The 144,179-nt window shown below is 34.5% G+C and overlaps 6 protein-coding genes, 2 long non-coding RNA genes and 1 other non-coding gene across 15 annotated transcripts in view; 2 read left to right on the top strand and 7 right to left on the bottom strand.

Annotated features, from left to right (window-relative positions):
- The window catches only part of LOC127835509 (uncharacterized), an 8,532-nt gene extending 5,522 nt beyond the window's left edge, over positions 1-3,010 (bottom strand). Inside the window, exons 1-3 of the mRNA XM_052361950.1 lie at positions 2,425-3,010; positions 1,983-2,141; positions 545-1,006 (exon numbers count right to left, since the gene is read on the bottom strand). Coding sequence (XP_052217910.1) covers positions 545-1,006; positions 1,983-2,141; positions 2,425-2,988 — 1,185 coding nt within the window. The 5' untranslated portion in view covers positions 2,989-3,010. The remainder of the gene's footprint in view (positions 1-544; positions 1,007-1,982; positions 2,142-2,424) is intronic.
- Positions 3,011-20,674: 17,664 nt separating this feature from the next.
- Positions 20,675-30,597, bottom strand: LOC127834689 (uncharacterized). Of its 2 annotated transcripts, none has more exons than XR_008028058.1 (3): positions 30,443-30,597; positions 29,403-29,539; positions 20,675-21,223 (listed from the first exon to the last, which is right to left on the bottom strand). It is a non-coding gene; the product is annotated as an uncharacterized LOC127834689 (long non-coding RNA). The 2 variants fall into 2 exon arrangements; XR_008028057.1 differs by having other exon boundaries at positions 29,409-29,539.
- A 26,329-nt stretch (positions 30,598-56,926) lies between these two features.
- Positions 56,927-79,974, bottom strand: LOC127834690 (uncharacterized). Its single transcript, XR_008028060.1, has 4 exons — positions 79,897-79,974; positions 59,399-60,008; positions 58,969-59,090; positions 56,927-57,967 (listed from the first exon to the last, which is right to left on the bottom strand). It is a non-coding gene; the product is annotated as an uncharacterized LOC127834690 (long non-coding RNA).
- LOC127834688 (uncharacterized) lies at positions 70,257-73,386 on the bottom strand. Its single transcript, XM_052360712.1, has 3 exons — positions 72,864-73,386; positions 72,461-72,619; positions 70,257-71,401 (listed from the first exon to the last, which is right to left on the bottom strand). The coding sequence occupies exons 1-3, from the start codon at positions 73,377-73,379 to the stop codon at positions 70,706-70,708; spliced, it is 1,371 nt and encodes a 456-aa protein (XP_052216672.1). The 5' UTR covers positions 73,380-73,386; the 3' UTR covers positions 70,257-70,705.
- Positions 79,975-84,963: 4,989 nt separating the features above from the next.
- On the bottom strand, positions 84,964-97,727 carry LOC127834052 (uncharacterized). The gene is made up of 6 exons (XM_052359621.1): positions 97,570-97,727; positions 96,670-96,976; positions 95,420-95,543; positions 92,584-92,723; positions 88,460-88,610; positions 84,964-87,312 (listed from the first exon to the last, which is right to left on the bottom strand). Exons 1-6 carry the CDS (start codon positions 97,644-97,646, stop codon positions 87,116-87,118), a joined length of 996 nt encoding a protein of 331 aa, XP_052215581.1. The 5' UTR covers positions 97,647-97,727; the 3' UTR covers positions 84,964-87,115.
- On the bottom strand, positions 90,937-91,018 carry Trnas-aga (transfer RNA serine (anticodon AGA)). Its single transcript has one exon. It is a non-coding gene; the product is annotated as a tRNA-Ser (tRNA).
- A 169-nt stretch (positions 97,728-97,896) lies between the features above and the next one.
- Positions 97,897-119,327, top strand: LOC127834051 (3'-5' exoribonuclease 1-like). The gene is made up of 7 exons (XM_052359619.1): positions 97,897-98,082; positions 99,665-99,831; positions 103,081-103,291; positions 105,314-105,397; positions 106,193-106,302; positions 110,147-110,301; positions 111,976-119,327. The coding sequence occupies exons 1-7, from the start codon at positions 98,041-98,043 to the stop codon at positions 112,341-112,343; spliced, it is 1,137 nt and encodes a 378-aa protein (XP_052215579.1). The 5' UTR covers positions 97,897-98,040; the 3' UTR covers positions 112,344-119,327.
- A 1,292-nt stretch (positions 119,328-120,619) lies between these two features.
- On the bottom strand, positions 120,620-128,469 carry LOC127836547 (fibrinogen C domain-containing protein 1-like). Its single transcript, XM_052363201.1, has 2 exons — positions 128,358-128,469; positions 120,620-121,536 (listed from the first exon to the last, which is right to left on the bottom strand). The coding sequence occupies exons 1-2, from the start codon at positions 128,368-128,370 to the stop codon at positions 120,851-120,853; spliced, it is 699 nt and encodes a 232-aa protein (XP_052219161.1). The 5' UTR covers positions 128,371-128,469; the 3' UTR covers positions 120,620-120,850.
- Positions 128,470-135,321: 6,852 nt separating this feature from the next.
- On the top strand, positions 135,322-142,714 carry LOC127836234 (uncharacterized). Of its 6 annotated transcripts, none has more exons than XR_008028679.1 (5): positions 135,322-135,428; positions 139,490-139,615; positions 140,055-140,109; positions 140,330-140,810; positions 142,287-142,714. XR_008028679.1 is itself a non-coding variant. In XM_052362712.1 (5 exons), exon 1 carries the CDS (start codon positions 136,760-136,762, stop codon positions 137,801-137,803), a length of 1,044 nt encoding a protein of 347 aa, XP_052218672.1. In that variant the 5' UTR covers positions 136,511-136,759; the 3' UTR covers positions 137,804-139,124; positions 139,369-139,615; positions 140,055-140,109; positions 140,330-140,810; positions 142,287-142,714. The 6 variants fall into 6 exon arrangements, 4 of the variants coding, with proteins under 4 accessions (XP_052218672.1, XP_052218669.1, XP_052218670.1 ...); XR_008028678.1 differs by lacking the exon at positions 135,322-135,428 and adding an exon at positions 135,673-136,428; XM_052362712.1 differs by lacking the exon at positions 135,322-135,428 and adding an exon at positions 136,511-139,124 and having other exon boundaries at positions 139,369-139,615.
- Positions 142,715-144,179: the final 1,465 nt, after the last annotated feature.

The following is a 144,179-nucleotide window of genomic DNA, read 5'->3' as shown; positions in this document are numbered from 1 at the left end:
ACTACACATCTGTTACAAATGACAATGAAGACTCCACCAATATGATCAGACTAAACTTTGAAATTATTTGCGATATGCTATTTCTTGGTTTACAAAAGTAAACAGCTGTGTCTAGCAGCGTGCGTTGTCTGAGGCATACGTGCTCATCAAACATGTTGTTTATGTACACATAATAGCGTGCAATGCCTCTGGATGTAATTCAAATTACACTTCGTGTTGTACCAATAGTACGATAAAATATACAATCTTTTCTTTCCAAAGCTTCGATCATAAACATATATTCAACTGATGTTTTACAGACGAGTTAATTTTTCATGTAATGCACTTTATTTTCCTTCATATGCACTTGTACCGTATCAGCTTCTATTGAATTATTTTCGGACGGCCTAATATGACTCTGGTTAAACAGTTGTTTCACTTTTTCCCGTATTGTCATTGTCGCTAATTGCAAGTCTTTAATTTGACGTAGATCATTTAATTCTGGAATTGTAGGCTCTGCTGTAATCCCTTCGTTCTGAACTGGTACACGAATACGGCGCCAAACATATAGTGATGCTAGCGTGATAGGCACAACAGGCGCAGCAACAGCGCCTAATAATGCTAAACCAAAGGCAAGTGTGGATCCAGCAGTCGAGGCAAACGTAGCTGCTGCTATACCGGCTCCCATTGACGCAGGTCCAGCTCCGCCGACACTAAATGATGCCGCTGTTATGCCTGCAACCCCTGCTATACCAGCGACACTAGCCGCAACAGCGCCAATCGTTTTGTTCGACGACGCCGTTTCATTCTTTTCACCAGAAAGAGCATGCTCTATGCGGGTTCGAACATCACCAGTGAGATGGTGCAGCGAGTCAGCCACATTGAGCATATGTTGTAATTTTAAAGAGTCGCGGTCCTCAAGCTTTATATCGCTGCAACTCTTGACCATAGTGGTTAGGTTTAATAGCGCATCTTCTAACGTTCGGTTCATGTCAGTTGCAGAAACCCCTAATGCATCTGTTTTCAACTGAAATATAAACATATTAATAAATTGTTGAATAAATCGTATTTCCCCGTTGAAATAAGATGAAGCTTTATAACATTTACTAAAACTAAATACATAATCCCAAACAAAAAACAATGTGTAAAATCATTAAAGAAAAAGTGTTGTTTTTATGCATATGTATGGTAAATTATCAGATGAATTTTATTAAAGCCGCCTCGTGATAAAACATAGCTTCAGTGCTCCCTTGTGGTCTAGACTAAAATATATGTTTTAGTTGCGCAAAAGCAGTTGTCCAAATGACACTTGTGTTTTGCAAAGACAAAACACAACTAAGTGGTTTGCAAAGACAAAATACAACTAAGTGGTTTGCAAAGACAAATTACAACTGACAATATATATATATAATTGACCATTTGTCAAACGAAGTTGTCTATCCAGGTTTCTGGTAAATAACTTTCGTGTGTTTTGACAACTTGAGTATTTTGGAGACGTGAAGACTGTGTGGAGTGGTAAGCTTGAATAAAATTAACGCCTGTCAGATCAAGGTACTTAATAATACAATATTTAAATGGTTTCCCGCGAATAACTTTTTTTCTCGGTTTAATGCTGACTTGAATGTAGTGTTTTTAACTCACACGCAGTCCGATAGCGACGATACAAACAATGCATCGTTATTCTATTGTACTTTATGGAAAAATTCAAAAGAATAACGTTGTATTTCTTGTATCGTCGCTGATTAAACTGATTAAACATTAGATTGAAGATTGAGTTATGCTTTGTCCATTTGAGCTTCTAGTTTCTGCGTGGATAATATACACCCTGCTCATACAGATCTGCGTGTTTTCAACGATTAACACCTTAATTTTCAAATTTCGTAACACAACCGTATTACTCGCTGCTAAATCATTATTTCAAAAATGTGTGTACACAATTGGAATCTTTAAATTATTTGTAAATGCCAAATGTCTACACGATTCAGTGATGTTTGCGTCTTTACCTTACGTAGTTTCTGGATTGTCTCAGTAAATTTAGAATGATTGTTCACGTATACTGAATCATTTAGAATGCCCACAAGGGTGTCTATAAAATGGCCCATATCGTCATCAGCCATCGTCATAGTAGGGGAATGTCTTAGCGTTTTGCACTTGTCTCTAACCTAAAAAGACCAATTGATTATTTTTCTATAAATTCAGTTTGAGCAAATATTATGTTGTAAACAAAAGTATATCAGTATGAACCATTGTTGTTTATCAAATGATAAACATCATTCTTAATGTTAAATAGATCAGACAGAGACACGTATTAAACAACAGTTAATATGTCACGCAAGCACTTGAAGAGAACAATAAACATCGCCATCCATTATAATTAAAAATTAATTATTATTAAAAAGTTAAAATATTATCAATTCTTATTAAAATATCTTATTATCTTATTACCTTTGTGCAGATATTGGCAGATTTGCTTAGGTCGTCTTTAAAGTACTTCTGAAATTTGATACAGTTTATGATGATATTCACAATGCCGTTAAAATCGGTGTCATGAGCCGTGTTAACATTCTCGTACCCATCTGGGGGCATGTAACATTTAGCAATCGACCACGCGATTGTGCACCATTGGGTTGCGTCCGTATTTTTCCAGGAAGGTCCTTTAAAACGATGATTGTCAATAATCGCTTTGCACAAACTATCACACATGCCGTTCGTTGGACATCTTCTGTTACTGAGAGCGACACTGTTGTGAAATTTACAGCCTCTGTGTTTTGTTGTGCACACTGTCTTTGTAGGGCATTTGATAACATTAGGAGTCATGCATTTGTTACATACTGTGCCATGTGGCTGAAGCGTAGTGACTTGAGCATGGTGTAATATCTGAATACGAAACGATTCAATCTCTGCCTCAACGACATCAGTTAGAACATCCTTAGCAAGGCTTTGTGCAAAATGGCATTTCATCCAGTTTCGATATTCAGTGCTAGTAAAAACGTCTTGAAAATTGGCCATATCCAAATTGTCAAGCCTTCAAGTTTGGTTTGCTTGCGTCTGCAATTACAAAAAAAAATACAATTGTTATAAAAAGTATGGATTTTAAACAAATAAATACGAATCATCGTTTCAACACGTTTCAATACATATATAAATAATGTAATTATTAATAAAATATTGTAATATTGGAATTCTTTTTAGCGTAGATGCGTTGGATGTACGAAATATGTGTTTCGTTTCGTTGTAAAGACGTTATTATTATTGAATTACGAAATTACATTTGAAATTAATTGTTGTGTCTCCAAATCGAATTCAATCGACTATGAGTGTTAACGAATAAACACACACACGAATGCACGCACCCACACATAAACGTACGCACACATACATAGAGCGAATAAACTAGGATATTGTTTGGAATATGGCTATTGACCATAAGTATGATCAGTTAGATGCAAAAAATACTCTTAACAAAAACGAAACAGTTTAAGAGAGATATTAAATGGAGACTTTAACACGGTATATTTTTAGCAACGAGCTGCCTAATAGATTGGCCTCTTTGTATCAGCACTGAGTGAAATTTATATGAAGAGACCTCATGGGGACTAGTATTGCATTTTAACATAGTTAAAAAGGCGATGTATCTCTGAACGCAATTTTGATAACGCAACTGAAGTGTGGTAATAAATTAGTGTAGTCGTTATTTTAAAATCCATCTCAAGACGTGTTTGGTTTATAATTGTTTTACCTGATTCATCAATAAAACAATACTAGTTGATAAATATAATTCATAAAAAGAATAATATGCATCGTTTTGATGCGTGTCTATATTTAGGAATAAACCCTTTCAACAACTGTACAACCTTTTTACGTTTACTCTACGCATCCTTCATGGATGGAATGCGCATGCCGGAGCTGTCTTTAAGTGAGGTTAGTTGGAAATGCCTTACGAAATGACGTCGTGTTCGTGGTTTTCGGCAAGAAGTCGCGTGTATTTTCAACCCGTTTAGCCACTTTACATTTCTGTTTAATGAATACACCCTTTAGGCTAAACGGTGTATGTGCTTTTCGTTTTTTTATCTTTAGCGTATCGATATATTTGTCAGTTTTGTGTATGTAGAAATATATACATATCACCGGCTTAAACGTTTTGAAAACAACAACAACAACAACAACAACAACAACAACAGAAACGGTAAAACTGCTTCACAATTAAGTGACACAGCCCTGCAATGTTAAGCTTATCACACATTTCTGACCCAGACCGTTCAATATAAACTCTGACGCACGATAAGACAGATAGTAAGACTTTCTATTTGTCCTTACTTTGAACATGTTTGACATTGAGTGGCTTTAGATCTGTACCAGCAAAACTTTATAAATATAATATCTTTCGTTAAATGTATTCACGTAAATCCAACTAACATACCTTGTTAGCGTGTTAGCGCATGTGACTCATTTAGATAAGCGATAAAATCCGAGCCTAAAATAGCGGGGTCAAAATATCGTGACATATCACTACTGATTTTGCTGTACCTTAAACGGTATGCGTGAATGTGTTTACATCGCAAATTATTACTACATATAGTAATATTTTAATAAATTAAGATTTACCTGATAAGTTGTTTGTAGGTTTATTTTTCCTTATAAGGAGTTTTAATTGTATAAAAACAAAAATCCCTGACATAATGTAATAATGTATAATGTAAACATAGCGTGCTATATGTATTAAGTCACATAACCTTGGCATTAGCTGCTATCCCCTCTCCTTGCTGCTAACTCCTCAACGAACCCTCACAATTTTCCGTTTGTTGTACTTAATAACAAAACATAAAGAAGTTACTTATATATATGACAAGGTATACGACCCAGACTTGCGATGCTGATCTCGGCACACCAGACAATTTCCGAAGCTCACTGCTCCTTTAATGTCAACCGATTTGCAAACCCTTGTAATAAACAACGCGGAAGACTGTGTTCTAAAGGAATACATAGATGCCTGTTCGCTTTTAAAAGCGATCATCAAACAGCAAACTTGCAAAAGCATGTACTACAATCGATCAGGCTACCACAAAATTACATTGCAAATATGCATAAATCGTTTTGACAGTCGGTCACATTGTAATTGCACATCTCACACAATCAAAATTAAACATAAGTTTTCACTTACTAGCATAAACATCCATGGAAATCCATTATATTTCGAGAACCAGCTTTCCAACTATTCAACATAGTGTTTTTACTTTCGGTTCACAATATTAAACGCGGAAATTATGTTTAAACGAAGCTGTGTTCCCATTGGCTAATAACGGAGGTGGGTCTTTCCGGTGTATCCACTTAGAGTTTCTATTCCTTGCTCTCACATACAATCTCTCATTCTCCTAGCAGAGTTGTCGTTCATGCCTCAACATACATCTCTGCAACGGGCTCAACGCCAGAAATCTTGGCAAAACACATCAAAGTAATTGTACGCTCTTTCATGGAATATCTATGACACCAGGCATAATTACCTTTAAAAACTGCATATATTGTTAATTTATCGAGATATTGAATAACAGTTATGAGAACTATTTTCATGCCTATTTACGCAGATAGCATCACTCCGCTAAAATGTAAACAAAGGCCGAACTGATGATGAAAAGCTTGTCTACAAACACAATTACAGTTTCATATCGTGTGTGTTTATGTTAAATGTGCAATCCAATGAAATAGCTGTCTATTGGAATATATCGTAAGTCTGCATCTTGGAAAAGCATAATCTTTTACAAAAAAGTAATTAGATAATAATTATGTTTGATATGCTTACTGTATCATTGTATGTAGATAATTATCACATTTACAAATTTGCATGTGTATTGCTGAAATATTGCTGGTCAACTTTATTTAATGTGGTTTAATACTTACCAAGCACTATTAATTATTTTAGAAATGCTACTTCTGTGCTTGTTCAATATATTGCTTTTAATGTTTTACTGTTAAAATTATACACAATTAATAGTGTGCATTGTAAATATATTAAAGTATTTTATGTTTAGCTGACACAAGATGAGAAAATTGTGCAGCCAGTCCGGGATTTAAACCTGGGACCTCTTGCTTTTCTGATTGAGCTAATCAGGAAGCCACAAAACATCTCCCCTTGAGTGACAATCACTGACAAATCTTCTCCAAGGGCAAACCCTACCGAAAATCCATGTTCACCAACTGTAAGTCGCACACAGAATGAGTAACAGGTAAGCTTGGCGCATTCATAGAAGAACACTAGTTACAACTTTCGCCGGACAAATGAAATAAACGTGCACTCATTCGAGGAATACAGATTAGGCAGAGTAGGGAACTGTCCATGGGCTCACGAGTTTTAGGGCCCCATAAGACCATATCGAAAGAATCTTTACATGAAATCAGATGTTCAAATAGTACAGGGAACACATTTTATTGGCGCTATGCCCGTTCTATGGAATCACGCGTGCTTGTAGGACGCCATATACTGGGAATTAATTTTAGCTCACCTCACAGGTTGTTAGCGTGTGGCTATGATGTTTTTTCATTACGTGTCATTCATCGAGCCATGTTGATGGCATGAGTATAAAGTGTTGTCGGATTTTTATTACATTGCTCAAGCAAATGAATTGAAACGTAATATATGTACTCACCATAGCGTGAAGCTGTTTTACACACATATAGCATACACCTTGATCTACATATTGGAGAATTATCTGCTATTGAACTAGCTATTTTAATGGCAGAATGAATACACATTTATAAATTTGCAGAACAATTTGCTATTGATACATTTCTGAAGCTATTGAAAGACACTGAAATATGACATTGTCGTGAATTGCAAATGTGTAAGACTTCCTGCTCATGCCCAGTAATGAGAGTTGCTGAGTTATATGCCGTTAATCTTAGTGATATTTTGTATAGCATAAGCATATATGTTTAATTGTGTGCAACCAGCATCGTCTACATTTCTCGGGTAAAATAGTTCAGCTACGTGTAGGATATGGAAACAGGAAACTCTTACAAAGCATTTTTTTCTCATAATTAAATGCTGAATACGGTATTAATTTGTGGCGCAAAACGATTGATATGTAATACAACAACAACAACATTTATTCAGCAATAAAGCTTACAATAAAGCTTCTAGCCTACATTAGTGAATACAAATATACTTCTGGTTCAGATGATTGCATTTAGTATCTGATAAAGGAGGAAGAACACTTTTAATCGATTGCTTTGGTGTTTCATTCATTAAAGTATAAAGGTGAAAAGATCGTTAAGGGAGGAAAATCAGTAAGTCCCGATGTGTTCATATATCGCGATTGCTTCCCCTAGACTGTTAGTTCGTATTTAATAAATGACATTTGTATAAATCAGCGCAGGAAGCGTTAAAAATGTTTATAAAATTTTCTTTTCTTTCATTTTAATATAGTATGAAATCTGAAAAATGTCAGTGTTTATGTATTAATTGATTGGATATAAAACCTGTAATGTGGATATGATTCTGACATATTGAAAAAAGCTTAGAGATTTAATCAACAATTTTAACAAAGTAAGAGATAGTGTGATAAAGTTCTCATTGAATAATACATGCGTGAAACAAATAATGTACATGTTCTTTTTCATATATATATATATATATATATATATATATATATATATATATTATATCAGATACCTGTATGACAGACAACACGTAAATATGAATCATAACATGTATACTTTAGACAGACATAAGTATGCATATACAAAGGATTTTATTTAATAATAAACAAGATATATATTATAATAGTAGGTATATGAACAAAACCGGTAGTGTGTGATGAGTGAAGTCATTGACCGATTAATCACTTACAAGTTCTTCTCTTAACTTGTTTGCGTGATATATGTATTTTGCTATGTTTATCAGTTCACTTTTATTGTTTGTGGACAACAGGATTTTAAATTTTGTTATCGTTGGCCATCTGCAATAGTATGGTTTTAAGTATTTTCGTCTTATGTGAGAGTATAAGGGACACGTTAGGATAAAATGATATTCGTTTTTAACTTAATGTGAATTACAGATTTTGCATTTTTTGTCTTCTCTATTTATATTATAATAACGCCATTGTTCAATTTCCAGTTTGTGTGAAGAGAGTCTGAATCTACTTAATGTTATTCTATATTTATTTTGCTTTATGATTTTTAGGTACGGTTCGAATTCGAAATTACTTTTGAATGTACAATACGCGCTTAGCTTTCCAGATTGATTACTATTACTTTTCCAGTTCTGTCTGAATTGATCTAGTATCCTGAGTTTGATGGTATCTAGTGATGGTTTAACAATGCTTTGGTTTATCCATAACTCCGCAAGGCCCATATGTTCCAACATTTCTTTTATTTGTGATGCCCAGTTATTTTTATTGTAATTGACTCCATTTTTTGCGTCCATTTTTAGCATGAGATAAACCTTTTTTATTATGTTATTTTCCTGTAAGTTTAGAATTTTTATCCAGTATCGAAACATAATAATTTTTCAGTGTTCATTCATAGGGATTCTTCCAAGTTCGCCATACAGACCCATTAGATTAGTTGATGTTTTTACGCATAGTAATTTTCTTAAAAATTTCGAATGGATTTGTTCAATGTCCTTAGCTTTATGTTGACCCCATACTTCAGCTGAGATATTTCAAATTGGACTTATTAAGACGTCAAATAATTTTCTTTTTTCTTGTGTTTGAAATTCATACTGATTGAAAACGGAAAATAGTTTATGCATTGCCCTTGACGCCTGCTCTGATATGCACTTTTGAGTTTTTTTCTAGTTTCCGTTTTTGGAAAAATAAACTCCTACATATTTAAAAGATGAGACTACTTCAAGTTTTTCGCCATATAGGAATATGTCAATATTTGCGTGTCTTGTACTTTTTTCAAATATCATTGTTTTTGTTTTTGTTGTATTTATCTTTAGTTTCCATGTGTTACAGTATACCTCGATATCGTTTAGCATGGATTGTAAAGGGTGGGTGATGTTGCGAATAGAACCTGATCATCCGCGTAAAGTATTAAAAATAATTTAAGTTCATTGATTGAAAATATATCGTTAATATTCGAGTTAATATTATCTAAAATATCGTTTACGAATACCATAAACAATAAGGATGATCCACAATCGCCCTGTTTTACTCCTTGGTAAGAGTATATGATGTCCGATATCGTGTTAATATTTTTTATTGCTGATTTGACAATGGAATACATCGCTTTAATAGCGTTAATCATTTTGGTGCATATGTTATGTGAGACAAGTTTTTGCCATAAGAATGAAGTTTTATTTTATCATAGCATTTTTTATAATCTATGAATGCGCTGTACATTTTTTGTCCGCTGTGAATTAATTTTGATATGATTGCCTGTAATAAGAAAATGCAATCAGTAGTGCTTTTGCCTTTTTGATACCCAAACTGATTTTGTATTATTGTTTCATTCTGTTCTGTCCATATTGAGAATCGATTGATAAGAATTTGTGAATATATCTTAGCTAGTATATTATTTAGTGTTATTCCTCGGTAATTTTGTACTAGGTTAGAATCACCTCCTTAAAATATTGGTTAAATGTAGCCCAATCCCCAGCATTCAGGGTATTATGAGTTGTAAAATAGGTTTTTATATAGTGTGTGTAGGTAAGGTGATATGATATCAAACGCACTTTTTATGAATTCTGTTGAAATTTCATCATGGCCACATGCTTTATTATTCTTTTGTTTAAAAACTGCTTTCTGTATTTTGTTTACTGTTATTTCGCAATCTAAATGTTGATCGTTTATTGCATAGTTTTCAGTATTTTCATCTTCAGTGTGCTCATTTGAAGTTTAAGTTTCTCCTAGAAGGGAACTGAAGTGTTCAAATAGCTGATTCGTTTGTAAATTGTTTATTTGTTTGATTTTATTATTATAGTGTTTTTTGACAGATTTCAAAAATTGTCTACGTTGTGATTTTGCGATATTTTTAAATTTGGTACCTTGGATTATTTTGTATTTATTTTTGCAGACTTTCTTATTTTGTTATAAACGGTTCTCCGTTTTGAAACATATATTCTGTTTTCATTTGATTTATTGCGGTTGAAGGCGTTACGTGCATTTTTAAATTCGTGTTTTGCTTCGTGACAGTCTTTGTTAAACCACGGGGGTTTTGATTGCGGATAAGCGTTGTGACTGCGAAAGAAAGTTTTACTGAAAACCCCTGTTGCTTGTTCATGCATGAAGGTTGTGAGCAGTTTTACCTGATCTGTTGCATTTCTGCTATAAAAATCCGTTAGTTTATTTATATTATTGATTAATGATTCACGAAATATATGCGCTAATTCTTGGTTAAATATCAATTGAGTTTCTGTGTGATTTTCTGTATTGCAATTTTTATTATTGATTGTGTATTCATTTAATTTGAATGAAAAAATGTATGGCGGCGTGATCTGAAAAGTTAATCCAATTCAGTATACTGAAATCATGTACAAGTTGAACACAGTTTATAGTTACTAGCAAATAGTCTGTGACGCTGAGACCGCGTAGTGATGTAAAAGTATATTGACCGATTTTATCATTTTTTTTTAAATCGTCCGTTTGCTACAACGTGATTTGTTGATCTACATAGTGAAATTAATTTGTGCCCGTGGTTATCTATTACTTTATCGAGATTATTGCGTGAAGGCAAATTGTCAATATGTTCGTTATCATCATTTATACAGTCTCCCGTCACATTTAGGTACATATCATAGCTTATAACATCTGAGAGAGTTCCAGTTCTAGCACTAAAGTCGCCAACAATACAAGTAATGCCAAGAGGTTCATAGCGTTCTATTCCTTTCTCGATTTCTTTAAAAAAAGTCAAAATCTTTGCCTATATCAACCTTAGAGTTAGTTGGTGGTATGTAACACAAACAAATGAATAGATCTTGGTTATTAGATAATATTTCATTCTTTATTTTGATCCACAATATGCAATTGCTATTTCATATTATTTCATCTTATTTCATTTGCAGGTCATACGTGTCTTAGAATAAACTGTATGATTATGCACTTTATATTATACAAGGGCATACTGACATATACTTGTATGGTTTCCTTACCTGGGTAACTGGTATCCGTCTAACAAATATTTTATTTTTATTTTTTGAAGGTGACACATTAGCCATATAACTGCCATTAAGCATACCGGATACTTCGTTTCCTTATGGTCTATATTCATAAGAATATATAAGCATGCTATCGTTTGACGTAAAATATAGAAAGTATTTTTTATATGTTATTATAAGGCCATTGTATTTTTCAGTTGCAAATGCCCTCGATGTTCCATATCGTTTTATATTCCTGGGAGTTGGCTTTATTAACCTGTAACTATGCCTTCTTCTTGAGGTAGGATTCTTCTAACAAGAATATTGTATATATTAAAATTTCGGTTTAAATTTTAAATATTATGGTTTAAAAAAGTTCTCGAACATTTTGAGTTAAACCGTTTTGTGTTATACTCTTTTTGTGTTTAATCAACTCGAGTTACAGATTTGAGCGTTTTCACCCAATTGCGTCATTTTGTTAAAGGTTGAACAAGTAATTGTATGTTTAAGCCGCTAGTTTGTATTTCTGTATTTGTTGCAGACGTTTGTCCTGGACAGCCATTTTATGACTCTTACGGTACAAAATAAGCTGGAAAGAATTCTACCCGGGGCACGCCCAAGGTGGGTAAATACTTCATTTTAATTCACCATATCGCAACCGGTTGCTATGGTTACAGTTATAAAAATAAATTCAATAAAAAAAGCTAGAACGCTGAAACTTGGTTTGTGGATAGCGGCAATGTCTGGAATATCCCTGTTATGTTAGCTATTTCTTCCGCTCAAACAGCAAGATTGCGATAAATACTTCAGTACGTGAAAACTAAAGTAAAGTTCTTGCTATAACTCAACAAGTAGTAAAGGTTGGTTTATGAAACTCGGTAAGTAGATACAAACAGAGTAAAATACATTGCATGAGGGGTTTATGCACGTTTATACAGAATGTTTCCGCGGAATATTTCAAGAATTGTACGAAAACCAAAATTTATTATGCGCCAGCTGAAAAAGTACATAAGGTAGGTTTATGAAACTCCGTTTTTGGATAGAAGGCCCTATAGAGAAGTATGCTCTCTATTTCAGTTTATATGTTATACAAAAATTGTATTTGTTATGGTAACATAAATGGTGGTTTAAACTAAAATATTGACCCGGCGATAATTCTCAAAGTACTTGAGCTAGTTGGATGAAACTAGGTAAGATCTCGGTAGTCCGGGACAACCACAATCTTTGTTTGGACTAGTTACCCATTTATGCTGAGTGGACTCTCCCATCCTTCTAACTTGGATCTATTCATTTCCAACATTAGGGAAGTCTACTATATTTATTTCGATATTTAGAATATTTCATACAGAAATTCCTTTAAGCAAACAGCGGCGTCTCATCTGGGTCTACGCTGTTTGCCATGTCCTTTCTTCTAGACGATAGGCAAACATGTTTAAAAAAGACTCTTCTAGTCCGTTTGATTAGAAAAGTGAAACAAGCTTTCATTTTCTCTATTAAAAACAAGGTAAATTGGTTAATTTCCAGTAAATCGGCTGGAATTTCGTTCCAAAATATAATGTTGAAATTTAAACAATGAGGATGTTCGTTATACTATGAAGGCAATATTTAATAAAGATGTTCGTATACTACTCTGTCCTTATCACATGGATAAATATCATATAAAGTTAATTTCATTACTCGCTGGCTTTTAAAATTACGGAAGTTAAAAAAATCTTTGATAACAGTTTAACAACTCTCCGTTGTTCTAGTAAGTTTTGATTGTTGAAATAAACATCTTCGTTATGCACAATAAATTGCCTTTAAACTATTACTTGCACCAATTGCAACATTGGCTTGTGTCAATATAATTGAAATGTTTATGTAAAATTACTGGAAACTTAAATAGTATCAAACATATACAAATTAAGATTAAGATAAGTAACTTTTTGGACACGACCAACAATTTAAGGGCACTAGACCGAATGCTCAAAAACAATGATAACAATAGTTTCTGATACTTTTGGCTCACCTAAGCATATAGTGCTCAAGGTTAGCTTTAAGGATAACGTGTTGTCTTTCGTCCATCCCCGTGCGATTTTTCCTGAAGAAACGCTTTACATATTTTATTGAATCTTCACACGAATGATGATTGGGTTACTCTCGAAGTTTTCTATATGTAGGTCACTGGAGCTAAAAATGTGTTTTAATCTTCACTGAATCAGCAAAGTTCACTGCTTTGATGTTTGAGCCGCGTTCTGAGAAAACTGGGCTTAATGCATGTGCGCAAAGTGTTGTCACAGATTAGCCTGTGCAGTCCGCTAAACAAGATTTTCGGTATGAAGGAACTTCCTTTGAATGTAAAAAATACCATAAAAGCGGATAGGGTCGTCCCTGATTAGCCGGTGCGGACTGCACAGGCTAATCTGGGACGACACTTTACGCACATGCATTATGCCCAGTTTTCACAGAACGCGACTCAATTGATTTCCTCTACTAAATTCAACAACTATCATATACTGACCCTGGTGATAAAAATAACCCGTGATCACATGATTTTTAAAGTAAATAACTTTTAAAATATTGAAGAATTCGTAAGCATTAGGTGTTTAAAATCGGGTGTGCGACATTGCATGGTGTTCTCATACTAAGTTACTGAAATCATGCCACTTTGGGTCAAATTTGGCTCCATCATAGGGGTTACTTTCTTTTGTTTGACATGTATATATATATTTATATATATTGAAAACTTTAATGTTCCCAATACCATATGAATTTGTGTCATTCAGACTAAACAACTCATATAAAAACCACAGTTATTACACGATCTTAAAACACCTGACATCAGGTTTTCCTACATGTCAAACTAGAGCATTAAGGCCCTTTTGTTTGATAGGTTTGCAATATCAATTTATGATTAAACAGATACGAAGAGGTTGAAAGCTTGCTCCAAGCCAATAGCACGTGGCCGCCTGTGACGTCCGAGGACCTCGCCAGCACATTCCAGCGTCTGGACAGCGCGTATCAGTCTAGAAGCACCCTCAACGAACTGGACAATATTTCGTTGTCGGGAAGCGAGTCTGGCAGTATTTGCCTTACAGGTAGCAATACAATGAAGCGTTTACACATACAAGCAAAGTCACGAATTATCATGTCTTTGAAACCAAACAAATGCATACACGGATATGCATGCAATGACTGAATACGTTAATGTGAAGACGTAAAACGCATTACAGTGTTCGTTGCTAAAATGGTTAATGAGTCAACCAGTAGCTATAAATATAACCGCCTGCATGTCGTTTGTTCGCCCAACGGTGCAATGTTTAATCGAGTGATTTATGCAACCACGTGGTGTTTTACCAATACATGGTATGGTAGTTTAGTACCTCATGCTTTTTTTCTTGATTTGGGGAAAGCGCATTGCCTTCTATTTCTTGGGAAAACAAACGATATAACTGAAGAATGTTGCAACGAAACTTGAAATTTGGGGAATCGTATTTATTTTGACATTGATATGCGTTGTTCTAGTGTGCCTTCTGTAGAATACTCGCGGTTTTATATGAAGCATTTGAAAGGCACCGCATAAACGTGGTCGTTCACAATAATGCAACTATGTGCATATACGGCATAACTTGTATAGCAATCACTTGGGAAACGGCTCGGAAATAATATTTATGGAAATGTTTATAAACATGTCAAACATATCGATTTTTATAGACCTACGTGTTTTGAAGCATCTTACCACCTGAATAAGGCAGTTACTGCTAACTATACTAACAAGTCGCCGTGGTGTAGTGGAAATGCTGTCCGCCTAGCGGCCGGGAGGTCACGGGTTCGTTCCCCACTGGTTCTTAGTCACAGGAAACTGACTGGAGAGCTTTTAAATAAGCCACAGGTTTTCGATGCAATCGAGCTTAAATAAATAGGTTTAAACTAACTATGCTGCAAAATATGTTTCGTCATGTATGATCCAAATTATAATCGATTGATTGTTCACCCTTAAGTATTGAATCGTTTGTTTAAATTATCTTTTTATGTTCAGCGTCGACCGGAAAACAAAAGACTAGATTGGACAACGGGATTGTATCTGGAGTGGACAATCCGACATTCCACCGGGACGAACACACCAACGAATCGACCAGGCTGTAATCCCTGACGTGTAGGTGACGAACACAGCAACAACTCAAAGTATTTGTTATCACGGACGATAGCTAGTCAACAAATTCAAGAGTGTTTTCAAACTTTTGAACAGTCGGTATCTTGTTAATCAAAGTCTGCCATGATACAGCTTCCATTTCATTTTGACAACGTACAGTTTTGTTTACCCGTCGGTTGATAACCACGTGCAAATCGTATAGAGATTGGTATTGATGTGTTTTGTATTCATACACATTCCACCACCGTGAAATTATTGCCATATTTAGTTTTAACTGTTTCTAGTCAACAAATGTCTCACAACGTTTATTAGTGTATTATAATTTTACTATATTTGATTTGTGATTGTTTTTAAACTCGAACAACGATATATGTTTTTAATGAACTAAGTGTTATATTGTGCGACGATGTAAAGTAAAATAACCTTTAATAAGCCATTGTGCTTGTCAAAGGACATTTATTTTAATTGTATCGATTCACAGAAATCTATTCCATATTGATTTCTATACATCGGTATTACATTGTTGAATTTCCAACCGACAAACTATTTTATTTACATAAATCCAAATCGAACATTGATTTTGTTACAATGAATGTAATATATTGCATAATGAATAACAACTGTTCAAAACTCTAATTAATTTTATTTTATCGTTTGAATACATTCTTAATAAATGGTCTTACTATAAACACGCGCACGATATATCTATAATGAATTTTATTTAACAACCCAATCCCTGATTCCGCCAATTTCATTTAGCCCTAATTTTCCCATCGACAATTCAACATTAACCTTATACTGCACATTAAAAAACTGCAGCTGAATATTTAAGCTAAAATGTCGCTTCGCCTTTTTTAAAACAGATAAAATTGATTTAACTGAAAGCATAAGGATTTCGTATGTATACTAGTTTACATATTGGCACTTTTCATTTTCACTTGATTGTACAAAATTATTGTTGTTCTGTCCGTACTTATATTTCATTTTCTAACAATGTCCAGAACTACGTTGTAGCATAATTACTACAACAACAATGAGAGTCGCGTGTTCATCTCTGCAAAAGATAGCATTATTTTATTATAAATGTATATAAACTTCCTTATGCGGTTTAGTCATAATACAACTGCAAAGCGTTTGTGTGTCATTTTCCTTTCAAAATGCTGACATAAAGAAATATTTCTTGAAATCCAAATTGGTTCAAATGTTAGTACCAATGAATTGCGTGATACGCAGACTAGATTGACGAAACCTGCTCTGTAAACCATGTCCTTTTCTTACCTTAAGTACATCTCAACTATGAAGGATCCCATATCACGTCCTTTTGCAGATTCGTTTACGACAATAGCTGCGATTCAGATATTCTTGTACCGGCTAGGACAGAAAGGTTTGACGTATAACGCAGCGAGGACTTCGAGAGATGTCTTTTCAAGACAAACAAACGCGTAATGAGAGGATACATGTCCACTATAATATTCTTGTGCACATCAATTGTCAACATAAAAATCACTTGCAGTACATTGAAAACTCAACCTTTATAGTGTCGACAATGAACGCATTAAAATGTCTTGCCTGAAAAAATGTCTCATCCCCACTCGACTTACATCTATGTTTTAAGGCAATGATTGTTTGGTTTCATATACTTTTTAAAAATGCCTCTTATAATTATATAAGTTAAGCCAAAGGACGAAAAACAATGTCTTAACTATGAAATGCAATATTTATGGCCGCGTTCACTTAAGAAGATCTGATTGCATTTAAAGTTTTTAATTGTTTAAGAAATAACACCGGTGAAGATGGGATAAAATATCGTCTATATATTGTATATATGCATAAAAATGTTTAGCTTTGTTAGTTTACAGTCAGCGACACGCATTCTGTTCGCCCGATTGGTTAACAAGAACAACATCTTTAGCTTATTATCTTATACGAAACCGCAAAACATTGAGTCTAAGATAAATTACCATAAAAAGCAGGAAACACGAGTGTCTACCAGGATAACAGTGTTCAGTTTGTGTCGAAGGAGAAACAGCAAACCTTGATTTTTAGCTTGTTTGTCGTAAAACAAGAAATGCAAAAACACATGTATAACGAACACATCATTTAAAATAAAACTTTCTTGTGCCTGATAAAGCGTGTATGAAAAGTTCAAAAGCTATCGTGTTTATGTATTCAATGAAAACTATGCATTTTCTTTTTGTAACCATAGAACGTTTTCAAGAACGTTCGAAAAAAAATAACGAAAGTTAATAAAAGCAATCTAATGTATTCGCTTTTCGACATAACCTTCAAGCATTGCGTTTGCCCGATTGGCCACCGAGATCAACATGTTGACGTTGTTTTCTAATATAAAACAGAACAACTTTGATATTAGCTTTTGCAGAAAAAAATATCAAACATTTGAAAACCTAACATTTTATAATAATTAAAAATCTATAACGCTTATTAAAATAGAGGACGTTAAAATCCAGTTTAATAAGAAATAAGTAAATAAGTTTTAAACCTTTAAATCAATCTTGACATCCGAAATCACATTCACGGAGTAGATCGTACGCAAGTAACTGGTTCAGTGTGAGTGAGAACAATGTTAAGTGGTGTTCAAAATGGCGGCCACCGGTTGATTGTTCGTCCGATGTTTTCTTCCGAACGTTTGAAAGGTTTTTACATTATCCTTACTTATTCGAAAGTATTCTTAAGCGCTTGATGATCTACTGACATCCATTTAACCTCGGTATAAATTGTGTAGATGCATTTTCAAAATTTCTCAGTAGTTTTCACGGAAAGGTGGACTCAATAATCAACATAGTTTACCTTGCATGAGCAACAGGATGCTTCCAGCAGGCAATTGCAATATATGCATGAACATTCTGTAATTAACCCTCATGTTCATAACTGGTGAGCATATGAAACCCACTTTCCGTAACTAGTGTTTTCTATTCCAAGAGGACACTAGCTCACCACTCATGTCAACAAGGGTGTTGCGTTGTCGATATACAGTGTGACAGTTCCTCAAAGTGTATGTTTGGATCCGAAACGCTCCATACATTTGTAAGGCTGTTTAACATATCAAGAGGTTCTTTTCTGAAGACAAGCATATCAAGAGATCACACTTCGCAAAAACATTTGCACACCATGTTCAGCATTTAGAATAAAAACAAATGGACAACTACGTCAAATAAGCATTTAATGTTATTAATTCTGTATTATAAATGTAACCAATATATAGAAATAATATAAACATTTTTTAGCTTTTATTTTCATATACATCGGGAGAGAAATGCTTATGAGTAAACATATAAAATATGTGTCAAGGTCTCTAAAGTACAAGAATGGTCCCACATATCAAATGTGTGTCAAACTCCATGCAGTACAAGTATGGTCCTACATATCGAATGTGTGTCAATCTCCCTGCAGTTCAAGTATGATCTCATATATCAAATGTGTGTCAAACTCCATGCAGTACAAGTATGGTTTCTTATATCAAATGTGTGTCAAGCTCCCTGCAGTTCAAGTATGGTCTCACATATAATATGTGTATTAAGCTCCCCGCAATACAAGTATGGTCCAGCAGATACCAAATGCGTGTCAAGTTCCCTGCTTTTATTTTCATAAACATCAGGAGAGAAATGTTTACGAGTAAACATATCAAATGTGTATCAATCTCCCTACAGTACAAGTATAATCTCATATACATAATGTGTGTCAATCTCCTTACAGTAAAAGTATGATCCCACTTATCAAATGTGTCTCAATCTCTCTACAGTACAAGTGTAGTCCCACTTATCAAATGGGTGTCAATCTCCCTACAGAACAAGTATGATCTCATATATCAAATGTGTATCAAGCTACTTGAAATACATGTATGGTCCCACTTATCAAATGTGCGTCGATCTCCCTACAGTACAAGTATGATATATATCAAATGTGTATAATCTCATATACATAATGTGTGTCAATCTCCTTACAGTAAAAGTATGATCCCACTTATCAAATGTGTCTCAATCTCTCTACAGTACAAGTGTAGTCCCACTTATCAGAATTCTCCTAGCGAACAGGTCTAATATATATGATTGAGTTTTAAACTATTTTTAAACATTGCTTTCAGACGGTTTTTATACGCCTCAATTTTGAATAGTTTTATTTTACACTTAAATTGTTTAAAATATGTCCATGAAATAGTGATTATTAAGTACTAAGCTATTTACCCATCACAATTACCGACGACTATTGTGGGGGACATATTGTTTTTGCCCTGTCTGTTGGTTTGTTTGTTTGTTTGCCCCAACTTTAACATTTGCAATAACTTTTGCAATATTGAAGATAGCAACTTGATATTTGGCATGCATGTGAATCTCATGGAGCTGCACATTTTGAGTGGTGAAAGGTCAAGTCATCCTTCAAGGTCAAAGGTCAAATATATAGCTTCAAAGCGGCACAAAATGGGACATAGTGTTTCTGACAAACACATATCTTGTTGCAAACGTATTTCAATACTTGAGGTATTTGCAAAAATAAAGTTCTTGACGATGTGTTTACATTCTTTCCAGCCCGTGTGTAAAACCCGGGTAACCCCGTTTATTCTGCACCCTGTTAAAGATCGAGTAACGTGAAATCGATATATAATATATATAAATTACTCAGTTCAAGGGATTATAACTTTCACCTTAAAAAAGAAAAACTAGAATGATCCAGGTGTGTAGGTTGACTATAACTAAATGAAACAAGTATTTGAACAAAATCTTACTCATGCTGGGAAAAAATGATATTTATTTTATTGGGCATCATAACACGTGTACGACTAAATGACAATATGACGGGTATGCAAAATCTGTATTTCATAGAGATTCCACAGGTAAAAGGCTCTTTAATTGATTGCACTTCGTTGAGGTTTTTTGTAAACATTTGGAATGCGACTATACTTCCAACGCTTTGCCTGGTATGAATTCATCTAATTTTCCCATGCTATTTAGTCAAAATATCAAGTATAGCGTATTATAAATAATGCACATTGTTATATTATTTTCTTTATTTGATTTTACAATAGAGCATCTGAATAACTTGCCGTCCTAACATTATTTTGTACTTAAAAAAACAACAACAAAATAATATTGTTTAAGGTCTAGTTAGCAAATGGGTATGGATTAAGCATATTACGCTGACAATATAAATAGATTATCATTCATTTATGGCTATCGAACAATAATGCAAACCTTGGTTTATCAATGTGTCTTTCTAATCGCATGTGTCTTAAACCAGGTGAACTGGACGAGATAAACGTTCTGATTGACTATTTCTAGGTATCGGAACAATGAAATCAGTTCATAGGTTAAACCGTAGTTGCGCTAGTTTGGTAAAATTTGTTTCCACCGATAGCAATTCTTTGTGGAAAAATATTTATTCAATGTGTAGTAGTTACCTCGGACGTTTCCGCGTGATATTTGATGAAACTGTAGTTTTCACAGGTAACCCATAGAAACTCGAGAAGTATGCTGTATTTTTTGTTTGAATATACTTTATTCGCCAATATGAAATGTACATTTTTATCCAAACATTGCTGGATCACAAAGTAAATACACAAAAAGCACTCATAATGCAATTATGAATGAACAAGCTACAGAAATATAATGCAAACACACTTATAGTTATAAAGGTCAATTAGTATCAAAGAGAGATTCCACCAATGTCCAGTAAGTTTTTTTTAAATGTTTGCTAAATGTGTTCACTGGATAAGCTTGTGAGCAGCTAGTCTGCAGTATTTTAATACTTTATTGTTTCGACGGCAGATGGGTAAGTCCCATGCGACTTTAGTGCCCACTATTGTTTCGTGGTTTAATGAAAATTGTTTTGTTGTTTTTGACGCGCTTTTTATAGTCCGCTATTACGATGTTTAATGACCTTTTTTCACGAGGAAGATATGTGGAAGTTTCGTGCGTTTTAGAATCCGATTTGTATCCGCAATTGTTACCAATTATTCCACCGGAAGATTTGTAATGTTCCGCGAGATCATTTGTTGAATGTTAATGATTGCATCGCCTTGTTCGCTGAAAGACAAAACAAATCCGGAAAATTAATCGATAATTTAATGGAACATAGCATGTGTTCAAAATAGCTTTAAATAAATATCATATAGAGAATCTTCTATTTTTTATGTTATTAAACTATGAAGTCAACACACAAGTATCAACTATAAGGTAACAATGACTTTGATGTTTCATAATGTACGCATTTTTTTTCATTAAAAACCGACTTTTAAACAAAATCAACCAAAAATAATGTATATTAAACAGATATTTTATGAAAACTTAACCACGAATTATGACACGAATTAGAACGAAACTTTTTACAAGTAACTGCATATTGAAATGTAAGAAATTGGTGGCATATCAAAGCATATGGTTGAGAAAAGCTGTTATTGGCAATGTAACAATATCACTTGTCCGCTTGAAGAGCTCAATACAACAAACATTGAGTTTTCATTTAAGTTTGTGATTTTTGTGTCGTTATGATTTCTAATAATACTTACAATTGGCCAGAAAGAGGCTTATAGCACTGATTCTGTCAATAAGAATTTGTGTTCATAATTATAAGAATCGAATGTTTTTGCAACCGTAAATTGTGTTGTGTTTTTCAACATTCTTTAGAGCGAAAAAAAGTACAAGTGGTTGTTGTTGACATTTCACATTCTTTTGAATAGCACATGTTCATTTTATTTTGAAGCGGATTCAAGACAAAACGAACTAAAAGTTAAAAACACATCGCTTGCACTTTCTTTTAAACCCGTTCTACATTACACACACATGTTTTCACGTTAAAGATTCTTATATCGTTATAGAATATACCATTAACGTTCGGATAAAAAATGTTGCTTATTGCTTCAATAAAGAAATAAAAGGGAACCTTTTGTAAAGTAAGATATACGTTAACTTCAATTTCAGACAAATAACATAAAACTTTAAATATATCAAGAATTCAAACAGAGGAGTAACATTAATTTCCCAAATGAAAATAATATATATTCAATTCAATAGTGATTGTTTATAAAATATACTACACATGTTCTTAAATGTTTCATATCTGAGGTGAAGGTGTGACATACAGGTATTTGAATGCTCGTTATTTAACAGCCCCTTACCAAATTCATGATTGTTAAATTTTAAAGTTATACTATTTAATTTGATCCTCTCTGACTTTTAATCCATGAAACCAATTTGTGCATGCATGTGATATGCCATCTGGTGATGATGATCTTTTTAGATTAATTCAGTTCATGCACAACACCGTTTAATGCATGTGATATGCCATCTGGTGATGATGATATTTTTAGATTAGTTATTTTCATGCACAACACCGTTTTGAGCTCAATATGAAAATGCCCACAAAACACATTGTTAACGATTGGCATAATATGAACAAGTTTAGGAATTTATAATTCTGGATATAAACCAGCCATCAGTTTAATACCAATTACCAACATAGCTCTCTCCCCAAATACCACATGTCCCATCGATAGTGTGTTTTAAAATATATTACGTGTGGGTCATTTTTATGACGATATTGATGGAGATCCTAATTTAAAAATCATGAACAATGTGATTCAATATTCTCAAGGCCTATTCATATACCTGTATGCCTATTAAGGCTATTGTTCTAAGATTGATGAACGCAAAGGCCACCGTGTATTTATCAAATACACACAACCATGCATGTCTCCAATTTAATGTTATGTATCACACAAAAGAAGATGCAATGTACCAGGCTCGACACATTACCTGATTTCGATAATTTTGCAAAAAATAATAGTTTCAACTTTGTTCACATTATAACAATTAAACAAGAGCACCTCATAACGGATGCCACGCTCGGCTGCGAAAGCTTGTCATATTTTTTTTATAGGTCACAGTGACCTTGACCTTTGACCTAGTGACCCAACAATGGGTGTGGCGTGTAGAAATCATCATTGTGCATGTACATATGAAGTTTCAAAGTTGTACGTGGAAGCACTATGATGTTAGAAGCAAAGTTAAAGTTTTATATTAGAGGTTACAGTGAACTTGGCCTTTGACCTAGTGACCCAAAAACGGGTGTGGCGTGTAGAAGTCATCAATGTGCATGTACATATGAAGTTTCAAAGTTGCAGGTGGAAGCACTATGATGTTATAGGCAAAGTTAAAGTTTTATATTAGAGGTCACAGTGACCTTGACCTTTGATCTAGTGACCCAAAAATGGTTGTGGCGTGTAGAAGTCATTAAGGTGCATGTACATATGAAGTTTCAAAGTTGTATGTGGAAGCACTATGATGTTAGAGGCAAAGTTAAAGTTTTATATAAGAGGTCACAGTGACCTTGACCTTTGATCTAGTGACCCAAAAATGGGTGTGGCGCGTAGAAAACATCTGATTAGCACATTGTTAGGATTTTTTTTAATGCACGAAATCGTCTTTTACAAACACATAGTTTAAAAGGAAAATGTGTGTTTATTTTAGAATTCCAAAAATTGAAAAAACAAACAAACAAATAAAAACAAAAAAAAGAGAACACAGTGGGAAAAAACTATACAGACATAGACTGGAAATGTACGAAGTTTTATTAATACTCATTGTCTACATTGGATACAATCACTAAGCGTTATAGATAAACGCAATTACATACTCTGGAGTATAAATTTGTTTATTTTTCGTCAACATTTGGATTGCTTCCATAAAGTACAATACCCATGATAATAACGGCTCTGTATGAAAGTGTAAACTTGCAACAGTTGTTATAAGGCCTTGCTTTTGGATTGGCGATTGTGCCTTTTTCTGTTCCTGCATTTGACACAATTTGCATTTGTGAAGAGTAATAACGGGTCAGATTATATAACTTTTGATCAAACCTAATTATGACGTTTCTCATCTTAGTAACATATATAGAACATATTGAGTTGTATACAATAATATAATTGATTTAAACTCTTAGGATGAAACAATTATTTTATCCCACTTTTACAGCGAAATCGTTTGATTAAAGCCCCGTTTATTAAATTTCATCTATAATCAACGGCAAGGCTATAATCAATGGCACGAAATGACGTCATCAACTGCCGAACCGGGACTACTTTTTCCCACGCACCTCGTCACCTGTGTTTGCCAAGTGCATCAATAATAAAAACAATCTCAAATGTTTGTCAATCTTAATGACCTTAAAACAAAGGAAAGTAGCAAAAAAACGTGTTTTTTGTCATTTATTTTTATTAAAACCTCCAGTATTAGGTAAATTTAACACTATGCAAATAGGTTCTGTTGTTGTTGCTCCCCTTTGAAGAAGTCAGTGCGAGTTGCTCCCCTTTGACCGTAGAAAACAATCGTCTGGACCAAGAAATCATGTGTTAATTTACACGCTGTACTCGGATATGCATCCATCTGATTTTTCTTCAAAGCATCTTTTCTACCTGGCAATACGCACAAATGACACTGCATCCCGGTGATTCTTGCGTCAACAATTGGGTGTCAACAAGTTAGGTCAGATGCTGAAGGCCATGGCAAAAGACTCCGGCTTTCTCAAGCACAAGAGAATAACGAACCACTCAGTTCGCAAATTCCTGGTCCAAAAATTTCGAAATACAAATATCCACCCACTGAAACCATGGCAATAACAGGGCACAAAAATGTCCAGTCCTTAACCAATTATTCCAACATATCTGTTGAACAGCTGCAAAAGTGTTCATTCTTGCTCAGTCCAGTAAATGTAACAATCCAACAGATTCCTCTTGTTCACCTTCACGCACCGAAACTATGGCCGAAATGCAGCCTAGACAACCACTGTCTACCGTCGAACAAGTTGATCTTGATGTTCGCCCCACCCAGTCACTTCACGGTTCACCAGCGTTCGAACAACTTTGCCTCACAATTCTTTGGTGCCACTTTCAACATTCAAAATGTTAATGTATATAATTAGCTTAAATCCAAGTAATCTTTGTTATTTCGTCACGAAATAACCACATATTATAACAAAGAAGCAAATATTGTGCACCTCGTGATCGACTCGATAGTTTGATATCGAAAGTGAATTGTGGGTGGTGTTAGGCTACGTTGTAAACAAATGTAGTTCCTTGTATATAACAACTTAATGTCATATTGATATCATAAAACTTAAAGATTTGCAATTCAATATGATTAACATTGTAATTAATAACGCTCGACACTTTGTTACAGAACGATATTCTGATTTAAAAAAATGATTATTTGATCAGCGGTTATTTTTGGAAGGCGGAGTAATACACTGACCTTGGTTACACTACAGTCATTATCAAAGTACGACAAACACTCGTGAAAACTTATTTTGTTTAAATAAAAAAAGTTAACTGAATAAAAAGTGGGATAAATAGAATTATAGGTCAGTGTTGATTATAGATCAGGTTTATCATGCTCGGCACGAAAACGAAAAAGCACTCGCCAAGGCTCGTGCTTTTTGTTTTCTAAGCCTCGCATGATAAACCTGATTTATAATCAACACTAACCTATTATTCTCTATGTTACTTACAAATTAAGATCATGACTACAATTATTTACGGTATTTATTTACCCAGATCGAAAAACGTCTGAACACGAAATTATGCATTTAAACTTCACACGTTTTAGAACTTACATGTTAAATTCGTAACATGGCTTTACCTAAGGTGAGTTTCCAAGTTCATTGCGTCTTTCTGGTTGATGATGTTTGCATCATGTAACTGAGATATAAGAATCGTATACACAAGATCCATTAAAATGTTAAGTGTTAATAACCCCGCATACGATTTTCTGTTAATATGGTCGCCAACATATTGTACTTTGTAAATGCAGCACATTCCTAGGTCTCGTTTTATTAATTTATTGTAATTCCTTATACTTCTAAATCTATATAAGCCTTGATTGTGTTCACATTCGAGGTCATTGTTGATGATCGCTTGATTCATAGTTGGCAAAAATGTCGAATGATCAGCCACATATAAATGTCTTCTAATAAAGCGCAATTGCACCGAGAAAGACAATTGGCTAGTACTTAGTCAAATGTATAGACCACTATTTCTTTCAATTTTCTATTGGAACAATTTTTTTTACAAAAATTGCGAACCTCCTACCATGTGACGCGTAACTATATGATTTGTTCACTATCATCTGGAAAGCAAGCAACGAACGATTTGAACAGCAGTTTACCGGATATACACTTAGATGTATCAGTACAGTTAAAGAGCTGCATTCGATGTCTTTTTTTTCATTACAAAAGGACAATTGAATATTTTGGAGGGATTTCAATTAAAATTGTAGCTTTCGTTTTTGTTGGTTAACTGGAGGAAGTTGAAGATTTAAACTGTACGAAGCAGCAAGTAAGTTTTACCACCGTAAATATTGGTTGAAACTTAGATGTCGGTCATGAATCATAGAGTCATTTTGAGTTCTGCACACGGTGATTGCTGAAAACAAGTAAGTACTAAAGCTTGTGTTTAATTTCGTGTCGAAATAATATTAACTTACATGTATACGACTTTAATATTTATCATATATACATATCATATGTATTTCGTTTCCTAATTTGTGTGTCTCGTTTGGAAAAAAGACAACACATAAACGAACATATAAAACAATAGCTGCAAACCACGCCAACATTCAAATGACTACATAAAAATAAACACAAGAAGTTTCTTAACTGCGCGCGAAAGTTTTAAGCAATTATGAAATAAAACTAAGTGTATACAGTTTGTATGTTTGTTTATTTCACAATGCACACCTGATGTTTGAACATAGTGGATTCGTTTATTTTTCGCCGACACATATTTGACCGATTGATTACGAATAACAGTATGTGTTCAACATTCATATCATTACATAATGTTATATTTATACGTTATTAAAAATACATGTTGTATTGTTGTCAATTTGATAGCGAATTAATATGTAATTTTCTGTTTGACCTGTTTTCAAAAGAATACTGGAACTCCGTTCCAGGACAGAAATTGTCTTTGAAACTACTTGAAATGTGTTTTAAAAAGATTTGTGCATGTTTATATTAGATACTTCAAATAGGTATACGAATGACACAAAACAAAACATAAACAAATATTCAAAACTATTTTCACCACATGTGGCTCACGACATATTTATTTATTTGTCAATCAAATTCCATTGAAACGACGCATGCTTTTATGTGGTGTCTTGTTCAAGAATTAGATGCATTGACACTTATATAATTTTAACTCCTCGGAACAAGCCTTATCCACCGCACAGTTTCCTCCATAGTGGCCAAACCTTTTGCAAAGGTTATGACACGATTTCCCCAGAATGCCGGTAAGACCATCATCGCTCCAGCTTGTACAGCTTGACAAGTCTTCGTAGCATGTTGTTACTGCAATCATTATGAGACTGTTCATTGTATCAATTACATGCATAATGTTTTGTTTTATTTCCAGCTAATGTGAGTCGTGGTATTTGATTAGCTTATTTGATTATCTTATCTTGTCTACCAAGACCTTCTTTTTCGGTTGAACATGTACCGATGAACACCTTCAACAATTAATGCGATGTTCGGATCATATTGATGTGATCCTGATATTGTATCAATTAGTCTTTGACTATTTCAAGTTAGTGCAGACACTTTATCATATGAATTAGGATGCATGGTTACCCACATTGGCGGATATTTGTCCGTTTTTATTTTCGGGACAACATATTGAGTGTTTAAATGCTTCACATATTTCTTAACAACATATTGACCGTATGATAACACTTAAATTATTGGACTTTGTTTCCTTCCTATTATAAACAGTCATTGTAATTGCATATTAAAATTACACAATGTCAGTGTTATTTCATACGTAATCAACAAGTTTGTAATTTAACTCGAGTACTTACGCAAAAAGCATCCGTTGTTTCATTCAACGTTAAGGCGAAAGCTATCAGAAGTACCAGCTAAACTTTTGCTTTGCACATTTTAGGTTCTGGAAGATATTCAGCGTATATGGTAAGTTTCGAAAATAATGGTTGCCATGAGTGGTTCTTGTGACATTGTAGTTTTACATACAACGCTAGATTCATGCAACATATAGTACTAAACCATTCTTCACCTTCACACATAACATAATATATTTTTCAAATTCACGTTGAAGCATTTTATCATACAAATTAGTGCATCTGATGTAATGATTTATAAATACATAAGAAAGTTATTGACATAAAAAAGCGCATATAACATCGAATACGGTAATCGATTTATGTTTTGCATTCTTAAGTCTATTTCTCCGAAGCGTTCAGTCATATGAAGTAATGTGTGTAAGCGCTTTCAATGCATGGTATATATTATTATTGTGCAGTTTGAGGAATCTGCATCCAAACTCTTTGTTAATGAACAAGAGCCACATGTGGCTGAATGATAAATTAATCAACTAACAAATTGGGGGGTTGTAAGATTTCAATATATATTACATCCCATCATGTTCAACTTTTTTTGATTATTTTTCTTAAACAATACGTAAGTTTAAAAAAGTGGTTTAAACACATACTTTCTGTTGTTAAAGAATAGAAATGTAAAGTACATTTAGAAGAATAAATAAATGCAGCATACATTAATAATAGAATATAAATAATATATACTTAAATGCACGCTACATTTCTAAACAAAACTGACAAATTTGGAAATCCAATACCATTCACCAAGTAATGTATTGAGATTTCATTAACTGATAAAAGAAACCACACTTTCTACAGTTTATATAATGGTATACGGTTTTGCTAGTATAAAGATATATATAAATTTCTTTCGCATTTTTCCATTATCTTCGTTTCGTTTCGGGTCTGTTCGTCACGAATTATTGATAAGCATATTAATTATTTCTTTGAAATATTATTCAAGACTACGTGATGCATTTACCCTACAACAAGAGCCATGCGTTTGGTCGTTTAAATAATACTTAATAAACCAGCCTTTTCAAAATCGAGTTAGAAAGCATAATAATTAATAAATCATAAATAGAGTGACTGGATTTGTTCCATATCACCCTTATATTAAAGTCTAACGAAATTCGGTCGTCAGTATACGCAATTCAAGAGTAAATAACGAGGATATATTTGTAATGTTGTTTCGACGGCGTTTGTGAATCAAAATGTCTATAAATTGTAAAAACAATCACCAAGCATTCAGCTTGTTTTACTCCGAATAATTGTACAAATTGCTAACGGTGTGTAAATAATTTTAAGAAATACATCTTACTTGTACCTTTTTTTCTGTCTCAGCAAGGCCGAGAAACTTTTTAAGACGTCCGAAAGATCTCATCCGTTTATATAACGTTGATTAGGAAGTCAGCACGACTAGTATAGCACTGCATTTTTTGTCTTGGGAATCGTTATCTGTAATCAAAACAAGAGCGAGTAGCTTAGGTGCTTTCGTGTTAATATGATCAACGGCCATGACGACCATTACTTTAAGTACATTTAGTAAAATTATACTTTTATCAAGCAGAGTAACTCTCGTCGCAATTCGAATGCATTTTTGAAAATATTTGATCAATAATTTATATTCAATAAGCGTAAGACCGGTTTTAAGGCACGCCAAATTTCCAAATGTATCTTGGTCTGACGCACCAATGACGTAAACAATTACAACCTTTTGAGGCACGATCTAAAAATTCATAGTAAAAAAAAACAATAATACAATTAAAGAAAGCAAAAACTTAAACCTCAGCTGGGCTCGAACCACTAAACACTGGAGTAAAATTATATCGCTAAGACCACTCGGACAATCATGTTCATACTACAGGGTGCATAATCAATGGGCTTTTCAGGTGTTTACACAAGGGCGGGACAGAATGCACACACACCGTTTAGAACTTTATTTTTTCAAATATCTCAAGTTATTGAAATTCATTTGCAAATAAATTTAGTGCAAAAAAGACAGTTTTTCTTGCGGTTTTTGCGGATATCTTAAGGATAAAATATGTATTTTATGCACTAATTGAAATTCTTAAGAAAAATTGTTTTAAAAAGTTATTCGACAAAAATCACCACTTACCGGTTCCAACAAAGTCACGTGATCCTGCACCCTGACTATGACGTGTGTATTTAATACTATATATAAGCAATCCTCGTATTATTACCAAATTTAACGAAAACAAAACAAAATTATTGAATCATTTCCCGTTGCCACGCTTTATAATTTTCAGATTTTTGAAATCGTCAAAAGATGCATGTAATGGGTATTTTAGAACATGGTAAGTGTTCAGTATTACTGTTTCTCACGTATATCATACTTACAACGAAAATTCGCGAATCTGAAACATTTGTTTTATTTTGTCAATTGACCAAAGCGTGAAAAGATCCCTTTAATAGCTGCATGTTGATAAGATTTAAGAATCCAACAACATATAGTACTATTAGTTACACCGTTAGTAGCTGACGGTGTATGGGATATACATCTTTAGTTATTTCATACCATACGAGAGCGAAACTCGAGTATGGCATTAAATTACTGAGGGTGTATATCCCATACACACTCAGTTACTAACGGTGTAACGATTATATAATGGTGTACACACCGGTCTTACTGACCTGTGTACTAATGCGAAAGTAATTCTGGGTAGCACATCTTTTACGAGTGAAAAGTGAAAGCGAAAGAAGGTCAGGTAATCGTGCTTCTGATAATCGCTAACAGTCTTAATAGAGATTCAAAATCACATTTAAACATAATTTAATAACATTTCTTTATACAACATTCCGTTTTTAACACACAATAAAAAACGATTTTTCTTTCATTATTAACCTTTTCATACCTACGCAGAACTACTTTGGCGGAAGCATTATTCCCCAAACCAGGGGAATGTGATACGTCTTAGTATAGAGCTGACAATAACGTAGTGACGTCACTATCTATGTATAGAATGACGATTATATCTCAACCGACTACTTGATTACTCGGTGGGTATGGAAATTACTCGGGGTGTATGGAAATTACTCCATGAGCATGTGGCCGCTCTAAGCCAATCGGATTAGGTCATGTAAGTAAGAGGTGAGATATGTATCTATATACATATATAGATACATATCTTCGCTCTCGTATGGTATGAAATAAGTTGGTTGAAACGTATGTGTCATGTCTGGGGTATTTCAAACTTTATTTCACATGATTTTTGGCGTATACCTTTTCATTTTAAAAGAAGTTTTGATTAAGAAGTCGATAAGAGAGCATTGTAGTGAAATTCGTTGACCTGACTGTTTGCATGTTTTCACAAGTTAACATCCTTATCACGGTCGACATCAATTCGTCTCAATATTGTCTGCACTTAACCTTATCTTGAGAAATAAACATGTGGTAGCAAAACAATTGGTGTTTTGCGAAAGAGTTTGATAGATATGCGATGCCGTGCAATCTGGTTTAAATTATGTAGGGTTGGTATGTGTTAATATGTTTAAGAGTCCTGCAGGGTAATAGTTCTAGCATTTACATTTACCCTTCCGACGATTTCTCCAAATCTATTAATCCGGAAACTGCATCACCTTTACGACTCTGCGAGCATTAAAAACCATCAATGTGTAACTCGAGATCGAGTGTAATTGTCCTCTCATGTTGCCAGACTGGATTTCATATCGTGTAAGTCTACGAATTATAATACATGTATGTCATATACATCAAGTGTTCTTGCTATGTATTCCTTCTATAATTTCGGAGCTTACTATAGACTATAGTAAGCTCCAAAATTATAGAAGGAGCAAATAGCAAATACATGTTTGTTTTCACATGACACTGTTCATTTAATATAGTATAGTAAATGAACAGTGCCAAGTAAAAACAAATATGATGCCATGGAAATATACGTTGCTATAACGATATCAAACTAAAGCTGCATTTTATTCGATTGAACATGGGCTACTTTTAGGGGCTTAATCGTGCACGTTGAAATATATGATTTGTTTTGTATGACGTGTCTTATTATTTAAATTAAAGATCTATGAGTAGAGTAGTATCCGTGCATAGTAATACATTCATTCATGTATGTTACTATTTTGTTTACCTCCAGGCTTTTTGTCGTCTAAGTCGTTGTGTCTTATTAAGGAGACGTGCATATAATAATGCATTCTCAAATTGGAAGACATTACAATGGACTTTTCCAGTTTAAGTAAGAATTTGATAGCACAAAACAGATGTGCTTTGAATATTTTCTTTCAATATTTTAAATAAATTTATTATTTCTGCGTGGGCAAGCTTCAAAAAAGTGAGCAAAGAAAGCACATGTCGATTTACTTTTATTTCCATATCGATGGAAAACATGAGTTCTTTTTTCCATTTTTAAGTCAGTCTAAGGATCGTAATTACCTTTTACCCTCCTAGCTTAAATGTATTAAATGAAAAAAGAAGAAAAGATTGTTGCATCCAGAATAAATGCATGATTTTGCCATGTATAGTGCGACATATAGCGGCAGTACAACTCTCTGCAAAATTTAGCGTTTAAAACGCAACCTATAGGTTTAATAGATTGTGCGACATTAGCTCTGGTTGCGTTTTTCAGAGTCAGCCTAGCGACACATAAAGTCATGCACAACATTAAGCGTTGGAGCGACATTTATACAAACAACTATGCGAGCATGTTAAGGTCCCTTTAAAATATAATTAATGTAGTAAACCACGTCATGATGAAAATGTTACGGAACGTTCATGCTTTTGTAAGAAGTTATATGCATGACAAGTATGGCCGCGGGAGGCCGTAGTGGCACAAACACTTTTCCTGACAATCACAATAACTTCACAAAGCCTATATTCCTTTGAAATCTTTTGATATTGACAATATCAGAGAAAGAGCTAATGCGCCAAAGTTCCCAATTAGCGATGAATGTTGACTTTGTTGACAGTCAGGTCTTGGCTGAATAATAGCAATTAATACATATTGCTATAGAAGAACAATAATAACTGTATTTTCTTATCTTTTCACTCAACTATAGTGCTCATGGTGAGCTTTTAAGATACGGTATTGTCTCTCGCCCTCCCGTCCGTGCAGTCACAATGGTTTTGTATTCAGCATGTTACAACGTAATTTAGTCCTTTGTCAAGTTAGTGGGTCACACTATTTATAAAGACTTCTAAATTAAATAATTAAAAAAAACTATTCTTCTCTGAAATCTCAATGGTAAGGTATTTAATGTTTGCTGTGTACCAACTTATGGTGCGCTTTACCAATTTTGTTACAATAATACCCATATGTTAAAATTTGTCCGCCAAAGTGATTATTTGGTTTACTTATCTTTATATAGTGAACACTTCATCTTTTCCGAAACCGAAAGCCCCAGGGGCTGGTTATTTGGCATGTCACATCTTATAAAAGTTGCCTGCGAACTGTTGTTGAATTCATGTCCCTTTGACCAAAACTTGTCACGCCTCAGTTGTCAATTGGATAATATAGAGTAATAAAGTAAATGACTTCAGCATCTCTGAAACCGCGAATGCTAGAGATTAAATATTGTGCGTGTTACATGCATAGTTTTCCTCTAGTAAGTTTTACAACTCTTTAATCATGACACGGGTGTCAAAATAACCACGCCATGTATAAGTTGTAATGAACTCTAAACAATCGTCAAGGATACGAAAGGATAATGTGTTGGTCCTCTACTAAATTTGTTAAAGTATTAACCCGAGGGTTAAAGTTGGCACCATCATTGAGGTTAATTGATTTTGTTTTGTACATGCCTATAGTGAAAACGTTAATTTGTCTAAAAAAATATCAAATTTGTATCATACAGAGTGAAGAGCTCAAACAAACACAGTTATTACACAATGTATGTTTTCTACATGCCTCATTTAATCGAACTGGGCCTTTAGGGCCTATTTGTTTGACATGTTTGCACTATTAACGTTTAATTAAACAAATACGAAGAGTTTGGGAGCTGGCCCTAAGTTAATGACACGTGTCCGCCAGTGACGTCAGAATACATTGCCCACACATTCCAGCTGTTTAAACGCGATATTACTCACCAAGTTGCCATAAATTCAACGGCTTTCATGTCGTTTGTTCGCCCAACGGTTCAATGTTGTATCGATTGGATTATGCAACCACGTGGTTTTTTACCAATTCACGGTTTGGTACATGTCAGGCCTTCAGTGCCGTAGCCAGACCGAACTTTAAGCCCAGGCAGTATCTAAGGTCCTTCTAGGGGGGTCCGGGGGCATGCCTTCCCGGAATTTTTTTATCCCTAGAACGTCTCTGGTGCGTTTTAAAGGCCATTTAAACAACATTTTATACCTAAATTATCGGAATCGTGGACGCTATATATTACCGTTTGGTATCAATAAAGTTAACAAAAAAAAATCTGCTACAAGTTCATTGTCAATTTTATATCCTGGTACCATAAACGGTGTTTGAAGTGACAATGATGTAACAAACTTAACTTCAGAAAAATAGTCATATACTTCATTTAAAGTCAGATAGACACAAAAAATTGAGAAACAGCTCTCTCATACAAGCCATAGTATGTATATGGATAATAGAATGTGCGTTACATATTTATTATTGAAATACTAAAATAAAATAGATCTACCTTATAATATGAAGAAACAGATCCATCAAACATTTTAGCGAATAATGTTTCATAAACATGTTTTATTATTCTTCAACTTTTAAATATCAATCTTATTGAACGCTAATTCAACTCTCCTGTATCCAGTCGAATCCCACATTTTTAGAATTTGTTTTCGATCAACTGGAATGTGTTTCAGCACAAACATTAAAGCGATGCCATTAAGCCGTTCCTCGTTCATAGTAGAACGTGTCCATGTTTTAAGCCTTAGCAATGCGCTAAAACTCCGCTCACATGTACAAGAACCAATAAAAAATATGAATTCTTAAGATAACATCAAATCAGCTTCCGCAAACTTGCTGTTGTAGTTCAGACATGTTCACCGTGAAAAAATTCGTGGACGATTTGTTTTTCCATTTAGAGCTTGAAATCACAATAGGGCTGTTTAATGAAATATTTAAATGCATTAAATCAAAAGCGTTTTCAATCATAAACACATATAAAAAGGATCATTGATGGAATTTACTTAAACACGGACCTACTGGGATTCGAACCAACGCAGTGACAATATAATAGTGAGCAACGAATCCAAAGTCTGACGTCTTACCGATCGCGTCACAGGGGCATATTGCTTATTATGAGGAAAACAAATATTTAACTAAAATCAGTAAAGTGTTTGGCCATTTTTTCAATTTTCTTGTGTAACATTTTGTTTAAGCACTGCGTCATCATTTTCTGTCAGTTAACAGTTTTATCATCAACTTAATTGACTATTAAAAAGAAAAGACTTGAACTTCTTTATATCAAAAAAGTTTAATACGCGGGATATCATAATTTGAAAATTCTAATGTAAACAAAGATTCTTACCACCTGAAACGGTCCCGGATTAAACTCGACGCCGGCCATAAAGAGGAGAATTCCAATAAAGGCGAAAACGCCAGCCACCCGAAGTGTGTCTAGGTCCAAAATAGACCCAGATCTGGCCGTAAAACACCCGATCCTCGCTCGGTACGTTCCGATGTCCACAATGATTGTTACATCGAAGCGTACAGTGCGACGCTTTTTTTAATAAACGGATTTTCCTAATCATTTAATTTCATTTTGCTGAGACATTTGGCATCAATAGAAGTGATTAAAATGAAATAATTATCTGCCTCAAAATAAACCAATTGTACTCAATGATAATATTTGTTTGTGATCATAGTGCCTTAAATTCATTAAATTGCCTCAATTTCTTATATAGAGTTTATTCTTTGACATACATTTTCCTTTTTTCCATGTAATCTCAACATTGCTATGCAAATTTTAGCCGAAGCAACTGCCTCGGTGTGCTTCAGCGTGGCTACGGCGCTAGCCTTTTTTACTAAATATTGGGTCAATTTTGTGAGAAAAGTATCGAGTAAACTGGGAAAAGTTCTAAGAAAACTTGCAAATTCTTGAGTCGTTAATCATCCTAAAGTACTTACGGTGCTTTATAAATAACCAATCTTATTAATTTTGACGCTTTTATACGTTGCTTTAGTGTGCCTTTTCTAACATACTCGCGGTGCAATATGAAAATTGAAAAAGCATTTCATAAACGTCGTCGTTCACATTAATTCAACTATGTGCATATGCGACATGACTTGTATAGCAATCACTGGAGAAGCGGCTCGGAAATAGTATTTACGGAAATGTCCTAAACATGTATGTAAACAGATTACATATTGGCACTTTTTCATTTTCAATTGATTGTGCAAAATTACTGATGTTCTTCCTTATATTACATTTTTTTACAAAGTATATAACTACGTTAAGGTATAATTACTACCACTTCTGTGTAAACTAAATGTAGAAACAACAAGACTGCATTTTCATCTCTGAAATCGATGGCATTAATTTATTATACATGTACAAAAACATCATTATGCGGTTTCGTCATAATACAACTGCAAAGCATTTGTGTGCCCTTTTCCTTTCAAGTTACCAACATAAAGCACTCGAAATATTTCTTGAAATCCAAATTTGTTCTAATCATCGCTCCGATGAATCGTGTGATACGCAAGCAAGGTTGACGATGCCCGCTCTGTAACCCATGTCTTTGTCTAACCTTAAGTACATCTCGAATATGCAGGATCCAATGTCACGTCTTTTTGCAGATTCATTTACAACAAAAACTGCGTTGCAGATATTCTCGCACCGACCAGGCGGCCGTTTCATAAACAATCGTATGGCAATTTTAACTTCCGAAAGAATTTTGTAATCTTAATAAGTAGACGAACTAACTCGCAATGCTCGTCGAATATATACGGCGCTTGAGATGCCAATGTAATTGATTAAGTACTGAAAAATATAATCATATGATACGGACTTTAGCAATTATGCATCTTCAAGAAATGTATCATATCGAAAATGTGTACTACGATGTTTATTAAAACGGTCCCCTGGATAATAAGGCTTGATGTACAACGCAGCGAGAATCTTGAGAGATGTCTTGTTAAGACAAACAAACGCGTATTGAGAGGATAAGTGTCCACGATAATATTCTGTCAACATTTGCACATCTGTTGTCAACATAAAAATACACCTGCAGTACATTGAAAACTCACCCTTTGTTGTGTTGACGGTGAACGCATTAAAATGTCTTGCCTGAAAAAACCTCAAGCAGCTTACACCTGTGTTACAAAGCAATATTAGTTTGGTTTCATATCCTTCTAACCCATTTATGCCTAGTGGACTCTCCCATCCTTCTAAATTGGATCAATTTATTTCCAAAATTAGGGATGTCTAGTATATTAATTTCTATATTTAGATAGTTTCTTACAGAAATTCCTTTATGAAAACAGCGCAAACCCTGATGAGACGCCGCATCATGCGGCGTCTCATCTGGGTCTACGCTGTTTGCCAAGGCCTTTTTTCTAGACGCTTGGCATAAATGGGTTAAATATGCCTCTTATAGTTATATACAGTAAGATTAATAACGAACAATAAGTCTTAACTATGAAAGGCAATATTAATGACCGCGTTCACTTAAGATCTGATAGACTTTGACATTTTAAGTTGATAATTGTTTAAGTATGCCCCGAAAAACAGGACTCCACATTCCAGTTTTATACCACATTAAAACTATGTTGTGTGGATAAACATTAGGCCACAACAAATTGATTAAATGCTCGATGGATTCGCCGCACCTAAAAATCTTAAAACTAAATACAAACATTTTTATTTTTATTTTGCGCCCGCAGCAAAAAATTTGCTGCGCACCTATTTATTAAATGATTAAGTTTAATTTAGCCTACGTATTTTACGACATATAGTGTTATAACGCTTTGCGTTATTAAATTGGTTTATTGTAAAAACAAATGGCAGCGTTCGTCTGTCTTGTTATGTCGGCAAAAGACACAAATGGATATGTTAATTTTCCTCCGTGGCAATCAGTAATTGCTCAAGATGATTTGAGTTATTTTATCATTTCAACCGCATCTACATTGTGGCAATTCTGCCCTTATGTTATCTATTGGTTCTCAAAGTTCGTTTTAAGTCGCGTTGTGTAATTTTTTGTTCTGACTTAAATGTCCCAGGTTCGTTTAACTACCCATCAAGTTTGCAAAGTAATAAGGCAACAAGTCTTTTTGAAGAATATATCAACTTTTATTCTTGGTTAAATGATCGTATAGATTATATTGTTCTGTATATTATCCATATTAAATAATTGATACTAGATAGAGACAAAAATAAACAAGATACTCCAATCACAAATATAGTTCGTCCCAAAAAACGTTAATGTCCAAATGTCCGTCTCTCTTGCACTATCCCGTGAAGCCGCTAAATTGGGATGTTCACTGTGCGGGCTAGATTGAACTTTACCGGTACGCAGTTGTTTACCACTATCGACAAAGCGGGGGTTTGGGGGCGGTAGCCCCCGATACTAAGGAAATATATAGTATAAAAATGAGTATAAGGTGTTGCGTTAGTTGTTATGTGTTAGGTGTTAAGGGTTAAGATTAGGGTACGCTGTTTGATGTTAAGTGTTGCGTACCGGTAAAGTTCAATCGTCCCACTGTGCGAGTTGCTATCAACATGGCTCGGCTCGATGTTCATTAAAAAATACCCCGCTTGTATACTAATTCTCATATAAATACTTATATAAACGGTCACGTTGTAGAAAAACGTGATGGTCTCCGCCAGTAAACAAAACACTCCATCAACCTGTCAAAATTGTATCTTAACCCCAGTCAACAGCAGTTCATGTCCGCTTCCGACGGAACACAGTTCAAATTGAGTTCAGTAAACATGGGTCTGTCTCTTTGATGTCCAGTTTATGTCCTGGTCAACACCAGTGTGACCGCCTAGAGCACCCCCTCCTATGATCGTCAGTGTCCTACATGTATAGATCATCCCATCGTATGACAGTACATGTACTCTTAAATGCATGATAGTTTACTAGGACAGAAAAAGTGTTACAACATCAGTATGTGAAATGTCGCCGGTATGCATTCGATTGGTAAAAATCTACAAAAAACTTGTTGGTATTGATTAAGTTAAAATATTAAAAATTAACATGCAAAGGAGTGTCGCCGTTGAACTGGACAAAAAATGTCGAGTATAATATAAATTGTACGAGCCACCTATCTACTAGTTCAAACTGTTGATGGCTAAGTGCAAGGTGTACATTATGCCATTAAAACATAATTTAACATAAGTAAGAAAGTGAAGACACTTTCTGGACCTGAACAATTTTACTGGCATTTGATTGACTTTTTTATATTAAAATACAAAACTTGTACTACCCATTTCTTATTTTTCTTTCATTAGGAAGTTGTTTTTTTTTTAATTTACAAAACTTAAACTTCTCATTTCTCATTTAACAGTGTTAAAATAACAAAAGTAACACATCGAGTATTGTATAATACCATAACCTGTGATATTTAGAACTAATACAAATTCGAGATATTTCGTATCAGTGATTTGCCCCAAATTAAAGACTCTTATAGGCTGTAATTGTAGAAAAGCTGTTCCCCAAAAAGAAACTTTATTCTTTTAAAAGTCTCGCCAAAATTTCCAAAACTTAAATCACATTTTTTTAAATAAACTTAATGGGTTTATTGAGTTTATCATACAGCAGTTTAATGCCCTAGCACTTTATAATATACATTTTAGAAAGCAGTTAAACATGCACTTATTAACAATTGGAATACTGTTATCTAAAATCATAATAATAATATATATATTATTCAATATTCCCAATTTCATGGTTTATCGCACGTTATCCCCAATCAAAAAGGCACAGGCTGTAAAACATGACGCGAAGAAAAATCACTGCTTATGCTTGATATTTAATTTATTATTTATTGTGTCATGTTATTAAACCATCATTGACAGAAAACTGAGCTTCTTATATAACTTTGATAATGAAAACTACATGTACCATGTACACTTTAAGTAATCACTACCTCGTGTGAGTGAGCAGAACAGCTATTAGAGTCTTTTTTATTTATTTTTACAAACATTTGATAAGGGCTTAAACTCAATTATTACTTCTCAATGATCTTGTAATGGTATTTTTGCAGACATCATGCATTTATTTGGCAAAATATATCAATTTACATTGACAATATATGTATTTTTATTTTTCGCTTTTCGCTCGCCTGTAATTTAACAAAATATAGAATAAAAATAAATTTATTTTTATTTCGCTCGCTCGCTCCATTTTCGGGTAGCAAAAATCCGTAGAACAAATCATCAATTTGTTGTGGCCTTATTAAGTATGCAAGACCGTTTATTTGAGAACCATATTTCAGATCGCTAAAACATAATGACAATAATAGCAAAGCAAGAATGCAGATAAGCACAAACATAAAAAGCAAACAGTGAATATCAATCAAGTCAACACATTACGGTATCGATATTCTTCGTTTAATTCACGGGGTCACATTTGTGTCAAGACCAGCTGAAGGACTTGATTTTTTTGCGAGTCGTTTAAGGATACTGTTGTTAGCATCAAAATTGGTTAATTAATCGTATTATTTACCAACATAAACGTCTAAAAAGTTAGAAAATTAGATTTGTATGTATGCATACAAATTGTTAAGCTTTCATACTTTACAGTCATCGAAAAGCATTTAGTTAGACCGATTGGTTGAAAAGAGAAACATCTTTAGCTTGTTATCTAAAATGAAACCGCATAACATCGAGTCTAAGATTTTTACCATGAAACGCGAGAAACACAATTGTCTACCGAGATGAACATGTTTATTTTTTTGAAGGAGAAACATCTAAACCTTGATTTTTTAGTTTGTTTACGGTAAAACAAGAAAGAAAAAAACACGCGTTTTACTATAACATCGTTTAAAACAACACTTACTAAGGCCTGATACAAATTAAAAAAAAAACTGTCGTTTTTATGTATTTATTGACAAAAATGCATTATGTCCGATTTTCTAGTAACTAAAGATCGTTTGAAGTTCGATTAAAAATAATCCATAGTAATGTAAAAGCAAGCTATTTTGTTTGCTTTTCGACATAACCTACAATAATTCTGTTTGCCCGACTGGCAACCGAGATCAACATATTGAGGATGTTTTTTTTTTTAACATAAAAAAAGCAAAAACTGATTTTAGCTTTTTTGCAGACAATAACAAAAAAAGGTGAACTTCTAACATACTGTTAACAAGAGAGCCTGAAAGGTCCAAAGTTGCTCAACTGAGATATTAAGGAACTGACTTGTTCTCTGTGCAGCCCAAGATATCATTAGAGCAAATGTTCTGACCAAGATTCTTGAACTATATGTGACTTTTTGAGGGTTAACAAGGTTTGACATTAAAGGAAAAATAATACGTCCCCTGGCGGCCATGTTTTTCAACAAGCCGGAACCATTATCAAACGCAAACATATCATTGGAACAAATCTTCTGAGTAAGTTTCATGAAGATCGGACAATAAATGTGGCCTCTAGTGTGTTAACAAGGTTTTACTTAAAGGGGCCTTTTCACGCTTTGGGAAATCGACAACATTTAAAAAAGTTGTTTCAGATTCGCAAGTTTTCGTTTAAGTAATGATATTTGTGAGGAAACGGTAATACTAAACATTTACCAAGCTCTAAAATAGCCAATATATGCATTTTTTGACGATTTAAAAACCTGAAAATAATAAAGCGTTGCAACGCGAAACGATTGAATAATTTGGCGAGTTCTGTTGTTGTCGTTAAATTTTGTAAAACTACGCGGATTGCTTATATATGGTATAAAATACTTCCTACAGTGCGTGAGCATGGATGGTCGACTGGTCTGTTTGGTTTATACTTTTACTCCAGGACTCCATGGGTCAGTGCTTCGAACCCAGTTGTGGGTACTTTTTTTTCTTTTTAAATTTTATTCTCGATTTTTCACTGTATCTTTTTATTTCCAATGTTTACAATTATCAATATAAAGCATTTAATGACAAACTTCAAAACATGCAAAAATCTGTGAAAATGCCCCATTAAGCCATACAAGGAAAATGTCCCGCCCCCTGTCGGCCATGTTTTTCAACCAACCGGAACCAGTTTCGAACTCGTCCAAGACATTATTGGGACACATTTTGTGACCAAGTTTCATGAAGATTAGACTAGAAATTTTGCCTCTATTGTGTTACCAATGCAAACGTTGACGTCGCACGACAAACGACGCACTACGGACAAAAGGCAATCAAAAAGGACACCATGCGCACATTTTGCTTAGGAGAACTAAAATACAAATATTATAACGCTTGTATAATCTTATTTAAAAAGAAGAATATATAATCCAGTTTAATAACAATTTAGTAAATTGTTTTTAAACCAATAAATCAAACTTGACTTCGGAAATTACATTGGAACAACTTGTAAACCGACTTATCCTTGTAAAGTTTTCCGTATGAAATCGCCATTCGTACCAAGCTCTTACCCTTGGTTATAATAATGGAGCGTTTTCAAAATGCAGTCCAAGAATGTTAACCGATATGTGCTCAGCTAATTTTGAAATTGGATTGGGCAAATGTCATGGAGACTGAGCTTATGTTTAATTGTTATTGGTAGAGTCTTATATTTGCCGCGATTTTTGCATAGTTTCCGAGTTTGTACCGTCTTGCCTAGTTTTCAGACTTTTGGCGTGTTCGCGCCGTATCGGACTGGCAAATGAAAGACAAGAAGTCAAATGATAATACTATTACTCATTATTTTCCAACAACGGCATTTTTTATTCTAATTAAAATGAGTTTATATCATAAAGCTCACCTTTAGGAGGCTTTTCTCGTAGACATTTTATAAACTTTTCAGACGCATGAAAGAATAATGGTATAAGTTTACACTTTTTAAATAGAATTATTTTTTTTTTAATTATGTCAATGAAATATAAGTGATACCATAGTGCAAATTCATTCAAAAGATGGATTTAACCTGTAAAGATGTTATGACTTATATTTGTGATATTTCTTAAACAGTAATTTAAGCCTTATCACCACACAGCCTCTATGAGAACATAAATGCTCTCTGAGAAATCGTATTTGGTACAAAATAATATATAAATTCGTAAGTATGTTACTCTTGTTAACATTAAATGCTTGAGTAATTAGTTCATTCTTTTTTATATATACTCTCTGTTATTTTCTTTGATTGGCTCTTCCGATGAGTGACACTCTTATGAGGTTAATATTATTTGTGATAAATGATTGACACAGTTTGCCATATCTGTTTAACCCTTTCAGTGCGGGAACCGAATTTAGAAGGCCTATGCAAACAGTTTGGATCCAGATGAGACGCCACAGAACAAGGCGTCTCATCAGGATCCAAACTGTTTGCTATTCTGATATTATTTGAAAAAAAATCGAAGAAAATGCTAATTTTAGAAATTCAGCAGACGACATATTAGCAGACGACAAATTTCCCAGCATGCAAAGGGTTAACGTTTTAAGCAGCATCAGTATGGCATCATTTATCGTTCAAATGAGAAAACAACTACAGTGTATCCAACTGGAAAAGACGTTTAATCTAGTTTGCAATGATTTACATTTAACAAAACAGGATTCGGGTATTTAAATACAGCCGCAGACATTCTATATTTCATCATATGCAATTGGAAACATGGAAAAATAATATATAAAACGACTTTCAACGTCAGCACCTGTTTAAAGTCACATATTATATACACAGAAATACGTCACTCTTTTAATATAATAATGCAATATAATTTTTGTGATTATATGTCTACAAAACAAAGTGTTAGAAATACAAAATGATTTTCTAGTAGTTTCAAACATTTACAGTATGATACTATGCGACAAAATACTATTAATAGCAAACATAGTAGTACAATTTAAATCGTTAGTGTCTTTTTATTCGAGTGTTCGTAATCTTGAGACGATAACGAATGTGAAATATATGATAGCAATAAAATTAAGATTTGAGAACATTATAGATAATAATCAAACAATAGAACAAATGGAAGTTAAATGCTAAAGCCCTCGCCGAAGTGTCATGATAATGATAAGAAACAATATGTTGGTAATTAAACATGACTTATTAAAGTAAAAGTACTTTCATATTTCATACGCCATTATTTAAACGACGAGTTTTAGCCAAACAGATTTAGCCTAAAAGAAAATAACAGTCGCCGTGGTGACCTGGCTATAGTGTCCGCCTATCGACCGAGAGGTCACTGGTTCGAACCCCACTGGTTCTAGGCCCAGGTAACCGACGCAAGAGCGTTTCAGTAAGCATGAGGCTTTCGATGCAATCGAGCTAATTTATTAGGTTTTTTATTAGGTTTAAACTAATCTAAACTTATAATTATCATCACATAATAATTGAAACTTTAAATCACTTCTTAATATGCCGAAAATATTCATACCAACTTAGCAAGTATATAAAAAGATTGTATAACAGGAAGCTAACATTGCAGCATTTTAAGTTAAGTATCCAATTACTCAACAACAATAATAATTAACATATAAACGTTAATATTCAATGACAATTACACTTCAAAATATTTATAACTGTGATCAACCCTGCATGTATATACTATACAGATGATTATGTGCTTTTCATATCAGACATTATGCATACGCTCAAATTGTGAAATTGTGTAACTTGCTATGTTTTAAGCACGCAAACATTAAAACTGAACATTTAAGTTTTAACCTTAATAAGCGATCAGACGATTGATCATTTGAATCGATTGACACTCACACTTAAAGGGGCTTTTTCACAGATATTGGCATGTTTTGAAGTTTGTCATTAAATGCTTTATATTGATAAATGTAAACATTGGATTCATAAAGCTCCAGTAAAAATTCAAGAATAAAATTAAAAAAAAGAAAAAAAAGGGTAACCTCAGCAGGACCCGAACCACTGACCCCTGGAGTCCTGAAGTAAAAACGACTTAGACCACTCGGCCATCCTTCTTGATACAACATTAGATGTATTTTATACTTTATATAAGCAATCCTCGTAGTTTCACAAAATATAACGACAACAACAGAACTCTCCAAATTATTAATTCGTTTCGCGTTGCAACGCTTTTTAATTTTCAGGTTTTGAAATCGTCAAAAGATGCATATAATGGCTATTTTAGAGCTTGGTAAATGTTCAGTATTACTTTTTTCTCACAAATATCATAACTAAAACGAAAATTTGCGAATCTGAAACAACTTTTTTCAATTTTGTCAATTTTCCCAAACGTGAAAAGGCCCCTTTAAATAATAGGTCAAATAAACATATGTCGGCTGAATATTGTTGTACTTTTCTCAAATGTGTTTATGCATGCTAATTAAAACAACTACTAGTTTTGGTCTTGTGAAGTGCAAGAAAGTATTTTCTATGGTAAATATACGTAATATTTAAAAATAATAACACATTATTCACTTGGATCCTTTTACATTTGGTAGGATTGCCATTATGTTCTCAAAACATCTGGCAGAAATCCGTTTAACAATCTGTTTGAATTCTCTGTCTAGTACGAAATAAACAAACGGGTTGATGACATGGTTTATGAACACTAATCGGAGCCCGAAGAAAAAGGCCGATCTGGCGTCGTCGGACATATCACGAAGAAACCGTTGATTTTGACCTAGCACGGCTAATAGCGCCAAATACAGTACCAATGTGACTGTGAAAATAATACTCAGTACAATAGGACCTTTTGTTGCTTGCAGACGTTTAGTTTGTTTCATCTCTTGAGTATTCCGTTTTTGTTTTGTTTCTTTTGTTTCCCGACTCTCGGCAGTGGTTTTTCCATCTGTATCAATTGTGTCTTCGGACGATTCTCGAGTGCTTCCGCTGCTCTGAGATAACACATTCTCACAGATATCGGTGTCCGTTGCATGACATACGGAGCTGTCGTCTGGGAGAGGACATATTTCAGCCATGGTTACTGAGCTCGTGATTCTGTGGTCAATTTTATGAAGGTTTTCGTTCGATATATATGCAGAAGAATGTTTTGCTTCAGATGACTTTGTGTTGTTTTTCGAGAGCCTTCGATCCTTGGGTGGTCTTTGTTGCATAAGTACACTAGTTATCGGTACATATAACCCGACAGTAGCGATGAGGACAACAACCATCATAGCTCCAATTGTTAAAACATACCGTTTGTGAACGCCGCTGTCAACATAATCTTCGTCCTTTTCACAGACGGTAATCGATGCGTTTAATTCATTATCTTGAAAGGTGTGTATACCCCAAATAATTGGCACTGGGATAGCTATGAGTCCAGATATCAGAATAGTACCTAAGCATGAAATCAGTGCATTGCGTGCATGTATTTGCCAGCCATGCGGCTTGCACACTTTTCTAAACCTGTCGACGGCAATAATCAGAAGAATGAATGCTTCTCCACCCACTGTGAAAATGTTACAGAATGACTTAAACTTGCAAAACGTTTCAATCGGCGGATAGACGTACCAATATATCTGAGTGATCATTTCTCCCGGCAGCGTTGTTAACACACTCAAAAGGTCATAAAACGCTAAACACATCACAAAATATCTGAAGCTGCATTTGTGATAGCGAAAGGCAAACACTAAAATTACGAGTACATTTCCAATCAAGCCCACAATTATCTCGATTCCTGTAAACACCAACACCCACATAATTTTAGGAAGCATGTCCTCATTAAGTTTTTCTGCTGTTCGGTTTTCCATTTTTAAATTTCTTGAATTATACACGTGTCCACAAATAGAAATGTGCTCAGTCGGTAAATATCAATGTCTATGAAGATTTATAATCAACGAATACAATTTATAATTTGTTACAATAAGTATGGACGGAGCTCATACATTTCCAGCAAGCACTGAAACCAAACAGTTGAGGCGATACTTGCATCCGCAATGTAAGTTCTTCAGGTTTTACCACTTAATGTCACGCGCCGATATATGTAAACAAACCTAGCATTGTCTGAGACCAGATCAATTCGAACATAAACATAACATAATAATTACAAAAAATGGGCACATACTTTAAACATTTAACTCGTGTCACTCTGTAGAACTTTAATAGATCCGTCAAGTAAAAACTTGAAATTATGCGAGTTCGTTTTGTTCGTTGTTGGTATCAACATATGAACACACAATATAAACTGTTTATCTTGTCAATTTGTCAAACCTCAATATGTCTATAAAGTAAATCTTGAAATTCTGCGAGTTCGTGTTCTTCGTTGTTGGTACCGGTGCATTTACAAAAATCATTCACATTTCAATTCAAAATGTTAACAATGGATGTGGTTTTTGTTGTTTTGTTTCCTATAGCTCCCATCAAATATTATGCAACTTATTATAAGGTATCACATGCTCTTTAAGTTCATGGTCAGTTCAGTCCGTTTTCATGATACGTTATATATGTTTTACGATCTCCGACAGCAATAATGTGTGATGCTAAGGCAAACGTCACTTCCTATAGCAAGCCTTGATCCAACATTAAATCCCTCTCTTCGTCCACATCAACGACGAATTCGCATCTAAGTACATTCTACTTTAATTACATAAACACTTTAATTATCAATAATTGCACTAACCGTGGTTATTATATTTATTGACTTTATATCCTGGACCTCGCAGATAATATCGAAAGGCTTTTTGAGAGCGACTGATTGGTACATGGAAAGCAGATGCAATCGTCTTTATCATCAGACAATTTCATACAACATACATATCTGCTCGTCACGTGATTAGCGGATAGTGCATCTGAATAGGATGGTACCACTTTGCACATTACTATAAAACGAATGTAGACACGATACTTGTTACAGTCCCAATTACGCAGAAAAATGTCAAATTGGAAAACAAATGTATCCACACAACCATAAAATCTCGTTTCACTTGGGATAATTACAGATTATTAAAGATAATTAAATACAGATAATTAAATATTCTCTCATAAAGAAAGCAATAAAACACCCATACTCAGAATAAACGCTTGTTATATTACTTGCATCTTATGAAACTTGAAAAGCAATAGAATCTTCCTGTTCACACTCTCTTACATGTACAACTGAATGGTAAGTTCGCATTGATGAAGAGTACTACTTAGACAAAGTTATCTGCCTATTCATTCATTTATAGCTTCTTCGAACCACTCCAACTGAACAATCACTACCGGGTTCACAATACAATGCGGACAAGTCTTATGTTGTGGTGACGTTTTAATTTCGGAATCATCTCAGTACCTTACATATTCGTACATGTTTGTGCAAAACAATCAAGTACTTTCACTACCGACAAAGCCATTAAAGTGGCCGTCCAACAGATTGGTAAATTGACAAAATTAAAAAAAGTTGTTTCAGATTCGCAAATTTTCGTTTTTGTTATGATATTTTTGAGGAATTAGTTATTTTACTCCAGGACTCGAGGGGTCAGTGGTTCAAGCCCTGTTGAGGATTTCTTTTTTTTCTTTTTTTAAAATTATATTCTGTTTTTTTTTTGCTGGAGATTTCTAGGTCAAACGTTCAAATTTATCAATATAAAGCATTTAATGACATTCTTCAATAAATGCAAAAATCTGTTGTACGGCCCCTTTGAGACTGCATGCGCAGATGCGGTTTTTATGTTTATTAACTATTATAAATAAGTATTTTTAAATAATCGAAAATAAGAAAAGCTAATTGTAAAATAGCCGAGCTTTGTACAAACATTAAACATCAACGAAAGCTAAAATAACGCACGCGTTTTTTATATGAACTAATATTTTATATATTTGTAAGACACATTTACAGAACGGTGCATGTTGCACAAACCAGCGTTAAATCAAAACCATATCATAGGACTATCTACAATCGAATATTATCGTATAATGTTAATTACTTTTAACCGATGACAAAATACATGACTAAACCGTTAAAATAAAAAATAATTGATGGTCGATTTTTATTACCACCGTTTAAAAGCGTAAACCTAAACAATGTAGATCATTAGTAACTCAAGAGCACAAAAGCACGCGACTATAAAACGAGAGAAAGGCTATCATCTAATAACTTCCGGGTTGGAATTTAATGTATGTCAGCCGTAAAACAAGAGGGACAGAAGCTCACGGTTGCTCACCTGACGCTTCCGGGAACTGAAATGCTATCAGCAAATTTTGAGATGTTTCTGAAACCATTTTTAAACTTGACCAAAATACTAACTATAGAGTTAAGAAGGTTTTACTATAGCCATATAAGACAAAATGCACAGACCCTGCTGGACATGTTTTTTTAAAGGAAGTAAAACCATTTTTGAAATCAGTACAGATATCATAAGTCAAACTGTTTTGACCAAGTTTTAAAAAGATTGGACTAAACACGAGAGTGTTAATAAGTTTTACTATAGCCGTTTGAGGAAAATTTATCCGCCTCATGGCGACCATTTTATATCAACAAATCATATCTTTTTTAACTGAGTCAAGCTATCATAAAAACAGCTGTTCTGACAAACTTTCATAAAGATTGGACAAAAATGTGACTTAAAGAGAGTAAACAAGGTTTTGCTGTAGCCATAGCATACAAGACATTATAAGAATATTTGTTCTGACCAAATTTTGTAAAGATTGGACTATAGATGGGACTTTTAGAATGTGCAAAGGTTTTACAATAGCCATATAAGGAAAAATGTCCTGCCCCCTGGCGGCAATGTTTTTCAACAGACCGTAACCATTTTAGATTATCATAGTAACAAGGGATGACAACGGTTATTCGGTTAACCGGTTATCCGTTTCTTAAGGAGGTTAACCGGTTACAAAATTAAAATTCGGTTACTCTTGCAGAAAACACTATTTTTGGTTGAATGCAATAAATGATTAAATCGTTAGTTTTGTTTGACTTCATTTCAATGTATTGGCTAATCCGGTTAACTTATCGCAAATTATCGACAATTACCACAAATGTGGATCAAAAGCGATTAGAGTTGTAAACCATCGGGGTGGAGTGGATTATTGAGCAAGCACACGAGCAATTAGCACCTACTCTGCAGTGTGTTTGTTTAGCCATTGTGTTGACTACAATTGCTTGATAAAATCAATAAAGCTGGACATTGTGATTACACCCGATCACTGTTGTTTTAACAACTATTGCAAACTTAAACGCCCTTATAAAGACATTGAGTATAAACAGGCCTTAACAACAGAAGTTTGGAAACCACTATGCCCTTTGAAAAATATATATTTGTGCTAATTGACAATTGTTATTAATCAACAAACTAAATGCACGTACTTTTTAAAGGATAATGAGTGTTAATAAAACACACCATAAATCAAATGCTGCACTAGCTTTTATTGATCAAGGTGTAGAACAATAATTATATGGAAATGACATGAAGGTAATATTACAACAAAGAAATATCACAGTTCACCGACAAGTATGTAAAAATTGTCGGAAACGACTTTCGGAAATGACAAAGTATTAGCTTCAAAATGTATAATATTAAATTTAGAATTTGAATTCCCAATTTAAAGGACCAACAAAATTTGTAAAGAAACGGCATTCAATTGATAAAATGGTTAAAGTAAATAGGTTACAAGACAATCAACAAGACCGAGTATATTTGCATATACATGTAATTGTTCATAAACATAAACGTTTTTCGGATGTTTTTTTTTATTATGTGGTACAACGACAGTCGGTTAACCGGTAAACCGCTCCAATATCGAAACAGGTTAACCGGTTACGGATTTGCTTAGGTTTGCCATCCCGATTAGTAACACATGGTCTGATCAAGTTGAATAAGCATTGGACCATAAATGTAACTTCTAAGTTAACAAGGTTATGCTATAGCCATTTAGTCAATGATTTCCCATTTGGGAGAGTAGACAACTGCCTAAGGGCCTCGCGACTTTCAAGGGCCACATGAGACCATGACGAACGATTTTATTTACTCACTAAGCCTCATCTTATGACTAAACAAAGCCAATTATTGTATATCAATGCTCTGGTCCGATTAAAGGCGTGACATTGTCCTGCCATATGACAATCATTTATTGTTTACAAAACCGTATGAAATCGACTGGGGACTGGCGTTCTAGTAGTCACTTGGCCAACTAGGGGCCTGGGGTGTGGGCCCTAAATGTTTTACTGGCTATGTGCCTCCTCGCTGCTTAATCCGCCACTTATACAAGGCAATAGATTGTTACACATAATTTGATAATGCGAAATAATCACGTAGCATAAATTTCCATTTAATCCTGTAACCTCATGCAATATGTATAGCCTTTATATATAAAGTTATTTACAAAAGCATGTCATGGAAGTGCGGTTCTTTAACAACGATTGTAGGACATAAGCCCCCCAGGACAACCCCCCCCCCCCATGAAAAAATGAACATTTGGACAATTGCCCCCCAGTAAAAATGACAGGTAGGATATAAGCCCCCCAGTGCTTATTTTGCATCTGGACATTTGCCCCCCAGTGCTTATTTAAGAAGAGGACATTTGTTGTTTCCATTAAACTAGTATATCCCTGTCTTTGGATTCAGTATTATTTCATATCTAATAAATATATAATCATAGAAACTTGGATCATTATAATTTGAAATAAAAAAGATCCAGAAACTCACTTGAATTGCCTAATCTTAGGTAAAACAAACATCTTAAAGAATTGTTCTTTAATTGATCAATCAAAACGATTATCAGCTTGTTACGGGTGTGACATGTGGCTTTGATTATATACTTATTAATGAAAATTAAAGGCTTCTTTATTTAATCAATCAAAAGGATTATCAATGATAATTATCATAACTTGTACAAATAATGATAATTAAACTGAACACATATAACAACATTTAAAGGCAATTATTTTTGTAGTAACATTGTTTGAGTGATAATTAATTAAAACTTAGTATATAACGAAACTATCACATTTCAAATGATACATTTCATAATGGAAATTATTAAGAGTAATAAAGGGTCTGAGAAATTACTGAAAGATGGGTACTTTCACACGTAAAAGAAGTATCGTAAAGAATCAATACATTGGGAATGTTCCAAGCGCAGAAGCGCTTCATGTAAAGGAACCTTGACAACTGATCTTGATGTAAGTCTAATATTAAAATACTATTTGTTACCTTTGCTATCATAACTTTTAAAATAGCAATTTACAAAAGTAATTCCAGAAAGTGTTGCATAACTTCACACATTTAATTATTTGAAGTAAAGGTAAATGAAGTATTTTACCAACATTCAAAATATCAATTAATTTACATAATTACATGTAATTCCAAACAGTTATACAAAACATCACAAAATTATTTTATATATAATAAATAAATGTTTCATTGCTATTATCATTAGTTACAATATTAAATAATTGTTTTTATATTTTCAGGTTACTATGGTCACATCATCCACAACACACAGTAACGATGCTGGCCAATTAGCCATAGAAGTTATGAAAGTCAGAGAAGAGATCAAATCCAGTGTCGCCTTATTTATCCCTTCCATTATTTAAGTCATTCAGTGGTTGTAATTGGATAAATGGATTATCATCTCAAAGGTTTTGAGTAATCAGGTGGTGATAATTGGACATGATTATCTGCTGAATCGAGTAATGCCATTGAAAATTAGGCAATGGGGGGTGGGGGGCAAATGTCCACTTCTAAAATAAGCACGGGGGGGCAAATGTCCAGATGCAAAATAAGCACTGGGGGGCTTATATCCAACCTGTCATTTCTACTGGGAGGAGGGGGGGGGGGGGGGCAATTGTCCAAATGTTCATTTTTTCATTGGGGGGGGGGGGGGGTTCCTGGGGGGCTTATGTCTGGATCCCTTTAACAACGATAGCAATAATTATTTATTACAAATTATTTCCGGCAAATAAATTCCGATTGTTTGCATACTTACATGTAACATTGATAAATATTTCAATATTGTTCTTTTATAACTAAATTGATGAATTTTAATTTACAATTGTGTTTATGTCACATGTTGATAATTGTTTTTGAAATTTTATTCAAATCCATCACCACGTCATGTATTTGAAATCTACCTAATAAATATATTAGATATAACGAAAAGCAACATACAAACAATATAAATCTACACAAAATGAAAATTCTGCTGAGCAGCAAAAGCGAAACCTTATTTATTTATGACGTAAAACCAATTTGAAATCAGTAAGGCACAACACTTATTTAATAGACAAACGCAAATACAAACACTAGAAATGGCGCGGCAGATGCCGACGCGTATCCCCACGCCGCATGTTTGACCCAGGGGGCACCGCAGGGTTGGTAATGGGGCCATGCATAGTTGAGATTGACCGTAGTGTCATAAGAGAAGTTCAGTATCAATAAGAAGTGAATCGGTGTAGAAATGAAGAAGTTAAGTAAAAAGTAATTTTGGGTGGGTGTAGCCTATGTGGGCGGGGCGCCCCAGGGTTGGTAATGGGGCCATGCATAGTTGAGATTGACCGTATTGTCATAAAAAAAGTTCAGTATCAATTAGAAGTGAATAGGTGTAGAAATGAAGAAGTTATAGTAAAAGGCAATTTTGGGTGGGTGCGGCCTATGTGGGTCGGGCGCCTCAGGGTTGGTAATTGGGCCATGCATAGTTGAGATTAACCATATTGTCATAAGAGAAGTTCAGTATCAATTAGAAGTGAATCGGTGTAGAAATGAAGTTATAGTAAAAGGCAATTTTGGGTGGGTGCGGTCTAAGTGGGCGGGGCACCCCAGGATTGGTAATGGGGCCATGCATAGTTGAGATTGACCGTATTGTCATAAGAGAAGTTCAGTATCAATTAGAAGTGAATCGGTGTAGAAATGAAGAAGTTATAGTAAAAGGCAATTTTGGGTGGGTGTGGCTTATGTGGGTGGGGCGCCTCAGGGTTGGTAATGGGGCCATGCATAGTTGTGATTAACCATATTGTCATAAGAGAAGTTCAGTATCAATTAGAAGTGAATCGGTGCAGAAATGAAGAAGTTATAGTAAAAGGCAATTTTGGGTTGGGTGCGGTCTAAGTGGGCGGGGCGCCCCAGGGTTGGTAATGGGGCCATGCAAAGTTGAGATTGACCGTATTGACATAAGAGAGGTTCAGTATCAATTAGAAGTAAATCGGTGCAGAAATTAAGAAGTTAATGTAAAAAACATTAAAAAATGAGTGAAAATCTCTGATCCGGCCCCGCCCCAACCCCTATTACTTTTGACTCAGGGGTCAGATCAAAATTCTAAATAGTGCAGGGTCGCACATATGCTCATAGCTACCATGCGTGTAAGTTTCAAGGTTCTAGTGCTTATAGTGTAGGAGGAGATAGTGGCCAGGACGGACAGACAGACAGACGGAGAGACGGACGGCGGAGATTACCACAATATCCCCACGCTTTTTAAAAAGCGCGGGGATAATAAACAAACCTGATATTCGAAAATATTAAAGTGAAGACCACAGTAAAGTGATTTATAATTTTACACATTTAACACACATACGACAGTGTACATATCATTTATTTTCTACATCAATATTAAGTATAGTACTTGTAGATCTATGTGTTAAGTCTTACTTACTATTTCACGTGCTTCAAACATATTAAACAGACAGCTAACACATTCGATTAAAGAGTGGGATTCGCTTTTTGTCCGACGTGATGCACGAATATGAATTCTGTATCGGAGAAATTTATGTTTCATTACGGGTATGTGAAACAATTTTGAAATTGATCGAGCCAATTGTTTCAACCTCAGGGACCAGAAACGTAAATATTAAGTTTCTGTGTGTGCAGTATGTTAAATAATTTATATTCAGATCGTTCAGATTGATAAACAATTGGATAATCCGATATTATTTTATATATCAACTCGTTATAGAAATAAACTTTCAACAATAATTTGAAAACGCTATTACTCTAGTTTATTGTTTACAAAATAAACTGTATATTCTTAGAATTTGGAAAACGAGGCTCGAAGCTGCGATATGTAGATCATGAATGTACAATGTGAATCTAAATTTAGTTTAACGGATCAATTTAATTTCCTGCAACAATATCTATTCAAACGACACACGAACGCTAACTCCGATCCTAATAAAAAGACGAATCCTTCGGTTATTGTAGGAAAATATGTACGAAATATCTTCGTCGCAATCGGCTCGGGGGGCTAATTTGTCTTTGCTGCATTTTAAGAAATTCGTCTTTAATGTATAATTTTTCTTGCCTATTTTGTGTTTTGTAACATATTTTTTATCAATATATTACAATTTAATACATATAAAAATCGTATAATCTCCCTTTAATACTCAGTAAGTATTATATGGTGTTTGCTAAGAATTATGTATAATTCTAATCTTATCTTATAATAAGAATCGTATAGCAGTGATTATTTCATTTCCTTTTCTACTTGTCCGATTGATAAATGTCTTATTATAGTTGTGTGAACTTATAGATTCTTAAGTACATTTTTGTAGTGATTGCCAATAATCAAATAAAACATTATGCATAATACCAGTTGTTTGTTAGTAAAATGTGTTGACAAAACTAATGTCTGAAAACAACTACAAATCATTTCAGAAATGACATATTATTAAATTTTTATCTTTTTATTCGTTTAATGTTATCAAAGAACAAATATATTTTTTATTTTGAAATAATACGTTTAATTTTGCTGTCAGTGTTGATGAGATGAATATAAAAGAGGGCAAAACCTTATTTGCAATCACATGATAAGATACTCATTCTTTGCAGTCAATAGATATGTATTTGATTGTTTTAAATTATAGTCTTGTTTTAATATAAATAATACCCGACGTAATATTTTTTTTCCGGATAGCACTATTAAAAAACTTGAACTGTTAGCTATGTGATTGGATACTTGTTTTTTGTCGCTTTGCAAAATTAAGTTGATATATCTAAAAAAGTGAGTGACTTATGACATACAATTATGTTATGAATGTGTATTCATTAACTACTGTGTTACTTAAATATATTGAAACATATATTGCCATTTTCTTCCTACATGTACGACTGAAAACTGTTTGAGCGGGATCGGGGTTAAACCAGAATCTTCTAGGTGATGAGCGGATGCTAAAGTAACATTACTACTCAAAATCACCGAAAATTTCGTACAATATTTCGTAAAATAAAGCTAAACAATGAAAACTCATTTTTCCTTATGCCCATTGTCGAAATTTCAACGCCAGATGTGGTCTGGTAAAATAGATGTTTGTGGTTACAAAATGCTCGTTTTTATTATGGTTTTAACATGGTACCATTTTAGTGTTCGTGTGCCGAATCAATATATATATATTCGCAGGAAATTAACATGATGAAATTTATTGTGGTCACAAATAAATAAAAACTAGCATTTTGTATCTACATAAATCTATGAAATCATACCACATCTAGCGTTGAAATTGTGGCTATTGCTATAAGGAACACTGATTGTTTAGGTGTTATTTTATTTTACGAAATAATTTCGTTGATTTTGAGCGTTATAGAGACTTTAAAACCACAACTTTATGGTAAGCCTGCAATTATGAAATTGGTAAGCGTGCAAACATAGGAAATTGTAATGATTTGTTCGGTTCCTTTACGTGGTAATTGCACAAAACCAAGAGTTATAAATAGTTCAAAAGCGTCTTGAGACGCGTTTGGTTGTCTGGTTAGTGCGTTAGTTGATAGATACACTACTTCCCTAGCTAACCTGAATCAGATTTTTGTATTAAATATCTGCATAATTAAAACATATTTGTTTAAGACGCCTATATATCTTTATGTGTAGACATGCAACAATTCGACGTTAACCGATAGCCTTATGGTAAATGCGCAAAGCCTATGAGTAGATGATGTCTGGTTAAGACGTACATTTGGTTATTATGTATTTATTTTCATAATAAGTCCCAACCAATGTTTCACCGTCGAAGACCATATAGGCGTTTGTGCCATTCTCATGTTCATGCGGAAGACTTAACAAGTTTCTGTATTGGCATTTGTATATTAAAACAGGGACTTCATGCACAATCCGTTTCACAAAAACCAAATGACATGTCTCTGTTGCTTAAATATAATAAACAAAAGGAGCACCATCACTAATAATAATATCTATATTAAATTAGAAGTACACTACGTTTTGTACCAAGAGTACGGTATAATATACATTTGATTCTTTCCAAGAGCGTCGAACATAAAGCCATTAACTGATTTTGTTTAAAAACGAATAACCGTGTTTTCTTTTCTGTACTGAGAGTTATTTTCCGTCATAAGATAATGTTCTGTGTAAGCTTAAATTTAATTATCTTTTGAGGACTTTAAATGACTCTGTTCAACCAGTTGTTTAACTTTTTCCGTTATGTAATAGCGCTTCTTGCAAATCTTCAACTTCTGTTGTTGAGGGCTCTTTCGTTATCCTTTCGTTTTGAATTGGTCTACGGAATCGACGCCAGACATATAGTGATGCTAACGTGATTGGCACAACAGGCGCAGCAACCGCGCCTAATACTGCCAAACTAAAGGCCAGCGGGGTTCCAGCAGCCGAAACAAACGTAGCTGCTGCTATACCGGCTCCTACTGACGCATGTCCAGCTCCGCCGACACTAAATGATGCCGCTGTTATGCCTGCAACCCCTTCTATAGCCGCGACACCAGCCGCAACGGCGCCAATCGTTTTGTTCGACGACGCCATTTCATTCTTTTCCCCAGAAAGAGCATGCTCTATGCGGGTTCGAACATCACCAGTGAGATGTTGCAGCGTATCTGCCACATTGAGCATATGTTGTAATTTTAAAGAGTCGCGGTCCTCGAGCTTTATATTGCTGCAGCTCTTGATCATAGTGGTTAGGTTTAATAGCGCATCTTCTAACGTTCTGTTCATGTCAGTTGCAGCAACCCCTAATGCATCTCTTTTCAACTGAAATATAAACATGTAAATTACATGTTGAATAAATCGTATTGCCCCGCGGAAATAAAATGAAGCTTTATAACATTTACTTAAAATAAAAACATAATTACAAACCCAAAATAAATTCTAAAGTAATTCAAGAACAAGTGTGTGTTTTTATTTATATATGGTAACTGATCAGATGAATTTTATAAAAGCCGCCTCGTGATAAAACGTAGCTTCATTGTTCCCTTGTGGTCTAGACTAAAATATATGTTTTTTTTGCGCAAAAGAAGTTGTCCAAATGACACTTGTTTTTTGCAAAGACAAAACACAACTAAGTGGCTTGCAAAGACAAAATGCAACTGACCGAATACTAGTATTTATTATTAACCATTTGTCAAACGAAGTTGTCTATCAAGGTTTCTGGAAAATAGCTTTAGTGTGTTTTGACAACTTGGGTATTTTGGAGACATGAATAATGCGTGGAATGGTAAGCTTGAATTACATTAGCGCCTGTCCGATCAAGGTTCTTTATAATACAATATTTTAATTGTTTCCCGCGAATAACTTTTTTTTCGGTTTTATGCTGACTTGAATGTAGTGTTTTTAACTCACACACAATCCTTTAGCAACGATACAAGTAATGCAACGTTATTCTATTGTACTTTATGAAAAAGTTTAATAGAATAACGTTACATTTTTTGTATCGTTGCTGATTAAACTGATTAAACATAAGATTGAAGATTGAGTTATGCTTTGTTCTTTGGAGTTTCTAGTTTATGATTGGATAATATACGCACTGCTCATACAGATCTGGGTGTTTTCAACGATAAACACTTTAATTTTCAAATTTCCTAACACAATCGTATTACTCGCCGCTCCGCTAAATCATTATAATTATATTTGCAAAAATGTGTGTATACACTTTGAATCTTTGACAAATGTCTACACGTTCCATTGATATTTGCTTCTTTACCTTACGTAGTTACTGGATTGTCTCAGAAAATTTAGAATGATTGTTCACGTACACTAAATCATTTAGGATGCCCACAAGGGTGTCTATAAAATGGCCCATCTCGTCATCAGCCATCGTCATGGCAGGTCGATACATAATGTAGTCGTGAAGACGCGGAAAAGACCTGTAAATAAACTACAACAACACACGCTCAGCCATCGTCATAGTAGGGGAATGTCTTAGCGTTTTGCACTTGTCTCTAACCTTAAAATATCAATTTTTATTATTTTTATATAAATTCAGTTTGAGCAAATATTATTCTGTAAACAAAAGTATCTAAGTATGAACCATTGTTTATTTTTATCAAATGATAAACATCGTTCTTAATGTTACATAGACCAGACAGAGACACCTTTTTAAAAACAGTTTATATGTCATGCACGGACTTGAAGAGAACAATAAACCTCGCCATTCATTATAATATCTTATTAAAAAGATATTACCTTTGTACATATATTGGTAGATTTGCTTAGGTCGTCTTTGAAGTGCTTCTGGAATTCGATAGTCGATACATTTGATTATGTTATTCACAATGCCGTTAAAATCGGCGTCGCGAGCCGTGTTCACATTCTCATAACCATCTGGGGGCATGTAACATTTAGCGATCGACCACGCGATTGTGCACCATTGGGTTGCGTCCGTATTTTTCCAGGAAAATCCTTTAAAACGATGATTGTCGATGATAGATTTGCATAAACGATCACACATGCCGTTCGTTGGACATCTTCTGTTACTGAGAGCGACACTGTTGTAAAATTTACAGCCTCTGTGTTTTGTTTTGCACACTGTCTTTGTAGGGCATTTTATAACATTAGGAGTCATGCATTTGTTACATACTGTGCCTTGTGGCTGAAGCGTAGTGCCTTGAGCATGTTGTAGTATCTGAATACGAAACGATTCAATCTCTGCCTCAACGACACAAGTTAGAACATCCTTAGCAAGGCTTTGTGCAAAATGGCATTTCATCTAGTTTCGATATTCAGTGCTAGTAAAAACGTGTTGAAAATTGGCCATATCCAAATTGTCAATGCTTCAATTTTGGTTTGCTTGCGTCTGCAATTACAAGCAAAATACAATTGTTATAAAAAGTATGGATTTTAAACAAACAACAAATTCGTTGAATTGATATCCCCTGCAAGATAATGGAGAACAATTGTGGACAGTTATTACTGAATCCCTTGATGCATAGTGAAGGGGTGACTAAATCATGAATAATTCATCAAATTTGAGACCTTTGACCTCAAATGTGTGGCCTTGACCTTTGCCCCTAGGATTATGTGTGTTGAATGTGAAGCACCCCAAGATGATTGAGAACAACTATGGCAAGTTTCATGACTATGGCGCATGTGTTAATGCAGATAAAGCTCTAAGCTTATATAAAAAAGCATTTTTTAAAGATACAAAGGGCCACAACTCCGTTATTAACTGATGGTGTACAATGCCATTTGGCGTGCATCATCCTATTATCCATATATATACACATACCAAGTTTCAATGAAATCCGCCAAAGCACTTTCAAGATATGGCTCCGGACACACAAGTGCCGGACGGACGGTCGTAATGACAGACGAGCGAGGCCAAAACAATATCCCTCCTCCTATGGCGGGGGATAATAAATGAGAATCACCGTTTCAACACGTTTATATATATATATATATATATATATATATATATATATATATATATAATGTAATTGTAAATAAAATCTTGTTATATTCGAATCTTTTCAGCGTAGATGCGTGGGATGTACGAAATATGCGTTTCGTTTCGTTGTTAAACCAGTATTATTGAATAACAAAGTTACATTTTAAATTAATTGTTGTGTCTCCAAATCGAATTCAATATACTATGAGTGTTAACGAATCAACACAAACAGCTCGCACGCGCCAACACATCCAACCAATCACGCACACGCACGCACGCACACGCGCACGCACGCACACATACATAGAGCGAATAAACTAGGATATTGTTTGGAATATGGATATTGATCATAAGTATGATCAATTTAAATATTGTGTCAAGAATTTCCGCACGAATGTAAGATGCAAAAAAATGCTCTTAACATGAACGAACAAGTTAAAGAGAGATAGTAAATGGAGACTTTTTACACGGTGTATTTAGTATCGCCTTTAAACATAGATAGTTGTATCTCTGAACGCAACTTCGATAACGCAACTGAAGTGTGGTAAGAAATTCGTGTAGGTCTTCTTTTAAAATCCCACTCAAGTCGTTTATGGTTTATCATTGTTTTATCTGATTTATCAATAAAACGATACTAGTTGATATATATTATTCATTAAAAGAACAATATCGTTTTGATGCGTGTCTATTTTGAGGAATAAACCCTTTTAACAACTTTGCAAACTTTTTTACTTTTACTCTACGCATCATTCATGGATGGAATGCGCATAGCTGTTTTTAAGTGAGGTTAGTTGGAACTGACTTACAAAATGGCGTCGTTTTCGTTATTTTCGACAAGAAGCAGCCTGTATTTTCAGCCCGTTAAGCTATTTGAATTTCTGTTTAATGAATACACCCTTAACTTAAGGCTCTACGGCGTGTGTGCTTCCCGTTTTTTGTCTTTAGCGTAAACAGACGTTTGTCAGTTTTGTGTATTTAGAAATATATAATTATGTATATATCACCGGCTTAAACGTTTTGAACAAAAAACAACAGAAACAGACATCTCCACAATTAAGTGACACAGCCCTATAATGTTCAGCTTATCACACATATATGACCCGGACCGTTCACTACAAACTCTGAGTCACGTTAGCGTTACCGATCGCCGAAATCACCATTGGCGATTACAATTCCTGACTGGCGATTAAAAATAAGATTTTCATGAAATCGGCGATTGATTTTTTTTAGACCCTATGCTTTTCAAATGCACAATCTAAATGCCTGTTTTCAGGCCGTATTAATCGCCAGAAACATCGATAAGATTTCACAGATAACACCCTTACCGGAAAAGCCCCAGGGGATAATGACGACCGCCTAGGTCGTTAATCCACATGGCTAATGTCTTAATATATGTATCCCTGAAAAAGCAACTTTTTGGAAAACCACACTAATCTGAAGGTACAAATAAACATGACACATTTATAATCCTTTCAAAATCACACACCGTATCAACCGTTATTATTTAAATGAAGCTATCATTGGTTGATATAATGGACCAGCGTTGTTTGTAACGGGGTGATTAGTGGGGGTTTTCTATTCTCGTGCTTTTCCGGGATCAGTCTATTTGTCACGCTTTACACTGCGACCAGACTTTTTCTAACATTTGGGTTACTCGGCGATTTACGTGATAACCGAATCACTGAAGCGTTCCGTGTAATGACCTATAGATGTTACGATTCAACGTTATCGAATCGACCAGTACGGAATTGTCATTTAATTACATGTGTGGAGTTATGGCATTATTGGAATAATACCAGAAAGGCCGTTTACCCAAAAGGCCTTCCCAAAAAGGCCGCATAAGTGAACCAAAAAGGCCTCCTGTTATACCAAAAAGGCTATACAATATTTGTATTAAACTTCATACCTGTTTTATGACTTATTCCATATTGATTTATGTGTATTTGTTTGTAAACACAATTTGAAACCTAAAATAACAATAATTGCTTTAAGGCCTTTTTGGTTCATTTTTTTGGCCTTTTTGGTACGCTTTGGGGCCTTTTTGGTAAGGCCTTTTTGGTATTCGACGTTTTTGGTATGCGGCCTTTTTGGTTTTCGTCCTTTCTGGACCTAAACATTATTGACATTATTTATAGCAACTATAAACTTATTTCCCAAGAAACATCGATTTTGATTGGCTTAAACAGTAGATAAGAGCAACTTCCCTTTACGGTCGCTATGCAACTTGAAAGACCGATTTAAAAAGTGTGTTGCAGATTCCGGGGAAAATGGATGCTTACTAAAATAAATATTTTGCAGAATAATATTCACAAAAAAGATTGTGTATTAAGAAATCAAATCTGTGGTGCGTTTTTGGGGCTATTTTCTGAGCAAAATTACGACTTTTATTTTTTTCTGAAATAAGCACTTGTTTGCTAGTTCTTCTTGAATGATCTGAGCTTTTATGAGTACATACGTACAGCTCAGCGACCCGGAGAAGTTTTTTTCTTCGCTGGTGAGCCACTTGCTGACAATTTGCAGCCGATTTTTTTTCTTTACATAGACACCGGTGGAGAAGTGATAATGATACATTAACACCGTTAAACAGTTTTCGGTACATGTGTTATTTAGGTTAGAAACCACTAACCCGTCTCGGTAGTAATTACACGACATTTTATGAAATCAAAACATTACTTTTTTCATTTTTTTGTTTTTGAATAAATGCGTGAGAAATTACTTAGTCAGCGTGAGACCGTCATTGCATGTCAAAACCGTGAGACTCACGGCGAAACCGTGAGACTTGACAGGTATGATTTTACAACTGGCTTGGGCTAGCATCCGATGTTGCTCATTGGAGATATGCAGGGTTGCATTTAAAAAAACTAAGATAGGGGTTCTGGCCCCCTCGCTTTCAGGAAAAGGGGAACTTGATCCCCTCTTACATTTAAAACAGGGGGACTCTAAGATAAAATTAATTAAACACACGCAAATCTCTTTTAAGAACTAACATTGTATAAACTAGGAATATGTTTAACGTATGTTCACATTGAAACTATCCTGAACTTGTTAAAAATTGAAGAAATAAATTCAAAAATATAGTTAACTGTAAAACTTTGAAACTGTTTTAAACTGTTTATATACACTGGTTATAAAAGATGTGTCCGATTCTGCATTCGCGTCTGCACTATTTGAGACATCCTTCGGTCGCGAACCTAACAATTGGTCATTTCCTGAGCTTACATTACTCTGTCCGCTTTCTTGTCAAAAGAATTGTGTTAATTTCTGTTGCTTCAACTTTCCTTTTTCACTTGTTTGTGAGAAATTACACATTTCTTGAATTTTCTTTTGTGAGTGTGAATAACGAGATACTCATGTGCATGTAATTCATAAATATTTTACCACTTCTACGATTTTCCAGCGCCCGCCAATGTTGTCTTTGGGACAAATTTATGTCATTACTTAAATAAATATTTTGCAGAATAATATTAACAAAAAAGATTATGTATTAAGAAATCAAAGTTAAGAAATCATTACTTGTTTACCAACATGACCCCAACCTATCAACAAGAGCAGCCTATGGGCCTCGCGACTTTCAAGGGCCACATGAGACAATGACGAACGATTTTATTTACTCACTTAGCCTCATCTAATGACTTCACAAAGCCAATTATTGTATATCCATGCTCTGGTCCGATTAAAGGCGTGACATTGTCCTACCAAAAGACAATCATTTATTGTTTACAAAACCGTATGAAATCGACTGGGCACTGACGTTCTAGTAGTCACTTGGCCAACTAGGGGCCTGGGGTGTGGGCCCTAAAAGTGTCACTGCTTAATCCACCACCAACACAAGGCAGTGGATTGTTGCACATGATTCGATAATGCGAAATTATCACGTAGCATTCGTTAAATTTCCATTTAATCCTGTAACCTCATGCAATATTTCCATGTATAGCTTTTATATATGAAGTTATGTACCTAAGCATGTTATGGGAGTGCGGTTCTTTAACAACAATAGCAATAATTATTTATTACAAATTATTTCCGGCAAAAAAAATCCGATTGTTGCATACTTACATGTAACATTGATAAATATTTCAATTGTATAATTTTATATCTTAATTGATAATTTTTAATTAACAAATGTGTTAATGTCACATTTTGAGAATTGTTTTTGAAATTTAATTCAAATCCATCACCACGCCATGCATTTGAAAAACAACTAATAAATATATTTCATACAACGAAAAGAAACACACAAACACTATTAATTTCCCCTTAGTGAAACTTCTGCTGACCAGCAAAAGCGAAACCTTATTTATTTATGACAAGGAACTAATTTAAAATCAGTAAGGCTCAACACAAATTTAATAGACAAACGTAAATACAAACATAAACTTACCTGATTTAAAGCGATTTATAATTTTACACATTTAACACACATACTACATTGTACATATAATTTATTTTCTACATTTATATCCAGTATAGTACTTGTAGATCTAAGTGTTAAAACAATTTAACCCATTTATGATGCGGCGTCTCATCAGGGTCTTCGCTGTTTGCGTAAAGGAATTTCTGTAAGATATATTCTAAATATAGAAATAAATATACTAGATATCCCTAATTTTGGAAATAAATTGATCCAATATAGAAGGATGGGAGAGTCCACTAGGCATAAATGAGTCGGACGGGTTAACGGAATTATTCTATAATAAAAAGCTTTATGATCAAAGCCGGGACTCAATTTGTGCAGGCTTTAACTGTCATATCGAACGAACCTATTTTACATATAATTATTTGATTCCCAGCTTATGTTCGTTGAAAAATAGTTGATTAATAATACCCACTGAATTCGCCCATGAGACGGACACATTCGCCCTTAACACGGACACAGATTTGTATTTTGCATTTATTTGGTTATCCATTCCCTCTATTTATAACCAAAGCGCTGAAGGAACGGAAGTTGTTAGCTATTGCAAAATCTTAGACGCAACTCATTTTTGTCAAAATTAGGTTATAGCTTTTTTAATCGCAAGTTTAAAATATACACAAGCCATTCAAATTTATAAAGATTGTGCCTTAACGTACCAGTCGAGATGTGTATGCACTGTGTAACATCCTATTTATGTTATAGAGATAACTGAGACAAAATAACAATATGTCCATTTTTGACGTTCTGAAAGCATAAAAAGTATGATGTAATCGGTATAATAAGAAAATAAATATAAAAGAAAATTTGCAATCACCATCATATTAAATGAATATTGTTGGAATATCGAATACCTATCGCACTAAGAATATGCACAAAACTTTTTTTGACACCATAAACATATTCAAAATAAACAATAAGATAATTGATGAAAATTAATAAAGAATAAATCTGTGAGCAATACTTTTACTCACGAATTAGGTAATTATAAAGACAGCCCTGTTGACCCGTACCTTGTTGTTTATGCATTACTTGTACCCTAGCATTTCACACGTTGTCAACCAGTCTCTGGCCTGAACATCGGTTTAGAACACTAATGCGCTTTCACGGCGTAGCTGTTTTACCCAGATTGACCTTTACATAATGCCAGCAGACTCGAATGAATTGATTCGAATATATCATAGGCTGATTCGAGTGAAATCTTCTGAACTTTGGCTGCATCACTGTGTCTGTGCACAGCGTAACGGATGTAGCACTGTTCAGTTAAGGAATTCCGGACTAGTCTCTGTATGTTCATACAACACACATTGTGGCCTAGTTACAATTACGCGTTATTATCCATCTCGCATAATTACAGGGTCTGTACTCGGTTACTCAATCGTCAGGGGTAGAAATATTTGACTATCGATAAACACAGTTTTGTTTCCAAGATCAAAAAACAAACACTACCGAAATAATATAGTGTCACAATAAGAGGAAATTCGTTTAATTATCTAACCACAAATGTTTGCCGTACTCAGTCAGCACGTCTAGAAATTGTTCTTGAACGCCTGAATAAGGCTACCCTTATTTGCCAGTTTGATATATTTGCTATTTTAAATTCAATATTCTATCGAAAAGCATTGTGCTTAAATGTGCAATTTACAATTCGCAATAATATTTTAAAGACCCGCGTCATGCAAAAATGGGTCTGATGCCATATGCGCGCATCATATATATAGCCCAACCAGCCTGCGCAACTCTCAATCTGGCCAGAAAATACATAATGAGACCATAACACCCTAAGTTATTTTATAGCGGACATCAACTCCTCTGACCAGACTGCGCAAATGCACAGGTTGGGCTTGAGCTACGCTGGCCGAAACGACATAATACCCATTTTCGCATGACGCGCCGATTAAAGTGTGGCTTAAAACTGCGTGCTAATCAAATATGAACAAACGATTTTTTTCGATGGTGAAGAAATAAACTCATCATAAGCCACGTAAGGACACATGATGCGCACTCCCGTAGTATAATTTTATCTACTTACACTAATGTGTGGTTTGACTATAACAAAACGGTGAATATGCGACTAACAAGCGAAAAAAACGCAATGGTGAAACTTTTGTATTGAATTTAATTATTTCGAAACGTTAATTTCAAATTTTATTTCAAAGTAAGCATTAATGCCGACTACATTTTTAAAAGAAATTTCTTGTTATATTGAGTTGTTTTGTTTAATTCGGTTTTAGCGATTATAAAACATTTTTGTTGTTGTCTTAGTATACCTGTAGTTATTGGTGAACTCATGCTCAACGTTTCATAAACAAGAATAACATTATACTAATGCGTTGTTATCACCCCTGCAATTGAGAATACATGAGCCATCGCTGCTTCCTGTTGAGCACGAAATAACGTTTCCAAGAGATATCAAATTTAACCTCGCTGTAGTAGCAAGCAATATCAACGAGGTTACGCAGCAGACGCGTGATAGTGTTTTGGACTCTCGATACCACTATATACTTGTTGATCAGCAAAAGTTATATTTACCCGCATCTATTAATACCCTTAGATTATAAATGACCTTTGCTGAGCAAAAATACCACGTGATAAAGACGCAGCAAATAGTGGACTACTATTATTTACATTATCTTCCACGACACGTTTAATTCAAACATTGTTTATTGGTTCTGTTCTATATACGCTCCGTTCAAAAATATTCCATTTAACACGATATTCACATTATGTTTCCATTTGTGAATGAATAAAGTTGAATAACTGAAACAACTGGCATAAATTATACAACTCTTTCTCGGTGGGATGCGGCAGTTATTAGTTTTATTGTAGCTAAAAAAGCTGACTTGAAAACGCGTGAAATAAACCTTAGTTGTTCGCAAGCGAACAATTAAAAATGAAAATTGCCCAGTAAAAGCCCTGTGTTGATTGTATAAGTTTATTCTTTTGTCAACATGTTGACAAAATAAGTTATTAAACAAGAGGCCCATGAGGGCCGGAATCGCTCTACTGCTATAAACACTGTGCAAATTTGGAAAAATAAGAAACTGTGTACTTAATCATCGCGCAAACAAGGAGAATCTTCTCAAATTCAAGGGGAGATTATTGTGTACTTTTTTCTCCGATACTGCGCATATTCAATAAGGTTCAAGTCCTCGTTGATATAAAGATACTGTGAAAATTTGGAAATAATTGGATGAAAACTGTGAAATTAATTGCGTAAACAAGCGGGATTTCAAAATTTTCTCATATTCAAGGGGAAGTAATTCTGGACTTATTGCTTCGATATTGCTCTTTTTTAAAAAGGAATTGAGTCCTCATTGATACAAAGACACTGTGTAAGTTTGCCAAAAATTGGATGAAAATTAGGGACTTTATTACATAAAAAAACTTACTTTTCATTTTTTTCTCAAATTCAAGAGATAATTCTGGACTTATAACTCCGATATTGCTCATTTTCCATAGGGTTTGACTCATCATTCAGATAAAGACACTGTGCAAGTTGGGAAATGATTGGATGACAACTGTGGACTTTATTGCGTAAACAAACCTTATTTCACAATTTTCTCAAATTCAAGGGGAGATAATTCTGGACTTTTTACTCTGATGTAACCCATTTCCAATAGGGTTCGAGTCCTCATTAATATAAAGATACTGAAAAAGTTTGAAAATAATCGGATGAAAACTGTGGACTTTATCGCGTAAACAAGAAAAAGTCTAACGCACGCACGCACGCACGGACGGACGACGGAAACCACGCCATGACATATGCTCTACAGGCCTTCGGCCAGTAGAGCTAATAATAGAAAAATGACATGGTCACTTATATGTGTCTATCCGGCCTTTACAACAACGGAACAATTTACGATCGAGTCATGTTAATTGGAATGAATTTGTGGTTAATTCTCATCCGTATTCCTCTGCCAGCACATAAACTCATGTTCGCCATTAGGGCGAATAGCGGTCGCCTCAAGGGCTTATTGAGTTGTAATTAATGTGTACCGCAAAACCTATACAATATCTAGCGAACCACTGAAAAATACGTTTTAATATTATAGAATAAGGTTATGCTTTCAATATAAAGTGAATGCTGTGAAATGTATCCGACAAAAATGCCGATGGAATCAAGATAATCGAAAATTAAAAATTTTCCGTCACCAGAAGATATCAATACTGTAACGAATCCAAATTCATCGTGAGATAATATTTGATAACATTTTATTTCAAAATTTTAATTCTTTTGAATATGGAGGGTAAAGTATTCGTTATTATGTCACAAATCATGCTAAACAAATTTGTCCTTTGAAAAATACAAAGATAAAAATGTCCGACTCAAGGGCAAAATCGACTAAAGGGCGAGTTACCCTAATGCATACCAGTTGTTTGTGAATAAAATGTGTTGAAAACAAACCATCACAGACAACTAGAAACTTTTAAGAAATGGCATATAATAAAATTTCTATTAGTTTTTTTTTCGTTGTACACTCTCAAAGAACAAATAGTTTTTTATATTTTGAAATATTACGTTTATTTTGCTACTTCAGAGAGGATAAGATGAATATGAATAAACGCACAACCTTATTTTCAATCTCATGAATACGATACTCATTCTTTACATGTAATAGATAATTATTTCATTGTTATATTCTCAAGTTATAATACAAAAATACCCGACATAATAAATTTATCCGGATAGACTTAGACTGTTCGCTATATGATGGGAAACTTGTGTTTATTGCCGTTTTACTAAATTAAATTGATATATCTTATAAAAATGTGTGTATAATAACCAAGAATTGTGTTATGAATGATCTAAATTAACAACTGTGTTACTAAATATATTGGAAATATATTGCCGTTTTGTATGCATGTACCACTGAAAACAATTGTGAGCGGGTTTTGGGGTTGACCCAGGATCTTCTAGGTGAGGAGCGGATGTTATACCACCACTTTATGGTAAACTTGTATTTATGAACTTGGTAAGCAGGCAAACATCGGAATTGTAAATGATTAATTCGGTTTCCCCTACGTGGTAATTGCACAAAAGCAAGAGTTATAAATAGTTGAAAAGCGTCTTGAGTCTTTCCTAGGTGACCAGGATCAGATTTCGGTAATAAATATCTGCATAATTAAAACATATTTGTTTAAGACGCCTATATATCTTAATGTGTAGACATGCAACAATTCGACGTTAACCGATAGCCTTATGGTTAATGCGCAAAGCGTAAATGAAAAGATTATGTCTGGTAAAGACGTAAATTTGGTTTTTATGTATTTTTTAATAAAAGGTCCCAACCTATTGTCCACCGTCGAAGACCATATAGGTTTTTTCGCCGTACTCTTGCACGCCCATGCGTAAAACTTAAGTTACTGTATTTGCATTTGTATATTAAAACAGTGACTTCATGCACAATCCGTTTCACAAAAACCGAATGCCATGTCTCTGATGCTAGAATATAATAAACAAGAGCAGCAGCATCACCAATTATTACATCTAGATTCACTAAGTTTTGTACCAAAAGTAGTCTAATTTATAAAAAAAATTCAAGAGCGTCGCACATAAACACATTAAAATGTTGTTAAAATAGCGTGTTTAAAAAAAAACAATTCTTAGTTTATATTTCCCTTAATGGAAATTAATTTTCTTCAGAAGACCTTTTGCAATTTTTGATTAAATTGAATTGTTTTTGGCGTGCTTTTAATGACTTTGGTCAACCAGTTGTTGAACTTGTTCCCGTAATGAAATAGCCCTTTCTTGCAAATATCTAATATGATGTAGATCGTTTACTTCTGGCATTGAGGGCTCTTGTGTTATCCTTTCGTTTTGAACTGGCTCACGGAATCGACACCAGACATATAGTGATGCTAACGTGCCCATTACTGCCAAACTAAAGGCAAGCAGCTTGGATCCAGCAAACGCAGGTGCTGCTATACTGGCTCCTATTGACTCATGTCCAGCTCTGCCGACACTAATTGATGTTTCTGTTAATGCTTCAAACATGACCATGCTGGGTTCTTCTGTAAATGCTTGAAATGCTGGAGTCATGACCTCGCTGGTTTCTATCGACGCAGGTCCAGCTCCGCCGACACTTATTGATTCCGCTGTTATTCCTGCAACCCCTGCGACAATAGCCGCAACAGCGCCAATCGTTTTGTTCGACGACGCCGTTTCATTATTTTCCTCAGAAAGAGCATGCTCTATGCGGTTTCGAACATCCCCAGTGAGATTGTGCAACGTGTCTGCCACATTGAGCATATGTTGTAATTTTAAAAAGTCGCGGTCCTCGAGCTTTATATCGCTGCAGCTCTTGAACATAGTGGTTAGGTTTAATAGCGCATCTTCTAACATTCTGTTCATGTCAGTTGCAGAAACCCCCAATGCATCTGTTTTCAACTGAAATATAAACATATACAATACAAAATTGAATAAATTGTATTACCATGTGAAAATAAAAAAGGTCTTTATAACATTTTCTAAAAATAAATAAACAGATGGCTATTAAAAATGCAAAAGCAAAACAAATGAAACGTAATTCTAGATATTGTTATTAATATATATGGCCAATTATTAGGCTTTATGTAAGGCGCCTCGGGATAAAACGTAGCTTCACTGTTCCTGGTGGTCTAAAGTAAAATATGTTTAAGTTGCACAGAAGAAGATGTCCAAATGACTCTTAAGTTTTGAAAAGACAAAACACAGCTAAGTGGTTTACAAAGACAAAACACAACTAAGATTTTTGCAAAGATAAACACAACTAAGTGGTTTCCAAAGACAAACACACGTAAGTGGTTTACAAAGACAAAACACAACTAAGTGGTATGCAAGGACAAAACACAACTATGTGGTTTGCAAAGATAAAACACAACTAAGTGGTTTGCAAAGACCAAACACAAGTGATCGATTATGTATAATTAATTATTTGTTAACAGAAGCTGCAAATCCAGGTGTTCGGTCAATAACTTTTGTTTAATTTGACAACTTTGATATTTTGGAGATGTGAATGGTGCGTGGAGTGGTAAGCTTGAATTACATTAGGGACTGTCAGATCAAGATACTTAATAATACAATATTTAAACGGTTAAGAGAAAATAACTTTTTTTCTGGTTTTATTCTGAATTTCTTATGAAGGTGTTAATCACAGACAGTCCTTTAGCGACGATACCAGTGATTTAGCGTAATTCTTTTGAACTTTTCCATCACTAAATAAACATTAGATTGAAGTTTGAGATATGCTAGGCACTCGAGGAGTTCTAGTTGATGCGTGTCTAATACACGCCTTGTTCATCTTGATCTGGGTGTTTTCAGCAAAAAACACCTTAATTTTCCAAATTCCTAACATAACCTTATTAATCGCCGCTGAACCATTATTGCAAAGTGTGTTAACAATTGGAATCTTAAAATTATTTGAAAACACCAAATGTATACACGTTCCATTGATGTATGCGTCTTTACCTTAAGTAGTTTCTGGCTTGTCTCAGCAAATTTAGAATGATTGTTCACGTTTACTGAATCATTTTGAATGCCCACAAGGGTGTCTATAAAATGATACATCTCGTCACCAGAAATCGTCATAGTAGGAGAATGTCTTAGCGTTTTGCACTTGTCTGTAACCTAAAAAGATAAATTGATTAATTGTCTTTCATATCAGTTTCAGAAAATATAATGTTGAGAAAAAGTATATAATTATGAACCATTGTTATAAAATGATAAACACCGTACTAAATGTTAAAAAGGACCAGAAAGAGACACATTATTTGAGCATGGAAAATGACCTTGAAGAATAACACAAATTCATTAGTCATGCAAGCACGAGAAGAGAACACTAATCATCAAAATCTTATTAAAAAGATATTACCTTTGTACATATGTTGGCAGATTTGCTTAGGTCGTCTTTGAAGTACTTTTGGAATTTTATACAGTTGATGATGATATTCACGATGCCGTTAAAATCGGTATCACGAGCCGTGTTCACATTCTCATAACCATCTGGGGGCATGTAACATTTAGCGATCGACCACGCGATCGTGCACCATTGGGTTGCGTCCGTATTTTTCCAGGAAGGTCCATTAAAACGATGATTGTCGATGATCGATTTGCATACACTATCACACATGCCGTTTGTTGGACATCTTCTGTTACTGAGAGCGACACTGTTGTGAAATTTACAGCCTTTATGTTTTGTTTTGCACACTGTCTTTGTAGGGCATTTGATAACATTAGGAGTCATGCATTTGTAACATACTGTGCCTTGTGGCTGAAGCGTAGTGACTTGAGCATGGTGTAGTATCTGAATACGAAACGATTCAATCTCTGCCTCAACGACATCGGTTAGAACATCCTTAGCAAGGCTTTGTGCAAAATGGCATTTCATCCAGTTTCGATATATATTTAGTGCTAGTAAAAACGTCTTGAAAATTGGCCATATCCAAATTGTTAAGTCTGCAATTACAAACAAAATACAATTATTACAAAAAGTATGAATTTTAAACAAATAAATACGAATCATCGTTTCAACACGTTTCACTACATATATATATATATATATATATATATATATATATATATATATATATATATATATATATATATATATTGTAATTTTTAATAAAATCTTGTAATATTCGAATTTTGTTTAGCGTAGATGCGTGGGATGTACGAAATATTTGTTTCGTTTCGTTGTCAAGACGTTATTATTATTGAATTACGAAATTACATTTGAAATAAATTGTTGTGTCTCCAAATCGAATTCAATAGACTATGAGGGTTAACGAATAAACACACACACGCATGCACGCACCCACACATAAACACACGCACACACACGCTCGCACGAACGTACGCACACATACATAGAGCGAATAAACTAGGATATTGTTTGGAATATGGCTATAGACCATATGTATGATCAGTTAATTTCTTTGTACAGAATTTCCGCACGTATGTAAGATGCAAAAAAATACTCTTAACAAAAACGAAACAGACAAAGGGAGATATTAAATGGAGATATTAAATGGAGACTTTTAACACGGTATATTTTTAGCAACGAGCTGTCTAATAGATTGGACTCTTTGTATCAGCACTGAGTGAAATTTATATGAAGAGACTTCATGGGGACTAGTATTGAATTTTAACATAGTTAAAAAGGCGATGTATCTCTGAACGCAATTTTGATAACGCAACTGAAGTGTGGTAAGACATTGGTATAGGCGTTATTTTAAAATCCATCTCAAGACGTGTATGGTTTATAATTGTTTTACCTGATTCATCAATTAAACAATACTAGTTGATAAATATAATTCATAAAAAAATATGCATCGTTTTGATGCGTGTCTATATTTAGGAATAAACCCTTTCAACAACTGTACAACCTTTTACTTTTTCTCTACGCATCCTTCATGGATGGCATGCGCATTCCGGAGCTGTCTTTAAGTGAGGTTAGTTGGAACTGACTTACGAAATGGAGTCGTGTTCGTGGTTTTCGGCAAGGAGTCGCGTGTATTTTCACCCCGGTTAGCCACTTTACATTTCTGTTTAATGAATACACCCTTTAGGCTATACGGTGTGTGTGCTTCCCGTTTTTAGCGTATCGATATATTTGTCTGTTTTGTGTATGAAGAAATATACACATATCACCGGCTTAAACGTTTTGAAAACAACAACAACAACAACAGAAACGGTAAAACTGCTTCACAATTAAGTGACACAGCCCCGCAATGTAAAGCTTATCACACATTTCTGACCCAGACCGTTCAATATAAACTCTGACGCACGATAAGACAGATAGTTCACTTCTTTATATTTATATTTGTCCTTACTTTGAACATGTTTGACATTGAGTGGCTTTAGATCTGTACCAGCAACACTTTATAAATATAATACGGGCAAAAGCCCGCGAAGCGGGCGTTGACCGTTTATACATATGGAAATTTAGACATAAAATAACATAAGAATACCACATTTGCCACGCGACATATATTTTCGCGATGCTATTTATGACCTTGAACAAATCAAAAACACTTTGACATATGCTAAATCACATGTAAATACATACCTCAGGAAATTTTTTATCAATGGCATCATAATTATGTAGCGAATCGCACTAAATATTCTCGCATTATTTGTTTTTGTTCGCAACCGTTCCAAAATTAAGTCATTACTCAATTATCTCCCCTGAATACTCATCTTCAGTGGGTATAAGCCGAAGACTGGTTCACTACATATAGTGACAGTCTTTACCAAACACAATTTTCGTGAACATAACCCGTCTTAAATATATTGCCGAATCTCAGATTACTGTCGAATTTATTTGCTTTGATCTTTTCAATATCTTATTGTTATTATTATCCTGAAAAATCACAAACGCTTGTTAAAAAATATTTTTTTTAAGCCTTATAGTTGGATTCTCTATTCTTCCAGTATTCTCGTGGTATATCAATTACGACACCCTTCTGTTTATTTGTCAGAATTTGTGACACATTTTCCATTCGCTCTCACAAAGAAGTTTTACGTGTGATCAGGAGCAATATTCTGGTAAGTTGTCGTTGTTATCCATCAGAAACACATTTATTCACAAAATTTAAAGATATTCCGATCTAACTTTTTAGTCTTTTAGCTTTAATTTTAAACGTATTTACACCTCGTCTGCTCGCACTTTACCGATATCCCGAAAGGTTACATATCACTATAATAAGCTTAGGCCTTAAACCACAAAATCCGATACCGTTGGATTTTCGTACCACAATCTTGCGTAAAAAATCTTTCAAATTCGAAATCAACACAAAACATTTATAAATTGTCTGCATTATTGATCAAATTTTAAGATATTTGTTGGTTTTCCGTTCTTAGAAGCTGTTCTGCCAAGGCAAGAGCTGGGCATCACACAAGCCATTCTATCCAGCAAAACTGCTATACAAGCTATACACACAGTTATTACCTGTGGTGATCTTTATTGGTTCTGTTGGTTTACTTGGATGGAACATGTGTGAACTTTTATAGAACTTTGAAAAGTCTATATCTGTCTATCTATAAACAAAAATAAGCTATGTTATAATAAGATCAGATGTGCAAACAATGTCAAAGGGTTGTTAAATTAAAAAATTTGAAGGCAATTATGCTGAAAAATTATGAAAGTTCCCATGCAAATTTAGTCTGTATATCGACAAGTGTCTGCCAATAAATGTCAAACTAGTAAAACAAAACATCCCACAAGTAGGTAAAAGCACCATGTACCTGTTGTGATCATTTTTAGTAAGATAGTGTAATTCTAAACAGTAGCAATAGCTTGTTTAGTAAATGCATAATGCAATTAATATGATTTCCTTTCTATTGAGTAATTTATAAATTGGCTGTTACTTGTTAATCCATGATAAATGTTTTATGGCTAGTACAAAACCAGCATTGTTATTTTTGTGAAAGGTAATAAAATAACACCACTTTGTAATTTCATATACGTAAATATTCTTGTACTGTAGATTGATGACAGTGTTTTAGTATTACTTATTTTGTAACTATTATTTTATGTGCAAGTGTTTTGTATCTCCACAAAATACCACATACCTTTTAATATATGTACTGTGTTATGTGTTATTTGAATGTTTAAATAAAAACATATGGATGATATAACATGATGTATTTTAATATGTGCATTCAAATTGTAACTATAGAGCTAATTGTATGCAGTTTAGACTGTGATTTAAGAATTGCTACAAAATGGCTAGTTTTTTAGTGGCGACAAAATGTAAACTATTCAACAATAGTTTGCGAAAGAAAATTAGAAACCTGCAAGATACCTGTATTTATTAAATATTTAAATTGTGAAACAAGTATGTTGTTACACATAATTATACATTGATAATAAATAAGAAGACAATTAGCGTTGTTAACGTTTCCCAACAATAGAAATCATTCTTCTGATGAAGTCAGTGGTATACAGCCGAAAGCTCCAGGCATGGCTTTCAATACGTAGTGTGTGTTATTTGACAGTCTAAAACTTGTTGGATTAAAAAAAATCCTGTCAAATTTGTCAATCAAAATTGATTTGACACATTACATGATTTTGATTATGTTAAATCAGTGTTCTGAATGCTAAATGCAACTGCTTTAGCAAGCTGTCAAGTTGAATTGAGACATTTGATGAAACAAACTGTTTCCTGGGTAGGACCAGTACTTAGTGTCTATATGACTTACCATGAAGTCGAAAGTCTACAAGACCTACTAGGTAGAACGAGAAATGTACTTCGACGTACAATTTTCACCGACTCTTGAGTGTTAGCCAATCAGAAGACACCTTACATCTGTTGCTTTTAGAGATATTTGACTTTGAACATTATTATTATTATTATTTATACCAAATTATGCGACTATCGACCGCTTACTCATAGATAGGGTGCGTATTTATTAAACATTATTATTATTATAATTTATACCAAATTATGCGACTATCGACCGCTAACTCATAGATATTGTGCGTATTTATTGACCTGGCGTGACGGAATTAACCTCTGACTTATGCAAGTTATGGTTATTACAAAATACGACCAACGGGGTGGTTATTATACATTATTTATCCCGTTAATTTTTGGTAACTGTTTGGTTACCGTTGGGAATTTCCTACACAGTAATGCGCTGGACGGTCGTGATACTCCGCCCCGCATGATCAATAAATACTCACTATATGCTGAATAATTTTAATTTTAAAAAGGTAACAATTGAATCTTCTTCAAATTTGTATATAATCTTTTTCAATGCATTAAATACTTAAAACTTCTATGTGCTTTTTTTTGCCATTCTGATTTTTTTATTCATTTTGTCCTCAATTAAAAAAAGATTTTAAACATTTATTATGAATAAATCTGAAGGAAACGCGGCTCAAGAGACAAGTTTTTAGATTGGCTGTTCAGAAAATGTGTACGTCGAAGTACAAACATGTATGTCGAAGTACAAATTGTACTTTGACGTACAAATATATACTTCGAAGTGTATTTTATATGTGTATGTCGACGTACAATTATTGTACATCGACGTACATTTCTCTTTTTACCTTGTAGGTCTTCTTGATTTTCAACCCAAATGGTACGCCATTGTATATCTTTAGGGTTATCTTAAGAATGCACCCACTTAAGGGATCAATACAGAGACCTCCCAGTGACTAAGCCAGTTAGCAGACACCCCATCCACTATACCACAGCCACCGAACCAGCTTTAAATTCCTGTGGCTAGAAAAAAATAAGATGCTAGATCTTTAAGCTAGGAACATGTAACTCGTTTTTAGATTGATTTTTTTGGATGCATTACTTAATTATTGCAACAATTATAATATTTTGAACACAAACATGTCAATATATTTATTAAAAATACATGGTTATCAAAAAAACTTAAAAAGCTTTTGCCCGTAAATTAGGTAGCACCTATAATCATATTATCTTTCGTTAAATGTATTCACGTAAATGCAACCAACATACCTTGTTAGCGTGTAACCTCATGTGACTCAGCGATAAAATCCGACATATCACTACTGATTTTGCTGTACCTTAAACGGTATGTGTGAACGTGTTTACATCGCAAAGTATGACTACATATAGTGATATTTTAATAAATTAAGATTTACCTGATACGTTGTTGGTAGGTTTATTTTTCCTAATAAAGAGTATTAATTGTATAAAAAACGAAAATCTGTTATGTATGCTGTAAACATAGCGCGCTATCTGTATCAAGTCACAGAACCTCGGCATTAATTAAGTGCTAACCCTGCTCCAGCTGCTACCCCCCTCAACAAACTCTCACAATATTTCATTTGTAGTACACAATAAAACAAAACAGAAGTTACATATATATATATATATATATATATATATATATATATATATATATATATATATATATATATATATATATATATATATATATATATATATATATGACAATGTATTCGACTTTGAGTTTGACTTAAAATGCTGATCTAGGAACACAAGACAATATCCGAAGCTCACTGCTCCATTTTTTTCAACCGATTTGCAAACCCATGGTAATAATGAAACAACGCGAAGTTTTGTTCTAAAGTAATGAATAGATGCCTGTTCGCTTAAGCGGTCATCAAACAGCAAACTTGCAAAAGCATTTACTACAATCATTCTGGCTACCACGAAAATACATTGCAAATATGCATAATTTGTTTTGACAGTCGGTCACATTGCAATTGCACATCTAATATAATCAAAATTAAACTTCAGTTAACACTTACTAAAATAAACATCCATGGAAATCCAATATGTTGTGAGAACCAGCTTTCTTACAATTCAACATAGTGTTTTCACTTTCGGTACACAATATAATATTTTACGCGGAAATAGTTTTAAACGAATCTGTGCTCCAATTTGTAATGGAGGTGGGGGCTTTTCTTTGCATCGAAATAAAAAGTGACAGATTGGAGTAGCAGCAAATTCCGAGTGTTTATGGCGATGACTATTCTTGCATTGCTCGTAAGGCTTTAGTCGATAATGTAAATGTATTTTTATACATACATATTATATGGTAAGCAAATTTAGCTTCATACCAAAAGTATCATTAAATTGCTCCAGGTTTTGCTTTCAAGAGTCATTGGTTCCCATCCTATGGAACGCACGATTATATATATTTTTGGCAGAACATGTGTTTTAAAACTACGAAATTCTCTGAAAGGCCATGTAGTTTTGCTATAGGTGAACAAAGGCGGTTAACACTGGAACTTGTAATATAGCAAATTATACAGTTTTTTTTTGCTCAATAGAGTATTAAACAGCATTCATCTAAACCGAAAATGTTCCACGTGTTAAATACATACAATATATGCATATAGCTCCCAAATAATTGCAGGAATTTAAAATAAATAGTAAGCGCCCTAACATATTTACCAACAGAAGACGACACATTGTAGATACCTCAAAAAGAAAACAATTAAACACCCACACTCAGAACAAATGCTTGTTTAAAGGGATCTTTTCACGCTTTGGTAAATTGACAAAATTGAAAAAAGTTGTTTCAGATTCGCAAATTTTCGTTTTAGTTATGATATTTGTGAGGACACAGTAATACTGAACATTTACCATGGTCTAATATAGCCATTATATGCATCTTTTGACGATTTTAAAACCTAAAAATTATAAAGCGTTGCAACGCGAAACGATTGTATAATTTGGAGAGTTCTGTTTTTGTCGTTAAATTTTGTGAAACTACGAAGATTGCTTATATAAGGTATAAAATACGTCGCATATGTGTACTCGGCGGAATAGCTCAGTAGGCTAAAGCGTTTTTACTTTAGGACTCTGGCAGGACTCCAGGGGTCACTGGTTCGAAACCTGCTCCGGGCAATGTTCTTTTCCTTTTTTTAATTTTATTCTTGATTTTTTACTGGAGCTTTTACGATCCAATGTTTACATTTATCAATATAAAGCATTTAATGAATAAGTTAAAAAATGCCAAAATCTGTGAAAAGGCCCCTTTAATATTTGGTATCTTATGACACTTGATGCGCACTAGAATCTTCCGGTTCACACTTCCTTACATGTACATTCGCATTCACGAAGAACTACTACTCGGACGCATTTATCTGACTATTCATATGGCGTATCATTTGGGTCGAAACTCTATGTAGCTTTCAAGGTAAACATACATTTGTACCTCGAAGTACATAATGTACTTCGAAACTTGTACAAATATGAAATACACTACGAGGTATATATTTGTACCCCGAAGTACAATTTGTACTTCGGGGTACACATTTTCTGAAAAACCAATCAAATACTCGTCTCTTGAGCCGCTTTTCCTTAAGATTTGTTCATAATAAATGTTTAAATGTCTTTTTAATTGAGGACAAAATGAATAAAAAATATCAAAATTGAAAAAAAAGAAGTTTCAAGTATTAAATGCATTGAAATAGATTATATATCAATTTGAAGAAGATTCAAGATTCCCTTTATAAAATTAAAATTATCAAGCATATTGTGAGTATTTATTGACCATGCGGGTGGAGTATCACGGTCCAGCGCTTTACTGTGTAGGAAATTCCAACGGTAACCAAACAGTTACCAAACGATAACGGGATTAAAAATGTATAACGACCTCCCTGGTTTGGTCGTATTTTGTGACAACCATTATTTGCATAAGTCCAGAGGTTAAAATCGCCACGCCAGGTCAATAAATACGCACAATATCTATGAGTTAGCGGTCGATAGTCGCATAATTTGGTATAAATAGTAATAATAATAATATTCAATAAATACGCACAATATCAACGATTTAGCGGTCGATAGTGGCATATTTTTTTGTAAACTAGTAAATAATAATGATTATAATAATGTTCAGTGTCAAATATCTCGTCTTCTGATTGGCTAACACTCAAGGGTCGGTTAAAACTGTACCTCGAAGTACAATTATGTACGTCGAAGTTTAAAAAAATCTACTTCGACGCACATAGTAGTCCGAGTTAAATAAACCCTATTTACACCGTTTCATACGGCGGCATAAAGGGGACATAGGAAATATAACCTTTATAACTGTGATGTCAGGTAAGTTTTGCACGCTTTCTGACGCCGAGCAGGTATACCGAAATCCCATGTTATTACGCATATAGAAATATTACCCATATTAAACATTGATTATGGGACATTTATCCACCAGTTTAATTGAAAGTGTAATAAATCAAAAATAGTTTGGTCATTTTCTGATATAAATTACGTTCTATGAAGGGTATTTCGGTCAGGCTACTAAATAAAGCTCCCAGTATCAGTCGCTCGCGCAGGTACCGACTTCCCCCAAGTTACCGTGTGTATTGGTGAGAGCAGTTATAAACAACTATTAAACGATGACATTTATCGATACATTTTTATTTAAATAGCAAAATTAATTTGTTTTCACTTGTTTCTGACACAAAAAGCTTTTTATAAAGTTGATTCCGTTAAGTCACGAAATGAGGGTACCGATAGTCCCTACTATTTTACATATACACGTGGTATATGCATATACTTATTTTTGCTTATACAGGGACTTATACAAACAACATACCTGTTTGTATAGGTCCCTGGCTTATATGACTTTTTTAGTTGGTGAAATATAATAATGTTATATTATGGGGATTTCTGTAATTCTATGCATAAAGCTTTCACCCGTACATGTCAAGGCCACATTTCCGCGTTGGAAATTGTATGAATTCCTCTAACATATATCTGGATACCGACTGTCCGAGTTAAATAAACCCTATTTACACCGTTTCATACGGCGGCATAAAGGGGACATAGGAAATATTTTATTTAACTATTTCTATGACGTGCGCATGTCATAGTTATGACGTGCGCACGTCATTGAGACTGTTAAATAACATATTGCATATGCCCCCTTTTTGCCACCGTAGTTTCACTATATTTCATTTCCTGTTAATTTTCGAATAAAATTTACGAAACTCGTTTACAAAAAACGAGAACTAGGCTTCCGTTTTGCCTAGAAAATGGCGGACATGTAAGCAACCGGTGCGCCCGATTTATCGATCGCTGATTGGTCAATCGATATTTAAATAAGAATCTGATGGACAATCGGCGAGATGTCTTCGAACCACTCCTACAGAACAATGACTATTTACAATACAAAGCGGACAATACTTCCGTGTTGGTGCCTGAATCTCGTTTCAGTTTCGGAAACATCTTTGTACAATATCTTTTCGTAAATGTTCGTGACAAACAATCACGTAATTTCGATATTGACAAATAAAAAGCAACGCCATTAAGACTGCGTGAGCAGACAACCAGAAATCAGCCAGTGAGCAATTTACTGTGGCCTCTATGTTTATTTACTTTTTTTTAAATTAATGTAAACACATCGAATATAAGAAAGGCTTAATGCAAAATAGCCGAATTTTGTAGACTCATTTGAATAACGTTATATCTACGCACGCGATTTTTTTTATATGAAATCATACTTTATACAATCTCCAACGAAGAATAATGGACAATAACAAAGCAGCAGCCAGTTGGAGAACACATCCTTCAGAGACGTTGGCGGTGGGCATCCAATACGACAAGGAAATCTCTCACATGGGACCCCAGTGGAAAAGGAAGAGAGGGCGGCCTAGAAACACCTGGCGCCGTGACCTCGATGCAGATGCTAAGCTGATGGGCCAAACATGGGGTCAGCTGGAGAGACTTGCCCAGAACCGAGACGCCTGGAGGAAGCTGGTTGGCGGCCTATGTCCCAGATGGGACCACAGGCGATGATGATGATGATGATGAGATGATGAATACTTTAACCCTTTGCATGCTGGGAAATTTGTCGTCTGCTACAATGGCGTCTGCTGAATTTCTAAAATTAGCATTTTCTTCGATTGTTTTCAAAGAATATTATCAGAATAGCAAACAGTTTGGATCCTGATGAGACGCCACGTTCTGTGGCGTCTCATCTGGATCCAAACTGTTTGCAAAGGCCTTCAAAATTCGGTTCCCGCACTGAAACGGTTATACTTGTAAAAGACACAGAACTGTGCATGTTGCGATGGATAGAAACACACAAAAAACATGCTATTAAACCAAAGATTTATCAAAACAAATGCTAATTGATAGATCTTTAATCAAACCAACACTAAGGACTACCCACAATCGAATATATATAGTGTGATATTAATTAATTCTTACCAATACATACAAATGATGAATTAGGATACATGACGAAAACGGCCGTTCATGTATTACATCTTTTACAAAGCTGCAACTTAAACAATGTAGATGTTTATTTCTCTAAGAGCACAAAAGCAAGTTACTTTAAAACAAGATAAAGTCTATAATGTAATAACTCAATGTTGTAATTTAATGTACAGATATGTCAGTAGAGAAAGAATGCCGAAACCAGTGATCATTTTAATTTTATGAATGACGCATGGTTGTCATTGAAATTGCAGTGACAAAAACAACCACAAATCAGGTATACATACCTGCAAAATAAACAACAAGAGATGTGTTCGTCAGAAACACAATGCCCCCTACTGCACAGTTGTTTTTTTTTTTTATTTTTTTTTTACCTTTGACCTTGAAGGATGACCTTGAACTTCCACCACTCAAAATGTGCAGCTTCATGAGATACACATGCATGCCAAATATCAAGTTGCTATCTTCAATATTGCAAAAGTTATGGCCAACGTTAAAGTGTTTTTTTTCCGGACGGACTGACAGACTGACATACTGACTGACGGACAGTTCAACTGCTATATGCCATCCTACCCGGGGCATAAAAATAGAACATAATTGAGGGAAATGTCATGTTCCAAAACCTTAGGAATGGAAAATTGATTTAAATTATGAAATATTGATTCAACTATATTAAAAGATGTTCACACTTATTTTTATACTAACTTTAATCTACTTTAAACTTAGAGTTGACGTTAAAAATGTTTAAGTTTTAAAATAAAATAAAAATGTCTTTTAAACAATATCAAAATAATCTGTACACGTCTTTATAAATATGCTGTACAAATAACATGAAACAAACTAGCAAACTTGTTCATTGCTTTATTTTGTTACAAATATCATATTGAAAAACAGGACATAATTATGATCACAGTAACAACATTAACAAGGAATACACATATAAATGTGAATTAAAACAATAATGTATGATATTGCAAAACAAGCACAAGTAAATGAGTAAGAATATATACACTATAACACAGTAAAAATCACTAACAGAAATACTTTGATATACAATATATTCAGCAATATATATTGAAATACATGAATATCTGTACAAAGCTTTTGGATTAAATTAGCAATGTAACTTCTTGGCAGCTGTAGTAAATAAATGTGTGATTGTTTCGTTAGTATACTACTCAAAGATATATATGCATGTTAAACATAAGTTCACACTTTAGATCACAACCAACATACAACAGGCTCATCAGAGACAGCAATTTCCCCAATAATGGCTTTTCGCTTTAGAGGACTTCACTTTTGCAAAAAAATCCATAAAAGCGGGAAGTGTCATCCCTGACTAGACTGTGCTAACTGCACAGGCTAATCTTGGACAATACGTTACACACATGCACTAAGCCCAATAATACTCGAAATAAAGTGCACATGCTTAAGTCTGAATAAATCCAACAAACTACTTTCATCATTTAAACAATTTTAAATAAGAATTTTTTGAAGAACCAAATTAAATAAATTTATTAGCCATATAAATATGGCCACAACGAAAAATTACATACCAACATACTCTATGCACAAGTAAATAAACACACAAAAATTGGAAACAATATAATTATATTAACAATACATTAAAATGATTACAAATAATTTATTATGAAATATTTATTTTATTCTTTTGGGGGGTTTATAGGACTATTACAGTGATTTAACATTGTTAACAGTAAGAAAAAAAGTTTAAGACATGAATAATGTTTCGCAATGATTTCTAATACTTAATTCTGGGCGTTATACAATGCAGATAAGATTGTCCATGATTTTGGACTCCAAATATTAGTAAAATGACATAAATACATCATTATTCAAGCAAAATTCTCCAGTTAGCCTCTCACATATAAACAACATAATTTGCTGATTTCAGTAGAAAATCATTTTTTTATCCATGCAATATAACACATTTTTTTATACTGGTGAAAACTTTAATTTTTCGCAACATTTGTGATTAAAAAGCGATAAACTTTCAGAATTAAATGTTTGTATTCTCCAATCAAAAACAGTTATTTACAACAACAAGCTATTAAAAAAGTTATTAAGAAACTGTAACATATATAGTAAAAATAATACATATACATGGATACAGGCATATGCAACTAAGTAAATACCAGTAGAAGCATTTAATAACGTTATTATATTTAGCAGAAAAACTACATAAGAATTAAATTTCAATCCTTCTCGAATACCTTTTGTATTGTGTATTTTGATACAAAAATGTACGATAAATATGTTTGAACTATTATAACTAAATTACTGGCTTTATTCAATGATTCATTTACAAAACATTCTATATGTAAAATAAGATAACCGTAATATATTTCAATTTTGGTTTTAAGATTTTACATAAAAATAATATAAAGCAAAAGGGCAAAATTGTCCTGAATCTTGCTATTGCATGTTTCAAATGAAAATTTCAAAAGTCATCATAAAATATTTGTCAAGTTAAAAAAAAACATAAAAGGAAAATTCTGCGCACCCGATTAATCTAATCCTAGACAATTATCATTTGAACGCTTTCAAGTTTTCAATTAAAACTAAAGTAAGTAAGCCCTTTTGGGACCTTGACAATTAACAAAAAATATATAACTTGAAACATTTGATGAAGCAAAAAAAAGAAGAAAGTAAGTTGTTTTAGAGACACACAAAAGGAACTTTTCCCTATGTGTATTTAATTCCTACATAGCAATCTTGGGGGAGATTGTTGGCTATAGTTGATTAGGGACAGACACTGACAAAATAAGTTCAGTACATAGTGAGTTACCTCAGCTCAGAAAAGCGTAAATTACAAACTGACGATGGCATGCTGTTATAAACTGCTAATATCATGAAATACCTTTTCATGTCAAGCAAATTGGCATTTTAATAACAATAAATAAATGGCACCTTGTTTTATATAAAAAAAGGACTACCTTCACATAAAAATAAACATGCATAAATACCACTTGAGCAATCTAATGCAAAAATGATTGTCAAAAGTCTCTACTATTTGCATGATTGCAAAGTATCTATAGTCAATTAATGCAAACAGCTGGGACCATTCATGACAATATCTCCATGTCAGGTTGCTTCATTGTACTGATGTCTTTAACAACACTATTATGCTGTACAGTGTATCATCTGATACCACTAAAGAAATCTAATTTAACTACGATTGTAAAGTTTCTACTAATATTGCAAAGTATACACAGTCAATTGTTGTAAATTGTTCATGAATCACAACATCTCCATGCTAGGCTGCTTCTTTTTTACTCAACTCTGTAGCAGCATTATGGTGCTGAACAAGCTGATACCACCTAAGCAATCTAATATAACTATGATTGTAAAGTTTCTACCATCGGTAGAATACTATAATTGCAAATTATCAACAGTCAATTGTTGCATGGTTTGGGACCTTTAATCACAACATCTCCATTCCAGCTTGCTTATTTCTACTGCGGTCTGTAGCGGCCCCATCATGCTGTATTATGTGCACCTTATCATCATCCACTTCCCCTGCAACTGTGCTGTACTGGGTGCTATGGTACTGAACCTTCGAGGGACTCTCCGTTGACAATGACCCAGGTCTGAAGCGTCTATACATGTACACTGCCACTCCTGTAATGTATATTACTATATAATGCTAAATCAAGATGAAATGTCAAACTCTAGTTTCATTGGCATTGTAATGATGAAGGACATTTAATTGTACATCAAAGGTGTTGTGTAGACAATGTACAAAATATTCATTGCAAAACTATTAATAAATCGCACAAAGGCAGCCTTATAACAAGGGACAAAATTGTCATAAAACCAGGTTTTCATTGTAAAAAAAAGTCTGATAAACAGAGACAACTCAAACTGAACTTTTGAACTGAACAAACAAAATTACCACCCTTTGTTTCAAAACAAATATATTTTTAGTCATGGCGACCTTGACCTTGGAGATATTGACGTGATTCTTTCGTATGACACACCGTCTAATGATGGTGAATAAATGTGCCAAATGATTTTAAAATCTCACAATGAACGACAAAGTTATGGCCCGGACAAGCTTGTTCTGCCCGCAAGCCGACATTCGCCAATCTAATAACCAGTTTTTTCCTTCGGAAAACCTGGTTAAAAAAGAATTTACAAATATTGATGTCACTGCAAAGATATAACATCATTTAAGAGAAAAACAAATCTTGCATTATCAGTATTTATGGGACAAAAAATTAAATCTTTGCAGATTGCTCTTAATTTATTGCTTCCTGCCAAAACTTCAAAACCTTGCTTATTGACCAATAGACAGAAGTTGAATCACCTTTTCTTATATGTATTCTTACCAGTATATTTGTATGACATTATGATCATTAGCACCTTATAAAGTTCAAGTGTTATTTGAATATTAATTAATTGTCAACTTTTGATAAAATAACACTTAACCCTTTACCACTTAGATACGTATTTTTACACATGTGTTGTCCTTAGAAAATTATATTTAATTTAAGACCATTCTTACTAAATTTAAGTTTTAAAGGCTTCATCTCCAACCCTTACATACTGATGAGCAGCAAGCAGCATACAACCTGAACAGACTGCGAGTTACTCGCATGCTGTTCTGGTTTTATGCTGTTTGCACACTTGCTTCTAAGTGGGAAAGGGTTAAAAAGCTCGAAAAAGGTACACAGAGTTTGTTTTTCATTTTAAACAAATACAAAATTTACAAAATTGCAATGGAAGAGATTTTAAGGCTGTTGAAGTTGATGTTATTGCCACCTACCCATGAGCAGAACCCCAAGTGTGACTCCTATTACAATTAACAGGGTCTTCTGTAGGGAGCTCTGTGTGCGCTTCACCATAGCCGGCCCCAGTGAGGGGCCTGGATTGTTACACAACGGCCCTTGACAGCAGCAGGTCTCCTCCTCTGTGTCCTGTGCAAGAGAAACACACATAGTTGTTAGATTCTACTTGAGACGTGCTCTGGGAAAATATGGCTTAACCCTTTCCCACTTAGATACGTATTTTTACATTAATGTAGTCCCTTAAAAAGTGAAATTTAATTTAAGACCTTTCTTACTAGATTCAAGTTTTAAAAGTTTCATTTTCAACCTTTAGATACAGATGAGTAGCAAACAGCATAAAACCTGAACAGACTTCGAGTTACTCGCAATCTGTTCAGGTTTTATGCTGTTTGGACATTATTACTTTGCTTTTGAGTGGGAAAGGCTTAATGCATGTGCGTAAAGTGTCGTCATAGACTAGCCTGGGCAGTTGCTAATCTGGGACTGCACTTTCTGCCTAAACACAATTTTTATGAAGAAGAGACTTCCTTTAAATGAACAAATTCCATAAAAGCTGAAAGTGTCATACCTGACTAGCCAGTCCACAGGCTAATCTAGGCTGAAAGTGTCATACCTGACTAGCCAGTCCACAGGCTAATCTAGGCTGAAAGTGTCATACCTGACTAGCCAGTCCACAGGCTAATCTAGGCTGAAAGTGTCATACCTGACTAGCCAGTCCACAGGCTAATCTAGGACAATACTTTATGCACAAGCATTGAGCTCTGATATCCCAGAGTGCAGCTTATTATGTTTGTGAGAGTGACTGGTTTCCGCTGTTTCCTGTTTACGCAGATTTTAGCTCATCAGAAAATAGCCCAAATTCAAAAACAGTCAAAACAGGGAAAATCAGAGAGACCAGTTCAGGGCAGATTTGGTCTATTTATAGTTGAGTTTGGTAAATGAACGTAGTGCTTTGATATATTTGGATTGCATAATTTGATGGTATATCTGGTTATGTTGAAAAAGGAATTCTTATAAGGACATTAACAAAATGACATTATGAACAAGTTCCATCAATATCAAGTAATATATGTGGTTTCTAAAGTTGCTACACAGTTTTTCTATGGTTTGACATATTGATCTTGTTTTGACCCAATAGACCGAGATTTGTACTTATTTTTAAGACATATTTTATGCCCAGTCATGATCAAGATTGAGCAATACAAGTGTTTTCTAGAATGGTAACAAGGTTTTTCTAATATCAGACCAGGTGACGTTGATTTTTAACACATGTGACCCAGATTCAAACTTGGCCTTATATTGTCAAGAGCAATTATAAGCAAAACATGTAGCGGATCCGTGGTCTAGTGGTAACACACTGGCTTCACAATCCAGAGATCGCTGGTTCGATCCCCCGCTGCACCTAACATACTAACTCGTCTTTCGCATGAGACGTTAAACCGAGGTGCAGTGTACTAGGTGCTATACACCGGGCACTAAAAGACCCAGGGTCACCTCTGGAACGGGGTGTCTCCTGTATCTTGCACTATCCCCCGTAACCAACTAACACGTCTTTCTGGGGGCGATGGCTATATGGGAGACAATCCCGGTGCACTCGATAAAAAATAATGAAGAAATAAGCTAAACATGGATGACACATAAAGTACCACACATGATGCTGTACACCAGACACAGACTGATGACAATAGCTCGTCTTAAGCAGTTTGTGCTAAGGTGAGCAAAAAATAAGAAAAAACAATTCATTAAGGTAGTGCACCCGTAATGGGCACCTTTCCAAATATAATCGAATGTATTATTTTCTTAATCATCATCATTTTACTGAACTATATGCACATTTTTAGGTAGGCTTTCCATGCTTTGTATAAAAACATACTGATTTTTTTCAAAACCACTCCCACCCTGGGCTTTTGTCCAGTTTATTTGCACCCCTGGGGTATATGAAAGTTCCATAATTCATCCAGATATCCAAATATGGGCATGCAGTTGGTGTGTACAGATGCAGTAAAGGTGTTTTAAGTTTAAACAAGATGAAATAAGTATTCTTTTACAGACATTTATTTGTTATAACTTGTTATCTATGGAAGAGCGCCATGAAATGTAAGTGGTTTCAGCCAAGTAGAAATTGGGTTGGTTAAAAACAAAGTGTCATAAAATTCAAAATAGTATCATTTAAGTAATATTTTGAACTTAGTTTTTATAGATACACTATATACAGCAAAAATACCAAGAAATAGACAGATTTACCGTTTACTTTTATAAATAAAAATAAAAATGCAACATGCATGATTCGTATTTTCAGCAGTAAATCACCCAATTTAGCCATAACGTTGTCTTAATTTTAAAAATTGAAGAATGTGCATAAAAATTGCAACATATTCAACAATAAACATAGCTTATATGCTATATTAAATCAAATTACGTTAGAAAAGAAATAAAACGCGCCACAAAAAGTATGCGTTGTCGGCAGGATTCGAACCTGCACGGGAAGATCCCAAAAGATTTCTAATCTATCGCCTTAACCACTCAGCAACGACAACTTCACATTAGTAACTGCTAAAATTAGATATCCATAAGTAAACGGATAAAAAGGCTCTTCGATCTTTGAAGAAATCGCGGGAAATCATTACGGGTGTGCTACCTTAAGCATCACCACTTTCAGGTTTAAATTAAACACTTTAATCCATAAAACAAAAAGAAATTCTAACACACCAAGGCACCAACATGCCAGAAATCAATTATTTATTTATAATACCATAACCTATAAATAATAAATTCATCAATGTTATCAGATTTCATGAACAATAGCCACTCAAGTTATGAGGCCTGGCCAAGATTGAACCTACCACCTATAAATTTGTAGTCTTGTGCTTCACTAACTACATGTAAGCGAGCTCGCCTAAGGTGTTATAAAGCAAACTAGAAAACAAACATGTTGTGTCTTATCTAAAAACAACAACACTTTTGTTGATTTTTTTTTATTGGAGCCATGCCACAAATCCCACCCAAAAAAGTGGAAAAACTAAATAAAACAAGACTATTGCCCAGCAATAAAAGTCTCCTACCGGCTCCACCATTGTCAGAAATTCCACCATTGTCAGATTTTTTGTTGTTGTTGTTGCCATAGCAACCAGAATTTTTGACGTAGGAACAAAACAAAATGACATGCATAATATCCATATTGCCATCTATCCATGTTGGAAGTTTCATTAAAAAAAAGAAGAACTTTTAAAGTTATCGCAGGATCCATATTTATACTCCTACCAAGTTTCAATGAAATCCGTCAAAGCACTTCCAAGATATGGCTCTGGACACACAAAAAAAGCATTTTTTCAAGATACAAAGGGCCATAACTCTGTTATTATCCGATGGCGTACAATGCCATTTGGCTTGCATCATCCTCTTATCCATATATATACTCATACCAAGTTTCAATGAAATCCGCCAAAGCACTTCCAAGATATGGCTCCGGACCCAACAAAGCATTTTTTCAAGATACAAAGGGCCATAACTTCTTTATTAACAGATGGTCTACAATGCCATTTGGCGTGCATCATCCTCTTATCCATATATATACTCATACCAAGTTTCAATGAAATCCGCAAAAGCACTTCCAAGATATGGCTCCGGACACAAAAGTGACGGACGGACGGAAGGGCGGAAAGACGGACGGATGGATGGACGGACAACGCCAAAACAATATCCCTTCGCCTATGGCGGGGGATAAACAAGAGCAACACATAATGGGTGCCAATGCTCGGCTAGGGGTGCAGTTTTGAATAAATGAAAGCTTGTCAGATTTTTTTTTTCTTTTTTTTTAGAGGTCACAGCAACCTTGACCTTTGACTTAGTTACCCCAAAATGGATGTGGCATGTAGAACTCATCAAGGTGCATCTACATATGAAGTTTCAAAGTTGTAGGTGGAAGCACTTTGATTTTAGAGCCAATGTTAAGGTTTTAGCACGAGTAGGCGGATGGCTGACGACGAGCTGGCTATGACAATACCTCAGGTTTTCAACGAAAACAGCCGAGCTAAAAATGAAAGAAGCAATATTATTGCGAGTGGTGTTGTTGAATATAGTAGCAACAATAATAAAATCAAACCTCAGAGAAGTGGCATAGACTCAAAGCTCCATCTTTGTTGAGATGTGTACACACATTTTTCACGTCACATCCAGTGTGAACAATATTGTTTGATGTAACAGTGCTGCAATACAACTCAGTACTCGCACAGTCTGTCACCTCTGTAAAGAAAAAAAAGAGGCAGCTGTACTTAAGATGCTTGAGTGGTGAGTTCACACAATATGCCATTGCTGGTAGATATGTCAACACAACTTCAGAAACATTATATGCTCCAAATGCAATCCCAAGCTTCATGTAGGTTTTTGTGTAATCTACTTACATGTACACACAAAATTTAAGCATCATACCTCCATCAAAACTCAATTCATTGAGAGAAAGCAATTTATCTATTTTGTAGCAATGAACTTAATCTTTACCAGATACCAACCAAACACAATCCCATGCAAGGTCTCCATGCAAGCGTAACTATATCCTTAGTTTCATCAACATTGGTCACCACAATTCACAGTTATTGACTGGAAGCACTGTTTGTTGTTTTTCTATTTTTAGTAGCAGTGACTTAAACCTTTTTTTACCATAATTCTTTTTTTAAGTTACAATGACTTAAACCTTTTTTACTTTTTTTCTTTATAATGTAGAATTTTGATTACTTCAGATTTGGAATATATACAGGGTGGAAATAGAATTTATGTCATTAACTAAATGTTTTAAAAGCCCATTAAACACTCAAAATCAAAAAATATTTTGTACAATAAAGTTACAAAAAATAAAGTTAACCCAAAACAAGCGATGTGTTTGTGAAACACTATGCCTCCATATATTTGACCTTTGACATTGAAGGTTGACCTTGACCTTTCACCACTCAAAATGTGCAGCTCCATGAGATACACAAACATGCCAAATATCCAGTTGCTATCTTCAATATTGCAAAAGTGTACATTAAATGAGCAATTTTGACCCATATATTAGACCTTTGACCTTGAAGGATGACCTTGACTTTGAGTTTTCACCACTCAAAATGTGCAGCTCCATGAGATACACATGCATGCCAAATATGAAGTTGCTATTTTCAATATTGCAAAAGTTATGGCAAGTGTTAAAGTTGAAGCAAACAAACACACAAACCAACCAACCAACAGACAGGGCAAAAACAATATGTCCCCCACTATAGTGGTGGGGGACATAAAAAATCCATTTTCCTTAAAGCAACAGCCACAATTTCAACGCTAGATGTGGTCTGGTAACATAGATTTAACAAGATACAAAATGCTCTTTTTTTGTTTGACAATCTTTTAAAATTAACATACTAGTATTTTTTTTTTAAACATGCATTGGCAAAATTATATGCGTTGAACGTTAAATACAAATTTCATCCAAAATTCCTCTGACAAAATATTTAAAAATGTCACAAAACTGGTCAAGATCAAACCCATAAGACTGGAACCAGATTTCAAGGCTGCCACTTTTTTGTCACCCAATTCTCATAAATTCATCATTTTCCAAAGTCATACAAATATTGCCAGTGTTACCATCAGGGATTTCAATAGATTTTAAAAACCAGGTGTCAATGACCCCTGGACTGAAATTTTGAGGAGTCAAATTGAAAAATGCTGGGGTCAATTTTGAAGCGCGTTAATTGTGTTTTTGTCTGTATTATTCAATTTTTTAGATAAAAATATGCTCTAAGAGTTACAAAATATCTTTACAAGTTATACTACTTTATAAAATAACAATACCATGATACATAACACAACATATTTTAATAAATTGGTCCATTAAAATATACTTCCTTATAACACATATAAGTCTTTTAACACATTTAAGTAATTTCAGATATGTACCGGTAGCACCTTTTCATCACATATTTATCGTCATTATATCATCATCATCCCTATGATAGCTTTTCTAACAAAACACAATCTAAATGCATGGAACATCTAGTATATCTATTTCTGTTTATCCAAATACTATACATGTCCGAAATATGTACGCTTAAGAATGCCTTACCTGTAGTTTAAATTTAATAATCCAAATTTTTCTTGTTTTTATCTGGTTTAACAAACCTTATCAAATGTTTGTTAAATCCAGTTAATGCTTTTTCCATTATTGAATCACCATTATTTGCAACATGAATTGCCAGTTTTGAATTGAACGCGGGTTGAATGTTAATTTACAATACGTCCGCCATTTACAATGTCGAAGGTCATGACGTAGCAATTTAATTCTACTCGGATAATTTATATCTTATCGAGGAAATGTGTCTTCTCAATGTTTGTGTAGTATTATGACTTGTTAGTATAAAAAATGAACTGTGACTCCAGTTTATATAAGATGGGTGTTATTCGTAATCGGTGGATTAACAAACTGACAAAACTCGCTGGACTTACTAGTGTACTACGTAATTAATACTATTAGACATTTGATCAATGTTGTTTTTTCTTTAATTAATTTTGCCGACTTTCTTTAACTGTGCCGTCTACAAAGTCTGAAAAAAAACCTGCAATTATCGGATGGTCAATCAATTATCAGGTAATCACTGCTGCTAAGTACCCAGTTAGTGCGCACGCACTATTTAGATGGTGACATGTGTATTGGAAGAGATGAGATAAGATAAACAACGCCCGGGGTATTCCCTCGATTATAGACTGATTTTCAAATACTGAAACATTAATTTCAATTAGGAGCACAGCGAGATTTATTACCATGTAACTCGAGATGTTAACTGACTGACGCACGGGTCAAATTTTCGATGTGTCAAAATGACACACTGCAGAAAAAAGGGTTGTGTCAAAAACGAGTCATTTTTAATTTGCTCGCGTCAAAACGCAGGATTCTGCGTCTATTGAAATCCCTGTACCATATTCATGATGTGATCCTCCTGAGCCTGTGTAACACTTCTGTCTGGTGAGCACAGCGGGAGTGTTACAGTTGTCTGTTGAGTTGCAGCAGTACAGCAGTCCCTCATGTCCATCCACTCTGAACTGTGGGTGTAATTATTATGTTCAATTTTTCAACAATCCAAGTACAGAAACACTGCTGAGAAAAATGTCCAGTTTGGGATATTCAAAGTTCAAAAAAGCTGCTAGGAAAATTGTATAGATTTTTTTGCGAATTAAAAGTTCAAAAATAGAGAACAATTCCGAAGCCACTTTTTGGCTGAATTACTATGTTGCCAGTAAGGGTACATCATTAATTATAAGTCTAGGTTTCGAGCAAATCTGGCAGTTTAAAGCTTTGATTGCCATCATGTGCACAGAAGCAGAACAATATGCCCATGCCCCCAGACCCCATGGAACCACTAATTTTTTAATTATGTTTATATCTTAATAGCATAAACAATTGGGCCATTAAGGGCCTACCTGAGTTCACAGACACCAATTATTGAACACTTCACCTGGTGATATGTTTCACAAGGTGACCTAGTTGTTGGAGGCAAGTGACCAAGATTCCAACTTGGTCTAGATATTGTGCAGATAAACATTTTGACCAAGTATCACCAAGATTGAGTCACATACATGTATGTGGCCTTTGGTGTGGTAACAAGGTTTTTCTAAGCTTTAACATGGTGACCTAAGTTTTGGACACCACACATTGTCGCTCATTGGGTGATTGTCAACCTGAAATGGCTTGAAGTCACCCGGAAGCCGATTCATGTCACTTAAAGCTGATTATAGTCACCGAGTCGGCTTGAAGTCACCACAGGGTGACATGAATCGGCTTGAAGTCACCCTAGGGTGACAAGAATCGGCTTCTAGTCTCCCCCGGGTGACTTCAAGCCATTTCGGGTCGACAATGACCCAATGCGCTAAACTCATTGGGTCATTGTCGACCTGAAAAGGCTTGAAGTCACCCGGGGGTGACTAGAAGCCGATTCATGTCACCCTGGGGTGACTTCAAGCCGATTCTAGTCACCCAGTCGGCTTGAAGTCACCCCAGGGCGACATGAATCGGCTTGAAGTCACTCTAGGGTGACAAGAATCGGCTTCTAGTCACCCCCGGGTGACTTCAAGCCATTTCAGGTCGACAATGACCCAATGAGTCACAATGACATAGTCCAGACATAGGGTGGTCACAATAGTTCACCTTGAGCACTATATAAAAATTTACCTTCACTCCACCTTCGCCTTGCAAGCCATGGCAATATCGATGTAAATCACAGGTAAAGTTCACATGGGGAACAATGTCAACACCGTCTTTCCACTTGTAAGTTTCATTGTATAGAAATACCATACACTGGTAGTCCCTTTCAGGCTCCAAATGACCTGGCTCATTTTCTGTGGAGTCAGAGGCATCATTCTCAGCTGCCCTGGACATCATGTTTGCTGGATGTAGGTCCCCAGTTGAGCAAGTCATGTTCATTTTGTTGTCCTCTCCATACCAGCAGAACTTGACACTGACAGCAGATGCCAGGATGCTAAAAACATAGTTTGTTTTGCCAAAGAGTACAAGCAGGTATGTGTATTAATCTAATACACGTTCCTGGTACAAGTCATGGCACTGAACAAGCTTTTGAATGAATGGACATGAATTCTTATTAAATTTTGAAGTTTATTATCTTATTGCTGTAAATCCCAGATCAGTCTACAAGTCTGTAATTGACCCTTAAACATGCTGAATGAAATGTGATTCTTATATCTAGATTTAATTTGAAAGAAGTAGTTCATCATAGGTCAAACCTTCCATGGAAGATTGTGTTTTTATAATCATTTTGAAATCAAATTTCAGTTAGTTGATAAAACATGCGCTGTGAGAGGTGATTGAACCTAGGTTGCATGGTTGAGAAGCCAACCAACAACTGCAAAAGTTTGACATTCTTCATCTGAAAAATGATGGGTTTTTAAACAATCTGGATGCAAATTTAGATTTTTTGTATTTTTGATACTTTAATTTTCGACAACATGATAACCAATGTATTGGTATTATTTTTTAAACATCACGTTTAAATACTTATGACTGTATAAAATAACAGTGAATGTATGCAATATCACGTTCAACACCATCTCAGACCTCACAATCACCAACACAGTGAGCTCAAGTTTTCGTCGAACAACCATTTTTAAACAGCTTATAGTTGTGATAAACATAACTGTCTTCGTCCTACGTCCGGCGACACGTAGTGTTAACGGAGAGCAGAGTTACATTATTGCAACTAAACAGCTTACATCATTGAAGTTGTAATGGAAATAACTTGCTCTGTAGATATAGTTAGGCCTAATGGTGGATAATGAATTTGAAGCAATGGTCGTTTTTTTTAGAAAAAAACAACAACACAACATTAACAGTTATATGCACTCATATTTACATTAACCGTATTTTTAGCAATTTCTAAAATATTTACATTTCATTGAAGTAAGCGTCATAAAAAGAACGAAACCGTACGAAACAGATGATAGCGTGTTGATTGATATTTTTTAATACCAGAGGTCAAACATTATGACTATTTTGATTGTAATACGAGAAACTTAGTGTCTGAACACAATGGCTGCAGTTGAAAACGGTGACAACAATTTTGAATTGTTTGTAAGTAATAGAAGTCAATGTCGCGAATTTATGTGATAATGCGATTTGTATGCTTTGTGATAAAAGATTATTTTCCCAATTATGCTAAGAGACAATACATTTAATGGTTTTGTTCAATTTTTCAAAATCTGTTTCCTATCCATATTTTTTTAAATAAAAAAGTGTCTCCTCTCTGCAACGGTTATTGTTAATGTAGTGATTCAAAAGTAAAAGTAAGGTAGGTGTAGTAAGAGTAAGGTCACTTCCAACAGCCTTGCTGTTGGGCTAGCTCTTTAGCGACGTGGTTAAAGTGTCGGACTACCACTCTGGAGGTCGTGGGTTCAATTCCCGGCCTGGGCTCAGTATTTTCACATTAATGGCGACGAGGTAAAAAGGTATTGTGAATGCGGGAGTCGGTCTGGGCTGTTTAATGGTTTCTGGTAGGGCCATGCGGTAGCAAGACATGCTGTAGCGGGCGTGTCTGGGCCTTGAATCATTAAAAGGGGGAGGAGTGTAGTAAAAGTAAGGTCACTAAAAGTAAGGCTAGCTCTTTAGCGACGTGGTTAATGTGTCGGACTTCCACTCTGGAGGTCGTGAGTTCAATCCCCGGCCTGAGCTCAGTATTTTCACTTTAGCATGAATTCTTATTTTCCCACCAAGATGTTATGGAAAGAAACACAGACAAAAGTCAGTTAATTTGATGATTTAGCCTTTGAGAATCTAGAAATTATATGTCTGATAATCATATCTTGTAAAAACTCAACACACACTGACATATAGGAAGAGGGTTACATTAATCTCGACATTTAGTTCATCTTTCTTTCAGCTACGAGTTGAAGCTTAGTAAATATACTATTGAAAACACTTTTATTATGAATATTAAAATTCTGTTTTCAAGTTTTAGTTGCAAAAACAAGATTCTGCAATCAAAACGACCTCTGCCCCATTTCCAGTTTTTTTTTCCTTCTTAGAGCCGCCCCAAATATCGGTCCTTTCCCCTAGATGTATTTTTCCTCTCTTACAGAGATTTTCCCAAAAACAATGATATCTAAAACAAATATTTTTTTGGAAACCTGAATTGATTTTAAATACAGTAAAATATGTTAAATTGATTATTTAAGACTTTCCATATTTTCCCGCAAAATCCGCTGTTTTGCGCCATTTTTCCCCCTAAATCAGATAAAAAATACGCTGATTTTCAAAATGGACAAAAACAACTGTAAAGAATTCTCACAAAAAACTTAAAAATGTAAACATAAAAGGGGCCAAAGAAACATATTAAATGTTTGTTTTGTCTCTGAATTCATAATGATATATACCGGGTAGCAAGTTGTATGAATGAGTAAATTTGGGGTTATTTTGACTAACAATTCTAATCGTAATTAAATGTATTTTTCATAAAAAAAAAGACTATCCTTAATGCCTTGGTCACACAATTATCAGCATTCATATTGATACTTATAAATAACTAACAGTTAACAATGCAATTGCTTAATTTTACATAGAAGGGCATTTTCACGAATCAGTGGGAAAAAACCCTGCTCATTATTAAAAATACGCAAAAAAGTAGGAAAGTGTTTGATACTTAAATTTCTTGTTGCAGGTTGAAAAAGCGCCTGAAACCAGGTCTGGTACAAAACCTAAGGTATATAAGGATGGACAATACAGTGACCCTGTGTTTAAAAAGCTGTCAAAGATTAATGGAGAAGTCAACAAACTCAACAAGAGGGAGTTACAGTCCAAGTTGAAGGAATTTGGCCTTGACACTAGGTAATTAATGTTTGGTTTGATATAACTAGGGTTTCTCTTAGGCTTTTTGATAACACTTCTTAATCCAATGTGGTCTAGCAACATCCTTCAATGCTGGCTACATGCCGTCAGTTGCTGCCCGATATCAATTAAATGAAAAACAATAAACTGTTAATGTAGACTCTATCTCAAGAGGCCTTTGTTTGTTTAAATGGAGAAATAAGTCATTTGTTTGCCACTGCTATTTTGTCTATTACGGGTTTGCAACTAGGGTGTTTTTTTTCCTTCTGTAGAAGAGGCTTTAAATAGACCCCTTCCCCCCCAAGAATCAGTCCTATTGTCTGGAACAACCAAAATGTAGGTGTGGACAAGCAACACACATTTTCTGCTGGTTTAACTTGACAAGTAACACAATTCAATGTATTCTTTCTCACTATCAAACTAGCAACAAATTTGGTTGAATAATCCAGTAATTTGGTTGGAGTTTACTGTTAAAACTTGATGTTGACATGAAAACCAAGTAGTGGTTAGCTTGTGGCTATAAAATTAAATAGTAAAAACATCATTTGGAATGAAAAATAATCAAATTATAACGAAAAATCAACTTGTCTGGAAAAAAAATTCATTATCAAATGTATAATACATTATTTAACAAGGTATTCATCTCAAAATGACTGGGAAAACAGGGTGCATGGCTTTGAACAGCCATAACTTCATTAATTTTGCAGTGATTTCCATGAACTTGGTCCTATTCAACGCAGAATTGAAGTGCTTTTCTGGAAATGTACAGATCTTGCTATATTTTTACAAATTCTGGGTCAAATTTTAAGAAATAACACAATACACAACTTGTGTGACCTACTTGTCGTCCATCTGACCAGATCCAAAAATGAAATATTCACAGAGTAAATGGCATTTTCCCTGAGAAGTTCGGACCTTGGTACAATAATAAAATAAAACGTATGAAAAAACATTCCAAATATTCTTGCCGTAACATGATGCATCAAAACTATATGTAACTGTCTAGCGCCTTTTGAAACCTTTGTTTACATACCCTACATTTCAACCGGCCGACATTTTCAACACACAAGTAATTTCATTGGTCCAACATGAAGGTGTGTTCATGTAGACTCATCAGGGGGTTTTCTAGCCATTTTTGGAAAAGGAGTTTGGTGAAATTGGGATTTGGGGTATATTGTTTTTGGCCTGTCTGTCTGTCTGTGTGTCCCAAAACTTTAAGGTTGGTCATTACTTTTGCAATATTGAAGATAGCAACTTGATATTTGGCATGCACGTGTATCTCATGGAGCTGCACATTTTGAGTGGTGAAAGGTCAAGGTCATCCGTCAATGTCAAAGGTCAAATATATGGCTTCAAAGCGCAGTAGTGGGCATTGTGTTTCCCAAACACAGCTCATGTTGTAATTTATAAAATTGGCAAAATTGGGATTATTTATCGACAAATAGGACTTAATTAAAGTTATATATTTTGTAGGATGTTAAAAAATAAAGTTGAGATATAGAGTCTAATAATCATAAGTCGTAAGAGACTTCTGTCTTAAAAAAAAAATAATTTATATATATATATATTTTTTTTTTTGAATTTTGGTTTGGGATTGGGTCTCTTTACTTTGGGATCAGGTCCGTTGTACGGTCTTCTTTACATATCTGAAAGGGCTTCGTAAAAAACTCCGGTAAACAGAAAATGTCTAGTTCCAAGGCCCATAACTCTGCAAAAAGTCAATGGACCAGAAGGAAACTCACATGTCATCTGTTAGTCATGTAGGTAGACTCACATAGTTAAAATCAGCTTTATATCTGAAACGGTTATTATAGAGAAATGTCTTAGTTCAAGGTCCATAATTTTGCCCCAAATCAGTGGACGAGAATTAAATTCACACTTCTTTTGTAAGTCATGAGGGTAGAGTCACATTCCAAAAATCAGCTCAATATCTGAAAGCGTTGCATTAAAAAACTCCCGAAAAACAGACAATTTCGAAGTCAAAGGCCCATAACTTTCCAAAAAATCAATGGGCTGGAACAAAACTCACACTTCATCTGTAAATCATGTAGGTAGACTCACATACTTAAAATCAGTTACATATCTGAAAGCGTTTCGTAAAAAAACTCTGGAAAAGGGACAATTTTGACGTCCAACACAATAACTTTGCCAAATATTTATGGACCGGAACAAAACTCAAACTTAATCTGTAAGTCATGTAGGTAGACTGACATACTAAAAATCAGTTACATATCTGAAAGCGTTTTGTAAAAAAAAAATCTGGAAAAGGGAAAAGTTCGACGTCCAATTCCCATAACTTTGCAAAAACATCAAAGGACCTGAACGAAAATCACACTTCATCTGTTAGTCATGTAGGTTCAATCACATACCAAAAGTCAGCTCAATATCTGGAGACGTTGCGTAAAATACCTCCAAAAAACTGTTAAGGTAGAGAAATTTTAAGCACCCATAACTTTGCCAAAAATCAATTGATCAAGGCCCGTATTCACCAAACAATACTTAGACTTGACTAAGAATAAAGAAAATTCTTTAAATTAGAATATTCAAGAATTTATTTAATTTTGAGTCAAACTCTGCAGTAAACATCTCTATATATATTATTCTTGATATGGAACATTTTGTTAATGACATAATCACCAGTGGAGGCCTGTATATATTCAAACACTTAACACATTTGTCTTGGTTCTAAGTCTATTCTTTATTCTTAAGTCTAAGAATCGGTTGGTGAATACGGGCCCAGACCACAACTCACACTTTGTCTTCTGGTCTCGCCTTTAGACTCATATATAAAAAATAAGCTTAATATCTGAAAGCGTTGCATAAACACCTCTGGAAAATGGAATTACGGACGGATTGGTTGACTGACAGTCCGACTGCTATATGTTAGCCCCCGTACTAGGGGCATCAAAACGTCAGTCAGTTCACAAATCATCTCTAAAAGACCGATTAAAAAGAGCAGCACTTTTAAGTACTACGATATGTATGAGCTATTAATTCTGTATTTAATAGCTGGTGATTCTTCTTGAAAACATTGGCATAAACATTAGTGCTTTTTTTGTTATTACCAAGCAATTTTGAACATAAGAAATCTGAACTCAAGTTAGAACTTACATGTAGATCAATTTATAATTTATTGAATAACTTTATTTGAAATATGGTAGCATAGTGTGAGTTATTTACTTGACTCATTGTTAACTACCTTTATTCCATGCTGCTGCACAACAAGTAATTATATTTCTTATTATTCAGGGGCCTTAAAGAAGTGTTGAAGAAACGATTAAAGAATTTTTACAAGAAAAGGAACATTCAGAAATCTCGAGTCCGTGTGACAGGTAAAACTGGTTATGATTACTTGGCTGTGATAGACTTTGAGGCAACTTGTGAAGAGAACTATCCCAGCTACAGACATGAGATTATTGAATTCCCTGTCGTACTGGTGGATGTGGACAAAATGGAAATTGTAAGTATTGATTTTCTAAATTGTAACGTATTATTTCGAAAAAATCTAAGAAAACTTTCGTAAAAAATAAACCTGGAAAACCTGGATGGATCATAAACTGGAAAACTAATTGAGAGTAATATCTATAAAATATAGCTACTTATCGGTATTTTCATGTACATTTGATCTGTATGCTTCTATGAGTGCCTTAACATTTGTGTTTTGTGCAATATGCCAATTGTCATTCAGTGTTTTTTTGACTCACCTTAGCACAACGTGCTGATGGTGAGCTTTTGTGAAGGCCTTTTTTCCGTTGTGCGTCATCCGTTGTGGGTTGTTAACATTTATCTTCTTAACACTCTAGAAGCCAAATTTGTTGTCTAATCTTCATGAAAGACGGTGAGAACATGTGTACCAATTATATCTTGGACAGGTTCGAAAATGGTTCCGGTTGGTTAAAAACAAGGCTACATGTACTTGGTTGCGTGGCAGTTTCCTTATATGGATATAGTAAAACCTTGTTAACATGCTAGAAATCACATTTAAAGTCAAATCATCATGAAACTTGGTCACAACATTTTTAGCTCGGCGTTTTCGGAGGTATTGTCATAGCCAGCTCGTCGTGCGCCGTCCGCGTCGTGCTAAAACCTTAACATTTGCTCTAAAATCAAAGTGCTTCTACCTACACCTTTGAAACTTCATATGTAGATGCACATTGATGAGGTCTACACACCACACCCATTTTGGGGTCACTAGGTCAAAGGTCAAGGTCACTGTGACCTCCAAAAAAAACAAAAACGTACAAGCTTTCATTTACATGTATTCAAAACTGCACCCGTAGCCAAGTGTAGCACCTGTTATGCAGTGCTCTTGTTTTCTAATGATATATTGGCTGAGTTTGAATATGGTTCCAGTGTGTTGAAAAACATGGCCTCCTGGGGGCGAGGCATTTTTCCTAATATTGCTATAGTAAAACCTTGTTAACACTCTAGTTTTTATATTTTATTTTATAGCTCATGATGTTTAGATTGGTTGAAAAAGCATAACATGGGACAATTGAAACATTATAAATATGATTATAAATAACAGTATTCCAATTTTTTATGAGTGCATGTTTATCTGTATTTAAAAATTTATATTATAATAATAAAATGCCAAAGAATGATTTGGCTGTATAATAAACTCAATTTACCAATTATTGAGTGTATTGGAAAATATTTGCATCTTTTGATTTTTTAAAATACTTTTTAATTAATTGCAAGTGAATAATTTTTATCTTAATTTTTTGGCAAATCGGCTAGCTATTTTACTAGCCCTAATTTTGATGACTGTACTTTTTAAAAAGTTTTTGGGTGAACTAGTCTCTCATGAATAGCTTGACAAATTTCATTCCGGAGTAAAAGGTGTATTAACCATAATGAAATGAACCAATGACCGAGTTTGCAAAAATTTCGATATATCAGTCACATTAGTCTATGTGAGTGGGTGTGTTTGTGCTTGGCTGAGCTTTTCCAGTCTGTAGCTTTGTTATTCATCACTCAATTTAAAAAACAACAATTCACAAATGATTAGATGAACGTTGTTGATCATCACACAATTGTCAAACAGCTTAGTTTAAATAACCAATATGAAGATATGGCATGTGTCACACTCATCTCTGTACATCAAAGGTGAAGGTCACATTTGCGATCGGAGGTCAAAATAGGCTTTATGACAGCTTGTTTGAACTGTACCTTTGCCATTCAACATGACCTTAATCATCCATCAAACTTTAAAGGCCAAAGATCAAACATGTACATGGTTAGCTTGTAAAATAATTACACAAATTATTGACAATCTGTTTGAAATACATGTATTACATACAGAGATCTTGTAAAGATGGCAATTGTTACGTAATGAAATATCACATGTTTCAAACTCATACATAAACCTAATAATTGTCCTATAGCAGTCAATAATGTAATAAAAATGACTCAATGGTCGTTGCAATTCACAAACAAAACTGTAAACTTTGTATTGTCCTACTTAAATTTCTTGTTCCAGGTTGCCAAATTCCAGGAGTATGTGCGGCCATTGCTCAACCCTAAACTATCCAGCTTTTGTACCAGTTTGACAGGGATCACTCAGGTATGGCACTATCAGTGTTATTTTGTGTAAAAACTTGACTGGATTATTTTGGTGAATGTCATATAAAATAAAAGACTTTAAACATAAACTTTTGTCAAAACATGTACATTTGTTGGTAAGCAGACCATGAAAAAATCTGTTAAAAAATTATTTGTGACTGTTGATAAATATTGGCTCGCAATATCATCTGTGCCAACTTGAAGATGGGTTTAATGCCATTTTACAATCAGTGGAGTCAACCTTGACCTTTACAGATATATATGTGAGCTGCCACATGTGGGAATTGGTCTTATGGCATTTAGAAATCTGTGGAGTTGACCCTTGACCTCTACAGATATCATTCTTAGCTGCATCATTCGGGAATGGGTCTTATGCCATTTAGCAAGCTGTGGAGTTGACCCTTGACCTCTACAGATTGCCATCTGAGCTGCATTGTGCAGAAAAATGTCTTATGCCATATTCCACCAGCGTAGCTCCTGAAAAGCCAGGGTATTTGCACAGTCTATCCTCTCTGCAGTAAAGTCATGTCAGGATTCGTTGATTAATAATTTCAAATGGTAGCTCCTCACTCAGTGGATGCAAGGCTGGTCTGATGCCAGGCTGGTCCCAAATGGCATAAGAACCATTTTGGCATGAAGGAGCTCATATAACGTTCTTACTAGTCACAGGGTGTTCATCACTGATGTTGCATTCTCTAGTTCTATGCTGTTTTTATGTTTCAGAAAAAGATTTACAAGTGATACAGCATATATTGTTAAAAAGACAATTTGTTCAGAGTGTTTGTTGTTTTTTTAGGAAAAAGTGGACCAGGCAGATCCCTTTGTGGATGTCCTTGCCAAGGTGGAGGCATGGTTCTCACAGCATGGCCTCGGTCAAGAGAAGACGTTTGCTGTGCTCACAGATGGGTAATGTTACTGAAGCTACAATGCTTATACCCCCTTGCAAAGAAAGTAGAATGGGGTATTCTTTATGATTTGCCATGCACTTTTGTCCGTCTGTCTGACAGGCCATGTGATAACTCAATGCAATGTAGTACACCAACACTTTCAAATGCAAAACATTAAATCATGCATTCCATTCATTAATGATTATGAAGTTGAGTATTTTCAGGACAAAATTATGCTGTGTTGAAATCGTTTAAGTCATTCTTTATTTTGAACTTCTACTTTCTACAACTTGATTTGTACACCTTTATGACATATGATCTTATGAGTTTTTGAAAGTACTCTGGCACGTTCTTGTTGAACATGTATTGGGATAACAAATTAAATAAGCAATTATTAAAAAAATATCAAATGCCTTTTTTTAAATAGCAGTGGGCAATAGAAAATGCTGCATTTAAAGAGAATGATTAGTTTTGAATGTTTAAATAAAATTCTGTTGTGATTAAAAATGTATAAGGATTCAAATGTATGGATGCCAGTATGTTTGAAGGTCATATCATCATTCCTTCCACAATCATCAGCATTGTGTGCATGACCCTTGACCTAAATCAAAGGTAAATACCACACACAAATGTCAGACATTACCATATTATTCTTACTTCCACATAAAAACAAGCTGTAAATCACAGTTTCTTTTAACAAAGGTCATCACATCAAGACAATGTTTTTTGCATGCAAAAACCAGCCTGTGTGATTTTCAATCAAAAGCACAGATGTTCATATTTCAACCTTTTCTATGCTTAGAGAAAATTGAGTTTAATTTTATTGAAATGTTCAGACAAGGTGTTATTAGTAAGTAAGTGAATATCAGATGATTTGTTGAGCATGACAATTTTTAGCTCGGCTGTTTTCGGAGGTATTGTCATAGCCAGCTCGTCGTCCACCGTAGGCGTCGTGCTAAAACCTTAACATTGGCTCTAAAATCAAAGTGCTTCCACCTACAACTTTGAAACTTCATATGTAGATGCACCTTGATGAGTTCTACACGCCACACCCATTTTTGGGTCACTTGGTCAATGGTCAAGGTCACTGTCACCTCTAATATAAAACTTTAACATAGGCTCTAAAATCAAAGTGCTTCCACCTACAACTTTGAAACTTCATATGTAGATGCACCTTGATCAGTTCTACACGCCACACCCATTTTTGGGTCACTAGGTCAAAGGTCAAGGTCACTGTGACCTCTAATATAAAACTTTAACATAAACCTTTACATTCGCTCTAAAATCAAAGTGCTTTCACCTACAACTTTGAAACTTCATATGTAGATGCACCTTGATGAGTTCTACACGCCACACCCATTTTTGGGTCACTAGGTCAAAGGTCAAGGTCACTGTCACCTCTAATATAAAACTTTAACATAGGCTCTAAAATCAAAGTGCTTTCACCTACAACTTTGAAACTTCATATGTAGATGCACCTTGATGAGTTCTACACGCCACACCCATTTATGGGTCACTAGGTCAAAGGTCAAGGTCACTGTGACCTCTAATATAAAACTTTAACATAAACCTTTACATTCGCTCTAAAATCAAAGTGCTTTCACCTACAACTTTTAAACTTCATATGTACATGCACCTTGATGAGTTCTACACGCCACACCCATTTGTGGGTCACTAGGTCAAAGGTCAAGGTCGATGTGACCTTTTATATAAAACTTTAACATAGCCTCTACAATAAAAGTGCTTCCACCTAGAACTTTTAAACTTCATATGTACATTCACCTTTCTCATTTCTACATGCCCTTTTTTAGCTTGGCTGTATTCTGAGAAAACCCGAGGTATTGTCATAGCCAGCTTGTTGTCCGCGGTCCGCCGTCCGCAGTAGGCGTCATTCTAAAACCTTAACATTGGCTCTAAAGTCAAAGTGCTTCCACCTACAACTTTGAAACTTTATAAGTAGATGCACCTTGATGAGTTCTACACGCCACATCCAATTTTGGGTCACTAGGTCAAAGGTTAAGGTTACCATGACCTCTAAAAAAAACACCACAATTCTGACAAGCTTTCACAGCCGAGCGTTGACACCCGTTTTGCGATGCTCTTGTTATGTACCCCACCACTATAGTGGGCGACATATTGTTTTTTCCCGGTCTGTTGGTTTGTTTGTGTGTTTGTTTGTTTGTTTGCGCCAACTTTAACATTTGCAATAACTTTTGCAATATTTAATATAGCAACTTGATATTTGGCATGCATGTGTATCTCATGGAGCTGCACATTTTGAGTGGTGAAAGGTCAAGTCATCCTTCAAGTTCAAAGGTCAAATATATAGCTTCAAAGCCGCGCAAAAGGGGACATAGTGTTTCTGACAAACACATATCTTGTTATTTCATGTGATAATGTTTACATTCATGTTTACAGACCCTGGGTAATTTTTGGTTCGTGTTCTAATTCTGTTATCCATGTTTACTTAACCTGGTTAAATTAAATGTTTTGGTTCATGTTCTAATGCTGATGTCTATGTTTACAGACCTTGTCTAATGTTCGAAGAAAAGGGGGTATATAGTTTTCGCATTGTCCGTCTGTCAGTCTGTCTGTCTGTCAGTCTGTCTGTCAGTCTGTCACAATTTTCGTGTCGGCTCTCTAATTATCCCCCACCCACCCATAGGTGGAGGGATATTGGAGGGCGTTGTCCGTCCGTCCTTCCGTCCGTCCGCCTGTCTTTCCGTCCGTCCGGAGCCATATCTTGGAAGTGCTTTGGCGGATTTCATTGAAACTTGGTATGAGTATATATATGGATAAGAGGATAATGCCCGCCAAATGGCATTGTACACCATCTGTTAATAACCGAGTTATGGCCCTTTGTATCTTGAAAAAATGCTTTTTTGAGTGTCAAATATACCACTTTTGTGTCCAGAAGCATATTGGCTAGGGATATCAATTCAACAAATTTGCTTGTTCAAATTGATTTTATCCGATCTTTACCAAACTTGGTCAGAAGTTGTATCTAGACAATATCTAGGTCAAGTTCAAAATATGGGTCATGCTGGGTCAAAAACTAGGTCACAGGGTCACTTAGTGCATTTCAAGGATTTAGCACGGTGTCCGCTCTCAAATTGAAGAAGTTTTCATGTGATCTATTCCAAACTTGGTCAGAAGCTGTATCAAGACAATATCTAGGTCAAGTTCGAATATGGGTCATGCGGGGTCAAAAACTAGGTCACGAGGTCACTTACTTCATTTCAAGGATTTAGCATGGTGATCGCTCTCTAATTGGAGTATTTTTCATCTGATCTTTACCAAACGTGGTCAGAAGTTGTATCAAGACAATATCTAAGTCAAGTTTGAATATAGGTCATGCCGGGTCAAAAACTAGGTCACGGGGTTATTAGTGCATTTCAAGGATTTAGCATGGTGTCCGCTCTCTAGTTTATGTGGCTTTCTGATTTATTTTGATATTCTAAGACATTTTTATGCACCTGAAGGTGGGCATGTAGGGATCAGACTGTCTGTTTGTCTGTCCGTCACTCTTTGCGTTTACGTTTCGAAAAATGCTCATAACTTCTATGTCGCTTCAGATAGCAATTTCATATTTGGAATGGATGTGTATATGGAAGGCCTTTCCATACGCACACAAATTTTGACTCCTGTGACCTTGACCTTGAACTTAGTGTCCGCGTTTAGGTTTCGAAATCTGCGTTTAGGTTTCGAAAAAAGCTCATAACTTCTACCAAGCGTTTCTAGGGGACATAAATCATCCTATGGTGACAGCTCTTGTTTGTTAATGTTCTTATGTTGCTATCCATGTTTACCTCCCCTGGTTAATGTTAAGTTTCAAGTCCTAATTTTGTGATTAATGTTTGCAGGCCATGGGACATGTTCAGGTTCATGTTCTACCAGTGTCAGGAAAGCCGTATAGAGATGCCTGCATGGTCTAAGGTCTGGATAAACATTCGCAAGGCCTACTGTAATTTCTACAACTGCGGTCGCGGAGGAATAGAGATCATGCTCCATAATCTGGGTATGGATACATTGTTCCACTATTTAGCCTAGAGAGTACCACAAAAATACTATTGTATTGTAGATAATATTGTAATAATGTTTGTGGAATTATTTATTAAAATGTATGGTTTTGTGTCCCATGTAAGAGGGGGATGTGGGCTGGGGAATATTAAAAAATTCTTCCTAGCAATTTCTGGCATATAGCAGTTGAACTGTCCGTCTGTCTGTCTGCCTGCCTGCCTGTCTGTCCCAAAACTTTAACATTGGCCATAACTTTTGCAATGTTGAAGATGGCAACTAGATATTTGGCATGCATGTGTATCTCACGAAGCTGCACATTTTGAGTGGTGAAAGGTCAAGGTCAAGTTCATCCTTCAAGGTCAAAAGTCAAAAAATACAATCCAAAGGAAGTAATAAGCTTTAAAAGGGAGATAATTTCCAAACCTGCCAAATGATATATTGAAATTTTATTTCTAAGCAGTGCAATTGGGGGCATTGTGTTTCTGACAAACTTTTCATATTGTGATAAAATATTATTAAACATGACATTTTTTGTTAGGGACTAAAACAAATTGTCAATCTATGAATCTTTTCTATTTAATATCATGTTAACTGTGAAATAATCAATATGTTGTACTAACTATGCAACATTTTAAAAGAAATATCAATAGTTTTAAATTTGATAGATTAGAATATTTAAATAAACGTTTATCTTAATAATTCTTTATGTTAGTGTGTCCTTATTGATGAAGATATATGTGGATGTTTTTTTTACAAGTTATTTATTACAATCCAATGTGTTAAGTACATGTATATGTTGAGTTTAATTTTAGACCTATTAATTAGAAAGTATGCGTCTCCTAGGCTAGAAAATGCAAAAAGGTTCTTACTAATCTTGCAAATATTCAATTGGATGAAAATACAAATATTTTTGTGTATACAATGTTATTCCATCCATTAAATGAGCATAAGATTATGAGTAAATATCATAGTCAAATTAGATTATCGGCCATATCATCACATGATACCCAGCCCTTAATTTAATGGTAATTGGCCGGAATCGGGCAGTTTACTCCCTCTTGCATATCGTTCAGTTTTCACAAATACTCATCTAGCTTTATGTTTATTGCCCTGCAAATTAAATTTTAGAAGGGGCATATCTAAGTCTCTATCAATTGGTTGTTTAGTCAGCTCTTATAAAATGTTTGTTGATGGAACTTTCTCCTTATTTACAAAGTCTTTAAATTGAAATTTCACAATCTGCTTAATATATTATTAACCCTTTCCCACTCAGCTTAATATATTATTAACCCTTTGCCACTCAGCTTAATATATGATAACCCTTTGCCACTCAGAAGCAAAGTGAAAATGGCTATGTGCAAACAGCAGAAAACCAGAACAGCCAGCAAGTAACTCGCAGTCTGTTCAGGTATTATACTGTTTGTTGGTCATCAGTATCTAAGGTTTGGAGATGAAGCCTTTAAAACATTAATCTAGTAAGAAAGGTCCGTTAATAAATTTAACTTTCAAGGGACTACAAATGCGTTAAAATACGTATCTAAGAGGTAAAGGGTTAAACCTGACATATAACAGCCTTTGCTCTAGCTAAAACTTTCCATCAAACATGTTAGTGATGACCTTTCACATTTCTGATGATCATTAATAATTCTTAGTTTTACCTTTTATCCAACAGGTATGAAATTTGAAGGCTCGCCACACAGTGGCATCGATGATGCAGTAAACATAGCGCGCATAGCGATTAAGATGCTCTGCGACGGTTGCTGCCTGTCTCTCAACGAGCAGATCCAGATCAAGGTCGACCCTCGAGACTCGAAACGCGAGGCCCGTTATGTGGTGTACCACGAGCCTCGCAAATCACGTGCTGCGAGAGACTGTGATGAAAACAGTGAGGGAGAAGCTGCGGAGGAAATTGACGGTGATTACGGTGGAGATTACTCAGGGGAGATAAATCATGAGATGGAGAGGTTACACATTGATATGAGTGAGGTTGACGATGGGGTGGACGATCTGCTGAGTTACTACAAGCTGCAGAAGTCTTGAAGGCGTACATAACATGTCCTGTAGTCAACTTATACATAGACTTACGACCAAGGATAAACACATTTTCCTTATATTTGGAAAAGTAATGTTAGGTTGAGTAAGGATTGAAAATAATCAGGGGACTTCTAGCAAATTGTACCTAAAATGTGTTGCATAATTGCATTTTAAGATTAAGCCTATGAATTCTGCCTGTTTTTTTTTCAACTAGTGTTTTAAAATAATAAGTGGAAATATTTTGTGTCAGTTGTGTTTCTAAGATATTTATTTCAATATTCAAGATTTTGATGGGTCATAATTATTTGAGCAAAGTGGCGCAATAACATGTCTTATGCCATATGCACCTAGTAGCACCAGGAGTAGTAGGAGCTTCCTTGTCCGCTGATTAGACAGTGCAGGCTGGTCTAAAGGTACGCTGGCTGCATATTGCATAAGACTCACTCCTGCATAACCCAGCTCATTTTTGTCCCCTACCCGTGAAACCGGAGGGGACTTATGGTTTGCGCTCTATCTGTCTGTCAGTCAGTCTGTCACACTTTTCTGGATCCTGCGATAACTTTAAAAGTTCTTCATATATTTTTCATGAAACTTGAAACACGGATAGATGGCAATATGGAGATTATGCACAGCATGTCATTTTGTTCCTACGTCAAGAATTCTGGTTGCTATGGCAACAAATAAAAAAAAAATACTGACAATGGTGGAGTTTCACCGTTAGGTAACAATATTGCTTGGCAATCTCTTGTTACACCTACAATAAGGTTGTACCATAATACAAAATGTTTGTCTTTATACTGGTATATGGCCTGGTCATATCTCATGATAAAAATATTTCATACCAGAAGAGAATAATGTACAGTTAGCTATAATATTTTCAATGTTTCTTCCCAAAATAATAATCTTTTTCATGCTTAGCTGTTTTATTCTTATGTGATACCGGTATTACGATATATACATGTAGTTGATTTCTCTACCACCAATTTTGTATTCACTCTACTTATTTTATATTGTATAAATGATGTAGAAAGCCCAATTGTACTTTAATAATGTGTTTGTTTAGTGCATGGCAACATGGTGCTGTTTAATAAGCAATTGAATGCTGTTGCCAATTGGAATTATTTTTCTTTTCTATGTTTATTGCACGCCTTCAAATGACATAGACAACTTATGTACTTGCATTAAGCATTATTCTGTGAAAGTTAATTAGAATTACATTTGTAGTACTAGTTTATTAAAAAAATAACATAATGCTATGGACTTACATAAGCATTCAAAATATCTTCCAACAATAAATTACCTATTAAAGTAATAACTTATTTGTGATTTATCTAAATTTTGCAATTATGCTAATGCTAAATGCTCTCTAAATTATCCTTTTTTCATAAGGGACCTAAATGATGGCCTTTATCAGTAAACTTTTAGATTCTGCAGATTGCATTGTTTTATTTAATTGAATTATATCTCATTAAAGTCATGAATATTCTGTGAAATCTTGTATTGGGCAGTTGTTTCTTTGACTTTTTTCCCAGCACTTTTAATTTGATATTTCTCAATAACAGATAGGGGTGTTCACTGTTGTTATATTAAACAAAGGCTGAATACTTTTTCTCTAAAATACTTAAAGGGGAGATTAAGACCAAAATATCATGGTTTTGCACATTGCTTCTCTTAGCTTTCACCCTGCTGGCTTCTGGATTGTTAGCTCCATCTGTGAAATTAAATATGCGTTTGTAAGTATTCACTGGTAGATAATAATTATAAGAATTGAGGCAGGACTTGTCTTGGATTTAGTATTTGAAAGAAAATTTTGCTAGACTAGCTGGGCTTTAAACCCTCTTTTTTTTAGCAGTCCAATATGCCTTTTGTTATCAAGATATGTCGCTATTCATTTACAATTCATTTACAGTGTTGTATATGAGTGTTTATCAGTGGCACTTTAGTAACAGTATATGCATGGGTAACCGAAGTACATGTCAAGCTCATACTGCTTTATTGTAAAATCTAGCTCTGCAAAATTTACCATGTACTACAACACTGAGAACATTTTAACTATTCAACTACTATTTTATGTGATTTATGATCTATACAGTACACCTATGAATATTTGCAACGTTTTGGAAAGAATTGATGCATGTATATTACAATAATTAACATCTTACATTGCAAGTTCAAAATATGAGAAATAAAGATAATACAACAATTTCTATTTTGAATATGAATATACAACGTGAATGTTTTGAATAGTATAAGGTTTGTGTTGGGTCACATTTTGCAATTGCATAAATTCTGTAGTTAAAGTCTTAAGCACATCAGGTCAAATCATAAGGGCATCAAAGGCGTCTTTTGTGTGATAGGCTGCATTCTCAACATCAGGGAGCATTAAAATGTACATCTATATCACCATATTACGTGTTGACTTTGTGTATGTGCTGCCTCGTGTTGTACCTGTTTTTAGCTCACCTGAGCACAACGTGCTCATGGTGAGCTTTTGTGATCGCTTTTTGTCCGTCTGTTGTCCGTTGTGCGGCTTCAACATTTGCCTTGTTAACTCTCTAGAGGCCACATTTATTGTCCAATCTTTATGAAATTTGGTCAGAAGATTGGTTTCAATGATATCTTGGATTAATTCGAAAATGGTAACGTTTGCTTGAAAAACATGGCTGCCAAGAGGCTTGGCATTTTTCCTTATAACACTCTAGTGGCCACAGTTATTGTCTGATCTTCATAAAACTTGGTCAGACGATTCATCCCAATAATATCTTGGACGAGTTCGAAAAAGATGCCGGTTGGTTGAAAAACATGGCCGCCAGGGGGCAGGGCATTTTTCCTTATATGGCTATAGTAAAACCTTGTTAACACTCTAGAGGCCACATTTATTTTCTGATCTTCATGAAACTTGCTCAGAAGATTTGTCCCACTGATATCTTGGATGAGTTCAAAAATGGTAACCTTTCCTCGAAAAACATTGCTGCCAAGGGGCGGGGCATTATTCCTTATATGGCTATATATGGCTATAGTAAAATCTTGTTAACACTCTAGAGGCCACATTTATTGTCCAATCTTCATGAAACTTTGTCAGAAGATTATCCCAATATTATCTTGGACGAGTTTGAAAATGATGCCGGTTGGTTGAAAAACATGGCCACCAGGGGGCGGGGCATTTTTCCTTATATGGCTATAGTAAAACCTTGTTAACATTCTAGAGGCCACATTTATTTCCAATCTTGATGAAATATGGTCAGAAGATTTGTCTTAATAATATCTTGGATGAGTTCGAAAATGGTTACGTTTGCTTGAAAAACATGGCTTCCAAGGGGCGGGGCATTTTTCCTTATATGGCTTTATAAGGCTATAGTAAAATCTTGTTAACACTCTAGTGGCCACATTTATAGTCCGATCTTCATGAAACTCGGTAAGAAGATTCATCCCAATAATATCTTGGACGAGTTCAAAAATGATGCCGGTTGGTTGAAAAACATGAACACCACGGGGGCGAGGCTATTTTTCTTATATGGCTATAGTAAAACCTTGTTAACACTCTAGAGGTCACATTTATTTTCCGATCATCAAGAAACTTGGTCAGAAGATTTGTCTCAATTATATCTTGGATGAGTTCGAAAATGGTTTTAGTTGCTTTAAAAACATGGCCACCAGGGACGGGGCATTTTTCCTTATATGGCTATAGTAAAACCTTGTTAACATTCTAGAGGCCACATTTATTTCCAATCTTCATGAAATTTGGTCAGAAGATTGGTCTCAAATGATATCTTGGATTAGTTCGAAAATATATATGTTTGCTTGAAAAAAAAATGGCTTCCAAGGGGCGGGGCATTTTTCCTTATATGGCTAAAGTAAAATTTGTTAACACTCTTGAGGCCACATTAATTTTACTGTCCAATCTTCATGAAACTTGGTCAGAAGATTCATCCCGATAATATCTTGGACAAGTTCAAAAATGATGCAGGTTGGTTGAAAAACATGGCTGCTTGTGGGTGGGGCATTTTTCCTTATATGGCTATAGTAAAACCTTGTTAACACTCTAGAGGCCACATTTATTTTCCGATCTTAGTGAAACTTGGTCAGAAGATTTGTCCCAATAATATCTTGTTATCTCAGGTGAGCGACGTTGGGCCTTTCAGGCCCTCTTGTTTTTATAATAAGATCAATCACAGTTGTTGATAAAGTTGGTTCGCCATTGATTTGTTGTTACATACAATAACTATAACAATTATAAACACAGCCTAAATTTGACCATATTTAGTCTGTAAATGAAATGTTTCTGTTTCAATATTGTATGTTATACTTATTTGTTTACATGTTACATATGAGCAGCATCAAGCAGAAATGGTGTGACTTTATTCCTGATAAGTCTGTGAATGTGCGGCCTGGGACAAGCTTTGAAAATGTGTTTCTCCAATCTCTAAGATAACAAATAAATATCCTCCCAAATAACGAGGAATCTCGAACACAGACTTCGCGTTTTAAAACAAGTTACTAACATAAAAATATATCAATACCGTAAATACATTTCGAAGTATTATAACTCATAGAGACCACAGTTTACTTTTAGAATGTTGTTTACCATTATTATAGATTAAATCATATATAGCATTAATTGTTAAAGATGTAATTATTAATAAGTGGGAAAAAATTGAACAATAAAACTATTTATTAGCATAAATAGTTAATTCATAATTGATTTATTCGAAATTCAATAAAATTCTTAGATCAATAATTTGTGTTCAGGCTAGTTAATCTGCTTGAAGTAACAATTAAGCGCTGTTTGTAGAAGTTGCTCTTTAAAAAGTATTTTAATCGACATTTTATACAATCGGAAAAGTTGATATGAGCTCGACAGAATTTCACTTTTATCTTGTGGTCTATTTATAAAAAAATATGCAGACATTTTCCATTTATATTTTATAATTTTCATAAATTCAATGACATCAAAACAAATAATAGACTTGAAGAACGGATAATATGGGTTTAATAACTGCCCCAGCATTGAGTTGCAGCATTGAACTTTCCTTTTATAGAAAATTGTCTTTTGTGTAGGCTACATTAAATAGCAATTTCTCTATATGAATGAAAATGACATTATGATAATAACATAGTATCACTAAAATAATGTATGAACTTGCTTCTTGAATATACCAATATACCATACATGTGGATCATCTGCATTTTCTAATTATGAATTTCTATCTGCACTCCGAACGTATCCAAGGGTTATCGGTATACATTAAACGATTGTTGAATGTTTTCATTTCCCAAATTCTGGCAATTTGCGCTATTCGATTGGGGGAGCTAGTCAACTCGTACCTTAGTCAACTCGTACCTTCGGTCAACTCGTACCCGATTTGGTCAACTCGTACCCGATTTTTGGTCAACTCGTACCCCCACTAGTCAACTCGTACCCGAATTGGTCAACACGTACCCTCCTAAAAATTATTTATATATATCAAAGACGTGAAATATGTTTTTGATATGAATATAGATAAAGGTTATAAAAAAAAATGTTTTTTTTTTCAAAAGTAGAGTAGTAGACAAGTTCATTATTTTTCACACGTGTATAAATATAAAGGACGTGTTTGTCGGCGTTTTGTTTGATAAAATGTTGACTTATAACACCTTTATGACAACAGGACCGTCGGCGATTTGTTAAACAATTTGTTTGTCGTGCATCTAAAATGACACGCGCGGTAGTTGTCTGCATTTTTTTTGATAAAATGTTTGATTGTAAACACTGCATGATGACTTAACCAATTAAAGGTATGATCCACTTTGAAGTTAAAGGATATAATAAACTATTTGGAACTGGTGAGTATGTTAAGTCTAAATTATAATGTACACAATATAAAGTGCATCATTTATTATTTTATATATAAGCTGTATATATTAAATTTATAAATTATTTGTACATTCATATGTGTATTATAATCATTAAGATTATGAGATTTTGAGTGTAACTTCTTGCGTTGTGTATGGTTCTTTCATTCAGCAATATATAACCACCGTCTGTCGGATTATCTAATTTATTGTAATCTTGTCGATCCCTGCATAGGCAAATAAATTTAAAATTCATATAAACATCATTAAATCTTAATAAAAACATCATCAATATTCAATTTACTAAACTGATCAACTTCCAATAATTCTCGCGTGTATTGCGCTGTGTGAAGTAGCAACTGGCCTTTATTGATCAATGTCGATTAATTAAGAGATTAAAGAGATAACGGTCTGTGTTAATTGATTGATTGAGTGTCGTATTAACCTAATATAGTTAACATTGAGAACAATTACTAAATCATATAGAAATTAGTTATGTAGAATATGATTATTAAGTTGAAACTATTATCCTAAAGAGTATACTAAATATTGATGCATGCATAAATCATCTTTATAAAACAGAACTGTTATTATTAATTTTTTTAGAAATTATCTTTAATATGATTTTTAATATGATTATTAGCGTATGATTTAGTAAATAAACATAAATTATGTAAATAAAACAGAGCAGTATATTTTAAATTTTGTAGAAATTGGCCTCAAAGAAAATGTTCAATTATAATAAAAACATTAAGGTATAAGATTATTATTATTTAATTATATAAATATTAAAATGGTAAGCAGCGCAACTTAAAGGCCAATTTTGTAAATTATGTGAACGGTCTCCAAATGGAGAGATAAAACGTCAATTTATATTAAAACTTGTATAAGCAAACCAAAAATGACCGATATATACGATAAATTACGTCTTCGGTGATAGGTTTCTCTTCCGCAATTGACAAAGTAACACGACTAAATGTACGTTAGAGTAAGAGTATCTTTGCTTGATGTATTAATTCAATACATTATTTAATTAGAATTTCATACGGATGGATTTGAACGGATTTTGTAATATATTGTTGATTAACTTTTGGACTTGGATGTATTGGACTTTGAAACATTATGTAAAGTACTGAATAAAGAACACAGAACTATCAATAGAGTTATCTGTATACGAGTTATAACGCAACAATTGTATAAATCGTCCGCAGATTCCTTCTTTGTATTTCTGTCCGCAAATCCATATAGATTTTTTTGGCGGCCGATTGCAGTATTCTGCGCTCAGCCGCCATTGGTGTGTTGTACTATGTACACTAATACCAAGATTAGCAGAAAGCAGGCCCCATATGTATATACAATGAGAACTGATGTATTTATGGAACGTGAATTATATATAACTAATTTACGTTTTTAAATAACTAATTCAATATTGCTTACAGTTAATTTAAAAAAATAAAATGGCATTGTCATAATAGAATTTGGCATTAATCTTATTTTTGCCACAATACAAAAAAAATGAAACAAAGAAATTTGTATCAGAACGATTTGTATACTTTTTAGGTGTCACACTTGCTCAGTACAACATAATTATTTGGTCAACTCGTACCTGCAATAAACATAAAAAACATCAAATGCACTGATGTATTTATGGAACGTGAATTATATTTAACTAATTTACGTTTTAAAATAACTAATTCAATATTGCTTACAGTTAATTAAAAAAAAAAAAATGGCATTGTCATAATAGAATTTGGCATTAATCTTATTTTTGCCACAATACAAAAAAAATGAAACAAAGAAATTTGTATCAGAACGATTTGTATACTTTTTAGTTGTCACACTTGCTCAGTACAACAGAATTATTTGGTCAACTCGTACCTGCAATAAACATAAAAAACATCAAATGCATGCAAACACCCATCGCAATTTGTTTCCATAAAGAACAAATATTAAAAAGGTACGAGTTGACCAATCTGAAAAATGACTAAAGTACGAGTTGACCAAATCGGGTACGAGTTGACTAGGGTACGAGTTGACTTAGGTACGAGTTGACTGGAAACCTCGATTGGCATTCAATTTTCCGGCCGCATAAAATTACCCAAGAAAACAAGGTCAAAACCCTATGACAGATACGCCGTAAAAAACATCGACAGAGAAAGCGGAGTTTCTTTGCTCAACTTGTTTGTAAGTGATAATGATGAACTATGATATTTTTTTAAGAAAATGTTCATAATGTCATTGCGCACTAACGTTACAAAATAGTTGTCAGTCCGAGCAACGAATACAGTTTTAAGGTACGGCGAAGTGATTGATTCATTCCAATGTATTGTTATATAACAGAGTTCAAATGTTCGGAATGGGCTTGGTGTATACGAAATGATTAACGTTGCCCAGTTTGTGTAATAAAATGTACGTTTGAGGTTTAAATAAACAAAACAACGCACATCACGGTAGGTTTTTTGGAAGGTAAGGATTTTATTGAAGCTTAATGTTCCTCTAATACATTTTTACACTTAATTAATGTTCAAAATATGCAAAATGCTATCCTTTAACAGTAGTTTCAAGTGAAGATATTACAACAATACACTTATCGAACATTTGTCTTTACAGAATTATAAACGAATTATCAAATGGACAGAAAATTATCCAGTGCCGTGGCGCGATAAGCACTTGTAAAATGTTTAATGAGGTCTGATTTTCATTTCAGTGAATTTTAGAGAGTAATGATAACCCCTAAACTCCAACCAGTTGACACCGTCAGCATAGGAATCATGTTTCCCTTTAAGATATAAACCGTTAATGTTCGACGCATGACAATTGTTGTACCAGAATCCACCTTTGTACGACTGTGCACATGTGCTTCCTGGGCCGTTATCGACAGTGGAAAACTGCATGTTGTTGTGCGTAAGAATTAACGAATCTGTGACGTTCCCGCTGAAGAATGCAATCGTTGATCTATACAGATCGGATTCTGGTCCCACAACGAAGCGTCCGTACTGAGCAACGCGAAAGTCGTTTTCAAAATCCTGCAACTCAATTCTCAGCTTATTGGGTACGGTTGAAGTAAGACGGTGTATGAACTCATTCCCCAGCCAAAATTCACCATTCAGGGACCCAAATCCATAAGCATAATCGATCCAGGGCCTGGTGAAGTTTTCTGAACCGTCTTGCCGCCGTTGAATCACAGTCCACCCCCCTCCAGCAGTCGTTTGATCGCAGTAGACTTGAAGTGGTCGCCAGAGAGTCGATGGCCTGATGGTGTAAACACCATTAGCAGTAAACCCTTGTCGGAGCAAGTCGGAACAATCTGTAAACGTACACAGGGATCCACATGTTGTTTGTTGCCCTGGGTTGTAGGAATTGTTCGCTGAAACGGTCACACAAAGAATAAACAGAAAACATAAATCACATATCCTCGCCATGATTATCATATTAGAAACTACAAGTTACTGCTGTATATCCGTTATACATATGTGCAAAGTTTAACAAAACAGAAGTATATTTCGAAATGATACTTGTGATCATTCTATACATAGATGGTGACGTCACTACGTTATTATCACATAGATGGTGACGTCACTACGTTATTATCACCTCTATACTTAGACGCATCACGCACCTCCATTTGGAGGCATTTATGACTACGACACAAAGAAGTCCGCGGATGAATGAAGAATTTGCTTTATAAGTAAACTTTCATGTTATGATTTAAAATTTAAGTATAATTTTGTTCAGTCTTACGGTCTTATGTAAGTATCAATTAAAATGTTCGTAAGTTTTCAACAATTTCGCTCTTTATTCATTTTTTTTTAAACTGTACTTTCACTTTCGGTTGTATAACAACATGTATCCTTTATTGACGAAAGTTTGCAATGAAATAGCGTTTTCAAAACCGCTTAAAAAGTTTCAGAAGGTGTATCTGATGCATGTTATGAATAGACACAATGTCATAGCTATATTGCCGACTAGTATGGGAACAATTTGGTATTTCAAGTGGCTCCATTTGAATTGCAAGAGAAGTTCAAATTGACTTGTTCAGTTTGTTAAATTTTACACCCTAATTATATATTTTTTTATAAGTGCCTGATAGATTTTTTTCTTTAAATAATTGAGATCAATGAAAATTTTAGTAAACGCACAGCATTGATGTTCTATGATGGTCATTTTTTAGTGGAATAGTATGTTACAATAAAACAATTATAACTATTGTATTAATGAATTTAGATTAGGTGTCATCTTTAAATGGGGTAGTAATTCATTTTATGAGATTAGCACATTACATAGTTGAAAAATAAATAACACTTTAATGACTTACCATAGTAAAATAAAGTAGCATAGAATATGTTGCAGGTCATAAAATGTAAAACTGAAATTGAAGAAGCTTTACAAATATTTTACACTGACAACACTGCTGGTTTTCCAAAAAAAAAATCCTTCCTATCTACCTGCCCTAGTTTTTTGGGGCAAATTTAAATATTATTAATATAATTGAGTTAAATTATTAAAATATCAATATGTTTTGATTACATTAGCTTATTATATTATTAATAATAAATACTTTGCAAGGAAAGTCCAATTCTGTTTTAATTAGTCTTAATTAGGTACTAGTAAAATTGAAAATATCAGTGACATCCAAAACTTGGCTTATATGCGTATGAATGCATATTTTCTTTGACAGTTACATAGTACCCTATTTAATTGGATTAAAAACAACAAAAAACTATAGTTTTACAACCCAGCCCAAGTTGACTCAAACTGAATTAATTCATCAATTGATCCTATTTAATTATATTAAAAACAACATGTGTAAGATTTTGAGAATATCCCATGTATTCCTCTAGTATTCCTCTAGTACACCAACATGCACGTCTTTCTAATGATTTACATGCACTCCTTAAACAGTTTAACAAAAATAATGAATGATTAATCCAAAGAAAACAACAAACAAGCTGCTTCATATAAAAAGTTTATTACATAAGATTACATAAGCAAAATAATCATTTTGATAATAAATCAAGATTATACTTCAACCAATCCATTATAAATTTATTGTGGGGTGGGGGGGGGGGGGGTAATGTAAGCACTAAAACTAAAATGGGGGAAATGTCTGGGGAGGGAACATCTTAGGGCGGGCGTCCGGAATTCCTGCTAAGGGCGACAGTGTTGTTAATGTGTCTTTAGAAGAAATAACTGAAGGAAAGTACTTAGTGGTGTATGCCCATCCAGAAGCATTTCTGAGCATATCAATTGGAACAGCAATATTGAATGCATTTGAAAGAGATATAACTGTTTCATGAATTGCTTTTGTTGAAGCCCACAAGTCATGGTCCTTTAATGGTAGCTTTCCTATTAGGGAATTTTATACTTATTTTTTACTCTACAATCTAGCTCTTTTGTCATAAAATGAGAAGTTTTATTAACCAACAGGTTTTGTGTTTGAACCTCACAAATTTTATAATACCAAAGTCCCATCATATAATCCTCATCACAATCAGCAGCAGCATTATCATATTCATCATCATCATCATCGTTAGCAGCAGCATCATTGTGTTGTATTATCAGAATTCAATACAAATACAAACACAACCATTACAACTCTTACTACTACTACTACTACTACTAATTAATTAATTATCTACTACTACAACAAGAACAACAACTACGACTACTACTACTGATCTTACTTCTACTACTACTAGTCTACTACTACTAGTCTACTACCCAGCGGACATCATTCTCTACACCATAGCGACCATGAATTAATATTTGATGCCATGTACAACATAATTCACCTTATTACAAAAAACATGGAATACACAAAAAGAATGAAAATGCTTTAAAATAAATGCAAATTTGAAATTTGAAACAAAACAACCTAAGCAATACATAATAAGAAACACTACATTATTGAAACACTGATACCATGAACATTTTAGGGTGTAACACCTTATGTACATGTACCAGACCTTTTATGTACTACCGGCACTTTGAAACTTTACGTACCACCTACATAAAATATAGGTGTTATTTCCATTCATTCATAGCAGTCCTAATAAATTAAGGTCATTCTCTAAACATGATTAAAGTCTAAAGAAGGAAATAATTTGATTTTTTTACAGTTTGAACATTAAGGTCATTCTCTCTTCTCTTCAAAGTATCACATTTCAATTATACAATATAATACAAACATTTTAGACTTTATAATCCTTAGTCAGGAAAAGATAAGAGACAAATGAATTTTTATAATTTACTTCAATTTCAGGTAAGACTAATAAATCATTTATTAAGTACTACATGTACTTGGGCTAATAAATTAAACTAAGACACTCAGTGACACTTAGACAATCTGACAAAATATAAAATCTATGGCCAATATAGATCTATAAGTCTAAATTCATAAATACTATCACACAAAATACATTTCATCAATAACACACATTCATATTAAATTAGTTATCTCTTTATATTATAACTATGGTACATAAAGTGTCAGATAGTGGTACATAAAGTGTCGGTACATAAACGGACTGGTACGTAATGTGTGACATTCAACATTTTAAAAATCAGTTAACAATATATGGACTTCATTGTTTTGCATATACGCAATCAAAGCATATTTATTAAAAATTAAAACACACTGTTCATGGCTGTATCTTTTTATTTATACATGCATCAACTATTCTGGTTATTAATACATTTTTAAAATTATATATAAACAAGAGCACCACATTATGGGTGCCAAGCTAGGCTGCGGTGCAGTTTTGAATAAATGAAATTTATTAAAAGAATTTTTAGAGGTTAGTGACCTTGACCTTTGACCGAGTGACCCCAAAATGGGTGTGGTGTGTAGAAATCATCAAGGTGCATATACATGTGAGGTTTCAATGTTTTAGGTGGAAGCACTTTGATTTTTGAGCCTATGTAAAGGTTTTAGCACGACGCGGACGTCTGACGACGAGCTGTCTATGACAATACCTAGGGTTTTCCCCGAAAACAGCCGAGCTAAAATTGAGCGCCATTAGTCCAATTTTTTGACGCTCTTAAATATTAAGCTACTTTTTATATGGGTAATGTTTGTAGCAAAGAATTTAGCCCATATAAAAAGTATCTCTAAATTCTTTGCGCGTCTTATAAATAAGACTAGAGCGCCATATAAATTAAATGGAAAACATACATTATGTCATTGTCAAGAAAAATAAAGCTGTAAAAATCTCACCTGCTCGTCTTTGATGTTGCAATTAGCACATTCAGCATTTTCAGTATCTACTAAATAAATATATGAAAGTGCCAAATGTCCAAGATACCATGACGTCCTCCTCAAAATGTTAGATCCTTTGAACTCCATTTATTTTATCCCTGATTAATCCTCTCACACATGAGGCCTACATGTAAGATTCCTTGTAATGTTCACAGCGTTTATTTTAAATTGTTTACGTTCTCAAATTTTAGCAGGTATTTAATTATAAATATTTATTTATGATTTTGATTTATTTACTATTTCGAAGATACAGTCTTGCAATGTGTTTAGTTAGTCTAAGTTACGTGTTTAGTGATTCTTACAAACAATAGACTGACATAAAAAGTGGCTCCTTTTGAAGCACAAACTGCATCCATGTATATATTACAGCTGGCCCGGTTTGATGGGGCCTGTTTTTGATAATAATTAATTACCATTTTTCACTTCCGTGTTTATTATGTTTACCAACGCCATGATGGAAAAAAGTCCGTTTCCCACAATCCTTAGCGCGCATTCACACAGGTCAGTAAGACCGGTGTGACACAATGACTTGTGATTGGTCAGTTTTGACGATTGCGCATTGGTTATTTCGCGTAAACATTGAAACAAGATTACGAATGCGTCGTTTGAATACGTAGATTAATGTAATTGAATGCAATTCATGGGCCAGTTCTTTGAAGCGAGACATGCATAGGCGGATATTTCTCCAAGCTTTTGTTCACAAATACCTGACAAGTTTATCGTTAATATGGTGTGCCTTTATACGTGTGTGTAGTTAGACTACGCAGCCTGTTGAATAAAACAGATTAAAACATAAATCCTTCGCAATTTTACCATATTGAGCATACTTTTTGGGCTAGTTTTTTTAAATTTAAATATATAAATATTGAGCGTTTTAGCCTGCTAAGCTTCCTATTTAGCCTATTTAGCAAGTTAATTAGATAGGTTGAAGCATACAGCATATTAAGCCTTTGTAGCATTTTAAACAGCCTATTTAGCCTATTTAGCATACTAAGAAAGTATCTATAATAAGATAAAATATAAAGCGTATTAAGCGTACTGGCTATAATTGCCCAATTAAGTTACAAGTTTAGCCAATGTATTAAGATGATAAAATATGAAATGAAATATTATACAGCATACTACGCATATTAAGCCTATTTTATAGCATCATTCTTAAGATATGTGAAGCCACAGTCTCTTATAAGAACGAATGGATATGGCAGTCCGAAGACCATTACCACGGTGACAACACAAAAGCAACACGAACAAACGCGACAGTTACACACAATCAACACGGCGCTAATACGGATTTTCCCGGACATACCCGGTCGTGCTACGGACCAAAACGGAAGGGACACGGAGAGCACCGGATAAACACGAACCAACACGGCATTTTCACAAACCTACCCTGACCTATACGACAAAGACACGGGAAATAAAGGCAGCGATATGGACCAAATACAATCTGCTCTGGACCGACAATTACGTGCATGAAGCAGGTTGATGTTCGGTGGTTACACGAGCCACTTCATGAAGGCGAATGCGTCAGCCGCAGCGATGTAAATGGCATTGGTATGACGTTGTTCGATAAACAGTTAGTATAACAGCTCCAAATTCCGAGATCATCCGTCATGATTGCGATGCAATAGTTGTACTTTGCAGAGGAACTAAACCCCTATCCTGAAATGCCAGATGAGTGAAATAAATCGCTAAGCAGTTCAGTGACCGCTGGAAGTTGCACAACTGTATTGTTGCCTTGGACGAGACGCACATCGCGATTCTGTGACCTCGGCGTGTGTTGCCTTGGAGGAGACGCACATCGCTATACTGACGAGACGCTCATCGCCATACTGACGAGACGCACATCGCGATACTGTGACCTCGGCGAGATGGCTCTGTGTTCTTCAACTACAAGGGTTACACTTCCAAAGTCTCCATGGCCTTGGTAGACGCAAAGCACGACATCATTTGGGCAGACGTAAGCAATGGATCAGCCGGTGATGCTAACGTGTTAAACAACAGTGAGCTGAAGGAAACCATCGACAAGGGAATGTTTGGCCTACCTGCTTCTGAACCTTATGAGAACGATGTTGTTTGCGTCATCGTTTTCTTAAAATATTTAAGGAGATTTAACAAGTAAACCAAAAAATATATAATAAAATCATATATGTGAAATCAGAGTTTTGTTAGTGAATTACTTTTCATGAGTATTCAAAAGTGAGTATCTTAAGACAATACTTCGTGATAAAATTTAAGTCATTATTCTTGTCAAAATACCAATATACGAATACAATCATAAGTATATTGTCCTCAACATAACTGTATCAAGCATACAGTGTTATTCAAAGGGGCCTTTTCACAGATTTTGGCATGTATTGAAGTTTGCCATTAAATGCATTATATTGATAATGTAAAAATTGGATCAAAAAAGCTCCAGTAAAAAAGGGATACAAAAGGATACAATTAAAAAAAGAAAACAAATTAAACCTCAACTGGGCTCGAACAACTGGGCCCTGAAGTCCTGGAGTAAAAGTCTACCGTTAAGACAACTCGACCATGCTAATACAATTCGTGATGTATTTCATACTTTATATAAGCAATCCTCGTAGAATCGCAAACTATAACGACAACAACAGAGCTCTCCGAATTATTGATTCGTTTTGCGATGTAACGCTTTATAATTATCAGGTTTTTAAATCGTCAAAATATGCATATAATTGATATTTTAGAGCCTGTTCAATGTTCAGTATTACTGTTTCCTCACAAATATCATAACTACAACGAACATTTTCGAATCTGAAACAACTTTTTTCAATTTTGTCAATTTACCAAAAGGTGAAAAATCCCCTTTAAACAACATTGCAGAACAAGGACAGATTGTTAAAAGTAAAGTTCACAATTAAAATAAGAAACAAACAAAACACATCAATATTTAATACGTGGCTTACATTTGTCCAGCATGAATGTAATTCCAAATAACTTCAGAAGAAGTGCAAATAATAAAGAGCCAAATCTCGCAACCAAGGTAAAATAGCGAGTTGAAGTCAAAGGTCAAAACATAACGCTGCACATAACTAGGATTGTCAAATAATCTGACGAAGAGTTTCATGTTTACTGAGATGGAGTGGCTCACAAAAAAGCTAGGTCCTTATGTAAACGTTCACAAAAAGGTCTATATTAAAATATTACAGAATATCCAACCTTTGTTTGAAATTAGTTCCAATTTTATGTGATCATTATGATAATGACGCGATGATGGTCACTAGTTTTGTTCGATTGCCTCCCCGTTTCATTTTTTATGACTTGAACCTGCATGTTCATTTGTTCCAATAATCCAACTCTCAGCTTTATACCTGAAAGGGTTGCTGAGAGTTGAGAGTTCCCAGAGCCGTCACAGCAAAAATTATCAAAGGCTCCGGGGGGTCCGTATAAATGGACAAGCATGTTCATCTGCAAGGCAGAAATAGACATTATCAAAGCACATGCGCATGCCATGACTAACTATTAACACAGAGCCTTATTATTAACTAAAAAAACAACTGCATCTGTTTACTATGATATATAATGTTAACAGGTTTAACATGTTTATTTCATTTTAATAAAAACTTTCTTTATTACAACGAAACATTTCATTGCCAACTGACAGTCCTTTTATATGTATTGAATTTTGAGTCATCTTGTCGTTCATTTTAAATTGATGTTACAATCAAAATTGTTCGTTTGAAAAGCTATTATACTTCAGGGGTGGCGAAATCAAATGTCCGAGTTGCCCGAGTCGTACATTTGCTTGTCCGGGCAACTGATTTTTTTCAATTAAGTTGTCCGTGGACAACCAGTCCGGTTGAGAAATACAAAAAAAGACGATATGCATATAAGCATGATAAGAGACCAGGAGGCTAGCATGCCGCATTTTCAACATTTGGCCTGTCAGTTAAAAAGGCAGTGTACAGACTGGTTTGCTCGTTCTTTCCGTACCTAAATGTTGAACGTTCGTCTTAAATTTTAAAATGCATTATTAATACCTAAGGGGAGGTATAAAACCCGGAAATGTCCGGAAAACCCAGAGTGTGTCACATCGCTCCTACCTAACCAAATTTCTAGACTCACAAACGTCGGGACGTTGGGACGTGAAAAGCCGAAAGCCGAGTTGGATTACGTACAGTTCCGTTGATTGGGTGAAGTGTTCCGTTTGAATCAAGTACAATTTATATTAAAGTTTAACAAAGACGGTAAAATAGTCATTATGTATAAAAAACATATATATAATGTATAATTTGAACATAACATTTTCTGACTTATTTCATCTGCAAAAATTAAAATTATATATTGAAATACTGTTTTAAAACACTCTGTGGTTTTAACCGAGTTTAATGGTAGAACTCACTACATACAATTACGACTGACTTATAACATCATGACGTATTTTCAGATGAGCTTATGAAGCAATATTATACATTTAAAGCAAAATCACACTACTTCCTGAAGTACAACTTACTCGCGTGTGCTTGATTGGTTTTCCAATGTTATAATTCAAACCCGAAACTAAAAAAGACGGGAAAAAAATTCATTCAAATTCAACTGACATGGATGTAAAGACCGGAATATTATGTTGAGATAAAACAACAAATAACACATAAACAGGAAAAAAAAGTTTTCCCTGACAAAGAAGAAAACTTGTACAATTGATCATATGATACGACACAATTAGACATGAAGAAAATTCATTCAAATCCAACTGACATGGATGTAAAGACCGGAAGATTATGTTGAGATAAAACACCAAATAACACGTAAACAGGAAAAAATAGTTTTCCCTCACAAAGAAGTTAACTTGAACAATTGATCATATGATACGACACAATTGGACGCGTTTGGCCAATCCGAAAGCAATGGCGTAAATATTGAGCGGAGATATTTGGTAAACAAAATAATTATGTCAGCAATATATTTCGGCGTTTTACTCACAATATCCCGCTTATAAATCCGGTTGTGTACGCAAATATAAACACGTGTAATGTTTCAAGACACTTCATTTTAATACTGTGTTAATCAGTGCTTGCTAGTCTTTCTCACGGTTCATTTCTTATCAATGGCGTTGATACCATTTTAAAAATACTGTAGTACGTGTTAACCATGCAACCAACAACCCAACACGTTATAACATTATACTACTGTTCTGAATGGTTTGATATAATGCAACCTTTGTGTCATAAACGCCTCATGATATTGTGAATAACCAGGATGACTGACCAAAAAGGTCAAAACACAAAATGCATTTGCAAAATGTGAACTCCGTTGGCCTGATGACAGGTTATCAACAACTATGCTGGTTTTGCAAGTCTATTATTTTTATAAAATACTTTTAAATACTGTTGCTCAAAAAGATACAGGGCAGCGTATACATACAAGTAGTATTTAAAGACGAATGTGCTGTTCATGTATAACTTGGTTTGAATAAATATAAGATAATAAAAAAAGTCAAAACAAAATCTAAATGGAAGAAGTTCAGGATTTATTTCGTTATTTCATTTAAAAACTTGTACTTTCGAAGTAATGGCAGTCAACACAGTTTTGAAATTAACCTGGAGATATGGTATGTGTTTGTCTCGTGTTAAACTAATTTTATTTACAACTTATTTTATTTGTTGTTTTTACACGTGTATTCAAAAACAAACCATGCAAAATACGAAATTTGATATTGATCAAGTGTTACATTAATAGTTGTAATTGTATAGGTTAATAATATTTAATGATGTGTCAATATTATATTCATGTTATTATCAAAATATGCTATGACGTAACGTCAAAAAGTCCGTCCATCCAGAAAAGTGCGTATGCGATGTACATGTTTTCTTAATATTTTTTTTTATTTTTTAACATAGCGTCATGATAATTATATCAAACAAATCAGCTGAAAAATGCGCATTTCACAATATATAATACAAAAAAAGAGATACCCACATTTAAGGAAAACCTAGGTTTAAGTGATTATAAAAGCTATATTATTTTTTCCATATTAATTATAATGGTATCCTAGTAGAGAGGCCCTCTAAGGTTTGTAAAACATGCAACAATAATGTTTTACAATATCAAATAAGCACTCTTGTTAGCGTCCAAAGTTGGTAAAGTTTTATGATTTCTAATGCCAAATTATGTTTTGCGTAAAATTCGGAAAAGATAAAAGTAATTATAAAAGCAATATTTTCTACCGACTTGAATTAAAATAATATCGTTGTGAAGGAAAATTTATGACGTTCCTAAAATATGCAAAAGTATTTTTTCAATATCAGATGTGCGCTGTAGGTTGGTATAAGTTGTTTGATTTCCTTACCAAATTATGACATTTTTTGTTTTAAAGGTACAGTTTTAAAGCGTAAAATTGTTTCCGGTAACCCGACCCTACGTTTTTTTTTCTTGCCGACCCTAACATTTAGTTTGGAGTATTTAAAGTCGATTTTCGTGCAACACGCTTTTCTTTCGAAATTATCACTTTACATGCATATAATAGGGATATAAGGCATACGGATAAAAACCCTACCGTCAATTTCATAGGGGCGGACATAAGCTCTCCCGTCTTTTATTCGGAAATTTAAATATCGCTTACCGTTAAACTGAAAAAATGACCCTTGGATTATTTTTTCAATATACTTAGTATAAGAATAATTTCTTGTGAGCGCTTCTCCTCTTATTATTTCAATGGATTTTCATTTATACTCTTGGACATTCTTCAGGGCGACATGCAGTTGTACATTAATGCCGGAAGTTATATATTACCTATTATTTAGGAAGTTCTGGCCCTTGTAATATTTGCCTCTCTTAACCTCAATTGTACAGGAATCTGTCGGACTCTACCTAATTACCCCATACAGAGGCAATATACTTATGTGTAAAGCTAATTCATGCTAACGCTATTATAACCATCATGTTTCTTGATATTACTTGTTCTATCGCCCGTAATGAAAGGAGGACGAGATTATTAATGGCACTATCCGGATTTCGTTCTTTGATAATACTTGTTAAGATTTTCAAATACATGTTTTGAGTCCCCCAAACCGAAATTTTCATAAAGCACCACACTCATGTCACTTATATTTAACGTTATGAATGCCCAAATAACGATCGTTTGGTCACGCTTTGGTCAAGATTTGTGCCCGCCTCCGCCCCTCCCCTGTGATAACCCCACCAATTTCATGTAAAACTAAAGCGGTGGTATGCATGCGCGATAAGGATCTTCCTGCTTTGTCCCCACGACATAAAATGTCACATTTTCACGAGACTGAAACTTATTTTTCTCAATTTCTCTTGTATATACGGAAAAGGGATATATTATCTTTTATTCGCATCAAATCCTGTTCATTGTACATAAAACCATCATTACAGGTTGTTGTGTTCGTTATCGGTTCAAACATCATCGGCACAAAGACTCCGGTAATTGGGCAATGTTTTACACGTGTTGTGCATGACGTTAATAACGGTAGGTTTCTTTAATCTTAATTGCTGTTTTCCACATGTTACATTTAAGGGACTTGTGATATCGTCGAAGACATATAAACTTACTTATCTTCATTTTTACTATCGGTTACAAGTACCATCTTGGAAGTATAGTTGACTCAATAAATAATACAACTCCAAACAGAGGTGGCGCTAGAGATAACCGAACGTGATATGAAGCTCCGTGTTTTCATCAATAATAACGAAAAGAGGGCAATACAAGTACATGTAATTTACGCAAATATAATTAGTTAACGCGTCTGTCAGGATTGTACAAAATATCGTCATTCTATCATTATGTACGATTATTTTGGAAACACACACGATAGGGTTTTGAAAATTCTAATAACATACATAGCTTCATATTACGTTTAGCGAATTATGATGATGAATATACGCTGTTTAATAATTGTTTATTATGGATGAACTAACAGATTCGAGTCCAATATCAATTATAAATAACGTAAATATCAAGTTGCATCTGCAGGAAATTATTGTATCGTCAAAACAAGGCCGGTCATTTTAGGCATGTGGCCAATTGCAATTTAATTAGACACCATATAAAGAAGTGAAACTCCAGCTGCTGGAGCAGTATTGAATTTTCATTAAAAACAATTAGTTGGTCCTTTATTTAAGGCAAGTGACCGATTGCCCAAACAGTACAAAACAGCACAATACAGCACAATACAAACCAACATAAACACAAAATATGAATAAAGCTGGGGTCACCGCCTTGGAACGGTCAATGCAAAGCATTGGTGGTTTAAACCGGTTATAGAGCGCTCAACCTCACACTTGGCCCAACAATATTCATAATACATTTAAGCGTAAATAAAATTTAACGTCATAGCATTGTAACTCAAATCAAACAATAATAAAAGGGAATTAAAACTCATTCAATTTAATTACAATTTAATTACTCAATGGTATTGAAGATACCAGAGCAACACAAGACAAAAACACGACACACACTGGGGTCACCGCATTAACATGGCCCATGCAAAGCAACGCATAGCCTGAGGTTTAGACCCGGTTTAAGGGCGCCAAAACATTACACTTTGCCAAAAGAAAAAAAAACTTCAAAAGCAAAACACTAATTAACCTAATTGCATGACAATTTCAATCAAACTACAATAAAAGAGAATACGCTTAATTTGATTAAACTATTCAACTACTCAATGGTTGTATGTTCACCAGAGCAACATAACTGTAACTTTCTAAGGCACAATGAAATGAAACAAAAACAACGTCGCATGTTTTTAATAAAATAATAAGTTAACTCCAGAAATAAGATCATGAGGGAAAATAGTCAAACCACCCGCTGTCTTTTCCTTATTGCTATCACGACAACAAAAGCCATCATATATACTATTTACCCTCAATATAAGATATAAATCAAAATCATTCGTAGGCACTTATCAGGATCCTCTTTACAAAGGTATCATTATAATTAATATCGAATTAATAAAACTGTTTCCTCTAAACCACTTTTACCTTTTCCGGGTTTTCCATTACGCATTTTTTGTGTGCGAAAAAACCCCTAAAAGTAGACGGAATTTGACCGCAATTTACAGACCGACCCCGACCCTGCCATACAATATGTTTACATCGTTAGAAGCTTTGGAGGCTCTTCTTTCCAACGGTACCATTATAATTCATATCGGACGAATAATAATGCATTTATAACCATTTTTACCTTTTCCGGATTTTACCTAAAAGAATTCCGGATTTTCCGGACATTTCCGGGTTTTATACCTTCCCATACCAAATGTTGGCTAAATTCTAGCATCATGTTTTTCTCATGTTATTTCATACAAATTCGAGCATTGCCGGATAGTAACGTTGCATATGGAAATGGCTGTCATTAAAATTCAGAAGTATTTGTCGGATAAGACATTTACTTATGCTCATTTGAGAATAAAACAAAACGTTTACAGTTGTGTGTAATTAATTCAACGAGTCTTTGTTAAAACGCTTTACGTGATGAAAAAATGTTATGACAATATTACGCATGAAATGCACAATTTCCACGAGGATTACACCGTTGCCATCATCAGTTTTCTAAGAAACTGGCCACTAAGTTTTCTAAGAAAATCCTGGTATAAATGATCAATAATTCACACCCATTGGTTGATAACCAACCAAAACTTGGCAAATTATGTTTTGAAAAGTTGCTTACATTTTATTGGTAACTTGTTATGTTTATTTTGTATGTACTCGCACTCAAACTTCCTCAATTTCAAAATATTTGATTTATTTTGATTCATTAATCAAGATGTTGACAATGACTGTCATTTGTTATAAATATATAAATTGCGAAATTATTCATGTCCTGTTTTCGCGAAAATACATATAACGAGAGTCGCTTGATGTAATGAAAGTGTATGTATAACTAGCATTCGTCTTTATTGGGACGCATTCGTCGCTGAGGATCAACATCAACATGAAGGTTCTGGCTGTGATTACAGTTGCTTGCGTTGGCAATTGCTGTGGGACAGGAGGTCGTGATTTACGACGCGACCTCTCAGGTAGATTGTAATTCACTAAGTTTAGCTAGACTTGACTTAGTTTTTAGTTGCATGTTCTCGTTTAATCCATCGGTATTGTTGCGATATATAATTTTCGATGTTTTAAATTTATTGAATGAGTCGAAAATTACTTTCCCTTCAGTATGAATTTGCCGCTAGAGGCGCTCTAGAAGCACGAGTTTTCGTGCATGGTTAAAACGTGGTCAGTTTTCGTCATTCAGTTTTGGGAACTCGCACGGTATACATGTTATTTTTCGGCTGGGGTTTACACAATGGGCGACATGGAGCGAGCCACGTGTTCGGAAGACATAAATAACAATTTAAAGGAAATTCTGTTTGAATTAAAGAAACAACAAGTTGATATAACTTCTTTGAAACAGCAAGTTAGTTTACCAGTGTCGTCTAAACAAGACCATAATGACATTAAATGGAAATATGAAGGAAACAAACAGCAATATGATTTCAATTGTGATGTCCATGAAGGAATCAAGCAATGCATGTGGGCAATTGAAAACTAGAAAAGCGACTACGCAAAGGAAGTTTTATCGGAGGTTGCCAAGAAAATTCACACGAGAAATAAACACATAAGGATAGCGGAAACGTCAGAAGGCGGGTGGGAAACTGTCAAACAGTATGAACAGAACCCCCTTCGCGAGTGACTCTGATGACGAGTCGAGAATCAATAGGGCGGATTCTAAAGCTCTAAAGAAAAAGAAGGTTAAGCAGGCGAAGTTAAAGAAAAAGCCAGCCGTCCTGTATGGACACTCGGACGCACTCCGTCAGTTGCTTGAGGGACAGGCAGGAACACGTCCGGCGCCGTACCCGTTACCACAGAGGCCCACACCACCGTCGATTGGTTCTTTTCGTGGTTACTCTGGATGGGGTCCCCAGCTCGGGCCATGCTTCGCGTGTGGACAGGTCGGTCACATCCGGCGGACGTGCCCCACCACCAGAGGGCAGCAAGCGAGCGCTCAGGCCAGGAAGTACTGATGCCACTGAGGTGAGCCCACCCGTGACCGAAAGTGCTGTATTTAAAGATGAGTATTACATTCATGAACAAAATGACAGATTTACTAATGGTTATTTTATTTACGAGCAAGGTCAGAAAGACATTATTGTTAAAAATAGATTGAAAGAACATATCCAATTTTGGAAAAACATTGGCGCCAATCAATTTATTATTGATTCTATAGAACACGGTTATAAGATTCCATTTTATTCTTTACCCGAAAGCGTATTGCTTAAAAACAATAAATCAGCATGTGATAATAGGGAGTTTGTAAGGAAAGCAATTACAGATTTGTTAGATCGGGATTTGGTAGAAAAAACAGATGCCCCTCCTCGTGTTGTTAACACTTTTTGTATCCATTCAAAGTAATGGTAAAAAACGTCTCATTTTGGATCTGAGATGGGTAAATAAACACGTATGGAAACAATCGGTTAAATATGAGGATTTGAGATTAGGTTTGATGTTTGTTAAAGAAGGGGGATTTATGATAAAGTTTGATATACATTCTGCTTACCATTTTGTGGATATATATCCTGAACATACAACTTACCTTGGGTTTTCGTTTGAAGATGATCATGGTGTAGTTAGTAACTTTAGGTTCAAGGTTCTTGCATTCGGGTTGGGTGTAGCACCTTATTTTTTCACTAAGCTTACAAGGCCACTTATAGCAAAGTGGAGGGGCGAAGGTAAACGAGTTATTATGTTATTGGATGATGGTTTTGGTACACATGATAATTATGAGGAGACGAAAAAGCTTGCGTCTGATATAAAGCAAGATTTGCTTCTCTCTGGGTTTATCCCTAATGTAGATAAATGTATCTGGGAACCAGTACAGGAAATGGAGTGGCTGGGTGTTAATATTAATATGAGAGAGTTTTCAATAAGAATTCCTGAAAGAAGAATTAGCAAGGCTATGAAAACCATCAATAGTTTATTGGGCTCTGTATATTTGCCAGTAAGAAAGGTAGCTAGTTTAATTGGTCAAATTATTTCTATGAGTATTGTAATTGGCCCTGTAGCTCAAATAATGACTAGATATTTGAGTATCGATGTTGCGAAAGAGTGCACGTGGAATGCGTATGTTAAGTTGTCAATCGATAGTGTAGAGCAATTGGCATTTTGGAGAGAAACGCTCAATTTGCTTAACAAAAGATTGCTTGTTGCTACTGGCGCGTGCTCAAAAGTAGTATACAGTGATGCATCTGCTGTGTCTTATGCCGGATATGAGGTAGGGACGGTGAATGTTGTGGCGCATGGGTCATGGTCGTCAGAGGAGACTAAAATGTCTTCTACTTGGCGGGAACTTTGTGGAGTTTATAGAGTTTTAAAGTCATTAATTGATGTGCTTGCAAGTCACCGCGTTTAATGGTTTACAAACAATCAGGGAGTTTGTAGTGTTATTAAAAAAGGTTCTATGAAAAAGGATCTACAAGATTTAGCTATCAAAATATTCCAATTAACAGCGAAAAATTCAATTCATTTAGAAGTTGAATGGATTCCGAGAGAAGGAAACGGTTTGGCAGATTATTTATCTAAGATTATAGAGACGGATGACTGGGGAATTGGTTTAAATGTATTTGAAATGTTGCAAAGTAAATGGGGCCATTTAGATGTAGATGTTTTTGCGTCAGAACATACTGCTAAAGTTTTAACATTCTTTAGTAGATTTTGGTGCCCTAAATCTGCAGGTATCGATGCATTTACATTTGACTGGAGTATGTTTTTTGGGCTGTACGTTCCTCCTGTTACTCTAATTCCCAGAGTTTTGAGTAAAATGGCGTATTGTAAAGCGAAAGGCGTTTTGGTTGCGCCAGAATGGAAATCGGCTAGTTTTTGGCCACTTATATGTGATAATTCTGGCGACTTTAGTGCATTTGTTAAAGATTTTATCTTTTTGCCTACAAATAAAGATTCATATACACCATGCAGAAATGGTGTTGGAATATTTGGTACAGAAAACCTGCGGTTCAGAATGATTGCTTTTTTCGTTGACTTTTAAAGGCTCTACTCGTCATGTGTAATTTACCATATCATGAATAAGGTGTTTCCCTATATAACAGATTCTGTTTTTGCCCTAAATTCAAAAGAGGGAGCACGAGGTTTTCGGGTGTACGAGGTTTTCGTGCATGGTTAATGAGTATGCGCTGAGGTGTACAGCGGTTATGGCGCTTGCCATTTTACAGTGACCTGTAACACACAAGGTGTGGGAACGTGAGTGTAAGCACGATACGAGGTGTCGGTATCGGCTGTAGTGGTTGTAATAGAAATTGGAATGTATTTGTTGTTTTTTTTAAATGTGTGTGTTTATGTTGAATGTTTTATTAACACGAAGTTGTCGGTTTACATATGTTGTTAATTTTACTCGTGAATGAGTATGCGCTGATGTGTTCAGCGGTTAAGGCGCTTGTCTTAATTGAAGCCACAGTGGGTTGTTACACACCAGGTGTAGGAACGTGCGTTTAAGAACGGTGCGACGTGCCGGTATCGGTTGTCGTGGTTGTATTATAAATTAATGCATTTGTCTGTTGTTGTTGTTTTAATGAGTGTGTTAATGTTAAAGTTTTTATAAACACGAATTTGTGTGTTTAAATATGTTGTTAATTTTACTCGTGAATGAGTTTGCGCTGATGGTTCAGCGGTTAAGGCGCTTGTCTTAATTGAAGCCACAGTGGCTTGTTACACACCAGGTGTGGGAACGTGCGTTTAAGCACGGTGCGACGTGCCGGTATCGGTTGTCGTGGTTGTATTATAAATTAATGCATTTGTCTGTTGTTGTTGCTTTAATGAGTGTGTTAATGTTAAAGGTTTTAAAAACACGAATTTGTGTGTTTAAATATGTTGTTACTTTTACTCGTGAATGAGTATGCGCTGATGGTTCAGCGGTTAAGGCGCTTGTCTTAATAGAAGCCACAGTGGCTTGTTACACACCAGGTGTGGGAATGTGCGTTTAAGCCGGTATCGGCTGTCGGGTTATTAATATACATTGGGATGTATTAGTTTGTTTTGAACTTTTTATTTACATACATATGTGTGTTTACATCTGTTTTTTCAGAGACATGCAGATGACATAAACGCGCTGCCTGACGTCTTGGTGGGGGGGAGTGTCCTTGCTGCCGGAGTTACTCAAACAATCAAGAGCTATTAACACATCAGAGGCATACAGAAGGGGGTTTAAAAGGTGGTGAGATTGGGCTTTGAGTAATAACTTAACCAGTGAGGATACTTTTCGCGCCAAGGCGTTTCATGTGGCTTTATATATGACATCTTTAATTCAAACTGCTCAGTCACCAAGTCCTATTGTGAATGCTTTTTATAGTATAAAGTGGTATCATGACTTGTTGGACTTACAATCACCAACCGATTCTAATTTAGTTAAAAATGTGTTAGAGGCTGCTAAGAGGAGACTAAGCAAACATTCGAATAGAAAAGAACCGATTTCTGTATCTGTACTTGAACAAGTTTTTCACTGTTTGTATAAAGAAAATAATGTGTTTAATCAAAGGACAATTTGTGCACTGTTACTTTCCTATGCTGCATTTTTAAGAAGTAGTGAGTTGTTGAATTTAAAGAGATGTGATATTATTATTTACCCAATGTATATGAATATTTTTATTCAGTCATCCAAGACCGACAAGTATCGGGATGGAGCATGGGTGCCTTTAGCTAGAACTGGTACTGTTTTATGCCCAGTATTTAATCTTAAAAGATATTTTGTGTGGGCTAAGATACCAAGTAATTCAGAATGTTTTGTCTTCTCTCAACTGTCAAAAACAAAAGAAGGTTTTAAACTAAGGCAATGTGATAAACATTACAGCAATTTAAGGAAACTTTTAATTGATTCTTTCAAACCTTTTGTAAGTGATATAAAATGTTATGGTTTACATTCATTGAGATCGGGTGGAGCCACAGCGGCAGCTAACATGGGTATTCCTGACCGTTTGTTTAAGCGTCACGGACGATGGTCCAGTGAGTCCGCGAAGGATGGTTATGTTAAGGATTCGATAGATGACAGGCTAAGGGTGTCTAAGTGTTTAGGTTTGTAATTGTTATAATTATGTAAATATTAAGAACAATTGTTAAAATATTTATTTGTTGACAATTATGTTACGTTTAGTAGCCCGTTCTTTTAATTCAGCCGGTATGCGAGTCCCTGCGGCTTGTACCAAAAAACAGAGTTTTTGTTTGTTTGCTATATAGGCAAAGGAGGGATGTAAGGGAAATATAATTTTCGATGTTTGAAATTTATTGAATGAGTCGAAAATTACTTTCCCTTCAGTATGAATTTGCCGCTAGAGGCGCTCTAGAAGCACGAGGTTTTCGTGCATGGTTAAAACGTGGTCAGTTTTCGTCATTCAGCTTTGGGAACTCGCACGGTATACATGTTATTTTTTAAAATAATGTCTTAATATTTCATATTATGGAAATTATATATGAAATTGAATAATTGATATATGCATTGAACTAAACTTACATAGAATGTCACTGTATGATGACTGTTAGAAAGATTGTATTATGTGATGAATGTTTGACGTTTTGATGATGGTTATTATGTTAAGTATAATAATAAATGGACAGCCGGTATGCGAGTCCCTGCGGCTATTATCAAAAAACAGAGTTTTTGTTTGTTTGCTATATAGGCAAAGGAGGGATGTAAGGGAATAGTTAATAACAATTGTGTCTGGAAATAAAGTACAATTATGTCAGGAATAGACAAAAAACATACTTGAGCATGATTTAGCTCTTCAGAATGATGAAGTAATTAGTGTATGACCAATTCCTTCTAAATTTGAAATTGTGTTGTAATAGCAAATCGTTAGTGATAATATAGTGTTTATATAGTGCTAATATAAGACTGTGCATCAATAGATGAGTTTAAATATTGTCGAATAATGTAATCGCCCTGGTTTACTCTCAGCTACGTTGCTTGAGCTGTAGCGTTTTATTGATCATCCTGCTATTAAGGCATCTGCTGATGCTGTAACCGAAAGGAATTTATGAGTTTTATTTTAATAAACTAAACTTTTAACACTAAAAAACAGTCCAAGTTTGAAGATTTTCCAGTTCAATTATTTCTTCAAGGTGTGTACTGTTAAAATTGTCTAGTGAACAAAAATTCACACTCGGAATGAAAATAATTACTACGAATTGGTTTATGTAATTTTAAGCAGTTGTTATTAATTGTGTTTACATCTGTTTTTCTGTACCTGATCCGTTTTCTACAGTTTATTTCATTTTATTGTTAGACTGTAAAAGAGAGTGATGATTAATATTACAGTTTCTTATCTCACTCATTTATGTATTTGTTTGGGTTACCATGTTGTTTTTTTCAATAAATACGATTGCTTGTTTAAACAATGACATTATTATAAGACTATCGAATAACGTTCTGTTTTTTTCGCTAACAATTTAAGATAACTAAAAGAGTAAGTGAGACTAGTTGATGGTTATCTACTATATTATTAAAATTTATATCGTTGTTGAACAATTAACCGTCCCTTAACTTTTGTACTTACATGTATATAAATGCCAAATAATTATTTAAAAAAAAAGGCTTTTACAAATGACCTATATAATAAATAATAACAAGACAATATTGTTGCTATAAGACGCAGAAACTATGACAGTTTTCCCCACTTCGTTTTCGTAAGCTTACCATCAAATAACAAAGCGACTTTCGGTGAATATTATAATATCGATGTCGCTCGTCATGGTAAATATATGTTAACATTCGTGCTTATGTTCTTGCTCTTACAACTCTTGAGGAAAATCATATATTTATTTAAAACGTAGATTATAATGAATGGTCTGTATATGATATTACTAACAAATGTACATATTTTATTTTGCAGCCTTAACTGCAGGCTGATTAACCATTTTGCGAGATATGATTGTCGCTGTCATGCTGGTCTAGACATGGCGGGCCAAATCATCGAGAAAGGTCGCATCATCGCTTACAGAATCCAGTGGTTTAACGGCTCGTGGTCGACCTGGTTCGGCCCTGACTTGAACGACCTTGACATCAAGTTCAACATCAACTCCGCGACTTGTGCCGCTCCGATTAGGACAGATCAATGAGAAGAATGTGGTCCTATTTCTACGACCACATTCACGAGTTTATTATTTGTAAGCCGAATTAGTTGCAAGAGCATTAAATGTATTTAAATACTTGAACTTAAAAAAATAGGCGCGTATTCCTTTATCTGATATGTGAATGTTGCTTCAAATATTCAGTGTGAACGAAATGCGTTTCACTAAATAAAATAATTTAAATTATAAATTGTTGGTGTCAAAGTGACGGACGGAATTGTACAACCATTAAAATGACTTTACGGTAAAAAATCGATAACCATTCCATAATCATTCCATATATGTCGTTCTGTATTTTATCCCATCATCAGACGTGCATTGTCGAAATAAACCCCTGTGAAATAAATTTTCCTCTATTTCGGCAGTGCTGAAGTAGAGCTGTCCGGCGCGGCGGACTGTTATGTGAGGAGGATGGTCATATTACTCGGAATCAACTATTAAGTAATCAGTTTTAGTAAAATCTAATCAGATTAAACAAAACAAACAATTTGGTACCAAGATGTAATATATTTGAAACACAAAATGCAACACAAACAGCAAAAAACAACATTGTTTACAAATATTAAGTGCGCGTCCTCATGACGTCATTATTAAGAGGGACTACTTTTTGTATCACGGTTCAGTAGTTAGCAATTGTTTACCTTGTGTATGACTTTTCTTGTCAATGAATGGCTAAAAATCAACACAATGCAATAATATAATATATTATTTTCATTTAATTGGAAATAAATAGTTCAGAAATAAATATTTAAAATATCTGAAATGTTTCTTTTTTATTTCATGTATTGTATTAAATAAGTCAGCAGCAAATGAAGTCGTCTGCTTAAGACTTAAATGTCAATTGTGGTTGAAATAATGAAAAAATAAATAATACACAATCAAGAATTAAAACAAAACTGCAGCAAAACATATTTCATCAAATAAAATAAATTTTGACAACAATGTTCAACCAAGAAACAGGTGATTTTGATGTAGTATGGGATGGTTTGTTTTCAAATGCTGTGGAATTAAGTTTGGAAGAATTTGAGCATTTATTTATATGGAATAAATGCACTTCAATTTGATGAGGATTTAACTGAGAATAATGCCCCTGAGTCAAATTGCGATTATCAAAATAACACAAATGTTACAGTTCAAAATGAAGCCAAACATCTCAACCAGTCAATTCCAAATGAATTTAAAAACATAGAGCTTTCTGAAGTCCGACAGTACATCACAAAAGAAGAAAACAAAAACACAGCAAAAAAACATTAAATGACACAAAAAAATTCCAGAGGTTTCTACTGACAAAGGGTGAGACCAGGGCAATGCATCAGTTGGATGTCGATTTCCTTGACGAGCATATTACAACGTTCATTCTATCCCTGCAACGCGAAGATATCACAAAGTTTGAACCGACAAGTATCCGGGCCATCATCAGTAGCCTGGACCGGAAGCTGAAAAGACACAAATACCCTTTTAGCATTATGAATGAGAAAGGGCCAAAATTTTCTCTGACAAGAGAAACCTACAATGCTAAAAAGAAAAGCCTGAAAAAGGAGGTAAAAATAACTTTCTTTTTAAAGATGGAAATGCATAATTTTGTGAAATATTTATCAATTTGTATTAAATGTGCAAAAAACATATTAAACATATATTTAAAATTAATATAAATT

This window comes from Dreissena polymorpha, chromosome 6 (assembly GCF_020536995.1).
Source record: "Dreissena polymorpha isolate Duluth1 chromosome 6, UMN_Dpol_1.0, whole genome shotgun sequence".
Taxonomy (NCBI): domain Eukaryota; kingdom Metazoa; phylum Mollusca; class Bivalvia; order Myida; family Dreissenidae; genus Dreissena; species Dreissena polymorpha.
Note: the sequence above shows the minus strand (reverse complement) of the source record. Positions and strands in the feature narration are given on the sequence as shown.

Excerpts from the sequence above, each read along its gene's own strand:
- LOC127836234 (XM_052362712.1), top strand. The coding sequence starts at position 136,760 with ATGCCCCTCCTCGTGTTGTTAACACTTTTTGTATCCATTCAAAGTAAT.
- LOC127834051 (XM_052359619.1), top strand. The coding sequence starts at position 98,041 with ATGGCTGCAGTTGAAAACGGTGACAACAATTTTGAATTGTTT. Across the intron at positions 99,832-103,080 it reads GAATTTGGCCTTGACACTAG|GGGCCTTAAAGAAGTGTTGA; the intron begins GTAATTAATGTT and ends CTTATTATTCAG. Across the intron at positions 105,398-106,192 it reads GTTTGACAGGGATCACTCAG|GAAAAAGTGGACCAGGCAGA; the intron begins GTATGGCACTAT and ends TTGTTTTTTTAG.
- LOC127834688 (XM_052360712.1), bottom strand. The coding sequence starts at position 73,379 with ATGAAATGCCATTTTGCACAAAGCCTTGCTAAGGATGTTCTAACCGAT. Across the intron at positions 72,620-72,863 it reads CTGCCAACATATGTACAAAG|GTTACAGACAAGTGCAAAAC; the intron begins GTAATATCTTTT and ends TTATCTTTTTAG. Across the intron at positions 71,402-72,460 it reads CAAGCCAGAAACTACTTAAG|TTGAAAACAGATGCATTGGG; the intron begins GTAAAGACGCAT and ends TTTATATTTCAG.
- LOC127834052 (XM_052359621.1), bottom strand. The coding sequence starts at position 97,646 with ATGTTTATCACAACTATAAGCTGTTTAAAAATGGTTGTTCGACGAAAA. Across the intron at positions 95,544-96,669 it reads AAGGCGAAGGTGGAGTGAAG|TTCAGAGTGGATGGACATGA; the intron begins GTAAATTTTTAT and ends TTACACCCACAG. Across the intron at positions 92,724-95,419 it reads AGGATCACATCATGAATATG|AGGTGACAGACTGTGCGAGT; the intron begins GTACAGGGATTT and ends TTTTCTTTACAG.